The sequence below is a fragment of the Vespa mandarinia genome, chromosome 11 (assembly GCF_050613455.1).
Source record: "Vespa mandarinia isolate Hongniang chromosome 11, ASM5061345v1, whole genome shotgun sequence".
NCBI lineage: Eukaryota > Metazoa > Arthropoda > Insecta > Hymenoptera > Vespidae > Vespa > Vespa mandarinia.
Genome location: NC_140820.1, coordinates 2,597,047 through 2,741,225, shown reverse-complemented (window position 1 = coordinate 2,741,225; position 144,179 = coordinate 2,597,047). Strand labels below are relative to the sequence as shown.

General features: G+C 37.4%; 1 protein-coding gene across 3 annotated transcripts; it reads right to left on the bottom strand.

Annotated features, from left to right (window-relative positions):
- Positions 1–30,290: 30,290 nt before the first annotated feature.
- On the bottom strand, positions 30,291–114,877 carry LOC118441537 (discoidin domain-containing receptor 2). 3 transcript variants are annotated; one of them, XR_014982757.1, is made up of 11 exons: positions 114,317–114,877; positions 61,960–62,057; positions 55,553–55,686; positions 48,887–48,992; positions 45,232–45,463; positions 38,904–39,359; positions 36,051–36,258; positions 35,413–35,964; positions 35,031–35,128; positions 34,344–34,628; positions 30,291–34,250 (listed from the first exon to the last, which is right to left on the bottom strand). XR_014982757.1 is itself a non-coding variant. In XM_035866077.2 (10 exons), exons 3-10 carry the CDS (start codon positions 55,662–55,664, stop codon positions 34,461–34,463), a joined length of 1,932 nt encoding a protein of 643 aa, XP_035721970.1. In that variant the 5' UTR covers positions 55,665–55,686; positions 61,960–62,057; positions 114,317–114,877; the 3' UTR covers positions 30,291–34,460. The 3 variants fall into 3 exon arrangements, 2 of the variants coding, with proteins under 2 accessions (XP_035721970.1, XP_035721969.1); XM_035866077.2 differs by having other exon boundaries at positions 30,291–34,628; XM_035866076.2 differs by lacking the exon at positions 61,960–62,057 and having other exon boundaries at positions 30,291–34,628.
- Between the last annotated feature and the right edge of the window lie 29,302 nt (positions 114,878–144,179).

Below are 144,179 nucleotides of genomic sequence, written 5' to 3'. Positions count from 1 at the left end.
GTTAAGGGGGTTGCGAATTAACGGGCTTTTATCCCCGGAACGACGAAATTCGACAATATGCCGGACCAGAGTATTCCATTAGCGATTCCGCGATGCGCCGTCGCTCCGGCGACGCCTGGATATCGTCGACGCCGACGCCGACGTTGTCGTAATTTAATACTCGTCGATATCCCTTCAAACCCCTCTCCTAACTCCTAACCTCACAGTTCTCCTAAACACTCTCACTTGAGTTTCTCGTTCTCTTCGTATATAACTATCTATGAGTCAACACACACAGAGGTAATAATCATAATCCTTTTCTTGAATATTTTCTTACATGATCCTATTTAGATCCAAATGGATCGTTAATGTTGATTATGTATCAAATTGAATACAGTTCATTCGTCAGTCATCAAACGTAATAATGTATTCTACGTAAATATCAATTTTGATATCTACGTAAATCAAAATATCAAACTTGATATTTGATATTTTGATTTATGTAGATATCAAAATTGATATTTGATATTTTGATTACGTAGATATCAAAATTGATATTTACATAAAACAATTTTGTTTTCGTGGGATGATTGATCAAGAATTATATTCAATTTAATAACAATGGATCATATCATCATCAACATTAATCCGAATTAAATAAATAGAAAATAAAACATAATCAAAGACAATGGACGAATATTTTTCTTTCAGCGTCGTTTCTTTAACAAATTCATCCGATCAATAAACGTGGAAATGGATGGAAGGTAACGTTTCAGGAAAGAGAATTTCCGAAGTGGTTCGAAAGAGGACGTGAAAATGTGCTCGCATAAAAATGCCATTGTGACAGACATCATCGGCGCTCGTCAAAGCGGAAAGGTTCCGTCTGGACGTTTCCGGTATTATCACGTTAACCTCTTGCCGCCAATCCCATCCCCTAAATCCTCCATCCGTTACGATTGATCTTCATCGGAGATGTATTGCTTTTGTGTTCGTCGTATACGCTCGCGCACTTATGTTATTACATTATTAACCCCATATGGAATGAAGATTGACTGATACGTCCGCAAAGTCACTAATTATTCGTCCGATTAGCTTCTATCTCACGTCAGATAAGCTTGATTTTCCGATCGATTTGCAGAGAGTTAAGAGTCAATGAACCGTATAGATAATTTGCCGATAGATTCTTATAATTTGATAATGCAGTTCTAATATTATTCGTCGCATTCATGAATACAATATATCAATTTAATAAAATTTGATGTAATTGTATAAAGTCTTTATTAATTAATATGATTAATAACTAACTCAATATATCTATATTTAGAAATAGTGACTGATTCGAAAGTACATGAAGTGTGAATTATTTTAATTAATAATGTTTTATGGACAATGTATGAATAGAGAAGAAAAGGGACTGGAAAGGAGATTTTAAGCAAAGGCAAGCTAACAAAAAGGAAATTCGCTAACGATAGCTTTTTATTCTAGCTTGCCTTTCAAGTCTTCTTTTATCAAAGTCCGGTATAAGCAAAAACGCAAGGAATACCTTCCAACCGCTTTTGCCCGTTCTAATAGTTCATAAGCTGCTTACAGATAGTTAGCTAAACTCATGGCGCTTCGGTGTCGGCGAACCGGAGTTAAATGTCTCTAGTTAGCGGAAGTCTGTTTACGATGTAATCATTCGACTCATTCCAACGAGGTATTACCAATTTTCCTAAGCGGCCGATGATTAATTAATCGTATTAATTATAAGTATCTTCGCGTTACCTTTCGCCAATCTCAAGACAACCAATTGTCTCCTCATGGTATTCATTGATTTATATTTATTATTACATAGATTTATAATATCAACATATAATGAAGCTATTAATTCAAACGTGTTCTTCATGCTCAGCTATATCAAGGAACAAAAGATTAAGAATAATACAAGAGAAATGTTGGCTCATAAGTGAGATATTAACAATAAAGCTTCTCATACCGTCGATACGAAAAAACCAATGATCGTCATGATCATTTATCAGGCAGTTATGATCTTATAGAATTCACAGGAAGAACGCACATCCTTCCAAGAAGAGAGTCACGAGCGTTAATAGCTCTCTATATTTGCCTAATGATCACGGTCGACGAGTAGTATGCGTATCGCGAACCTCTCCTTGCTCTCTTATCGCGTTTCCTCTTCGCTACACACGAGGCGGCCTCAGGAACATTTTCGACGCTGGCGAGTTACGTTGGATCGTACTCGCGAAGGCCATTGTTGCACCCGTATTACCCGCAGCCATTTCACACAGAGACTTCCGGAGATTTCGCTTAACCCAACCCAGATATTGTACGAAAGCTATTTGGCAAATAAGATTATTACGGCGTAAATAACTTTCTTACATCAGTTGGGATAATAATCTAACCAGCGACGGTCCTTCAAGCCCTTGTTAACTTATACCCTTTGTAAAAGGCAAAGACATTACCAAGGATCTTATATTTACGTAACATTTTCTGTAGATTGAATCGTATCTAATATATATTATTTCGATCTTAATTTGAGATTCTCTGCTCCGATAAGCTTTACAAATGTCTTCAATATTTGATTGACACACGAAAATCTAACTTTGCTATTCTGACCTTATTTGTGATTTATTTAACATTCATTTAAAATTCCTAAATTCGTTTCACTTTTTAACTTAGAATATTGAAACCTTATAGCGTGTTATTTGTTCTTCTCAACTATCGAGAGGCTTAAATTTTTGATGAAAATTTGACGAAAAGATGATTTTGACAAAGCACATTGAATTTTCTTTGTAAGGAAATTGCGAAATATTCGCAAACGAGACTTAACATTTTTCTTTGGCTTCGGTCACGTTCGAGCGTCGACTCTAACGCGTCTTTCCAAGGGAACCTTTTGCATTTGTAGCATGATCGTGCATTATCGATGAACGTGTCGCGCACGATCGAAGTCGATTTCTCTGAGAAAACCTTCGACACGGGAATGGAAATTCAATTGATATATTCACTTTTTTTTTCTTCTTTCTCGTACCTTCTTTTGTCTGATGTAAATCAACGAGAAGGCTCTACAGATTCAATTAAAGTGGAGGAGCATCGATTGTCTCGTTAATTAATTATAATATTAAATTGTCGCCTAACTTTTCTGCGAGATACTCAAGCGACGTTAATTGTTCTTGATGGAATTATAAGGTGACTAACTTTTCTTGGTTATATGCGGAAGTAATTCAATTACGACGGAAAGTCCCAAACGCTTTCTTGAGCATCGAATATGCTTGCAACTACTTTTGTAAGTTTCTCTTACGGTACTTCACGACGTTATTACAATTTATGTTGATTGTGATCTCGGCATTAACCTACGGGTAATACTAAATTTCTTATCGAAATAAATAATATTAACATGGTATATCTATAGAAAGATCTAAGATTAATTTTTATAAATTCAAAACATTTTATCCTTTTTTAAATGTCCGAATAAAGATGTATCGTATTATCGATGTCCTAAGTATCCGGTCGTTCGAGTCTACGGATTAAGTGTGCTTACGTAGGTCTTGCTATTGCCTTTACGCAGGACGAAGTTTCAATGAGTCAGAGATTATGCCAGAGAGCGACCTCAAAACGACCTGCTTGATATTAAGCATAGTGAGGACGAGGAATAATAGGGAGGATACTAGCCATAATATCTACCACATTCTGTTCTCTCGTACAACGAAACGATTTAACCATTGAAGAAATGAATTTTTCGACGATGTCGATCGAATTATCAATTGAAGATGACAATTAAGATTTGAGAAAGTAAAGTCAATAGATCTCTCATTAAAAATATTAAAGGCGGTCCAAAAAAGAAAAAACAAAAGAAACATGAAAAAAGAAGGTAGCAATGAAAGGTGATACTATATAAAGTTCAGCAACACCTTGGAGTGACTTCGAAAATGAAGCTTCATCTCGGAGGCACCGCGACGCTCCTAATTGGCCAGCCTCGGTGTCGGGTAGAATAACGACGAAGAAGACGACGAAAGGACGAAACGCAGTGGATGCGGTTAATGCGGGAAGCTTTCGTTACGTATGCAGCGCAGCACGTCACTTCACTTCTCTACTAGCACTGTGCTGGAGCCTGTGAAGTCTTTGCGAGCGCATATGTATAGCTAATACGTGCTATATACCATCTCTCTTGCTCTCTTTCTCTCTATCTCGTCCTCTCTATCATTCACTGTCTTTCTCCATCTCTTTACCCATCTCTTTCTATCTATCCATCTCGCTGTTTCTCTCTCTCTCTCTCTCTTTCTCTCTCTCTCTCTTTCTCTCTCTCTCTCTCTCTTGATGGAAGGAGACGCGAGTTGGTAGGCAATGGGGTCGTCGCTCTACGACATGCAAATCATATCACTGCCGTCTACCGTACATAGACTTCACCAGAACACTAGCTGGGATGCTATGTTGTAACATTGGGATGGGAGAACTTGCTTGGAATTGTCTCATTGTCGTATTCCGTGTTACGCGACGGTGTTATTACGTTGGCAAGTCGTCTATGACTTTCAAACGAGAAGGCATTTTGAACAGTAAAATTGAAATTGAAAGTTTCAGATAAATTGGAATTTTTATATCCGTAGAAGGTCAGTCGTTTACTATCTCATCAATTTTTCCATTTTATTTATATATTACCGTGTAAAAGATCGTTGAATTTTTCAAAGAAATAATTTTATATTATTGAAACGAAGAAATTTCTGAATCAAAAGAAGTAATCCTGAAATTGCTAACATTTTCTCTTTACAAATCCATCATTTTGGTTATTTCTACCTCTCGCGACAACAAAACCATGGACATCTAAAGAGATGAATAAGGATCGAGATTAATGGATGTCTCGAGACGTTTTCCCCTTTCGTTTAAGAGGATATTTTTGATGGGACGTTCTTTCTCGACTGCGAATGAATAAAAATAATGGTTGTATACCTGCGTCGATACATCGGTATTTTAAGGTTTCCTTTTTACGATCTTACAAAAAGAAGAGTTGCGTTTCTAAGTAATTGCAAGTGGTCCTACTTGATTCTAGAAATAACAATGGCGAATACCGTTCGCTCGACGCGTGGCACGAAACGGTAGGCCGACAGACAGGCTACGTCTTACGACTAAAGCCTTCACGATTATGTAAATGTTACTCATGGAGGCGCAACAGATGCTTCTACCTCTCTTTCTCCTTTTTCTCTTGTCGTCTTGAGACAGAACGGTACCGCACCCTAATCCGCGTAACGTCTCCAGCTACGATCCAACCCCAGGATATTGTTTAGATCCTTCCAACGAAATTCCTTACAAATTCCAGAAAGCACGAAACGACCTCCTCCTACGCCATCGCTACCAACATACCAAGGGGACGCGGATTGAAAGGGAGGTAGCAACGAGCGAAACATTCTTCCTCTTTCTCCTTCCATCCCTTAACCTCTACTCCTCTCTCCCTCCGAGCCCTCTCTCCTTACCATTTGGTTAATATCGCTGAGTCTCCTTATTTTAGATAGAACTTGTGGACACCACTGGATACCACATATTCGATAGGTCGCACGCTTTAGAACGACAACGCGCATCGTAAGACCTAATGCATTCCACGCGTACGAGATTTTCGAGATTGGCGGATAGATATGTATGTGTGCGTATGTATGTATGTGTTTGCCTGTACGTAATTGGCAAATCGCCGAAACTGTCGGTGGAATCTCAACTATCTCCTCTTGGACCACTCACCGAAAACCACGAGAGTAACAACGACATCTACGATGATATATCGTTCGTACGATAAGCCCGAGTTACTACGTGTTCGGTCACCTGGACGAACGAATTTGTTCGTATCTGAATTAACCATGTGTAACAATTATTTCTTTGGTTTTGTTATAAGATTGTCGAAAATCAAAATTATATGAGAATTTTTAGAATATTTTTTTCTTTATTCTCTTCTTTTTTTTTTTGGAAAAACGGTAATTGAATTTCCATGTCACATAGCTTATCTTAAAGAGTCTTATGAAATTCCTAACCCAGAAATCATAATGCATGAACGATTGGAAATCACCGTTGTCGTCCGATATCCACGTTCCTCGCAAGAAACGTCGATTACCTTTCAATTTGATTATGCGTGATAAATGTTAGCACACGTTGATTCACTGTTTTGCTAAGCAATAAAACGACGATAATCGAGAAGGCTTATAAGAAAAGCGATCTGATATATACGCTTGGACGATGGATAATGGAAACGGTTGAGATAAATAGCTTGGAGAATGTCTCGACCGGTTGAAGAAAGAAAGAGAGAGAGAGAGAGAGAGAGAGAGAGAGAGAGAGAGAGAGAGAGAGAGAGAAAGGGAGGGAGAGAGAGAGAGAAAAAGAGAAAAGAGAAAAGAGAAAGAGAGAGAGAGAGAGACAGTAAAACAAGTGAGAATGGCGAGGAGAGAGTGGGAGAGAATGAAAATCGATCTAATCTCAAGCCTGTTCCTCCGAGAAAGAGACGAAGATGGTGGTATCGTTAATAACTTCTCCCTTCTTCGGGGAATGCCAACTCGGTTTAATCAGCGTGCCCAATAGATGAGAAACGCGCAGAGCTGTTTCAAAGAAGTGTCAGGGAATCCTTATGGGCGGCGCCAAACGAGCACTACGAGTAAGGACGACAAGCACGATGAGGTTCTTACCGGACAACCTGGCTCGCGCGATTTAATGAAAGTACGCGTCAATATTCATAGCCTCGTGCGCTATAATAATATGGTAAATGGCTTCTTGTCTCTCTTCGTTGTTAGCTTTACGAGCTGCAAAGTGCCAACGGTGTCAACCGTGACATGGCTACTTTTGACGAGGACAAAGTCGAGCGATCTCAATGTAAGTGGACTTGGTATCTTTTAATTTTTTTTCTATTATTCATTTTACTTTATGTTAGTTGTTGAATGATCATTAAAGTTTATCTCACTGATGATTATCATTTTATCTTCTGGATACAAAACATATGATCAATTTTAGATAAATTGTTGATATAACAGTTGATCCAATTTATTTCTTATGAGTATCTATTTATTCTTTTTCTTTTCACTTTATTCTAGATTCCTTTTTCATGATAGATTCCTAACGTTATTTGATACGATAGAAATGATTCCATTAGCGACATTGCATTAACCTCGAGCATTAAAAAATTCCCTTTAGAAATGTCGAGTTACGGCTAGTAAACTGCAAAGGCAATTTACCACTTAAACCCTCAGAAACGATGGTCGCCCTTCGAAAGTAACTCTTAGCTCGACTTATCGAAGGGGCCATGAGACTTCGTCAGATACGGAGGCAAATTCTTTCGACATTTTTTGCGTTCCATAATACTGTAAACCAGTAGTCCGGTTTAAGGATAACATTCAACCAAGTAAGTCCGGGAAGTATTTGTTACGATATAGCACAGATTAGAGACTGGGTTTTCTGGCAGACGGGACCCAGCTTGCATACGATAATACTCTCAACTCGACCGATGACTCATCCAAAGGGACCTCAGATGGTCTCCCGCTCTTGTTTTCTACATTACCTCGATTACATGTCCTCGATATTGCCTATAATGTGTTTCGTGAAAAATGAAATGGTACTAAGGAAGATTCATTGACCCTGTCTCATGATAAAATATCTACGATGCTCATCGATTATGTATCTTTTCGATTGGTAGAAAGTATATATATATATATATATATATATATATCGATTTGGGATTCCACGTGAATTCCCAAATCGAAGAAAAGATATGACATTCTTGTAGACTTGTACGACATGCTGCTAAAAGGATCCACAAAGGAAGAGACATCCTGTTCGGTAGACAAAAGAAGCGGTAAAAAGTTACCTGCGAGAAGTAGAGATTCTTGGAAAGGAAAGGAGGGTTCGAGGAGCCATCGTTAAAGATAATTCAGGACACTCGTTCATCCTACCTTCTAGCTAAATTATACAACTCTTTCGTTTCTCTGTTAGATGTTAGAGTAGAATGATTCTACCTTTGGTAGAATTTGAAAGAGAGACTAGAAGAAGGAGTCGAAAGACATCAAGAGAGAAAGAGAATGAGTATCGAGAATGAAGGAAGCGAAAGGGTAGATACCTCCATCGGTACGTTCTTTGACAAGACCGGCGACGATGAATTATTCAATCAGGTAATCACGACCGTGTCGCGATTGCGAATCGCCACACGTTTAGAAGACACTCTCCCTGTATTGGTGCCTTCTGCTTATCGAAGCGAGCTAAGCAGCTTCCCGACGACCTCTTTCTCTCTTTCTCTCTATCTCTCTTTCTCTCCCGTTGGTAGAGAAACAGGCTCGCTCGTTAGTATTTCGTCCGTGCATCTAATGATCATCGTTTAACGCTTACTAATTCGTCGTTGACCTTGGTTAATTGGAAATCTTTATAACCTTGAGGTAGTTCGTAGACTCTTTGTCACTGCCTTTACTAAGGTGGATCTTAATCGGGATATAGACTAAATAGACGATACTTTGATGATTCGAGATAAGTGGAGAAATTTACGAGTATAAGATATATTATAGATACAATGGAAGCGAAGGAAAAGTTTTATAGATATTACTTCTTGTTGAATTACAACACGTTCATTGTTTTAAATTACTATAGTATTTTAGAATGAACACGAATTTAAGTGATATACATTTACAGAAAACATGACGAGGGAAGAGAAATATACCTCGCCAAAAATGGAATTATTTAAGTTTATACGACTATAGGCGACGACTCTGGAAATCATCCCCTAAAGGACATCATCCCCCAAGGAGACATTTTTTCTTATAAATAAAGAATTACTCCGACAGAGGAACGAAAAGGAATTAATCGATAAAGTTAAAATCTGCGAAATATATTCTGATACCTAAGTGCAAAGAAATGTTTAAAAAATTCACACATTGCGACGATCTAATTCGACATCATATATATGTATATATTTTTTTCATTTTGAAAATTTTACACCATGATTAATCAGAGTATTCCCCTCATTTTATCCCCTCATTTTTTTTTTATTCTCATTTTGTATTCTCAATTTTGCTGAATGAACATCGTTCCGGTTAATGCACGTGTTCTTGAATTAGCAGGCTAACGTTTTAAGCGCGAGTGCGGCTTTCAATGAGTCATAAAACAAAAATCAGTAGAAGATTGAGTATCGTACGTATTCCACTTTACAACACTTTCCCAACCTCCCGTTTACTTTTGTCCTTTAACGTCCAATGTGGTAGCAATGGCCAAAGCCCACTCCTCCTATTCGTGTTCTCTAACATCGGAGAACGCGTGCCGTCGGAAGCTGCGACACGGTTTGGCTCTCAGGAGGACAAATAGGAATGGTCTCATGAGAGAAGAGAGAGAGGGAAAGAGAGAGAGGGAGGGAGTCCCTTGCATCCACCCTTACCCCTTAGTGACCATTGTTGTTCGTCGTTTTCACCGTCGACCCTACTAAATTTCAAGGCGACCTCCTGCAAATTATTTCTCCTGGCGATATAATGATTTGTACCTGACGTAAATGATTTTTTATTGTATCTCTCGTAAAAGTTTCGCTATATCTGAAATGAATATGGGTATTATCGTGATATTTGGCTGATAAAGAAAAAAATAGTCTATAAGTATATCCAATGCTTAAAGTTCTTTTTCTTTCTTTCTTTATTTTCTTTATTCTCTCTCTCTCTCTCTCTCTCTCTCTCTCTCTCTCTCTCTTGAATCACATTATGAATTACAATTCATACGGATCTATGTTTTGGAAAAATAATATCACACATCAGAGAATTCTCCGGCCACATATGAAAAGTTTAAAACAAAAGAAAAACATCCATGAGGAACTCCCTTAGTCGTGTCCAGTCACACCATATAGAAGACACTCAGGATATCCGGTGCGATTACGCGAGTCACCAATGTGCCTTCTTTGACTACACCAATCTAACACATATATACATATACAAACACATATATGTATGTACATACGTAAGCATACATATATATATATATATATATATATATTTCTCTTTCCTGATAGAACGTCTCGTGGAGTCTCTCATTCCTCGTTCGAACATTATCTTCGTCTGGGTATACACTTCGCATAATGCGTGCGTTCAGAACGACAGAGAACTACCCTATCTGTGAAGATAAAGCGGAGAACGTCTGGAAAGCAGGAAATACCAACATGCCTATTTCTTTCTGGCACGTGAGGGGATAACGTAGGACAAACCGGATCGAAACTCAAAATACCCTTACTTGATTATTATTATTATTATTATTATTATTATTATTATTATTATTATTATTATTATTATTCATATATCTAAAGAAGCAGTAGTAACGTCGTAGGTAGAAGACAAAACGTTCCATGAATAAAAGCAATCAACTTCGTAAAGGAAAAACACAGCGAGGGGTGTTGAGGCGTCGAAATCGAGTTTCGAAGTGGAACGAAAGAAAATGATGATGATAATAACAAGGGATGTCGGATGGTGGCCTAACGGCGAAAGATCTTCACGCTTTTCGAGAGGATACGTAACCCTCATTAGTCACTCTGAACTTCTTTGGAGGGAGAATGGTTAGAAGGTATAGAGTTGTGTGTATAGAGTTATTCTCTGGCGCTATGTTAAAAATGAATTGTTATTGTGGAAGTAACGTAAAAATATATCGTATTTCAACAGGCAAAAGTAACCTTAGATTCTAAACTCTGGTCATTTAATCCTTACAGACCGCCCTTAGTGATTTTCTTTTATTTTTCTCACCATGATGATTCAGCGAAATTTATTCAATGTATGGATTATCTATCGTCTAACTATATATAAACGTCTTTTGATTGATACTATAGATACTAACAATAATAAATCGTTTGGAGAAGATAGGACAATGACGATGTGTCCGTTCGAAAGAAAACTTGAGAGCCAGCAGGTGTCGGAAGAATTGAGGTAGCGCTTGCGTAGCTGTGTTCGCGATGCTTTGAAACTAATTTAATTGATGCCGAGTAAAGGTTCGACTGGACCACGATAAAAAGTTTCTCACGGATAATTGGCTAACTGAATGAGGGAACAAAAAAGAGTCGAGGACGCTCGAACAATGTGCTGTTCGAACTTCGATATGTGACTGTAATTTTTTATTACTTTCTTCGAACGATATCTCATTTGTAAAAAAAAAAAAAAAAAAAAAAAAAAAAGAAAACGAGGGCACAATAAAATAAGACAACTATAAAGGAAGATAATGAAGAGGAGGATAAAAAGTTACAGAAAAATCTTCCTTAAAGTCTGGAGATAAAAGATAGATTCAAGTATATCCAATATAATCAGAGTATCAGAGTAATGAAATATATTAAGAAACGAGTTCACTGTACTTCCATTGATCTAAATTTTAAGACATTTTGAATCTTGATTCTCTTCGATAAAATCCCATTCCATTATCAAGGACGCAACAAACTCGAAAGAAAACAGGAAGACACTTCGAAATTCGTGTTTTTAAGATCCACTCCTCCTAATTAGAATCTCTAAAGCTCTGAAATGAATTCGAGGGTAGGTAAAGAAGGTTAGGTTTATGCCTGAGAGCGAGTGACCCTTTTCATCGAGCATAATTCAATTTTCTCTTCTTTCTCCTTCTCTTTCTCTCTTTTACACGTACACCTATACAGTTCTCACAGAATGCTTATATCTCAAGGAATTATGCGCTCGATTTGGATTTATAATAAAGAGCTTTGGAATCGTAGGTAAGGCCACGGCTACAGCAGCACATTGGAGAAGGCGCGAGGGCGCATAAATTATGATAATCCTCGTAGCCTGTGGCACTGTGGCGGTAGCTCTCTCTCTCTCTCTCTCTCACCCTCTCTCTCTCTCTTTTCTTTTCTTCTCTTTTCTCTCTCTCTCTCTCTCTCTCTCTCTCTCTCTCTCTTTTGGACGATTTAAATTCAGTTAGCGTAACGCGTCTGATTTGATGCCGGCTGGCCACCTGCCGGTAAGTGGCCGCCGATTTTAAGAATGAAATTCTTAACAAGCCTGGAGTGCTCCACTTCGTTCCTCTCCTTTTATTCCTCCTTTTATTCTTCTTCTTCTTCTTCTTCCTCTTCTTCTTCTGCTTCCTGCCACTTCGACAAAAACTCCCGTCGGATTCGTGACCCCTAAATTACCGAGTAAATTATACGCTCGAAAAGAGAAAGGAAAGGAAGGAGAAAGAAAGAGAAAGAGAGAGAGAGAAAGAGAGAGATAGTATCCTTTGGAAACGTATTTTTCTTTCCTGGGATTTCGCTGTCAGCATTCGTAATGCGGTTATATTTATTCGAAGCGCGTCTTTATATTAGTTAGAAAAGAAGTACGGAATGATGAGAGACAGAGAGAGAGAGAGAGAGAGAGAGAGAGAGAGAGAGAGAGAGAAGGGAAAGGATAATTACGCTTGATACCATTCGCGTTTTTATCGATTGAAATTATTTTTAATAGCAATGAAATATTGTGTTATATCTATTATTTGTTAACAACTTAATCAATATGATTTTAATGAAGTTGACTATCATGTTGCTCGTTAGTTACTGGGTATCGTTGCCTCTTGCAATGACGTATATTGCATAAGGGCTGTTGAGTTAGCTCTTGGTATCCAATATCGTTGTCTTTCGATCATTACATATTTTAGCGTATTAATAAACGTAGATAAAGCACGATGATAGGTATCCATTTTCTGAAGAGCCGAAAGGGTCTTACATGTGTGGACTACCAATGTCTACTTATCAAAGATCAAATTTATTACGGTGTGAACCGCAGATTATCACAACCATTGATTTAAATATCTATTTATCATAAGATCGTATGTAAATTATTCTTAGATAAAATAAAAAATTCCTTTAATAAATCTATTTGTTTTACGTTAAAGATATCTTTTGAATCTATTAAATGTTTCTTCAAAAGGCAATATAAAAATAATAGCAATCGTAATGGATTTCGAGAGAATCATAAAAATTGTGATAATCAGGGTCGAATGAAAATTGAAAAGAAATTCTTAATGGCTTCTTATTTCACGATTTCTCGAAATGTTAAAAATAGTAAGGGTTGATTCTTGTTTACTGGCTGCGCATCATTGCGCGCCCGTATTCCTAGAAATAAATCTCCTATAAAACTGCCATTACGTCGATGCTTATTTCCCAAGTTCCGTCGTCTCAGACCGTTCTAAAATATACAGAAGTTTTCTCCAGTCGTACTTATTGTTTTGTCGATCGTAGTAAAATATCTCCGATCTACCAACCCTCGACTATCTCTCTCTCTCTCTCTCCCCTTTTCCCCTTTGCCTACCCATCTTATTTTCTGTCCCTTTATTCTATTGACTTTGCGCTCTTTCCTTTTTTCTTTTTTTTTTTTCAATGTATCTACTCTTACTTGAAAAAAGCATAATCGTTCGTATTTAAAAAAAAAAAAAAACACCCAAAACAAACGCATTCGATGTTATTTATAAATGATCCTTTTCTGTTAAGTCTCACGTCATAAATTTATTGATCCATTGCTTGATGTAATCCATTTTTAGTATATCATCTTCAAATCTGCTCTCCACTATCCAGAATGAATATTACAAGAAGGTAGATGGACATATGAACGTAAATCCTGAAGACTGAAAGTTCACAATGAAACGAAGAAAAAGATTCCCCGTTCTTCTTTTCGTCAGTCCTTTTCTTCTGAATTCCCTTATCCCTTCTTGCCTTTCTTTTCTTCTACTCGAAGCCGCCATTGCAACGATGTTGCTACTTCTGCTACTGCTGCTTGACTTACCCAACGTCGAAGTTCACTTTATATCTACGTTCAACAAAGCTTCTGGCCCCTCCGGGGCTTTATTAAAAATTGAGGATGCAATTTACCTCGCGGCCCACCACAGAGCTCGCGTTCTAAATAAAGGAGTGGGCGAATAGGCTGGTCTACCCATTCCCCTTTTCACTCTCTCACTCTTTCTATTTCTCTCGCTTTCGTCATGGATCGTTGGTAACAACCCCCTGTGAAACATCGTGGAATGAATCCACGTTGTAAATGAACTCGTCGCAAATTTTATCCGCTCGTTTATCTTGTCTTCATTTGTTCTGAATAAAGACAGAAATGAAATATGCTTAAGGTTAATCAGTTTTAGATTGATAATAAAAAAATATACTTAAAGTAACATAGAGAAATATTTTTTTTTTTTTAATTATCTCGAAATTCTTTATAAAATTATAATATTCAATTTGCATTTTTAGAAACCTCATTTAATAATTCAATTATTAAGAATTAAGTCTTAATCAGCGAAATATAAAATTAATATAATATATTTTAAAAATCAAAATTGTACATTTGACGTATTCGCAAATAATACCTAAGGTAAGTAAATTAATATCTATCAAGATTAATTTATTAATATTCTTGATAAATCATCGAAGGCGTTTACGGAAGTTAGCTTATCTTGCTGCACAACTTGATCCAATTATGCGAACGGGTTTGCTGTCTTCTCGTGTCTCTCTTTTAATTAGCTTATCGAGAAAACCCCGAGGTAACGAACGATATCTGTCGGTTCTTTGCGAGTTTTGCGAACATAACGATCTGTTCGCGTGCCAATGTGAACCAGCTGGAGCTTCTCTCTCTCTCTTTCTCTCTCTCTTTCTCTTTATTTTTATTTTTATTTTTGCAAATGATATTCATTAGAAGAAATAATGAACGAACGGTTTTAAAAGGGTGCAGGGTTAAGGCCATAGTTGGTCCTCGAAGCCGTCCGATGTGTATCATGATATCGAACTTCGATTTATTCCAGAAGGTCTCCATGGATTCGCTTGTTTTAAAGCAGATGTGCGCGATAGGATAGTTAAGGAGAACGTTCATATTATGATGAAATTTTAGTATCTCGAATGGGCCGTAGATAATAAGAAATACGTGGCAAATTTTATATTACTTTCATATCTGGCAAGCATTTTATAATATCCTTATGCGGGTTATGTTTCATGTAAATTAATATTTTAAAGAGATTTTTTAATGACAGAAATATAAATGTATATAATTTTATATTTTTAAAATAATATCTCGTGCATGTAAGTTGTTAACGATGGTCGAGTAACTCTTTTATATATCATTTCGATATTTACCTGGCTCACGAATATGAATACAAGAAACTCCATGCAAGTTCTCTCTCGTTTTTCTTTCTCCTCTTTCTTCCTGGTTTCGTCGCGTTAAATACACGTAATTGAGATCCTTTCAGAACGTCTCGTGCGTGAGGTCGTTTTCTCCGTTTAGTACTGAATTAAAAAGCGAGAAATGATCCCATTTGGCTAGATTTTTAATCCTTCTCCAAAAATAAAATTGCTAAATGTTGAAATGTTGAAAACTGACGAGAATAAATTCAAAATATTTCATTCGTTTTTCAATCTTTTTAACAAATTTTTCAAATAATTTCAATGCATCGATCCTTCATATTTCTTTTGAATAATTATATTCACTTTCAAAAAAAAGTTATAACGTTCAAAGACAAAAAGACAACTTATTCTCGGATGACAGCCTTTGTATATTTTCTTCTTGTTAAACATCGCTCGTTGCTTCCTCTCATCCATATTGGAATTCCCTACGGTGTTTCTAATTTACGATAAAGCTCGCACCGTCGTCGTCCTTGTCGTTGTCGTTGTCTTAATCGTGTAGGTGGCGAGCGTCGGCATTTTGAAAGAACGTCGATAATTTGCGATATCAAATTCACGGAACGCCATGACGATATTTTTGTCAAATTTAACAGACAAATATTTGATTTTAATGCGATCGTTATCGAAGAAACTTATTCAAATAAAAATGAAAGTTGTCGTTTTCAAGACGTCTCTACAGTCATTCAAAAAGTTAGACGGTACAAACAAGTATACCGAACGTTCGTTCTCATACCAATTTCCTCCATAGTTTCTTTCTATTTTCTTTTCTAATAACACTCGCGATCTCTGGCCAACAAAATCCCAGTTGTTCGAGCATGAACTTGGCCATTCTCTTGGTAACGATATACTACGCAGAAGTTCAAGAACTCAGGACGTCAGCGTTAACTTATTTTCGACGAGGAGACTACGACGAAATCATTTCCCGTCATACGCTAGAAACTAGAAACTCGAAAATTGCTGGAATTCCGTGAAAAGACATCGACCGTCACAGTTCATATTTTATGATATTCTTCGAGGGTACCTTATGGATGTGTAAAAAATACAAGGAAGGACGAAAGACAAGAAGAAACGGAATGGTCGATAGTTAAAAGGGTGAGTTAAAGATGGAAAAGGAAATGGGATAGAAGAGGGAAAGGGGATAAGAAACAATATGGTAAAGAAGGAACTTTGGATTTTCCACAATGAAATCCAGACATTTTTGTAACGAACGTCGCGCCGAGCCATTTTTTACGAGGAAAAGGGCCGCGACGCATAAACGTTGGCCCATCTGTTAGTAATTTGTAAGACGAGTCGGGTAATTAAAAGTTTGATGCGCGCATTAAACTCGTCAGGTTATAAAACGAGGGATGGTACTAGTGATGGTGGTGTTAGTGGTGGTGTTGGTGCTTTCAGTTGGTGGAAGTGGGGCGGCAGGGAGGGGGAGGGAGGGTAGAAGGGGAATGCGCACTGGAAGCAAAGCGCTTACCGTTAGCTTTTGCTGTGCGAAAGAGTGAGTAAGAGAAAGAGAGAGAGAGAGAGAGAGAGAGAGAGAGAGAGAGAGAGAGAGAGATAAAGAAAGTCTCTCGGTGCATACGTTGGCTCATAAGAGGTACGCTGCAACAGCCATAAACTGTTCTATAGTGCATCAATTTTTAAATATCTTTATTACGTCGCACGTTCTAGCCTATAAATAGAGTAGATATAATTAACTGGCAAAGGCAAAGTTCATATTTTCTAATATTAATAATAATAATAATAATCATTTAACAAGATATTAATTAGAAAAATAAGGATTTATTTAGTGGCAGAATAAATAGAAAATTAATACTTGAACTTGCTACTCGAACTAACGCACGTGTGGTAATACATGCAAATAAAATAATGCAAATGAATCCACACCCGTTTTGGTATTTCCTCACAATAGTATTTGACAATTAATACTATTTTTAAAGCGCTTACGCCTTCGTTACTCTCTATCGATATTACGTTTCTATATGTTACCTTCAAATAATCGATATTTTGGACATTTGGTATCCGGGTAATCGGACCCTCGGTTAATCGACATTTACACAATTAACGCTTTACTGTATTCCCAGTAAAATACACAAATACCTCTTGTAGTTTTCCGGTCGTTTATCGTTCGTTACCTATCTACTATAGCTTTTAAAATATATTTCGCTTAATTTCGATTCAACCGAGTAAATCTTTTTTTCGAGTAAATATTGTTTCGAAAACACGAATGCAGTTTTAATTACCTTTATGCGGATTTGTTCTATACATATTTCAATGCGCCCGCTTCAAAACCAAAAACGATATTATTGTTAAAAAAGTAGAGAGTGCAAAACAGTGTTTTTCCCCTCCCATCGAAATGATTGATATTCAACGAGTATTATTCGAAATAAAATTTTTTATTTCTTTTTTCTTGTATTTTTTTTCTTTTTCTTTTTTCTTTTTTTTTTTTTTTACTCATATGTCCGAGTAAAAGCAAAAATAAGCAAGAATTCATCTAAAACACAATAATGTAATATCGAAACAGATTGAAAAAAAAAGTAATGAATTTACACTTCCTTTCTCAAATTTAAAAATTCATATATATATATATATATATATTAACAGGAGCAAAGTTTTTTCGATGCAGTTTCTTAATGCATATAAAATCATTTCGCTATGTTTTAATCGTAGAATTTGCAGATATGGACCCCAATAACATTGTTAATGTATATCAAAATTCAATCGCGCAGAAACATAATGAAAAGAAAAACGCACTTATCCCTGTCGACGGATACTTTGTTCACGAATTGAATTAAGATTGATCGCACATTAGAAATTGACAATAAGATATTAGAAATATCAAATAAAAGAGAATTAATTGTCGCTTAAAATCGTTTGACTAATCAATTCGCTAGCTCGCACTTCGGAAATTCAATTTTCTTCAATGATCGAAAAATTTATTTTCAATTAGGTTTCTTTTTTTGTTTTATAGAAAAATCGATAACACTGAATATATTTTTATTAGACAAATATCATTTAGAATTAATACAATTAATTATATTTCATCCATGTAAGACATATTAATATGTTAACAGTACTTTTACTTTAGTCGACATCTGAATATAATAAATATCGATCGATTGTAAAGTTACCGAGGCATGAGAAAATTGAAAATTAAAATGATTTTAATCGACTCGCACGATGATGTAATTATTAACTCTTAGTCTAGTTGTTGACGTTGCCACCCAATGAATCCCACTCTCGTTAATCAAATACGTTATGGCATACTCCTGGGATCTCTATGTATCGTAATGTTAAAATTCATATATACTGAATCGATCTTCGTTTTGATTTTTTCAATTCCCTTGATCCCAATTGATATCATAAATATATCCAATTATTTTCAACTCTATCATCGATTTATTTTCTTTAGTTGATCATTTTTAATTTCATTCGTATATAATTTTTTTCTTTTAAAATTGGAAAACCAATTCCATTTAAAACTTTCAAACATAGAAATGTTTCGATATTACAAAAGCACGATAAGACGAAGAAAAAAAAAAGAAAAGATAGAGAATGAGAGAAAAGAAGAAAGATATTTCATCGCGTTCAATCGTTTCGACGCTAATGAGATCGAATTTCAAGCAGGAAGTTTATTTCGAAGTTTCGAAAGCGGCCTCCCTCGCAAGAGTACCCCGATTTGGCAGAGAGTAGCGTCTCTCTCGTTCTTTAAAGGATCTTTTTGAAAGCCGAAGAGGACTCAACCGGTAACAAGCGGCTCCCTTTGTGTCTTCTGTCTTTCTTCTTCTCAGAAGAAAGAAAAAAAGAAAAAAACAAGATCGATCGTACTCCTCCCCTTTTACGAAGAAAAATAATTCCCGCGGCTGTTTTAAGTAAATATTGAAATATTTCGACCTACGAAGAGAGTTCTCTCTTTTTCCTTTTTACACGTATATTCGAACACACTTCTACATTTATATACAGATACATGAACATACACATATTTAGAAGGGAATGAACCTCACCAAGTTCGACGAAACGAAACGAGACTCGAAGTTTTCTACGAAGGATGCTCCCCCGCGGCGACACTGCGCATAATCTAATTTGTACTTTGACGACCAACTGCTTCTTCGTCCTATATAGGTTCCTTCGTTTCTTTAAATTTCTATCCATTAGTTCATCTTCGACAAATTAATGTTTCATCAGTTTCATGTTGTACTATCGTGTTTATCATACGTGCAACATATCGGGTCATATTAATCATTTGATTACATTCTACAATTTACGATCTATATATATATATATATATATATGTATATATATATATATATATATATATATATATATATATATATATATATATATATATATATATATATATATATATATGTTAACACAATTACATACTACATATTTGCAATTTTTTTATATTTACAGAACTAAAGTTCTTAAGTGATTTTCAAAATTAATTATTCTTTTTTTTTTCGAAAAACTATTTACATATTTAACTATTTAATAAAATCAATTGATACTTAAAGATCCCAAAATAATACGAATAATACTTTTTTTTTTTTTCAATTACTTTATTTAAGCAGCCATTAGCTTGACATTATTTGCGATGGAATTGCGTAACATAAAAAAAATTCATTAACACAGAAGGATCCATTAATCGTCAAAGTTAATGAAATATCAATTTATTATATTTAGCGTAAATTTCAAATTGTTTAAATAAATTCACGTCCTTTTTTTTTTTATTTTCATTTAACTCGAATTACAGACGCGCTAAATGAAATTATTAGAATATAATTTAACTGTGACTCTTTAATAGAATATAATGTTCTTATTAATAAAATAAGTTTAAGATTAAATATAGATCATTAATATACATTTTTAATATAATTTTTTAATACAAAAATTGTCATTACAAATAAAGATTACTTCTTTCTGAAATATCGATCGTTTAATAAATACGAAGATTTACATATCCATCGACGTTGGATCACACAAAGAGAATATTGTATCCTTACTGTCGCATCTTCTTCGTTCGCGAGAAATATGAATAAAACATAATAGAACGTATTTCATTTTTCCTTTACGGTTCTAGAAAAACTAATGTTATGCATTCGCATATACGAAGACGGATTTTCGCGTAGGATACATATATATATATATACATACATACTTATAGAACATTGCCGTATCGTATTCGTTACTAAAATATTCAATTACATTTCATATATAAAATCAAATTTAAAAGTTTCCTCCGACTTTTATCAACGAAAGGAACTCCATAGATATTTGTAGAAATTATTACTATTATACGATCCTAACTACGTTATTGAAATATGTACATACGTATAATATACGATGAATATTAAAGAGTTTCTATAAATTTGATCACATACACCACCATAAAATGAATTCTTATAGGTCTTAAATTAAAAATTTAGTGAATTCAAGAAAAAAAAAGAAAAAAATAAAAAAATAAAAAAAGCTATCAAAAGTTTTATGTACATGCAACTGTACAAATATTTCATCGTGATTATCGTCTATGAATTTCTAATTTACGATAACGTTGATATTGGCGAATATAAATGAGAGGAAGAATAAAAACGTAAAGGAGAAAGATTCTTGACTGAACACTTAACGTGTTCCTCCATTCGAATGAGAAATAACTTTAACGGTGGTAAATCTAGCGCGTTTAGTTATTCCCACGATTCATCTGCGTCTACCATAAAGTTCGATGGTCTGTAAAGCCTACTCTCTCTTTCTCAATTTCTCTTTCTCTCTCTCTCTCTCTCTCTTTCTCTCTCTCTCTTTCTCTCTCTCTCTATTGAGTCCTATTCCTACCCAACTCTTTCATCCTTTACCGATTTCACTCTTTGTCTTTATCCTCGCTGGAGCGTACGAAACGCGACGCTCGTTCGACTGCTCTTTCGTCTTCTCTTTATACGAAGGAAGTCCTTCGAAGAAGAAAAGAGAAGGAGAAAGTGAAGGGTAGGACGATTAGCCGGTTCTTCAGTAGTTACCGTACGAACGTTTCTCTTTTGAGGGGATGAGTTTTCAATGTTTTCGACCCTCGAAAGTTGTCTGTTATAGAAGATTTTCAGACGATGAACTCTATCTACTATCTGAACAGACATGATTCTCTCTCTAAATTTTTTTTTCGAACGTAAAATATCCACGATCAATAGAGTTTCATAGTAAAATAGTACTATTCTTTTTTTTTCCTTCGATCGAATAAATTCAAAAACTTCGAAATTGAAGTAACCCAGTTATCACTTATTACTCCTAAGACATATTTTTGACAGTATTAAGTTATTAAAAAAAATTTTAAGGAATTTTTTGAATGATTATTTAGAATTGTTTGTATTCCATTGTATTCTAATTTTTTAATATTAAAGATTTTAAAAGGAATAAAAATATTTATGTAAACGTTATTCTTTGATTTAGAAATAAAAATGAAATGAAAGTTCCAGGAATACCAAAGGGAACCAACGTTGAGTTAAAGACAGGATATACGCGCTGATATCGAGCCGGGATCGTTCGTGGCTCGAAGTGACAACTTATTTCCTTCGCGCGTTAGCCACTATCCGAACGCGGGCTTTGTTCGATGAATAATATATGGCAATGGCTGTCTGCATTGTTTTGCGTAAAGGCATGCACACGTTTACACTCACTCGTGTACTTTAACACACACACACACACACACACACACACACACACACACACACATATATATATATACATATATACGTATACGTATACTAATGCAAGCAAGCACGCACGCTCACATACGTTTTACACGCACCGGATGCTGAGCGTGTCCCCTCCGTCGTCTACGCGATTTCCCGCTACGTGTCGCGTACGTAACGACGTGTATTCGTCTCGTGCAAGGCAACGGGCTCTAACGCGTTGGAGATCAAAGGAGCCGACGATCTTGGCAAACGACTTCGAATTTCGTGAAAAATTCGCGGCCCTCCTCAAGCCGGTAGCTCTTATTCCGACGTTGACGATCGTTATCGTATTTATGGCGCGTTTTTGTGCTTTTAAAATTGCTTGGCGATGTACCAAATATTTTTTTTTTGTTCTTTCTTTCTTTTTTCTTTCTTTGTTTTTTTCTTTTTTTTTTTTTTTATTCCCCCTAAAGCATTTCGAAAGACTCGAAAAGATTATGGTAATTTCGTTTGATTTATTCGTCACTTTTTGTCATATATTTCACAATGGAGTATGCATTTGCGAGGAGAAAAGATATCTCTAATTATTTTGATATATGTGCACGCGTATATATATGTATATGTATTAATAGAAATATTTGAAAAAATTCACGAGATCTTTCGTATCATTTTTTAACAATTCAAATATTGTCCCTTTTAGGACTTACATATTGCGTGGCCTCTGAAATTAATCATAACTCAAAGTTAAATTCGACATAGCTATACTATTTTAGTGAAGCGAGGTAAAAGCCGGTGTGTTACGTTGAATTTTGCAAAGCGATGGGGTCGAACGAGCGAAACGAAATAAATTTTGCGCTTCTCTCTCCGTTCAAGTAAAATGCTTTTTCGCATTCCCTTCTCTTTACTCTTCCTATGTGAACCTACCCCTTATGTAAGTCGTAGACTGAAGAATTCATAAGACCCAAGTGAGCTTTCGTTTCCTCAGGAAGAATCGTAAAATTCAGGGCCCTTCTTGAATTCTTCGTTCCAAGCGGAAGTCTCTCAACGATTTCCCCTCCTTTCTTACTCTTTCTAGCAACGTCTTAATCGTGTTCCATGACTTAAAGGTTCGTAAGATTTCATTTAACCCTTTTCGAGGAATCCTATAAAGCATAAGCGGTGCTAATTAACGTTGGCATATTAATGGGCCTGTAAAAGTCTTATCTCTATGATGGCATTTCAACGTCGTCAGCGTCGTCCCCTCTTTCTCTCCGCTCTTTTCTTCTTATTTCTTTCAATCGCTTACGGTCTATTATAAATATACAGAAAGAATGTCGAGAATGTCTTCAATGTGCGTTGGTAGATTTCAGACAAGTTCATTGCAATGGTATTTGCTATTGTCGCGTATTCTTATCGATGATTTTTACATTGTCTAACTAACCATTTAAACATTTCATTGGATAAAATTCACACGTGTTCAATAATTATTCTTAAAAAGGATGGAGTACATTGGGAATGAATAAATTATATCAACATATTAGAACAGGATCAAAGTGATCATCTCTCAAAGTCACAGATAAATCGTCAATTCCACGCGATTGAGCCAAATTTCGCACACGAACTGTCATCGTTGTCAATCTTTCTCGCACGAGTTCGCCATCTTCGACGCAATACGTGCATAACAACGAGCTCAAATTTGTGATCGTTCATAGGCTGAATGAGCATCGAGTGGAAAGGGTTAATAGACGATTAAGCGGCCAGTGAAACGCGCAGGAAGTGATCGAAAGCAAGTGAATGGAAGGAAAGGCTTAAATGCTTCTGACAGAGACAGACAGAGAGAGAGAGAGAGAGAGAGAGAGAGAACCACTCGTGATTGAACGAACGCTCATTGTCGCAGCGGTAGGCTTGACGATTGGCCAGTTAGATGCTCGAGAAGAGACCACAAGTGCAGCCACAGTCGCGCGACTTGCGGTTGTCGGATCGAAAGTACTCTCGGACTGATTCAACTTTGCTTGTCCATTTCAATGGCAGCCTCTTTGGAAGGGCCAAGCCCAACGAAGGGTGAGCGATTAACCACCAAGTTCTCGCTCCCACGCGAATCCGATCGTTCGATTAAAAGGATCAACGTCGTTTCCTCGATGCCTCTTCTTCCTCCGTTTCAGGAAGAAACGAGTGTTCTCGCTTGAGAACACTTGAAATCTTTCCTCTCGTTTCCAAAGTAATTGTCAGGATTAGCAATACGTATAGTTCAACATGGCAATGCATTTTCTTTCGGATACTTTCTAACGCTTTAATGTTTGTAATAGGCTTAATGAACTTCGATCGCAAAAAAAAAAAAAAAAAGAAGAAAAAGAAAAAAGTGTTAAAAAAGAAAATGACTCAAATATAAAATATTTAGATATTTTTTCATAAAATATTGAACGCCTAAAGATCCATTTCTTTCCGAATAAACAAATTCAACGATTCACTTCCTGATGTATTAAATTCATCTTTTGGCTCGCGTTCAAACTCCATTACGGACACGTTCTACGTCATCTTTCTCATCGTTTCGCTAACCATAAATGTATTTACGTTCTCATAATACTTTACATTTGCATGTTCTTCGCACAGGAATGATAATACAGGTAATAAAATGTATCCGCGATAAAACGATCTTCCTTCGATGATATCAACGTGTTTCGCTTTTATGTTTCTGTCCTTTTATGATTATTGCGTGTTTTCTTAGTATTATATAAGTAATGATGTTAATAACGACGTGTACACTGATAACAAATCATTGATTTACATCGTTCATTAAAATACAAATAGTTGTAATTCTTTAGGAAAAAATATATTTCCAATATTATTATCCTTTAATATTTATTAAGAGATATCATGGACCATTTTGGTAAATTTAGACTGATTGGACAAAGCAAAAGAAATTACGTGCAATTAAAGTGACAGTTATTATGAATTTGCCGGATAATTTGACTCTTTTTGAGAATGTAACTGCATACGTAAACCGGTGAAATATCGAAGTGGAAGATCTTACGAGTAACGCTGAGTAGTGGCTTCCTGTTAGCAATTAGGAGGGGAAGAAGCGCGAAAGTATGACTCGAAATAAGTCCCATCTCTTCTCCTTTTCTTTAACGATATAAACCGAAGCGAAGAAGAGAAAGAGAAGAGAAGAGAAGAGAAGAGAAGAGAAGAGAAGAGAAGAGAAGAGAAGAGAAGAGAAGAGAAGCAAGGCGCGAGCAAGTTTCTCGACCGGTGGCATCGCGACAGGATTATTTGTCTTCGAACGTTGCCCATTTGACATCCGATACCGGGTGTCATCAGGACTCCAGAGGAATTACCAGAGCTTATGACGATACACAACGTGCTCTACTTGAATGGCCATCCATTTTTTTTCCTTCTCTCGAAACGTAAGCAACACGAGCATTATTTTATTTTTGTTCGAAAAAGAAAGAAGAAAATGAATTTGCTAAACGCGATCTTTAGATCAACGGATTATTTTTTTTTTTTTTAACGCAGAATTAATCGATTCACGTGTTCCCAATGAAACATTTGAACAATAATACAATATCCACGTACACATACAATGCTACAAATAAAACGGACAATTAATAAAAAATAATACTATATTAATTTGAATATAAAATCAGTTCGTTTGGATTACGGGGTTTCATTAGAAATAAAGTACATGAATTGCGTAGATGTCATTTGAGAACGAGGTATTAATACTTCGTTAAAACTATATCGGCAACGAGAAGATTAAAATAAATATGATTTGGAAATATATGAATAGAGAGATTTTATCGTCGATATACTCGATGTCGCCAGACTCTCGGATTTATGACGACTCTATCTGTTTTAAACGAATAAAATATGAAGCCCTGCATTCATTTCACGTGAACCGTAGCATAGTAGCTATATATGTAAAAGCATTCGCTTACGCGGCTTTTACTTTTTGACGTACAACATTTGCTTAACGATGTCGTCGTTCGATTGAATGTTCAAAAACGATAAATAAAAAAATCCAAGGGATTAATCGACCAACTATATTTTCTACTTTTATTATAATTTATGATTAAAAAAAAAAAAAAGAAAAAGAAAAAGGAAAAGAAAAAAAAAATCAAGGAATGTGAAACACGATTATTCTTTTAACTAACGAATATTTTAATTTGACGCATTTTCTTGAGTTTAATATACGAATCACGTTATCGCGATAAACGACGCTTCTATAAAAAAAAGATGTGGCATTGGCTTTCTTTCAAATCATCTCTCTCTCTCTCTCTCTCTCTTTCTATATATATATATATATATATATATATATATAGCTTTCACACACTGATTTACCTTTATGTAGACAAGCATAACGCGATATCACGCGAATACGCGATCATTATACTCCTGACTTGACAACTGGTTCTTGGAATTTCGACGTCGGCTTCGTCGACATTAGAAATGGATATATTTCTAACGAGCTTTGTTATTTTCATGTTACATTTATGTTACTTTCTTGCAGGACTGTTTTAACGATTACGATCGTTAAAAAATATTCTTTGTGTTTTTTCTTTCTTTTTTTTTTTTTTTTTTTTTTTATTGTTTCTTCATGAATAACCTTATCAACTTATATCTCTGTCCAGAAATTATATTATTTTCAAATATTATAAAAAGATTTTTGATAATATAATATCATAAGCATTATCAATATCGTATCAACTACATATAAAGTACTATAAAAAAAAGTACTATTATTAAAGAGACATTTTATTATATAGTTATTCTCAATTCTCTCATTCTTCCTCACGTACTACAAAAATGACCGGACATCGCTTATGTCCTATAGAACAATGGACAACGAAAGGTGAGATAAATCGAATCGTTCATAAAATGTACTCACCGTAATATCCATCCTTAAATCAAATTCCTATCGAGCTGGAAATTTGGCGAGGGACAGAGATCAGTGAGAAAGAGAAAGAAAAAGAGAGAAACAAAGTTAGAGATAGAGAGAAAGAGAGAGAAAGAGAGAGAGAAAGAGAGAGAAAGAGAGAGAGAGAGAGAGAGAGAAAGAGAAGCTAGGGCAGACAGCTAATCGTGGGCCGAATTAGGGCGGACGATAACTACCATAGCACGGACCAAAAGCGGAACTTCAGAGCGACGTTGTACAAAGCAAGCCTCCGCACCCCAACTAACACACCACCTCACAACCATCCTCACAACGTTGGGATTCGACCGTAATTTCGGATGTGATGCGGCAACATTTTCAGAGGGTGAGATATATTTCCCGTGGCAACAGCGCTCACACGGCAGACCGACCGTGATGGATGGGAAACAATAATGGCACAGGTTAAAGGTTCTCGCAGGAAGCGCATTAGCTAGCCCACACCTTTCGCGTGTCGTTCCCTAAGAGGGTGGAAAATGAAAACTAGGACAATTCGTTAGACCTAACGCGATACCTTTCTCTTTCATTTGACATACTCATGATCTTGACCACAGGGCTAACTGATCAACTGATTATTAATTAGAAATGATCTTAGCAGTGCCTTTTCTTTCTTATGTTAAATAAATGATTTGGACGTATCGTTAATTAAGATCGATGTCGTGTAAAGCCGATATAATTGAAAGTAACGATATATCAAATCGAAGGATCAAACTTAAATCCTTCAACATTTTGATAACTAATCGATTGATCGTAAAAAATTTTAATATTAATATTTATTTATTTTACGCTAATTACATATGATAAAATTCTCGTAATAATTAAGATCTTTAACAAAGAAAAAAAGTCAAGAGTTATAAATCGAATTTTAATTTAAAACTGCAAAAGCAGTTGCCAGACGTCGATCCATAGTTTTACGTGGAAACTTAAAGTGGTATAGAGAAAGTAACTCGTGGCATAGAAGATGGGAACACAATAGGACTGTCCCGGTATGTCAAACTTTGAGTAATTTCGATAGAGCCAAGATTGGCGGGCCTAATGGATCGTGCCTGTCTAATGGAAGTCCGAATCGATGGGTGGGGTGGGGAAACATTTTAGAGAAGAAAACGTTCGAATGGTTGGGGTGGTTCTCCCGCTGCCTTTGCATTAGCCTTCTTGAAAAGAAAATGGTGAACCGGCCTTCTCAGTAAGGAAAAAAAAGGGGGAAACGGACGATAGAACGTAAAGCACCGTGTCGAGGACAAATTAAAAGAGGAACTCGCGCAAAAAGGAGCCAGTGAGTGAATGAGAAAGAGAGAAAGAGAGAAAGAGAGAAAGAGAGAGAGAGAGAGAGACAGAGAGAAAGAAAGGTATAGAGGGAAACTGAGAAAAAGAGATGAACGAGGGTACACTGGTTAGTGGGGGTAAAGGCTATGACGGTCTCAACCCTCGAGTCATTAAAAACGCGCTCGTCGTTCTGGCTATTAGAATGACAAATGACATCGTTGACGGCGCCAAATTAGTACGATGAAAGGACGACAGCCATCGCGAAAGCTAGCTTACGTTGGTACCACTCGTGAAAAGTCCATGCTAAAAGAGGCCGCATAGTCTACGTCGGGGGTTCCCATTGGGACTACCGGTAGATTAATAATTCTTCTTAGTTGAGTTAAACAATTCCAAGTATTCTTGGTATTTCAATGTCCTCAATGAAAAAAGTCTGAGCAGTATGACTCACGATAATTGAGAAACTGGAAGTCTTTTTAAAAGTCGTTTTATAAAATAAATAAAACCGGTCGTTGCATTAATCAAATAATAAACGATGTCGTTACTAATTAGGGACTTTGAATTAAATAGGGGGAAAAAAAAAGATATCAGGATCGTTTGATAAAAATAACCTACCTGATGATTGAGCCTTGTAATTGGACAGCATCTTAGCGATCTTGAATATCTTTCTTATATATTTTTCTTTCCTCTCCATTCTGATGACAAATGGGAATGGGAAGAACGATTTAGCTTATTCTATGGGTTGAAATAAAAAAGAAAAAGAAAGAAAAAAAAAAGGGGGAGATCAAATTGTTCACTTCGCTAAAAGTTTTATTTTCGTCCATTCGGACAGAGATAGTCTTATGTCTGTATATGTATAACATGTGTACGTTCTGTGTTGCATGTCTTTATGTATATGTATCCTGTGTATGTATACGTATATTCGTGTGTACTTGTGATACATTAGACCTCACACTCGCAATCTCCTACATCCCAATAATATAATATAATATATATATATATATATATATATATATATATATATATATATAGTAGTGTCTATCTCGGTAGCATACAAAAGAATACAGGCACACAGATATCAAATATGCTTCCGGTACTTGTTATTATATACTAGTCGACCAATATAATTACATTCATAGTGGTACCTCTCGTCCTTTACGATATAATTATTATTATAATTATAATAATTATTATTATTTTTATTATTATTATTATTATTATTATTATTATTATTATTATTATTATTGTTGTTGTTGTTGTGTTGTTATTATTATTATTAATATACAATTTATGTACAAATGGTCACTGTTCGCATTTACTTTAGGCGAACATATCAGCAATCTTTCACGTTTACATACATATTATGTATAAATTACAACGTTATATACACGAAGAGAAAAAGAGAGAGAAAGAAAGAAAAAAAGAAAGAGAGAGAAAGAGAGAGAGAGAGAGAAAGATAGAAAGAGAGAGAGAGAGAGAGAAAAAGAGAGAGAGACGACGTATCATATCATTTTCACGATTATTCTATTATAATAATGATAATATAGTAATAAAAAATTCTTACGAATTTAATATTATGAATGACAAAAATTTAACACGAATTTCGGAAACAATGGAACGAGTTCAACACCGAGCGAGCGTTAACGAAAAAAAAGTTAATCTCCCCGACTGAATCTCTCGAGAGGTATTCGAGTGAGTGCGAAAGGGTGGGAGAGGGTTAGAGAGGGAAGAAGGGAGGAAGGGGAGTAAATGGTGAAAGTGGTACGGCCGAAGGACTTAAAAAATGCAGACGGGTGTTCTTCGAAGCGAGGGCCACTAGAAGATCGCATGCAAAGAGTTTCGAGCATGGCAGACATCGTGACTGCCTCGATACGACCGGCTCGTTCTCTCTTCTTCTTCTTCTTCTTCTTCTTCTTTTTCTTCTTGTTCTTTTTTTTTTGTATTCTTTTTCTTTTTGTCATTCTTTTTATATTTTTCACGTAAGCTCGCCCTCAGTACAGTGGCTCTCGTTATATTCCATCCGTCAGGAGCGTGCCGTATCGCTACGATATATCGCATTGTCGTAGACACGTCGCGTCGCTGAGGTCGACGCGATGTTTAACCCTTCCTCTAACCTCTCCTTTTCCCTCCCAATCACACACATACTCTCTCTCTCTCTCTCTCTCTTTCTCTCTCTTTTTCTGCGTTCCATTTTAAGGGTAGCATGCACGAAGTGCATACTCGCGAACAGATATGGCAAAACTCGAGCAAAATGCCTTTCTTTATTTCGAGAGCTTAGATCACGAATTCTCGACGTACAATTATTAGTTATATTTTTCGTTGTTTCTTTCTTCCCTCTCCTTTTTCATTGCTTTCTATCATGCCCTCACTCACATATTTTCCCTTTCACATTAACATTCGATAACACTTTATCATTCTGGTTAGACCTTTAACATTTTCATTTTTTTTGTTTTTTTTTGTTTTTTCCGATATATCATATAAACAACTAATGCGACAGATTTGTCTGAAAGAAATTAGTTGTCTCTTTTTCTTTTCTTTTTTTTTTTCTTTTCTTGTTTTTTTCTTTTTTTGTTTCTCTTTTCTAAAGGATACAACTAATTTCAGTGTTATGGTATATGATACATGGAAAAATTTTTGGATAAAAAAAAAAAAGGAAAGTATAATAACGAGATAAGTCTTACGTAACATCTTCGCGTCTTATAGCTCGTTCTTAAATATAAATCGATGATTGTCGTCGGAGAGGAATCGACAGGTTTATTGGAAGTGCAGGAGGAATAGTCCTGGAACGAATAGTTCTAGTGAAATTGATCCTTTCGATTCCTCGCCGTATCGAATCACGAAAAATGATGCACTTCGTTTTCTAACAAAGATACACGACGTTATTGCGATTGAAATTATTTATTTGCTCGTGCCTCCTATGAACTTAAGGCGCTTGAGAAGATCTGTATATGTTTTTTGTTTGTTTGTTTGTCTGTCTGTTTGTCTGTCTGTCTGTCTGTCTGTCTGTATGTATGTATGTGAAATATATATACATATATGTATATATCTATGTATTACATTTACGCGGTCCCCTAACAATTAATATTTACATTCCGTCGAAGCACTTTGAAGCACTCTTATCATTATTCACCATTTTTTTTATTTTCCTAATAACTTTTCCTTCATCCGATATATCCTATGAGGCGACGATGTCAACGATTATTATATACTAGAGATATACATTGCTAAGATTTTGATCGTTGTAAAACATTATATATATATATATATATATATATATATATATATATATATATACATATATTTATATACCTTATATATATATATACGCGTCTCTGTGCCTTCCCCTCCAAAATAAAAGAAAAAAAAGAATAAAAATAAAAAAAGGAAATAAAAGAGAAGAAAAGAAATTTAAAAATAAAAAAATAATGGACATACGCGTCCAAGGAACATATAGTTTTCTTGTGATCTATAAAAATTATATTATTTCTCGAGCATGATTCTCACGATGGTTTCAAATTCATTAAAAGAATCTTGGCTAGGTATTAATGGAAACAATTTAATTATACATCGCTAAAATCCTTTCGTGTGCACTTTTGTTTCTTCCTTTTTTTCTATTTCTTTTCCTTTTTCTTCCTTCCCTCCACACCTTTGGACCACAAAAAAAAAAAAAATCGAGAAATAAAAAAAGGAAACTTCTTTCCGACGAGACGTGTTAAAGCACATACACGCGCGCGCGCTAAACGAAGAAATAGAGATAGAGAAAAAGAGTGTTAGAAAGAGAGAGGGAGAGTGCTATTCGCGAGAGCCGCAAGCTCTTTCTTTTTTCTTTTATTTTTTTTCCTCTTTTTTTTCTTTTTTTCTTTTTTTATTTTTTTTCTATATCACAATATAGTCGCGTTAACGTTCTTTTCTTCCTGTACTCGAATTCTCTTTTCCTGTTCTTTTTTCATTCCTTAAACCTTTCTTATCATCTTTCTTAGTTACTTAATACACACGCAATTATTATTGTTGTCTCATCCTGTATTGTCTATTCCTTACGTCTGTATATTTTATTTTGTTTAATCTCGTTGCTTGAAGGCGTTTTGGTACAGATAGAGAAATAATCTTGGGTCTTTAATATATGTATATAATGCATATATGTACTATGTACGTTTAGAGTTCGTTTTGGATAATATGCAATCATTCATTCAATCTTTATATATATATATATATATATATATATATATATATATAAACACACATACTTATATTCATATTTTCACTTCTCATGGGCATACATATGTATATAAATAAAGAGGGTCTTTCAGGGAATTGCAAAATTGGGGAAATATCACTACATACATTTATAGGATTTTGCAAAAGAATATACAGCATAATATCTATAATACATATATATATATATATATATATATATATATATATATATGTATGTATGTATGTATATACAGGGTGTCACGTAAAATGTCCATTATTATTATTATATTTCAAACAGTACAACTTAGTCCTGTAATGCTTGTCTATGTTAATATTTAACTGTTCCGTTTTATATAGGACATCCTGTATATAACACGATAAAGGAAGCGCGCGCGCAAGCGTCTCAGCCCTTTGTATCGGGAAGAGGATCGGATAAAGTTCATTATTTTAATATAATATACATATTCATTATTTTTATCCAAACGTCAGTCTTAGCTAAGATTCGAGATCAAAGCTCGCTATATTGTCCCGACGCTTTTTCGATGGATCGATCTGGTCCACAACGCTCGTAAAAGCGCTCTAAACCGAGCGATTAATTATCCTTCGCTCGTGCCGACGTTCTTTCGAATAAATATTCGATTAATCAAGCTCGACATTACTTTTTTTTACCTCTCTTTCTCTCTTTTCTTTGTGTAATTGTAGACACATATATATACACATATTATACATATATGAATATATATGAATATAGTATATATATGTATATATATATATATGCGTGTGTATATCTTTCGGTCGGACTCGAATCGATAGTGAGCTCGATCTTGTTGCACATGCGTGCCGAATAGAGCGAATCATTAGCTTTACTCGTTCTGGAAATCCGTCAGTTATCTCGATTAGTTTTATTACGCGTTAACATTCTTTCTCCTTTGTTTTTCTTTTATTATTATTTTCCTTCTTACAAAGTAGATACGTAAAATATATACAAATGTTCTATGTCCTTTCTCGCGTATCTCTTAACGACGCGTTTAAAGCGTTCGAAGTTAAAGATCAAGCGTATTCCGATCATCTTAATATTAAGATAAAGGAGAAAGAGGATTAGGAACAAAAGTAAGGATTGTACGATAATAAAAATGATCGTGTGACATCCGGAATACAATGGCAGTGAGCAAGAGAGATAGATAGATAGATAGATAGATAGATAGATAGAGAGAGAGAGAGAGAGAGAGAGAGAAAAAGAGAAAGATAGAGAGAGTGAGAGAGATCTTTACGAGTAACGAGAAACGACGTAATCCTATAAAAAATCGAAGCAGACCAATACTATAATACGAGTATGTATTATCATTCTATAAAAGATATGTCTTAAGTATTCGAGTAGTTCGAATGAATTACGTTCGATCTTGATTGGCTGTTCCTCGTTCGATCCGTCGATAATACGAGCACATCTATTATTATCTTACTCTCTTTCTCTTTTTCTTTCTTTTTCTTTCTTTTTCTTACACAAATCATTGGATTTTTTTTCTTTTTTTTTTTTTTTTTTCTCCCCAAAATCCATTTATAAAGGAAACGTGTCGCGACGTTGAATTTCCAGAAGAGTTAAGGATCGGTAATTATCGCGATTATCATTATTAAAATCTGATATGCTAATTTCGTGTAATACAACCGTGAGAATTACGCCCGTTTTATCTAACTACTTGTATAGTATGTATATACATATATATATATATATATATATATATATATATATTTACACACATACTATATTCTCGAATATTAACGCTTAACTATGATTACATTGTTTATAGTGCGTCAATGGCAGTGCACGTCGAAGAAAAACGAAATAAATTTGAAATTTGTTAGATCTTTCATGCGAACACATAAGATTTCATGTGTTTCCCATAGACTCATCGTGCGAGGACGCATTTGATAGAGTAAAACGTATTGCTTGATCTTCATTGCTTTTGTCGTGTTATTATACGTGTTAAATTTGCTCCATTTCAATTATATTCATATAAGAATTCATCATTCTATAATAACTACGCAATATTAATTAACTTATAATTATGACGATTAAAAATGATATAACAATGTGTGAATGATCAACGGGTCACTGATGTAGAATAGTATATACACATATTTGTATTTTCCTTATTACAGATTACTTGAACCATTACTTGAAATTTAAAAAAGAAATATCGTTTAATAAGTTGAAATTAAACGAAGATCAAAGAGTAGTGTAATTAATCAAGTATAGTAATTAACGTACCTCTGTAACCTTCGACACGTTTTGCGTATATCCCTGAAGAATGCGCGCGCGTGTGCTTCATTGTTTATGTATATGTATGTATGTATGTATGTATGGATGAACATGTGTCGTGCGATTTTACGCATATCTATGAAGGGAGTGTTCTCTGCGTTTGCTTCCTCTGCGTTCGCGTTCGCACACTGGCTCTGGACTCGGCGGATTGGAATATGTCAGATTGTTCGAGCCGCGTGGTGGTGGAGCACTCATCGGTGGTGGGGGAGGTGGAAAAAAGCTCTGTAAACACGCCTAAGAGGACAACGATGATTCATTAGAATTCTCTCTTCTGTTTGTTTTGAAACTTACTTGATCTATACGATCGAAATATTCCGAGAAAAGTAAACATTCGAAAAAAAAAATTATTATTCAGATAATAATAATAAAGAGAGAGAAAGAGAGAGTGAATGTGTGTGTGTGTGTGTGTGTGTGTGTCTATGTATGTGTGTGTGTACATCATTATTTTGAACAGTAAAAATATGGATCTGTCAAATAAAATTAAAGATTAAGATGAATTAATACATGTTATATTATATTTTTAAAAATTATCTTATTTTTAAGGAAATTTTATTGAACTGTCTAGTATGTCTGTACGATTTTATCAAACAACATCGGCTATTGTGAGATTAAAATTCGGAAAGACCGAGTGCTTACCTTCGCACTGCCTCTGGATGACGACTTGGAAAATACGCTATCTTGATCGCTGCTCACGCTAGGCACAGGCATTGGTACCGCGTAATCGTAGGTGGCATCTGCACGATATAGACCACACGAATCAACATTAGTGACTCGAAAAAGTGTATCACGAACACGACAAAATTAATCGTTTGATAGTTATGAATTATTATTAATATAAGAAAAATAATACAATAAGTAATTATTTAAGGATTAAAATAAAAGTGAGCAAATGTTAGAGTGACATTTTTTTTTCTTTTTTTTTTTTTTTTAATTATTCGCAATATTTTGAAATAAAATATAAAAAATTCTATTGAAGTCAAGAACGTATGTTTGCCGACGAAGAAAAGTTTCCACTTACCAGATTGTTCAACGCTGTCGTGAAGATCCTTGTTGTCTATAACGACGGTGCTGTATCCGTAATAAGCAGCATGAGGAGGCTCTCGATACTTGTTCTCGTGGAAGGGTTCCTGATATTCGTCCAATCTAACATCTCCCAATAATCGATCATTAAGATCACGTGGTAGGGTCGTTAATTTCGTTCCAGCATACCGATCGTCTAATTCCTCTACTCTATACGTCATCAAAGAAGGATCCTTCTCTGTTGTTCCATAAGCTGATTCGGGTGATAAATGCTGATGGTTGCTCGAAGGAATTGCACTTTTTGCACCTAAGGGACTGGCAAAGTTTTTTCTTTGTCGATGACGCGACACTATGAGAAAAATGGCAACTGCTAAAAGCAAAATGACTGCTGCTAAAACTCCTATGATCACGGCCATATATGTAGGATCATCTTGCTTAGCGACGGGAACTTCGGCTTGCAAGGGATTGTCTCGAGCAGAATTTCGATCACGACTTCGTGGAGCTTCGGTTGTAGGCGGAACTTCTGGAGTAAAATTACCATGCGCGATATCTGCAACATTTGAGGTAGACGATAAAGTGATTAAAAGATCGTAAAAGTTTTGAGATTACGTGTAGAATAGAATTTGAAAAGCTTACCGGAATCAAAAGTGATTTCACTGATCATTATCCATTTAGCAGCGAAGCTAAACCTCAATTTGACGAATTTTCCAATTCGATGATGAAGTTTGATCGTGATATTTCTCGATTGTTCAAAAATCTTATCTTCCATATATGAATAGACGATTGGATCGCCAGTGTAATACTTGCCACCCACGCTGAACATGATGCTCACTTCGGAGAACACCTAAGCGAGAAAGAACAAAACATTGGTGAGTTCTCTTATTCGCTTGTAATCCGCCTACGTCGCTTGCAAGGACGTTAGCAGTCTCGTCGCGTTAACGCAGTCAATCTCAACTCTCGTTAAATCGGCAAATATCGCTTATTAACGCTATTACGAGCGCTTAAAGCGCACTCGATTATGGATATAATCAAAGGCTATTATCGTTATCACCATCGTGCAAGAGAGGGAATGAATGAGAGAGCGAGTGAATGAGTGAGTGAGTGAGTGAGTGAGTGAGTGAGTAAGTGAGAGAAAGAAGGAGAGAGAACGGATAACGACCTTAACGCTGATGCATCAGGATCGAAGAAGCGAATACGCGCGGAATGCTAATTCGGGTCTCTTACTAGTTGAAGAAGATCGTGAAGAGGAGGAACCGACAGATAAACGAAGAGAGATAGCACGAGAACTAGGACTGGTACGTGGTACACGAAAGCGAAGATTACAAAACCCAGATTATCAAACTCCGTCTAAGATGAGGTTCATGGATTTTCGTCTTCTCCTCAGAGAGATAGAAACACCAACTTGAAGAAGAAAGAAAGACGAAGACGGAAGACTACTGACTACGCTTTGAAGTGCAGTGTCTTTCAGGAGACGTGTCCTATCCGTGCAAGTGGGCACTCGCTTGTTAATAGAAGGAGTTGTTCAAAAGTGGAATGGGTTGAGAAGGTTGCCAACTACTCTTCTCTCTCTCTCTCTCTCTCTCTCTCTCTCTCTCTTTCCTCTAGGCTCTCCTATACATCTAAGTACTGCCGATTTGCCAGACTACCGGTATTGTATTCGAATACGTGGCGTATCTGTACTCTCCGGATCGTTGCTTGCCACCATTGTGTATATGAGAGAGGGAGAGAGAGAGAGAGAGAGAGAGAAAAAGCTCTCGCGATGTTACCTTGCTCCCTTCGAACCTACTCTTCCACCCTTCTTGAATCTACGTTGCTGAGCGTTTCTACTGCCTACCCAAGCTACTAGCTATCCTCCTCTCTTCTTCCACTCATCATGCTTGTTCCCTCTCGCTCGCTTGGTCGCGGCTATACAATCGGCTCCCGGGCTGGGTAATGAGGCGCTCCATTCAAATAAATCTTGATACCGGTAGGAGAGTGTTTCGCGGCCCATTATATAGAGAGATCCCAACGTGAGCTGGAAAATTTTCGCGGAAGGGCCAAACACCGTCGCTGAGAATCCCTACGCGTTAATGCCAACAAGCAAAAGAAGCTTTCTCCTAACTACGACTCACCCTATCTCTCTCTTTCTGCCTCTCTCTCTCTCTCTCTCTCTCTCTCTCTTTCTCTCTCATTCTATTTCATTCTATCTCATTCCAGCTAGCAAAGCCAGAGGCTAACCGTTGTTGCGCCTCGTTAACCATCCTACAACCTCGACCTTGACTCCAACGTGAAAACTGGATTCTATGCCGTACATACCACCCTCGTCTTTTCCGGGCACGGATTAAAGCTTTGCGCTGGATATCTCCCTCCTTCGTATGGGTTTTCAACCCGAGTCTATATTTATGGTTCTTTCTCTTTTTTCTCACTACCTTTTTCCTTTCCTTGAACTATCATTCTCGCGTAAGCTCCTCCTCCTATTCACGTTTTTTCCTTTCTTTCTTTCTCTATTCTTTTCTCTCCCTCCGTCCGTTTTCCTTTGGTCGCCATTTTGGTGAAAACGGAAAGTCGCCCGAGGGTCTTCCAATTTCCTCTTCGTCACGCGCATATTATATACTTCTATGTCTGCAGACATTTCTGAGCCCGCTGTTATCCGGAAAGTTTCATCGTTCGAATTTTTCGATATTTCCAAGACTCCCGAGGATTGTTCGAAGCAACGACGAAGAGCATGTAACTTCGTCTAACGATAAAGTTTCGTGAAAGTCATGGAAATAATAGGTTCTCTGTGTACGGCGGTGGTAAGACGGACGCAAGTAATATCTTTAATAAGTTAGTAACCAGTGTGAGAATGTACGCGAGTGTTCATTGTTGAACGAGCAAAGAAATGTTGCGTTTGATAGAGAAAATTCGTAAAAAAATATTGGAGAAAATACGACTACGTGGAGTTATACTGTTCGTTGTTCTTGGTAAGTATAAAGAATGGCGGGGAGAAATAGGGAGCAAGTTGATACGAGAAAGAAAGGCAAAGTACATCAATGATCGTCACTATACGTTCAGGAATTCTCTATATGTTCATGAGTCGCGTGTATGTTATGCGCGATGTTATCGATCGAAAAGAAAGTTAGCGGGGCAGACATGCGAGAACTTGGAAAGAACGATGAAGTCATCGTGTATATTAACGCAACTAGGAAAATTTAATACATAGACGATCACTTTCGTAATATTTCATGGTTGCACATATGACATCATTAGATGTTTTGTTATTAACTTTTCTTTATAGTATTTCCACTAATTACATAACTTTGGAAAATATATAATCCGATTATTAATTTAACGATAAAATTCATTAAAGTTCTAATTAATGTTAACAAACAACTTTGTTGTTACGGATAACAATTTTATAATATTTTCTATTTTTGTGAGAAAGTTACTTAAGTATTTTATAAAATTTCGTATCTTCTTAAAATTTATGTTAATCTTCAATCATGTAATGAAGTTTTTTATTAAACTCACTTGTACTTCCTTGGTGAACTGATTATTGCAGTAAATGTGAACGGCTGAAAACTCTCTGACGTGGTCGAATTCAAATTTGATCTCAAGCGGATGACCCGAACGAGTATCATTCCTCCAGCCGACCCAACCTTGACCACGATCGTAATCGTAGTAGCTCATCTTGAAATTATCCGGGCCGATCTTGCCGTCGGTTAGTTGACCTAATCCTCGTAGTAGCTGACCGTCCCAGTAACCATCGTAAGTAGCATCAAAGAACTCCCAGTTACTTCGCTTGTCTCCTTGAGGCATCGAATATGAAACGATACCGTCGTTCCAAGGACAACCGTACAACTCGACTCTCATGCAAACTGTACGACGATGATAACTATACGGTAGGAATCGTACTTTGCTCGCCCACATTGGTGGATCTAGCTCGTGTTTCGACTCCAGGTATGTATTTGTGTTGCCTTTTATCACCTAAAAAAATATAAATAAAATTTCATCGTTACACAGTCTTAAATCTATATTTTTTTCTTTTTTTTTAATTCAATTGAAATTATTTTTTTCTCAATATAAATATTTTCTCTTAATCTTTTATAATTATTACTTATATTTAAAATTTGTTAAAATTTTCTCAATTATCCACTTAATTCATTGTTTAACCATAGACATTATTACGTATATCCTATTCTATACTAATTACTAATCATTATAGTTCGATATGATATGGACGATCGAGTTACGATGTTGTGACAGTGTATTCGAGAGCAAAAAGATGAGACATATCTCATGTATATAAAAGAGAGACTTAGATCGGAGCGGCATTGCAAAAGGTTCTCCGAGCTATGTCGGTTATTTCATTTTGAGGATAACGCATCGTTAGAAGAGACAAGACCCGTTCGTAATATTCTTTGAGCGTTCGCGACTCACCCACTGTCTTCTTACAGAGGAGGAAGAGGAGGAGGAGGAGGAGGAGGATGAAGGAGGAGGAGGAGGAGGAGGAGGAGAGGAGATTTGTCCAGTTGGCGGCGAGCTGCTTCGAAACAAGGCTCGTTCTATTCGACCGTTCAACCGCGAGCAACGACGAAAAGACTCGCCCTCGCACTACATGAGAAAGGGAGAGATAGAAAGAGAGGGAGAGGGGGGAGAGAGGAAGAGAGAAAGAGAAAGATAGAGAATGAAAAAGAAAGAGATAGATATAAAGAGAAAGAAAGAAAGAAAAAAAGACAGAGAGAGAGAGAGAGATAAAAATAGTGATGGAAAGAGAGGGTTAGAGCGAAGAGGGAATATCGAGAATTTCTCGAAGAGCGAAAGACCCTTCGAAACAAAGGCTCTCTTATTTCCCACTTACGGACGACTCGTCGACTCGCTTCTCGGCTCTCGCGTAATACCTACAACCTTCTCACGTATGGTTAATTACGTGAGCGTACTGCACATTACGAGGAGTATACAACCACGTACACAAGTGTCCTCCCTCTCGTTTTCTCTTTCTCTCCTCTTTATTTTTTTTTTTTTGTCTTTCCTTTTTTGCTTTCTTTCCACCTACTCCTAGAACATCTTTCTGTCTATTTCTATCTCATTCTTCTCTTTCTCTTTCTCTTTTCTCTTTCTCCCTTTAGTTCGTATCTTTTCTTTCTCTTTGCCAGTGTTAACGACCCTATTATCGTCGTTCGCGAGACATCGGTATTTCTACTATTTCCTCTCTCTCTCTCTCTCTCTCTCTCTCTCTCTCTCTCTTTCTCCTTTTAACATTGCCATTCGTACTCGTACATGTAACACATTTCGATAAGATTCCAATTGAAACGTTTCGTACATTTATTTGAAAACACTATCGTTTTTCTTTTTCAAATTTCTATTCTTTTTTCTCCTTTTTTTTTTTTTTTTTTTTTTTTTTTTTTATTGACTTCGTCCAATTCAATCGAACACTTTTATTATATGAATTATTGAAAAATTGTTAAGAATGTTAAATCATGAATAGGGGATACTTGACACGTACAAGTTCATTCGTATCTTATTATAAATAATGCTTGCATTTAATTTAATATGAATGTAAAGGGAATGAAAAATTATTAAAAAAAAAAAAAAAAGAAAAAAAATCTATATTCCTAACGTTAATAAAAAAAGATAAAGATCCTTTTTTCATAACTCGATGTTCGTTTCGTGTAAGGTGTTTCGTGGTCACGAGACTGGTTCGTAGCAAATTCCGAACAAGTCGACGACAGGAGCTACCGTCAGCTACCTGTCCTCATCGATGCAGCAGAAACGCGAGGAAAACATTAACATAAAATGGGCGTTGGTCTTGAGCCACGCCTACCTCTTTGTCGCATCGGCTCTCTTTTTCTCTGGAATTTGTCTACCGAAAATCTTGTCGGAGATGGAGAGAAAAAAAAAAGAAAGAAAAAAAAAAGAATAATAAAAGATTCAAGAGGAGGAGGAGGAGGAGGAAGAAGAAGAAGAAGAAGAAGAAGAAGAAGAAACGTCAAGAAACGTGAGGAGTGAAAGGGGAGGAAGAAATAATTTAAGAAGCGATATCAGAGGAAAGTCTTTTACTCTGAATCCGTTTGCGGCTTCCCTCTTTTCATCTCTTTCTTTCTCTCTTCTTCTGGCTCTCGCGCTCCTTATAGCGTGGGAGGGAAGATAAATATCGAGATTATTTATTTTTCCTGGCGGCCGCGCGAACGGCCCGACGACTCGTAAATGCCGTCGTATTTTTGCTCTCTCGTGCAAGTCCACCCTCTCCGAATTCGCGGTTGATATTTACGAAATTATCTTCCGGGAGAAAAAAAAAGAATGAGATAGAAAGGGAACGGAGAGAGAGAGAGTGCGTGTGTGTATGTTTGTGTGTGTGTATGAGAGAGAAGAAAAAAAAGAAAAGAAAAGTGATACAGGGACAAGTGAAACTCCTCGATTGGTATCTTATCGAGATATCCCACAGGTACGAAGTAATGGCTTGAAAAGAATAAAACAAGTTAAACGTATCTCCATCCTCTGAAGCACTCTTCTTCTTTCAAAGAATCCACTATCGATTCTCGTCTGATTCCATCCATTGATAAACATGTAAAACTAAAAATATAAAGGTACAGTTGTATTTCTAAGTTGTGTCAGATGGAAGAGAAGAAATATAATATCGATTTTGAAAGAAATATCTATTAATAAAAATAAACATTTTTTTTAAGGATAATAATTAGATATTTTAAAATAAGATATTTAATTTTTTAAAAACTTATTAGAATGTCAGAAGAACACACACACACACACACACACGAAAAATACATACTTACGTCTAAAGTTTTCCATTGTAATTTAATGGCAAAAATTATTTTTTTTCAACTCGATCTCTATTTCTCTCCTCCCCTTCATTTTTTATATAATACATAAAATCATATTTCATAAGGGTTTCAATGAGAACGGCTTGTTTATTTTGATATGTTTTTTTTTTTTTTTTTTTTTCTTTTTTACTTGTCGTACGGATCAATATCGCGCGACATGAATGTACTTAGTCTAAATTAATGTTTCAGAAGGTATTTCGCTGAGTGAAGACGCACATACAAAGTTTTTTACTCGTGTCAGAAAATAATTACCGAATTGCCGTCTCGAACGCCTACATGCGGACCGCCACGAATGAAGTCGTTTTCTGTATTTCTACTCTGCCTTTGTCGCACGTATATTAGTATTTGCGTATATAGGTATGTGCACAAGTACATACCCTTGCCTCGTAGATTTTTCTTAATTTCCTTTAATAGTCCGTGAACACGACTCGCTGACAGCCGTACCGGTTATATTCTACGAAGGTCGAGCGTCCTCGAAAGAACGCTCGACGATCGTACGTACGATAAGGACGAACGTCGTTCTGTAATTAAGCGACGAGAAACACGCACACACACTGAGAAGGATGTTTCTCTCAGCGGGAGGGAACGTACCGCGGGGACGCAAATTTCTGCGGATTTATACTGGCACTTTTCTCTCTTTCTCTTTCTCTCTTTCTCTCTCTCTCTCTCTCTCTCTTTCTCTCTCTATTTCTCTTTCTCTCTCTTTCTTTTTCTTTCATATCAACCACTTGGGTGGGCCCAACCTTTTCTTATCCATTTGAACTGTTGTCCTCGAGAAAACCTTACGGACTCCTGCAGGTCGTATCGATCCTTGATAGAGACCGTGCCCCTAACTCCAAGAAAACATTGTACTATTTATCGTCTAATAAAAAGAAACAATTCTTATATTGCTATTTTAAGAAAAAAATATTTTCAATTATTTTGAAACATTTTTGCTTTTCATTCAAGCGTAATCGCATCTATATAATTTAAAAGAAATTATTATTCTCTAAAAGATAGATATACGATAATTGAATTCTCGTTAATTGTTGCACGATAGAATTCATTCATAGAAATGATCTGATAGGTAATATAATACGAATATCGGATCTGAAAATATTAATGATTCGAATCATTGAACATGTATAATAATTATTTGATGAAATAACGTTTAAATAAAATAAATATCTAATTATATGTTGATTAAATTTATTCGACATTACTTAAGCTAGTAATTATTTTGGAAAATAATTAATATATGAGTTTAGAAATGAGTTAAGAAATAAAATTCGACTTAACTGAATCGACGAATGAAAGACCTTCACCGAGTTTATGAATAAATGAGAAAAAAAAAAAGGTCGTAGAAACAAGGAAATCTATATCAAAGTATAAAGGGCATCTCTAGAGAGCCATGATCCCTTTAGAATTTCGCAGTTCGTGAGATTCGTAGAGTACTTCGGTATGGCCTCGCCTATTCAGACAGGTACGTTCTATATAGGTGAGTTGAATATCGTCTGACCCGTGTGCACGCGACGACCTTCCCTTCCCTCGTTTTATTGATCCACCCTCCTATACAAATAAGCTCGAGGCAGCCCCTCTTTCGTACTAACTCCCGAGGAAAACCTCTTCAACGATCGGACGCTTTACGTTTTTTCTTTTCTTTTTTTTTTTTTTTTTCTTTTTTTTCTTCCTTTCTCTTTTTCTTTCGATACGAATTTCGAGATATCTCGTGAATCTTACGCATGCGCAAGAAACAATTCTTACTAGCATGAATCTAATCTAATAAAGTTTCTTTGTTATTTTATTGTATGATAAGAATAATGTATAACGTGATAGTGTACAATAGTATTATTTTGAAATGTTCGATTATGTGTATAATTCAACGCGAATAATTTTCCAATCCTTCGTCTGATTTCGATATCGATGTATAAATTAAATTTTATCGATGTAATGGACGTATTTTCCTTCTACAAATATGGGAATTCGTAGAGAGCGAATATGTAGATTAAGCGCAGTGAGAATTGCGAAACAATCGGATCCATTTACAAGCTCGAGTAGAGCAAGATCGGCTCAGTGAGTCCACTACATTTCTACGAGATTGAAGCGTTGTCCAACCAAAAGCTGATAAGATCTCTTCAATATATTCATGATACATTGCAGAATTTCCCACGAACAAATCAATATGAAGTATCGTTCCTTTGGTATTATAGAAAATACAATAAAGAATCGTTATTTCTAGTACGATATGAAACCATTCAAGAAGTTTTCAGCTTATTTGTCAGATAGTGCTTTTAAAATTGCTGAATAGTAGTACTTTTAAAATCACAGAATATTGCATTGTCTACTTCATTAACGAGCTAGTATATTCCCAGTTACAAATCTATTCCAGTTAAATGTTGAAAGACAAAAAAAAAAGAAAAAGAGTAAGTGAGTTAGTGAGAAAGTGTGTGTGTAAGAGAAAGAGCGAGAGACAGAGAGACAGAGAGAGAGAGAGAGAGAGAGACAGAGACAGAGATAAAAGAAAAGCGTACATCTCTGGAAAATAGCGTATTACATTGAAGATTTACGTCTTGTTAATGTCACGCTTTAGTTGCTGCCCGTGGTCGGCCTTTAGACTCGTGGACAACGCTACAAATCATTCTCCATAATCCGCGCACACGTACGTACGCACGGCCATTTTATGCACATTGCCCTCGACTAAATTTAACCTCTATCGTGCTCCCTCTCGCATTTAACGTGACTCTATTCGGATAAATTACTATAACTTCGCCGATCGATTTGAATTATTCGTTCGTCATAAAAGCCTGTGGTCACTTATTCGAAGTATGGCTACCGAATGGTCTCCAGAGGGTCAACGATGGTAATGCTAGTAGGATATAAAGAAGACTGACGATAAATATATTTGAAATATTCAATAAAATTATTCATTTAATAAATGAATGAATAATAAAAATGATATAAAATTTAAACAATTTTTCTACATGATCGTTTTAAACTATGATCTATTAAGTAATATGAAAAATATTTGACAAATGACTCACTTCCTCGCCACGAACATCCCTGTAGCGAACCCATTTGCCAAGTTTAGGCCTCCAATATTCCAAAAGATACGCTTCCGAATATTCAACGCCTTGTCCATTTCCAAATCGACCTTGAGTACCAGTACCCGTGATCATATGCACCGTATGTAAATCGATTTCCAACCATTCACGTGGTTCAGTTGTGATCTGTTGCTTCGGGCACCAAGCACCACCGTGACTTTCTTGTCGTAGCCTGGAAAAAGTAAATATTTTCTTTTAAGATCAAGATAACCTCTTATTTTCTCATCTCCTCTGTTTCCTTTTCTCGACACTTGTTCGACTTAAACGTTTGATCGATTGGTCTAAGACAATGCAACTTTTTGCGAGAAATCGTGGATGGAAAAAGAAAAAGAAAGCAAGAAAAAAAAAAAGGTTAAATAAAAGAATTGCGAACGGAAGCGATGTGTGCATCATCGAGAAGAGGAAGTCGCATAAATACGTGATCGTCTTCCTGGCCGACGGATAACCGTCACCTTGCTGGATGAGGTGGAGTTGATACGGGGGAGTGAAATTATAATTTATCGATCGTGCCGAGCCACCGGATGACATGAATTAAAGATGAGGTGGCACCATCGCGAGAACGACGACTACGACGACAACGACGACAACGACGACGACTACGACGACGACGACTACGACGACGATGGTGAAGCCACTTCGAGCTGGCTAATAATTGTATTCGCACATACCTTTCACGACACTCAGACACTCAGAGGAGCGTGCTCTTTACCAAAGAATCCTTCGAACGATTCGAGTACCTTTGGAATAATCCTTTGACAAACGATTGGAATGTCCTTTGTGAAGTTAGCATTGAATAATCAGTAGATACTCATATGAAGTATCTATTCGTAAGAATTTTATTATTCAAAATCAAGGAATATGTTTATAATAAGTCTTATAAGATATATGTACATATTGACAAATATATACTCATTCAACTTTCTGGTATTAATAAAGAAAATACAATGTGAAGACAAGAACGAATTAGACGAATTATTCACCGTAAAATTCTTTTGCTCTGAAGAAATTAACCATCATTCGTTCTGCTTCTTAAACTCTCTCATCCTTTCCCTCTCATTTTCTCTCTATCTCTCTCACTTTCCTTCTCTCTTTCTCTCTCTCTCTCTCCCTCTTCCTCTCCCTCTCTCTCTCTTTCTCTCTCTGAAATGTAAGAACTTGAAATTTTGCTTTGACGAGAAGGGCAGTAAAAGCGAATACACGGCGTGAAGTCGCGGAGTTGGAAAGGAAGGAAGAAAAAGAACAAAAAAAAAAAAAAAAAAGAAAAAGAAAAAGAAGATAGAAGAAATAAAGGAAAGCGGTGAAACGAAAGGGATGTTGCATAGAACGAAAAAGAGGGAGATACGGAGAAAGAAAGAAAAAGAGACAGAGAGATGGAGAGAGGTAAGGAAAGAAGGGGAAAGAAAAAGAGAGAGAGAGAGAGAGAGAGAGAGTAAAAGTGAAGGGAGGAAGGAGGTTGAGGATAGAGAGTGAAAGAGAGATAGATAATATGCACCACCGTGAAGGACCATAACTCATAGCCCATTAAGAGAGCTCGAACTGTCTGCCTGCCACTTTGATACAGTCCAGGGCATCAAAGACATTCCGCGTACGCGGCACCCGCTCCACGATAAATCTCAGAACGGACGATTACGTTGCGAGTAGACTCTGCCTGGAGCTGCCACGTTGGCGAATTCGGTGCGAGAAGCTTTTGAGAGAACTAGAGAGAGAGACAGAGAGAGAGAGAGAGAGAGAAAGAGAAATAAAGAGAGAGAGAGAGAGAGAGGGAGAGAAGAGTGGAGTGAGTTACTCGATTATCGGGAGAAACTGTTTGTCGAAAGCACGAACGTGCCAGAAGTCGAGCATACGCTAGGATATATAATGGACGTCGAAATCCAACGTGTTTCTCCACCAGTCGCGAAAACTTCGAATCCGTCTGACGAAGGAGAAGAGAAAGACAAGGTATGAGAGAGAGAGAGAGAGAGAGAGAGAGAGAAAGAGAGAACTTTCGAAAACAGAAGGTACGTTTCTAGCTGAAAGGATTTATATAATATATAACATCGAATCCTTCTGATTTCGTTTATTTGAATAAACGAAAAAGTTAGATCGTAAAATTTTAATTTCTATATATTTTTTAGAATATCGTATTATGACGTATCATCTCATTCATGAATTATTTCGATTTAACTAAAACAACATGATCAACACATGAATAATCCGGTCGTTATGCAATAACTATCGCTCGTTAACGAGTTAAGGTTGCTCTCGTAGCATCATGTAACTTTAATGAAGACATCTTTCCTTATCATGAAAATCATTACCTTTATGGACTCGTTTAGGGTAAAAATGATGGGAGAAATGGAGGAACGAGGTATTGGTAAAACGGTGTGGTGATCAAGAGATAGCATTAAAGTGTGTACAAACAAAGTTTAAATATGGGTATTTTAAGGTAAATGGAAGGCGTAGAGGTAAATAGGGTATTCACCGGGAAGCCCGTAGCATCGTAGAAGCCTTATAAGGGCTCGTTGAAGGAGGTCTAGACGGGTCTACTAGGAAAAGACTGCGTAGGAGCGAACGATATCGGTATTGCATTCACGGGGCTTTCTTCGTGTCGCCAATACGAGTGCCACAAAAAACGTCTTGTCCTTCTTTTTCTAGCGCTACCGCATAACCTACTAATGCGCTTTCGAGCTTTTCGAATAAAAATCGACGAGCTTTCTAACGATCGGATAAAAAGCGTTACTCGTTTACAAAAAAAAAAAAAAAAAAAAAAAAAAAAAAAAAAAAAAAAAGAAAAAAAAAAAGATATTCATGCAAATATGTGCGTAATAAAATGAACTTAAGAAAAGATGAAATTCCATTTATCTAATAATATATTTACAACAAAATACGAATATAATATATAGTCTTTTGAAAAATCATAAGAAAAAAAAAAAAGAGAGAAAAAACAAACGAGTGACATAGTCCACGATTAATTCATGTAATAAATTAAAATCCAGTAATAAAAAATGGTCAAACAAATGGTCGATGTAAATAATAGTACGAGCCATTGAGAGAGAAAACACATCGCACCGTAGGTGGTCCAAACGATCCTTTGTATCACATAACGGACTCCGTTGCGTTCTTTCCTTTTTTCTTTTTTTTTTTCTTTCTCCTTTCAATGGTAATTAACTCGCACGTATAATCAAAGGACTAGGTATGAAGAGGGTATATGCATTTAGGGCGTCTAAAGGGCTTTGAAGCTGGCCGATACAAATGATTCAGCATGCGGGGCTCAGTATCCCAGGCGTCATTAATCCTCATTGCTAGCTGACGGCCACAGTAGACGTGCAGTTTACTAGTATGTGATTGATATGATAACCGACTCTCAAGATAGATCCTTACCTATTTCGACTACGTTAGAAGGAGTATGACGAACATGTCATCGATGAAGCGACATCGTTTCTCATATATCTATACCACGGCTAACCACGGACCAAGTAAGGAAGAGAAGTACATCTTGACGGGCGATCGATAGTACGACATTCTTTTTTTATATCTTATTGTATTGCTCCGAGCAACGTGAGCGTTCTATAAGAAAGTATCGAAGAGGGAAAAAAGAATGTACTACTCTACTCACCGGCCATGATGGGGTCCAACGTTTCCGCTATCAAAACTCGAGCTGGCTGTAATGTCGGCATCTGGGATCGCCCTGGACTCCATTCCTAAGGGTGCGATGCATTGTGCTGAAAACGAAAAAAAAAAGGGAGATTCGGTTACGTACGCTTCTACGATACTCCTCCTTTGATCAATATGATTTTCTGAAAGACTTTTATAACACGCGATACCTATGATCGATCCCATTCTAAAAATAGTTACCATTTCTATAGATGGTATCGTTCGAGAAGGATCAGAGAAGTTTGATTCGTTAACGGTAGTTTTAAATCGCCATTTATCCTAGACCCAAATTTTCAGTACATCAAAGAGATGTTGATTGCTCCGCACGTCGAGATTACAGCGCGAGAAAGTTCTCAAGAAAAACGGATAATATTGGTGGCGTCGGCTCAATTCGCTCTCGTAAACTCAATAAATTCAAGTAGGAAATCCAACTCCGACTGGGCTGTAACGACAGCTGTTTCCTGAATCATCGCCAGGCACGTCAACGATTATCGAGCTCGTTTACTCGTGCAACGACCTTAAATCCACAAACTTTCTTCTCTACCCCCTCCTCCCACCTACCCCTCTGCCGTACACTTTCTCCTACTGAGTTTTCTGTCCCGTCACGGAAGGCTGCCGAGACCACGTAAATAAGTGAGCTTGTAAATTGTCTTTTTTTTTCATCTTTCTCTAAAAGACTCGTCCAAAACTTGGAATGCGAAGAGATAAAATTTCATTGCCACTTATAACATTTCACGTTTTGCAAAAGGAAGTATCATTATTTAATAAAACCCTTTGAATTAGTTCTCTCTCTCTCTCTCTCTCTCTCTCTCTCTCTCTCTCTCTCTCTTTCTCTCTATTTTCCAACGTTTACTTTACAGAGAAGACTCTATTTACGTTTTACTTTAAACGACGCTGAAAAAATAAATTCAGTATTAAAAGTCTTGACAAGGATGATGAAAGAGAAATAAAAATTTTGGTCTCCTTTGAAAAGTAATCGGTAACAGTACAATTTCTGAAGTATCCTAATACGACAGAGACATTACGAAATTGCTTAGTTTAACGTGATTAAAATTATTCAGAATGTATTTTATGCGATTGAAAATTCTTAGGGAAATACTACTTCGTAGACAATTTTCTTAAACCTTCGTATAAAAATGGGATTTTGCTTAGGGATAACAAACGAACTTGTGTCTCTTTATGAAAGGCAGGTTCGATTCCTGTATTTATAGACATCCTGGAAAAGAGGTAAGGAGGAGAGAAGGCAAAGGGGGAAGGGGAGAGGGAGAGAGAGAGAGAGAGAGAGAGAGAGAGAAAGTACTAGAAGGAAAAGAAAAAGAAGAAGTAAGTTATGCGACGTTTGGCCCGCCTCAGCCACTCGTTCGGTCACCATAACTCTCGAGAAGTGACAGCTCCGAACGGAAGGGTGGGCACCGCCCTCATCCATCCGCGAGAAGAGGGAAATTGAATGCCCTTGCAACCCTCTTCGCGAGATTCTTCTTCTTCTTCTTCTTCTTCTTCTTCTTCTTCCTCTTTCTCTTCTTCTCTTCTTCTCTACTTCTCTTTTTCTTCTTCATCTTTTCTCTTCCGCTGTCAAACTGATAAGCGCTTCCCTCTGAAGAAGGCTTTTCGAATCTTCGTATGTTCTCGAAGAAGGCATTTTCTATGAGACAAGAGCACCCACTCTTTACTCCCTATTTCTTTTTTTTTTTTTCATTTTTCTTTTTTCTTTTTTCTTTTTTTTTCGTTTTTGTCGTTCTACAAAAAATTGATCAATTTCAGTTCGCAAAAATACTTTAATCGTAAAGTAACAAAATATATCTAGACAATATTTTCGAGACAATATTTCATTCAAATTTAATTGCTAAATCAATCATTGCTAATTGTTAAATCTATTATTAAATTGTTCAATATTCAATGTTCAAAAAGAAATGAAATAATTTTACTGATATATTTTGAACAAAATATCTCGGTACAAAATATCCCTTTCGTTTGAACAAATTCAGAAATGACGAAGTCAGGAATGTGGTATACTAAGAAAACGTTTATGAAGGTGCTAATTATTTGAAGCAACAGGATCGCCGGCCTTGCGTTTTCTATGCCACGAAGGAAGGTGCCCTTTTTCTGCTTGCGTCAGAGTAAAATGGCTGAAGGAAATGAAGTGAGGGAAAATTTTCACAACGTCCTGGGTTCTCTTTCCCTTTCTCTTTCTCTCTCTCTCTCTCTCTCTCTCTCTCTCTTTCTCTTTCTCTCTCTTTCTCTCTGTTTCTCTCTGTTTCTTCTATCTCAGGCGGATTTAATAATTTTGCCTTGGCCCCTTGCCTTTGTTAACCCGGTGATTATTATTAATGACTGTGTACGCGGTCCAGACCGTGGTCTTCGCTCTCCGTCTCTTTCACCCTTCCTCCTTTTACATGTTTTCCTCGTTCAACGGCGTGAATGTAAATTAATTACCTACTCTCTCGATCTTAGCGAAAAACATATTAAGCGGCCTGCCTTATTACGCCGTGATATTAACGTATAAATCATGTCTTGCTTTAAATACTATCCACAAATGTTTTCCCTTTTCTTTTTTAAACTACAGAAGAAAGTTCCTCAGGCACGAAACGTGTACGATCGATCGACTCTGTTCTTTACGATAATGCGCTTTCACCATTTCAACAAAAAATTCATTAAGATTAAAAATAATGTTTTCCATATCCAAGTGATGAACGTTTCTTGAATTTAACTTCTTAGCATGTATTAACATGGCTAAGATGTATTAACACGAATTCAACAACGAGAAAAAATGGTAAAAATACTTTTTCGGAAACGAAGAATAAAATCTTTTGTTAGAAGAGACACGAACGTTTTCCTTTTCTAATATGAATAGTAGACGAAATGGCTTTTCCTCGGTCGTATTATGTTACTGTCTAACACTTTATTCGCTTAACAAAATTAGCAGGTGCCCACCTGCTGCACTGTATTTTCCATCTCTTCGTTTCTGTCTCTATCTTTTTCTGTTTCACCGAGAACACGGAACCCCTTTCGTGCGGGCCAGTGAAATTAGAATAAATGTTTGGAAGAGCGATGACCTCAAAAGAAGTTCATGCTTTCCCTTTGGGCAACGTGGTCGTGTTCTAGTGCTATCTCTCCCTCTCTACCTCCCCCACCCCTCCTCTCTTTCTCTCTCTCTCTCTCTCTCTCTCTCTCTTTCTTTCTCTGTGTGTCCCTTTCCCTCACTTTCTTTCTCTCTATTCGTGCCCATTGTCGAGGTCCAAGGGAGCCATTTTCGCCTCTTTCAGGAAAAACAAACAGCCTCGGCCGTAGGTTGTTGGAAGGGAAAGGTAGTGGTGGCGTTAGGTGGTGAACCGAAGGCGCATGCTCTTTGTCGTTTCTCTTTCTGGCGCCGCGACGGCTGGAAAAACGGAAGTACTACTTTTACGCGACCCTTCCGTCCCTCCTCAGGCGTCCTGCTGCCCGAGCCTTTTCTTCCATCGGTCCTTTTACACCCTTCTCCACAAGATCCCTTGGGCGAACCGACCCGCCCCTCGTCAGACTCGAAATCACCGTCTCGAGTTGCATGCGTTGCTTACCTCTCGAGGGGACGCGAGACGCCAACCCCTTTGTGCCGAGCGTACCATGTGTTTTGCGTTTGCCTTCGTGGCCTGGATTTATGAAAATACTCGCTCTACTAGCGACGTAAATCGTGCTTATTAAGAATACCGAGATATTCTATCATCCTCTCGGGTATTCTCTTGAATATATATATATATCTCTTTTGTTTATTTTATTGAAATTGTTAAATTTATTTAGTTCTATAATATATGAGAAATTAGTTTGCACTAAAATTGTGCTCATAAAAGTAACGGAAGTTAATAGAAGTTCGAATTTAGTACGAAGGCAATAGTCAACTTTCACAATTAAATTAGGCCTACTGTTATCAGGTAATTACATAAGAGTCTCGGGAGTCTTCTAAATAGTAATCCAACTACTTGCTCTAGGTTGGAAACTTTCTTAATTATGATTACTGATAATATTCCCAATGCAAGAAACTTAACTAAAAGTTAAAATCGACCAGTTGACCCGAATCAAACTGCTATAATGTCAGAGCGAACGATCGAACGATAACGCTATAATCGTCAGGTTGTTATGTTAATGCGTCAAAGAGCAAGCTGATAATTTCGTATCCAACGGTTGCGGATCTAATGGATTTGCGAATAATTGAGGAAGGAGACTGGGGAGAGTTGGAATGGGAAGGACGACGACTCGAGGGATGACAATAGCATAATGTGCGCGTGCGTACGTGCGAGAGAGAAAGAGAGAGCAAGAGAGAGAGAGAGAGAGAGCGAGAGAGAGAAAGAGAGAGAGAGAGAGAGAGAGAGAGAGAGAAAGGGCTTTTCGCGTAACGGTTCTCCATCCAGGACACGCGCTCGTCATGTCAGTCCGGCTGCGTGTTGTCGACGCGATGGAAACTCCTGTGCACGTTTGTGCAATCATCCACCGTACCGTGCACAAGCAAACATAAGTATGTATGTGTATGCGTATTGTTAGCCCAAGTACATGCTCTGTCTCAATCTAAACCTACGCGCCTCCTATCTAACCTACGCCTAGATTGAGATCTACTTGGTTGTACCACCATGCTGAACAAATACTCTTACGAATATGTAAACCTACACAACTATTTTAATATTTATCGTACGTTTTCGCACACATGTAAATCTATAAATGACATTCTAGGGCTCTAATGAATTTCAATTCATGTTTCATTGATTAACGAAGAGTAATAAGAACCATTGAATTGTCGTGTTAATGTTTGATCCGATTAGAACTTCGCTTAAACCTTTCCATACTGTCGGCCATCATAATATTTGATTTGTATTTCGTGTTTAACTTGTTCTAGATCTATATTTCTGATGGCCGTCTTATATTTTTCTTTTTTTTTTTTTTTTTTTTTTTGATTTGATAAGAAAGAATATATCGAAGTAATATTATTTTTAACTATCGCATAACATTAATAATAATTTTTAACGCGAAATATTAATGATAAATTATCAAAAATATCTACTCTAAATAATCGTGAAATCGAACACTCTATTGAAAGATTCACAACAGAGAATGATGAGCAATAAATTCATATTAGTCAAGCACGGTAGAGGGAAGCAGTTCGTGTCCCCCCGAAAGCAACAACCCCTCTGAAACGTTTCTGCACGATGTACATGCATAGCAGAACGCGTTCGCCGCTTGCAGACCGCAATCCAACCGACGGACAACATGTTTATGTATCGCCAGTAACATTAACATTGCAATTTATGCGCGCTTTAACTGCGTACCCTTCTCCCCGAAACTCTCCCATTCTCCTGTCTCTCTCTCTCTCTCTCCCTCTTCCTCTCTCTCCCTCCCTCTCTCTACCTCCCTCTCTCTCTCTCTTTCTGTCTCTTTCTTTCATATATGCATAGGCGTACTCACTTTTGCTCGATTTCCCTCTGTCTCTTTCTGAACCGAGTTGCTTAACACGACCGCGAACTTACTAACGTGGTTCAATGTACAACTTTACTCGGCGTGGGTTGTAACGGGGGTAGGACAGAGGATGGAGGGTGAAAAGCGAGAATCACACTCTTTGGGTTGTCCCGTAGTGTTTCGGTTCTTCTCGCAAAGCCTTTGAATTCGTTTCGTCGATGCTATTTATATTTCGGCATACGCGCGTGCCACAGAGAGTTCGTTTAATTCGTCTTCCACCCCCGCCCTCTTCTTGTCCTGTTAAGCGTTCGCCTCGACCGAAATACGCCGCCGGCGACGATAATCGTGACGCGTTTCGTTCGTCGCTGAACGAGGCTTTCAGAAGTACGATCTTTCTTTTATTTCCTTTATATTTCTTTCCTTTTCATTTTTTTTATTTGTGGAACTGATACTGAAAATATTTATAGGGATGTAAATTTCACGGAAGGATATCTTTACGAATAGGCCTCGTTTTGTATTTATTCCAATGAATAATACTTAATTCTTATCTGTAAAATTGGATGAGTAATCAACGAAGGATAAATAATAAAAAAAAAAAGAATATAATATATTTCTTTCCATTTATTTCTATATATTCAAATGAAATAATTTCGATTCTTTTACTATTTTTTTTTTTTTTTTTTTTTTTTTTTTTAAGTCCAACGGGGATGTAAATAATCGACATATGAAAGATTTTGAGTCGTTCAAATTGTTCTTTCAAGAATGTTACGCATATGGAACAACTTCAACTCGATCGATCTCCATACTCTTCGATATCTAAGTTTCCAGCACGATTTTGTGATGGAAAGAATCTAAAAAGCCCTTTTCACGTGCGACTTGACTGAATGCACGTCGAATACTTTACAAGTTTCCCAGGTTGTTTGCTTAATGCGTACGAGGGTGGTTCAGTGAGAGGAAGGTTCTCGTTGCCCATGAAGTCAATGGAATGGAAAGCGTGTAAAAGCCCGAAGCTGAGGTTTAAACGCAACCCACAAGGATCACCCTACAACGAGCCACTTTTGCCTGTTTTTATCGAATCGAAGGAGAACGTTAAAGGCAGCTTCGAAATTATGACTTTAAAGATAAATACGGTGTTATAAATTTGTTTAAAAATGGAAAACCTTTGTATAGATAGTAATCAGTCGTAAAATCTTTCGTTTCTACTACTTACATATGTCTATAGATCGTCCAGGCGAACAGGACAAAATAAGAAGTAAAATCTGTAGGATCCAGGTTCTCAGATAACGTGAGTCCATATTGATGTCACTAAAACTCGTAGTCATCGAACCTTCATAACCGCTACTCCTGAAAGAAGAAAAGTAAAGATTAAAAACATATAAGCTTATATAGCATGAATCTATTTATATGATCATTTTCTATATACTGATCAAGAAAGTAGATTATTTATTTGTTTTTTTTTTTTTTTAATATCGTTATTGTTCAAACTTGTTTAAATTTTATTGAAAAATTATAATATTGTCTACCGATAATCTTTATTACTCGTAGGAACCAAGCACGATTAAACGAGTAAGATGCTTCTTCCTGTATAACCGAAAGGAAGAGGGAAAGTTTAGCAGTTTCTTGAGGTCAAAAAAAAAAGAAAAAAAAAAGAGGTAAGGGGCCCCTTCGGCAGCCCTCGTACTTTTGCCAGGGTGAAATGGTACGCTCGGTATCGGACAGATATACGAGCGGCGTAGGAGCTATGGACAAAGAGCTACATTCACGCCAACAGCCATTACGCATCATTATCGAGATTAGGATCACCAGTTCGAGAAAAGGAAAGAGAGAGAGAGAGAGAGAAAGAGAAAGAGAGAAAGAGAGAGAGAGAGAGAGAGAGAGAGAGAGAGAGAAAGAGTCGAAGAACTGCGGGTTGCAGTAGAGCCTGAATTCTTCTACGAGCTTATATGTATTCGAATGGAAGAAGAAGAAGAAGAAGGAGAAGGAGAAGGAGGAGAAGGAGAAGAAAGATGGAGAACTTAAGAAGGAAAGGCCAAACTGTATTTTATTCTTGGTGGTGCCGTCTTGGCGCGGACTAAGAAAAAAGTCACGAAGTAGGAGGGTTAGTCAAGGGAGGTACCTTCAACGGGGAATGGAAGAGGTCTCACTTTTTGACCAATTAACTTCAGTTTCGTTGGCCACGTTCATTCCGATGCTTATCCATTAAGTTTAGGAAACCACTCTCTATATGTTTCTGTTACTTAACATGTCATGAAAAACATGTTCCAGACGATGTGATCTTTTTTTTTTTGGATCGCGAATTCGTCGAAAGCGAAGATTTACGAGAAACGACCGATAGTCAGTCGAGAAAATCTTTCACGATCGTTAAATCACATATCGTTAAGTGACAATAGTAAATTTGAACTTTTTAACGAATATTTGTGCGACATGATTTTTTTTTTTTTTTCAAAATTCTAGATATAGATTTTATTGAAATTTGTAGAAAATTTTCTATAATATTCTGAGACGGTCGATTGAGATATCGTTTCGCAATGGTGGTTACTCGCGTCGGTACCAGTGTCGACGATGGCGCGATCACAATGCGAAGGAGATCGATTAGCCGACACGGTAATTAAGGTCCTAGGGTTCATCCAACCTAGAGGTCTACTCGAGTAGACTAGTCGCCTCTGTTGGAGACGTGCGTTCCACTTGGAACCGGTTGAATCAGCTCGTAGACGATCGATCCTTTGCTTCTGCGAATATCGTTCCTGTTAACTTAACGATACTACGACTGAATTACGACTCTTCTCTCTATCATTTTATCAAGATCGAAGAAACCAGTCGACAATTTTGCTTTGATGAAATTTTACCGAATACTATCACGATCGTGAACATTAAAATGAGATTTTTACGATCGTTGAAATTGCTACGTCACATTGCCATTACTTATGCGTTCCATTCATTTCAACGAAAACACGACACTTTCAGAAATATCCAAGATCGAGTACTCGGAACAGAGAAAGAATTTTTCCTAATGCTACCTCTTGAAACGGCGGCGACGTTACGTCTAGCGTAAAACGTTCACGCGATATGCTTCAAGAGTGAGGAAGAAATTACGTGGATTTAGAGTCCCGTTTGTTCGAGCTTCGTAGCACGCTCCGTACGAAACGTATACCTCCATCTTTCATCCGCTCGAGCAAGTCTTACCGTTTGCTCTACCGTTTTACCACCATCGCAACTACCAACCAACATTGGAGATTACAAAACCTTTTACCAAAAGGCTTTTACTTACATAGTAAAAACGCATAAAAGACTTTGGATGTATGTTCAAGTGAATTTACTTGAAGATTTTCAAAGGGGGAGGGGGGAGTGGGGGGTGAGGGAAAAGAAAAAAAAGAAAAAAAGAAACAAAAAGAAAAAAAAAACACAGAAAAAAGAAATATATCGATGTTGATAAATGGAAATAAAATTTACTAGTATTCGTAATTTTTCAAGAATTCAAAGAGACGTAAAATAAAACCGCAAAGTCTAATTACGAGTGGTCCCTTTGACTACCGTATGGCATAGGTGCGGATACTATGGTGTAGTACCGCTGCTGGCACTGATGTTTATCTTCAAGCACGAGCGATGGGATGGTCAAGATGGCAGAGCGTGTCTTTCCTATTTATTCCTCGCGCAAAACCGGTACGGCTTGTCCACCGTCAGGACGAAAAAATGAAAATGCAGTAGTCCATGATCCAGCCGGAGGATAGTAACTCCCTTTCTACCATCCCTCTTTTTAGATTCACATACACCGTATGGCGCAGAGCATTAGATCAAAGTCTCCTTCGTATTAATTTTCACAAAAGTCGGTACTTCGAGTTGTAGGTAATTTATCGAACAGACGTTCTCGACTAAATCGTTAGAAACTCTTTCATACGATCTTTCTCTTTCTTTCTTTGGCTCAACGGCAGCATAGCCATTCCATAATTCAACCCAAATATTCGCCTACATTCCTTTGCACCGTCGCTTTTAGAAGGTTAGCTACAACGAGTGTGTATGTGAGCTTGTCTGTGGGCCAAACTTTATCACATAAGAGTCTCTGTGTTCTCTAGCATACTGTCCTTCCCTTTTCCCCTCTCTTACCAACACATGCCAGTTTACAGATGCGGGTTATAAGAACGTCTACGTACAATGCACGCGACTCCAAGGCTGACCCTGGAGAAGGAGAAAGAAGAGAAGAAAGGTGGTGGTAGTGGTGGAGAGGTAACGAGGGTTGGGTGTTGGTGTCCCTCTAGAAGAGGGTCGGCTAGGGAGGCGGTCGGTGTAGTAGGGCCATGAATTATGCAGTTCGCCGCGGGCTAGGGCCTCGCACGAGGATAGACTGAGGGATGGGTGGGGGCAGGTATGAGGCCATGCTGTGATGGTAGGGGTTGTTAGAAAGAGAGAAACGTTGAGAACGAGATAGAAGAGATAGAGGAAGAGAGAGGGACAGAAAGCAAAAGGTTGGTACAAAGGGAGAGGGAAAAAGAGAGAGAAAGAGAGAGAGAGAGAGAGAGAGAGAGAAAGAGAAAGATAGAAAAGTGGAGGCTATACTTACTCGGTCCAGAGCCACTTTACCCTTACCACTCTCCCTACTACCTTTCGGCTCTTTTACCCGACAAACTCCACCTGCGCCTCTAGCTTCCAACGCTTTCGACCACGTCCGACCCCATCATTCCCCCTTTTACTTCTTCTCCAACCCGACACTTTGACTCGGCCGATTGAAATTTTCATACCGATACGTCTGCCGGCCCAGTTTATGTTTCGAATAGGGCTGAAATGCACGTCCGCAGACACTTATAGCAACTTCACATACTCTTTTTCTCTTTCTTGCCTTCTTTCTCTATAGACGTCCTTACCTCCTTGCTTTGCACTTTTCTTGGATTGGTCTGTCTGCTTCTCTCTCTCTCTCTCTCTCTCTCTCTCTCTCTCTCTCTCTTTCTCTCTCTCTCCTCTCTATCTATCTCTTTTTCTTTCTTTATTCTCGTCTGTATTTTGTGTCTGTTTTTTTCCCGCCACGCTTTATTGTGCAGAATAAAAGAGATAGGGTTGAAGTTTGCATCCTAGAAAGTACATTCTCCTGCTTTTTAGACTCTACGCGAGAATCTTAGACTCTTCTTGGAATACTCGAGAGGTGTTCCGTAGATACAAAGAGGAAAACGTGAGATGAGAAGAAAATATAGATTATTCCGACCATTCTTCTTCCTGAAGTTATATCTTTACGAACAAAAGTCTTATAGAACAAAAGTCTTAAAAAAAAAAAAAAAAAAAAAAAAAGAGAAAGAAAAAAGAAAAAAAAAAGTGAAAATGATTAGCATTCAAATACATCATCTGTCTTATCGAACAAAATCTCTCTCTCTCTCTCTCTCTCTCTCTCTCTCTCTATCTATCTATCTATCTTTCTCTTTTTCTATGAGTATCATTACTAAATATCTACACATTATGGTTGAAATGTTTTCTCCAGGAAAACAAAGATCAACCCTTATAGTTGAATGCCAATTGAAGTCGTGAGACCGACGTCGAAGGTAAACTGCATGGGCCCGACGAATCCCCCGTAGACGAAAATCAAACAATCCGGAGAAGCGAAACGGCCTAAGGGATTAATCCGTTATTCGGTGTTCCACCAGGAGAAACCAATCGATCGAAGCGAACCCAATGGAACGAGTTGCTCGTTCGCAACACCGATCGCCGAAGAATTATTATCCGGTGCGATGACAAAGCGGAGATAGGAAGACTCGAAGAACTCGTTCGATTCTTGCTCCTGGCCGATTAATTATTGCCGAGTAATGAGCAAGGTGCGTTGATATCTCAAAAAGGAAATGAAAGAAAAAGACAGACAGGGAGAAAAAGAGAGAGAGAGAGAGAGGAAGGGAGAAAAAAAAATGAGAACCGGAGAAACTCGATATCTTTAGCGAGATCTTTTCTCTTTCTTCTTCGTTTTTTCTTCAACAATCTCTCTCTTTCTTCTGTCCTTAGAAATCGTTTATTCGTGTTTAACGGAGCCCCGACAGTTCGACGAAACTTTTCGAAGCTCTCAGACGAAAGGCGTTACCTTCGGAGAAAAACCGATGGGCAAAGCGTTGCAACTTCGTACAAGGGAATGCTTTTGCATTGCGACGCTTACAACGTCGTTGAAAAAAAAAAATAAAAGAAAAAGAAAAAAAAAAAGAAAGGAAAAAGAAGAAGAAGAAGAAGAAAAGAAAGAAAAAAAAAGAGAGAAAGAAAGAAAGAAACGAAAGAGATCCGAAGAAAGAAGGAGAAAAGAAAGAAATAAAGAAAGAAAGAAAGAAAGAAAGAAATAAGGAAAGGGAAAGAGTTGGAGAGTTATATATTTACGTAATTCTTTTTCTCAAACCCAAGCTTTTATTGAAAAGTAACGCGATTAAATTCCTATTAATGACTTTTTAATTACTATACAATTGGATTATACATTATCTGATTAAATTTCGAAATTTAAAAATTATCAATGAACGTTCGGTATCGCTTTTATAATGAAGTAAAGAACGAATACTTTAGAAACGCATTTACAACTAATTCGAATACTTCTATGATGATGAAAAATATCAAATATCTAGTGAGGCATAAAAAAGAGAAGTATCGATAGAAAAATACAGGGATAAATAGATAAAGAGAGAGAGAGAGAGAGAGAGAGAGAAAGAGAGGTACAGAAAGAGTTAAGCTAACCAGGATAAATTGGGTCGAAGTCTCACGGCCTCTTTAGCAGCGTGAATGGTAGAGCTGACTAAGCCGGTGGGAAAACTCTTGCCTTCCCTGAAAGATCGTGTCGACGATGTGTTCCGATCAACCTCGGCATCGACTTTGAATAAACGTGGAATAAATTACGATTGAGTCAGGAGTAAAAAATGATATGAAAAGAAAAGGACGGAGAATGATTTCAACAAGACATAGGTATCATATCTTTGAAAAAGTTCGACTTATATCGGCCTTACGAGTACAGAATCGAAATGCTCATGGAATTGGAAGGAACGACCGATCTACCCCGTATGCAAATACTCTGTGCGAGACTCTCGAAGGTATGGAAATTGAAGAAAGAGAAAAGGAAAAGAATAGAAAGAGGAAAAGAAAGAAAGAAATTGAGAGAGAGAGAGAGAGAGAGAGAGAGAGGAAGAGAAGGAAATGCGCACGAGTGGCTCTAATCCGTCCTTCAGGGAAGCTTAAGCCCGTCTTCGTGTACCATTCTCGGAGAATACCGTTTAAGTGTCGTCCGTCTGGGGGTCCTCCACTCGAGTAAATATTTAGGAATTTTTCAAGAGCCCCGGAGTGCCTAAGAAAACAGTTTATTTCGTAGGAAAGAGGGATCCTTCCCTCTCACCGTTGAGTACGTATACGCTTGGGAGTCCGACTTTTCGAAAGCTCGAATCCTTCCTCGTCATTGTCAAATGGCCACGATGTGTGCTGCGCGACTATGCCGTTGGCAGTGCGCCTTTGCGTGTAAAAAATATTTGAAAATGGTAGATGAGCGGGGAGGAAAAGGAAGTGGTAGAAAGAAGAACGAGGAAAAAAAGGGGGGACACACGTGGGGTGTTGTGCATCCTTCAAAGATTATCCTATCTCCTGACTCCCTATATAAAGCTTTTGTAGATCGGCCTACGTTCCTACCTTTTTTATTTTTTCTAAAGCGCTTCGTGTTTATCGTTCCTCGGGCTCCTCCACTCGACTGATCTTTCAACGTGGAAGGGATCTCCAAACTGGCTTACCTGCAACAAACGAATTCCGTTTTTTGTTACTGGGGTAGATAGATATTTTTTTGCATTTGCAGTGCACGCCACAGTTGTTTCGTGATACGTTAGTTTAAAGGGGAGTATTATAGAGTATCTATTTAATTTAATTTCTCTCTCTCTCTCTCTCTCTCTCTCTTTGGTTTTTTCTTTCTCCCTCTTCTTTTTTTTTCTTTTTTCCTTTTTTCCTGAATTTCTTGCTGGTCTATTCAATGCTATCATCTTTTACATTGAGACGAATGAAATTTCGATCATGCCGATCGATCGAATTGGATATAAATAGAGACGAGACAACCAGCAAATAGTTTAAAATTGACTCGATGTTTATGATCAAATCGATTTTCTATTCGCAGCTGCACCGTTTCGAGCTTTCGATTGCGCACGAGAGAAAAGGGGGAAAGCGAGAGATCGAATAGAAAGAGGGAAAGAGAGACAAAAAGAGAAATAGAGGAAGAGAGGAAGAGAGAGAGAGAGAAAGAGTGATAGGCTGATATAGAGCATCGTCGCCGGTGTAAATCATCGAGAGCGATCCCAGAGTAACTGCAATAAACGCTTAATTACGTGCAATAAGTAATCAAAGCGATTAAGCTTTATAATGCCATGCGTGCAATTAGTAACGCGCTCGTAATCTAAATTTAGTTTCACTGAGCGTCGAATGGTCACGCTTTCGTTCATGAAATTCACAAGCGACTAGACCGATACGGGTATTCACATAGCTTTCATCGATTGCTCTTATTGGATTTTAATTGCAATACCTTTCACGATTTTCCATTTGACCGCACCGTAGAGAAATTAAAATTAATAAATTATATCATAAATTCGTTAAATTTTCATAAAATTTAATAGCGAATTCTTATGATGAATTGTAAAGAAAAAAGAAAAAAAAAATATAGAAAAGAAAAAAGGAACTTAAGAAAGACATAGTGTCCTTGAATTCATCGGGTCGTATCTTCGATATAAAAGGATGAAGGATTCAATAAAAAGGAGTCTCCTTAGGAACAATTTTAGTGGCACTACAGGAGGTACTCTCTGTCTTCCAAGAAGCAACGTTTTTATCGTTGATTTCGAACGACTCCGAATCAGTCAATACGTGCGCGCATCCTCAATGAAAGTCGCGCGCCCGTTGAATAATGCCGAGAATTCGTGGAAGGGGAAAAAAGAAAGAAAAAGAAGAAGACTCGGAGAAGCCAAAAGAGTAACAGAGAAGAATAATAAAAAGAAGAAGAAGAAGAAGAGGAGGAGGAGGAGGAAGAGGAGGAGGAAGAAGAAGAAGAAGAAGAAGAAGAAGAAGAAGAAGCAAGACGGTTGCCAAAGCAGCCGGCGTCTCAATGAACTCCCTCGAGGAGTGGGTGTCTCGTTAAAATGGATCTCGCGACACCGTAGCGACCGCCATCTTTGTCCTTCGTCCTCATAGAAGCGCCAGCTGTTCGAGAAAGCGAAAAGATGCGACTTCCCTGAGCTTGAAGTTACTAATCCTAACCACGCGCTATATCTCTCTCTCTCTTTCTCTCAACTTTTTTCTTCCTTTTTCTTTCTTGTCCAAAATCTCATACTATATTTACCAGTATAATAAATTACGAGTTAGATTTCCCGAGATGGAAAACAACGTGCAGATTTTTCGTCGTTGCTCCTTTATCGAAAGTCCAGTAAACAAGAATAAGACCAGATTAGAAACGTGAGACGTAAGTGCTGTTTTCTCTGAACTCCATTCGTCTTCGACTTCTTTCTCTTTCTCTCTCTGTCTCCCTCTCTCTCTCTCTCTCTCTCTATATATATATATATATATATATATATATATATCTTTCTTTCTCCTCTTTATCTTGCACAGGAAAGGCAGAAAGAAGATGTTACAACGAGGATGAGAAAGAGGACTTGGAACCTATGGAGGTTCATCTTCTCAAGTAGAGTCGTTACTTTCTTTTCCTTCGCTTCCACGTTACGTTTCGGTCCACCCTTGTAAACATCCCTTCGCTCAAACACGTTATCTCGACGAATGAAGGATATTACCTTCGTACAGCGAACTCTCTATTCCCCGGACCGCTTTTGCTCGTTCAACCTTGGGCTTTGGGTTCACTTAATTCCTCTTTGCTCAAAGTGCGCATCGCCGATTGCTCGACCCTTTCCACTCTTTTCTCTTTTCTGGCTTTTTTTTGGACCGTTGCTTTTCATTGTGCCCCGAGGAAAAAATCTCGAATATCTTCTCTCTCTCTATCTCTCTCTCTCTCTCTCTTGCTTCGCTTTCTTTTAAAGATCGTACTCTCGATCGACTTACATACGTCTCAATACGTATCGTTTGAAATAATCTGTTCCAGTGGAATATTTAAATTCGAATGATTCTAACGAGTAAAACTTTATAAATACAGCATCCCAAGCGTAAACCTCAATTTCAGAACCAAGATAAATTATAGGTCTTACGATCTTCAGCAAAACATTTAACCCACTAAACCTATCGATAGTCCGATCACGAATTATCATAATTTCAAGCTTGAGCATCGTTGAAAGATTTTGATCTCAAAGGAACGAGAGTATTGGATGCGTTTGATGACTAATGCACGTTCTCGTTTACCAGGACGAAATCCTGGATGGATCGAGACTGGGTGGAATCGCGGTTTGCGTGCGTGCTCGTAGACACGCACTTATACACCAATTCCCTGAACAATGCGCGGATCCAGGAGGCCCGCCCGAGCCGGCCCGTAAGGCACGATATATACGCTGCTGAATGACGAGCATTCGAGCGAATGGGACCAATCAGGCTGATTGGCCGAGCGGTATTTACATTTCTGCGGGTGAGGGCCGCTTGAGGCTGCCACCAGGAGATTCGGAGAGAATGTTGAAACCCAGCATAGACATAACGTATCGTGGTGTACATGGTACTGTACAAATCCCAGAACGATGAAAGCTTCGAAGTAGATGAGATGCAGAAAAGCACTTCGACGAATATTACTGATGCGTATGCATTTCTCGATATCGCTCAACAAAAGGTGCCCTCGTTTTAGAGTTCTTTCTTTCTTTTTTTCTTTCTTCCTTTTTTTTTCCTAACATCCGTTCTCTTGTTTTTAATTTTTATCGCATATGCTGGATAGCTTGAAATGCTCTCGTCGATGTCACTCGAGTCGCGTTCGACAACCCCAAGTTTACCGAGTACCAAAAAGCGGCTAATTAATAACCCCGGGTAACAAGGAACAGATGGAACGGTAGAAAGTCGACTAGCAACAGACGCTCCGCACTACGCTTGATCGGTGGACCGATGTACAACCATAGGTACACGTATATGTGTGTCTGTTTGCACGTGTACCAGTTCTCTACTCAAACGTCGTTCCTATTATTGCGCACGTGTGGTCCGGATGGTCGCGTGCATGCTATTAGCGAAAAGGAGTGTCTAGAGGGTAACCGGTCCATCTACCGAAACGTCTGCTATAACTGACATCTCGTCTTGGTTAAACGGAAGAATCTTCCTTAGTCAATGATGTTTCATTTCCGGTTCACTAGCTTTTAGTCAAATTTTGTATTTAATTTTTCAATTGGCTGACATATGATGTATTTTTTTTTTTTTCTTTCACTTTGTTTAATGCAATATATTAGTCATGCGGAAAGCAAAAAATTTGTCTTGATTTTATTGAACAAAAAAAAAAAAAAAAAAGAAAAAAGGATTGATCGTGGTTTTGAACGTAGAAGAGCAACGAATATTCGACCCATCTCAGCTCAGTAGGATGCCGAAACTGGTCCGTTCGGATCAGCGTCTTTTCAACAAAAAAAAAAAAAAAAGAAAAAAGAAAGAAAAAGAAAAGAAAGAAAAAAGAACGTCACACCTATTGTATTCGCGTTCCAATTTTGTGTCACGATTAACGTTCATCCGTGATATCTTCACCACAAAGCCCTGGGCATTGTGTTGAAATAATTCCTTTACCTTTTCTTCTTCTTCTTCTTCTTCTTCTTCTTCTTTTTCTTCTTATTCCTATTCTTTTTACCTTCAGAGCCGACGGTTTATTACGTGTCAGAAGAGATCACACGGCTTTTTTATTCTTGATACGGTTTCGTGCCTCCGTCGAATTTCATTTATCCGATCAATGATTTTGATAAAAATATATCTTAAGTTGACTTCAGGTATTATAAATCCTTTGTATAAAATTAAAAAAGAGATTGTCATTTTATTTGACTTAATTTAAATATAATTATTTAAAAAAAAAAAATAACTTTATACATATATATATATATATATATATATATATATATATATATATATATATAAGATTTGATCTGGCTAATCAAGTATTACTATACAATATTTTTTTTTGTTTGAAATTTATTTAACAACTGAAAGAAATGTTTCAAAGAAATTCAAAACTTCTGAAATAAAAAGAGAAAATCAAGAATTCTGAGGGCTGATGTATTCGAAATGATCTTACGCGGCGTTTTTTTCATGATTCTTATCAAGCGCAAATCCTACTTTATTGCAAGTAGCATTCTTATTAGGAGGACTCCGGTTTTTCCTACTCTGCCTCTATTTCCTCATTTTCCGTCTGCCCTTGTCTTCCTCATTCCATTTCGCGATATATAAGAGGATTTAGAAAAGTGCTACCATCGTTAGAATAACAGATCATGTTCATTAATGCAAAATCCTCTTCTTGTGATATGCTCGACTAATAGTATCTCACTATACTTCCTTTATCAACCGTCTAAATTTCCATGCAAACTTGGAAAAAAATTCTGAAACAAAACCGATAACGGAAGTGATACCAGAAAAGTTCGTTGGCACGAGTAACGTCGTATCGAGGAATCAAGTTACAATTCGATGCTGAGAGAAATAAAGAGAGCCCAAAAGATTTTGCAAATTTCGAACACAATGATTCGAGTTTGTACACGTTAATAATCCGTTTATAGTATCGATCGTAAAGGGAAAGTTATAATAATCTGTGTGACGGGAAGTCTCTCATAGAGAGATAAAGAGAAAGAGAGAGAGAGAGAGAGAGAGAGAGAGAGAGACAGACAGACGCTTTTTGGAGGCTGTATCCAACTGGAATTTCAGTTCTGCCAACCCCTACTGTCCTTTCGTCGGTTGGAGAAAGAGAAGTAAAAGGGACGAAGAGAGGAGAAAGGGCTAGCGCTAGCAGAGACAGAGGGGTTGTTTTCGTGCAATGGCACGACGTGTCTACTATAGTGTGTATGGGTTAGTGCTCACGGTATCAAACCCTCCGCGTGCCTAGAATTCCCTCGGTAATTGCATCGCGTGGCGCCACGCCAGAACGATTGCATTTTCTGTAAGCGCGTCACACTATAAATGGTAAAAAGATCGTATTTCTATTCTTCTTCTCATTTACCCTTTCTCGATATCCATTTTTCCTTTTTTCATTTTAACTTCTCTATTTATTTCTCGATAGGACTTTATTGAGATCTGATATTCGATCAAAAATGTCTATTTAAAATGTTACAATGTGAAATGTGATAATATCTTTCAATAAAAATAATATTTCTTAAAGTCAGCAAAATAATTGTTAGATATTAAAAATAATGACAATGTTTTTACTTGTAAGATATGAAGTTTCAAGTAACAGGAATCAAGAAGATTCTAGTTACTAAAATCTATAAAGATCTAAAATGTTTCCAATTCTAACTAACCGTTCGTTTAGTAATACCTTGCGAGTTTTCTAGTACTTAAAGTATATTTGAACGATCTATAATCGTAAGCATCTTAAAGATACTTTGATGTACTCCTGAGAATACTTCGTGGAAAGAGCACTGTTAAAAGTATTTCTTGTTATTTATAACTTCACTTTCAGCGTTTAAAGGAAACGTCGAATTAGAAACTAAGTGTGACTTGGAATGACCAACATTTTATAACCTTTAATCTTTAGAATTCTCACGAGATGGTGCTTATTATCAAATTAAACTCATACCTGTGAATTTATAAAATTGTTAAATTTTTTTTTTTTTTTTTTTTTTTTTTTTAACATCACATTACGCATTATTTATTACATAATAAATATATTAATTTATTTACTTGTCCTTAACTTGCGCGCTTTATTTTCTTTCTGACGCGCCTTTGGAAAGATGAATCCTGTCGATCTCACGTTACTGTTCTATATAAAGGAAAGAAACACTTTGAACGTGAAATGTCTAGGGGTTCTGTCGAGGGATAAAGCGACGAGTTTCGAGTTACTAGACAAGCGCAGTAGTTTGCCAGACTGGCGAACTTCGAGGTGTCGATGTATTACTGCGATTTCGATGGACAATACCGTTCAATCTCCTGAAATATTATACGGACGATTGTCTGAAAGAAAAACGAGAACGGCCAGGTCTTCTCGAAGTTACGAAGGGCTCGACAAACTTCCCATTAACAACTTTTCTATCAATGTATTTTCTTTCCCGATTAAAAAATGTAAATCTGTAGAGAGACAGGGAGATTCTCTGTTCTTTGTTAATAGTTCTCTCCAGTTCAAATGAGATACACTCGGTGACTATTAAAATGCTAGAATCGAGCAGTAACAGTTCCTAGTTAAATAAGGCAAATCCTCGACGATGGTGAAATTCTTTTTCATACCAAAGACAGCCGCAAAATAAAATAAAAGGAAAAATCGTAATTTGTAGAAAATTACTTTCCTCCGTCGTACTTTTCAATTTCCCTTAAGACTAGGAAAATTGAAAAGTTATGTTCTTCAAGAAAAGAAAACATTCGAATTATCTACGTTGAAATAATATTGGCCATTATTCGAAATAATTATACATTATATATATATATTTATAAATATTAAATTATAGAAATGTATACGATGAATTAATACTATTATTATAAAATTTATATTATGCTATTTTAACTCGTATAACTATCTCGTAACAACTATTTCATATTCATTGTTAAAAAGATTTGAAAAATAATGGTGGTAGGGATGACGAGTCCAGCATAGACGGAAACAAACGTTTGCGATTCGTTTGACGCGAGGCTCACCTTGCAGGGATATTGCGAGCCACGGAGAGCTCGACGAGCGGTTGCAATAAAAATGCCTCGTGCAATAGAAAAGGGAGGATACAATGGGAACACAATGGGCACGAGTGGATGGTGGCTATGCGACGTGGGGGATGAGAGTAAAAAGGTGTGGGCCACGCTCCTCGACGTTGCAACAATTGGCGGTGTTCCTGTACCAGCTACGGTGCAATCTCATTCGCGTTCTTTCGCATGAACGAACATAGAGAGGGAGAAAAGAAGAATAAAGGTGGTAAAGGGGAGATTTAGGACAGACAATTCTTGCCTATTTCTTTATTGATTTTACTTTCATCATTGAATCACCATTATTTTATAATCATTTTTAACATAAGTAACTTTTATTTATTAATATTCAAATATAAAATCTTTCATATTTAATAATTTTTCTATATATTAAATATCAGTTTATCAAACAAAGAATTCCATTAAATATCAGTTCATATCACTTGAACAGTAACAGTCCGTTCTTTAAAGAAACGCGATTTTAAATAGCAAAGGGTCGAAGCTGGAGGGTTGGGAATGCGATAAGCACTCGATCAAAGGCTCGTTGAACGCGTCAGAGACGTGAACTCGAGAGACGAATAGATATCTCGCGGGGAGGAAACTGGAGCATAGATAAGCCGGCCGTCAACCACAGAGGAGTGAGAGGGAGAGAAACGGAGATAGAGGCAGAAGAGAAGAAGGGAGAGAGACAGACAGAGAGAGAGAGAGAGAGAGAGAGAGAGAGAGAGAGAGCAAGCGTTCGCGGTTGTCGGTACTCGTGCGAATCGTCTGCCCGTGAATGTTACGCTATGTCGAGGGCTTTCTCTGTCGTTTACATGAAACACAGCAGTAAATTTAGATCAGAGTCAGCACACTCGTCGCAAGCCCTACGTCCTCCTACAAAGATTCGTCCGTTTCGGCGAATTTTTCAAAAGTAATTTTAGATGTAATAAATATCTCGAGTTTGTTCCCTCCAACACTTTCGCTAATCGTTTCAGGCAAATGTTTTCTTCGAATTCGTAGTCGAAACTACCAGGGTCTACGACGACTGTACCACGGCGAAGGAGTAAGATAATTGGCAAGCCGACTCGGCAGAAGCTTGAAAACGATATTCCCTAATCCGACAGGGGACAATTATCTGGTCCGTCAGAGCAAGACTCACGAATACACGTAAGACAAGCGTGTAAACTTGAGGAACGGTGAGTGACGGTGCATACTTAAATTTAGTAACAACTTGCTAATGCCGGCTTTTCCGACATGACCTTGGCTCAAACCCATGAACCGTCCCAACTATCTGTCCGTCTGAATAAATAGTATAACGGTGGCGCCGACGAATTATTCTGATTTAGTAACTGCGGTGACTTCTTTTCAAAGTCAACGAAATCCAGAATGATTCGTATGTTCACTATTAAACACGAGCACGATATTAATGGAAAAAGATATTCAATTGATATAAAATAATTAATATAGTATAGAATAGAAATATGCGAATCAGTAATTAATACATGTATCATTCAATAGATCAATTTCGAATGGAATTTGTATGTCCTATAAATAACCAATAGATATCCTCTATGACTAGATTATACGTACGATACAATTAGAAAATGGATCTAGTATGAAGCTGTTAGTGCGTATATCACGATCACCTGAGTTCGATCGACAGATCGATAGACTAAGGGACAAACGATCGCGTCTAGACACACGATCAATTAGTCTCGAGAGCCGGCTGATGCCGTAGGAACACGTCAGTTTCGCGGCATGCCTCATGATCGGAACATAAACGACGCGTCGAACGCACATCTTGCCAAGACGTAGAGTAGCATCGACATCTCGCTCGAATACCACCGCGTCTAGTAAAAGTCAGGATCATGTCTTTTTTTTTTTTTTTTTTATCTTCACATCAACATCAAGAAGACACGAGAAAAATAAAATCAAATGTTATGTCAATGCCATCTAAAACGATTTATAAAAGCAATAATCAATTCCAATCAATCTTCATAACTTATTTTTTATTTTTTATTTTTTCTTTTTTATGCCTAGCAATATTGTTCGATATATAATTGATGTAGTGAAATTTTATATTTTTATTAAGGTTTAATTCGCAACCAATCCTGAACTTATCCGTACATCGATATTAAAATATTTGACCAAACATGTTTCTGATTTTTCATTTAATTTTCAATCATAATCATTACGACATTTCGTCCTATCCAATTAAAAGTTGACGATTAAATTCTTCGTATGAATAAGTAAAGATAGAGAGAAAAAAAGAAAGAGAGAGAGAGAGAGAGAGAGAGAGATATGTCTGACCACGTTCTTTCAGCTTAGATAATGTACTTTATTAAATGCCGTTTTTCGAGCCTATTAATTAAAGTTCATGCGCGTGGCAAGAAGAGCAGGTGGCATCGTTTTTCCCCGCTCGTTATGGAATGAGGGAGAGATATTTTCTCTCCCTCGTCACTTCCCATACAACAAGCTCAAAGATATATATTTAGAGCAGAGCCATAGCTCGTTTCTTCTCCCCATCTTCACCTTCTTCTATCTCTCTCTCTCTTTATCTTTCTCTCTCTCTCTCTCTCTTTCTCTCTTTATCTTTGGGCTCCAATCGTCCCTAGTTTTCGTATTATCTCTATTCTACTGCCTAGAAAGACTACTTTCGCCTTGTTAGTAAAGTAAATATCGCATCGAATAGTTTGGCATTAGTGCATCTGCTTCTCACGATGCTAACAAAAATGGTTCGTCATTGAACAAGTCGAAGGAAGAAAGCTTGTGAACCTGGCCAATGGGAACGTCAGGTTGCTGCAACTTTGAAACACACGTTACTCCAGACAATTAGACGACGATCTAAGCTCGTGACCGTTCCTATCCTAAACAAATAGGCTTACGATGATCCGTAATGGGATGACGGCATGTCACATGGTGTCTCGTATAAATCCTTTTACGTTACGTTTCCTTGTCGTAGAAGGGACTACAGCAGGTAGGAGAAAACTGGAGCGTAACGAACCGAGATCGAAAATAAATCCGAAGGAAGCCGATAGAGTCGTCAGTGTCATCGCGAAAAATCCCAAGTTGAAGGAAGGTCTGATGTTTTTTTTTTGGCTTACTTGTTGTTTCCATCGAAGAAAATTATTACCTTGAAACATTTACTTTTATATTTTTTTTAACCTTCGGATTGATTAATGGATATGAAAAAAAATATGAATTTAGAAAAAATAAAAAATACACACACACACACACACACACACACATATATATATATATATATATATCCGATCTTAGAACATTTACACCTTCAGGTTAAGGCGACGGATTGGTATTTCACGAAAGGTTAAAATAACATATCGATTATACAGAGAGCAAAGAACACCTAAGGTCGACGAACAAGTTTGTACACTACAATTCTATTCGTTCAATCTCAAGTTACAAGTTCAACGTTGAAGATTATAGGAATTCCCGTTGGCGAGACATTCACGTCCGGTATATGTGTACAAAGGATTTGGAGGACGATGTATCTTACAACTTGATTCACAAGCAAAACCGGAACATACAACTCGCTTTAATTGGCTACGTGTTTCATTCGGCTTGCACGGACGCGAAGCACCATACTGGTTACATGTACCTACTCGCAGAAAGAACGAGAAAAGAGAGATAGAAGAGAAAGAGAAGATAAAGTGACAAAGAAACATAACGGAGTACGTAGTTGAGTACGTAGTTGAGTTCGTCCGAACTTTATTATCTCTTTCTCTGTTTCCTCCCTAGTCTTTCACCAACATTTCTCTCTCTCTCTCTCTCTCTCTCTCTCTCTTTCCCTATATATATTTCTCTCTGACTCTCTCCTAGAACGATATAATAGTCTCTCCTCTAGCCGTCAGTTGGCTTATGTCACTCGGGATTAGTGCTGTTTGGACGGAGGAAATTAACTGCTACACCCCGGGCGCACCATCTGCGTAGGCGTGCACGACATTCAATGTCGTAGCCAACCCCCTTAAGATTTTGAGGCCAATGTAATTCAGTGCCGAAACTGATCCATTGGGGCCCCTGTCTCATCCTCTCGCTTTCAATCATTCCAAACGGACGTTCACATTTCCGTGATTAGAATCGATCCTTAGGGTCATTAAACTTTGTTCCCAGCTTATGACGATATTTTTCTTTCGTACTCATAGCAGGACGCTGTTTGAATTACGAGAGATACCTGCAGGTAGAGACGGACCCTATGCTCTACAGTCATAAATAACGATCACGTTTAACGGGCTGATCGATTTTGTAAATAAAGATCCTGGCTGGTTCGTGAGGAAGCCCAGTGGTGGATCTTGCTCGATTATCATCGAGCACGCAGGTAGGCACTCGAGGAATCTTCGAGATGGAAAAAACAGAGAAGAAAGCAAAAAAGGAAAGGATGAGGAGGGAGATGTAGAAAAAGAGAATACAGGAAAGCGAAGAGAAAGAAAAAAAGAAGAAAAGAGAGAGAGAGAGAGAAATCGAAGAAGGCACAGGTCGGGGCTGTAGTATGCCCCGGGTAAGATTTTCGCACCCGGCGGTAAGCTCGTTAGCGAGAGATTGCGATCAATGACCGAAGACGAACGCGTGGACGCGGGAACAAGAAGGCTACGCTCGTGGGCCTGACGCTGGTGGGCCCAATGTTACTACAGTGGGGGCTAGCCGTTCCTTCACCAGCCAGTATCACGCCTTGCTCGTTAGTCCCAGCCTCTCGACTTTACCACCACTACCACGTATTCCACCTAACCTTCCTTCTCTCTCTTTCTCCTTCGCGAACACTTTCCTCTCTCCTTTTCCTCGGCCTCACTTAATACGTGTTATTCGATACCACCGTAGGTGGTTACGCTGGTAATTGCGTTCACACTTAAGCACCTCGTCCGATCGAATACTATAGCCACGTATTGCCTCTTTTTTTCTCGCGCCACCGAACATTCCCACTAAGTACACGTTACGCATTCTGCATGATGAAATCTTCCTTATATTTTTCTCTTTGCTAGAAAATATTTCAAAGCGAGAGGATTTCTGATCGATTCGTTTTTGATATAAAGATGACTTGAATTATACCTTTAGTCGTTCGTGTCTATAATCGGTGACACACCTGACAATCGGTACGTTCCTTGAAGAAATAAGTTAACTCTTGAACCAGAACGTTTAAACGACCTTTTTACGTTTATGGGCAATAACCATTTTTAAGATTACTATCATATGAACTCAAATATAAGAGATAGTTTATGAAACGTCAAAAATATTTCTGGATATTGGTACGAGTGCTCTCGAATGCCTTTAGCTCCACACCGTTAAGAAATAATTTCTTTTAACGATCATCAGTCTCCGTATCCGCTTCGACGCGTATTATTATAGCGTGAAGATATAATCGGAAAGATAATTCTCCGATCGCGATAAGAGCGAGTAAGAAGACTAGAGTGGAGTTACGATTTCCGCTCTCGCTGCAAAAGTTAAAAGAACTAAAAGGATTCGTAGGAATAAACTCGTCCGAAGAGGATGCTGTGTAATCCCTATTCCAGCTTTTTGCCACTTTTATTTCCGGTATGAACGCTGGTTATTCTGTATATATATATATATATATATATATATATATCTCAGTTAGAAAAAAAGCTTCATCGATACCACTGTACGAAAGTATCCATTCCGTTTAGACCGAGACCGTCATATTCTTCAATAATGTTTTTCTCTATGGGAGAAGAGAGAGAGAGAGAGAGAGAGAGAGACAGAGAGAGAGAGAAAGAGAGAGAGAGCACATCGCGAAATGATAAATAAAATATAGGCGAATGTAAGTATCCCGGAGAGTGGCCCAAAGGGAGTAGAAGTATAAAGGTCGTTCGGGTAACACCATCAGAAATTCAATTTGGCAGAGCAGGATGTGTCGTCGTGCACCTCCTACGAAGATCTATGCAAATAGCAAAGGTAAAGCAAGCACACGTATATACTGAAGGGAAAAACAAGCGGCAAAAGTAGGGTTTCGTTCGGTACAGGAGTTTGCCATGCGATACCAATGTTTTACCAAACTAGTGGAAATGTATTCGTTGGTCGGTAGTTCTTGGCCTTTGGGGCTTTAAATCGAAAAACGTGATGCGGTTGGTTTTGAGATAGCCTCGTTCAGAAAATACGTGCTGGAACACAAGTAAGAATGCTATCTATCGTTCTCTTCGTAAGAAAAATACAAAGTGAACGTAAAGAAGTTTGAAATCGTTTTATAAAAACGCTCTAGAGCCTTGCATTACCACATTCATAGTAGATACTTGAATCTAAGTATACACGTTTATAATATCTAAGTATATATATATATATATATATACATAATTGATTTTCTTTCTTTCTTTCTTTCCTTTTTTTTTATACGATACCACGATGATCCGAGATAATAAAATTTAAAGAAAGAGTATTCCCCTATCGTGCTTCTAGTTCTTATTTTTTTCCGCATCCATTGCTGAAGTCCTAAACGAGATCCGAACGGAAGGTGGTGAATAACCTTAACCACGGCAAGCAAATACTACGTTGGGTCCAGCAAGAAACCGTTCACCCCACATGAAACTCACTCGACTGTAAGAATACCCTTAGGAAACTGACTGGATATCTACATAATCCAATATATATACCCAATACCCTGTGGCGGAGTACAGTTAGTGAATTCGTACGGATACCAATCGTTTGTTAATCCCGAACATCGCCTAACTTCATCCCGAATTACTTTTTTTTATTGCGTCTACGGGGAAATCTTCCCTCACGATTTGGTCCGCGAAGAAAGCAACGAGAAGACATCTGGTAAACGCTATACCACCTAGCAAGGAGTAGTAGTAGTTGATTGTAGTTACAGTAGTAGTCATAGTAAACAAAACCGTTCCAGCTCCAATTAGCGCTCGTTTACTTTGCGTTCTCCTTCCGCTCCTTCGAACACTTTCACCCCACAACCCACCCCAGTAATCACCTTCTCCCTTGATATCGCTTCTATTCTCTTACCCATCTCGATTAAAACTCACGAGGGATTCTTCCATCGATATTGCGTGTTCGCTTCACTTCTTCCTGCAGCATGGACTCGTATTTCTTTCTATTAATTCGTCGAACCATAAGAATTCGAAGTATGTTTTACGAATAAAATTGCACTTCCTATTTCCTTCAATAGAGACTTTCTTTGATTGAAGAATGAGCAATTGTTATAATTTAGATAGTAGAAACGTTTAATTTAGACAATTCAAGTATAAAGTTTCATTGAGGGATGAACTTCGAATTTATGAGTCAGAATTACAAATCTATGCATTTACATTTTAAGGGAAGCTAATACAGCAAAACTTTTTTGTTACGTTTTTTTTTTTGTTTTTGGTATTCGTAAAAAGATAGACTGAAGTTATTTTCCTAGAAAAGAATTCAGCAAAAGGGAAAACATTAGAGCTCGTGGAACGACTTGTTTTTGATAGGTACGGCAACTTTTTCGCATCCTTCCGGAAGAATCTTTCTTTAGAGGAGGTTGGTGGATCGATCGATAAAAGGAATCGTCGTTGGTTCCACGTCACATGCATCGCGAGACTCAGTCTAGGGAAAGAAATTTGAATGTAAATGCCTCGGTCTCGTCGCGGTGCTCGCATGTTTTCTCAGAGTAAACCGACGGGGAGCACGCAACAACGTCGAATGGAAATCACGGCCGGTCATTGCGGATTGCCGCAGAAATATAAGGGGCTATGTTGATGTTGGAAAACATTGGGATATGTATACACGTACACGAAAATATCTCAGCTCGTGTATGATTACAATAAACCTTCATGATCGTTGCTTAGAATAAAATCTAATGCATGTTAAAGAACATAATTCATTCAGCTTATAAGATATGCATGAAAGTTTTAATAATTTGAAATGAAATCTTAATGAGGTCGAGACATATTTGAAATCGTATTAATGATATTGGTGATATTCATGAAAGTTTGGAAATTTATAAATAGTTGTATATCGATGTTATTATAAAAATGAAATTTCTTTTATTCCTTTTAATAAATATATAATTCTTTATATTCTGAATCCAATAATTATCAAAATTATTTTCTTTATATGTCACCGATTCGCCATCATCCATTAAATGTTACCTTACGTGATCCCATTAAGAAACTACAGTTCTACCGTAGCTTTCATGGAAGGACCAATTATATTCCTGATACAGGAGGAACAAGCCAAAAGGGTCTTCGTCGATCGAAGCTATTCGCGGAACGAAACCCCGAAGCGATTTCATTCTAGTCGAAAGAAACTCAGGGCGATGTTTAAGGGCTGGATCGTTGGTTGGAGCGGCTTATCACCGAGTGGCACGAAATCCAAGGCACGACGTCTACGAAGGGTGTTCATAGGAGGTTAGGCTTTCCTTTTCTCGCTGCAACCCACACGTTTACCTCGAACTTCTTTCGAAGTAGTATCGATAGCCACAGATCGATAATGGATCCTCTTTGGTCCATTCCACGCGCATCTTTTGACACCCGATAAACGCGAGAAGAGTCGGCAGAGAAAAGAGAGCAGGACGAATTGAATGGATAGAAATCACTGGCATTGTCGAGTCCACGGTTGTACGAAGCGACGGAAAATGAGAGGGCTCTGAGGCACTCTGCTAGTAAAAGAAGAAAAATTCTTCTAGGTGATCGAAATCCTCGAAAGCCATGAGAAAACCGTCCAAAGCTTCTTCCTATTCGTCTTTTCTTACCAAGGAAGGGTCAAACTTCCCTTCTTTTCCCTTCGTCTGCTTCTCGATATAACGGACGGCTTGATGCGTTTCGACGTTCTACCAAATCCTCGCAAAAATATCTTCGCCGGTATTTATTTCAGTTCCTTTTTCTATTTTCTTTTCCCTTATTTTTTATTTTTATTCTGGTCTGAAAACGAATGCTTGCAAGCATGGAATCACAAAATTCTATAAAAGACTTTCAGTAGCATTGAAGGTAGTGTTAAAGAAACAATCATCCCTCAATCAATTGTCATATGTATTTCTCTTTAAATTCTTATCTTTTCCTCGGGTCTGATCTTACAAGAATTTAATGATATTATTTTTGTTTTTATTCTTTTCTCTACGAGTAATCGCTTGAGAATCAATTTGTCATGTCCTTGATATGAAGATATAATAAAAATATGAAGATGAAGAATGAATGAGAGAGAGAGAGAGAGAGAGAGAGAGAGAGAGAGAGAGACAAGATAGATAGAGATAGTTCGAAGATATAAAGGGAGGTACGTTCGAGATATTATAGGTGGGATCCATGTAGAAGGGTAAAATGATTTATAAACGTGCTAGAATCATCGCGAATACCTTCCAATGTTCTCATAACTGATACTCGTAACTTCCAATTAGGAGTCTGAGTTTCAACACGTATCCCTCGACTTTCACCCTAAATGGAAAGATTAGAATCGCCTAAGACTTCGGTTATAATTCTTGAATCTCGTATCGGTAAAAAACGAACACGTCGTGAATATTTTTTTTTTTTCTATCACGTCAAATTTTCTTTGGAATTTTCTCAAGAAGAGGAGAAAAGAGGCGACGTGCCGTTGCAATAGGTGCCACCTGTCGACGTCGAGGAATATGGAAGAATTCAAAATGGAAGTTTTGGACTCCTTCACGTTATCTTGAGATAGAAAATAGTCTTCCTTTCTTGGTTGATGCTTCGTCCTCCGTGTGTCCCACCTTGTACTCTATCGGTGATTCCACAAGAAGCACGGATAGCTTCGCAAACGAAGGAAAACAGTTCCAGACATCTGTTGCTTGATTTTATCTCTCTGTTTCTCTCTCTCTCTCTCTCTCTCTCTCTCTCTTTCTTCTTGTATATCGCTTGTATTAGTACGTAGTCGTTTGTGTAGGACATAGCTATTTGCATAATTATTATCTTGCTCCGTCCATCGAAAATGGCAGTCCTATCTCGGATCGAACATCGTCTGGACTAACATCAAGAATTTCTTTTAAACGAATTAGTTCAACAAGCACATCCACGCATTTTGATTGCGTTTTTCTTACTTTTCCAATTTTCGATGCACTACTTGTTCTTCGAAAAGTCCTTTCACTCGGACTATAATAAACTGCATTCTCTTATTTCTCTCTTCTAGTTACTCGCTATGATCCGCAGAAGCCAAAGGAACTCTTCTAAAGAAAAAAGATAGGACAGATCTTTTATCGCGCTCTTACTTGGAACTCCTACGAAGAATTCTTATTACGTGAAAAGAGATAGAGAGAGAGAGAGAGAGAGAGAAAAGAGAAAAAGAGAGAGAGAGAGTGAGAGAAAGGAACGAAGAATCAAAGAAATCTCATTACCTCTGTCGGGTGGGTTTGGAAAGGGGGAGGTTAAGGGTGTAGAATTGCGTTGACGAAAAGTTCGAAGGAAAAGTAGTAAGGTGTTAAAGGTTCGCGCTAAAGAAAGGAAAAGAGAAAAAGAAAGAAGACAAAGTCCGTTCATACATAGCCGGGCTCGAGTACACGAGGACAGGAAACAAAACTCAATTTTCTCCCGCAGATAATAAAAAAGAAAGCGTTACGAGGGCTAAAGGAAACGTCTGCTTCGAGAGAGAATCGGGTTTTCCGTCAGTCGCAATCTTCCCATTTCCCTCACTCCTTTCCTCGCCTATCCCCACTCCCACCAGCTCGTTTTTCTCCTAGCACACCGAACGAACGCACTACTTTACTCGTGTTACCTCGTTAATTTACTCTTTCCGAATGCACTTTACCGGAATTAAACAAAATTACGGCCACTGAGCCTACTTTCCCGATCGTAATGATGGCCCAAGTAATACTCTTTACGAATTCCCATTCGTGAGAGAATTGATACCGCACTTTTATGCTCCTCACGAATTATTGGAAGACTCGTTAAGCCAATCTAGAGCTTTATATTGCACTATCTACGGTTCGATTATTTCTTTTTTTCTTTCTCTTCTTTCTTTCCTTTTTTTCCTTTTCTTTTTGTTTTTTTTTTTTTTTTGTTTTTTTTTTTCTATCGAACTTTTAAAAGTAAATGGTCGAATAAAATAATTAATATCACTTTCATCGTTTTTAATTTAAAAGTAATTCTTATCATCGATATCGAAGCTATTATCAGAGATATTATTCAATGGAAAATCATTACAATGGTATTGTATTATTATATTGTTCTGTATAAAATATGATTCCATATACCATGCTGAAATAAATTACAATGTGATAGAAAAGAAAAAGAAAAAAAAGAAAAAAAAAAAGAAAAAAAAAAGAAAAAAAAGGAGAAACATAATTTAGGATGTCAAGCGAAGAACAAAGATGTCTTTTTCATTTCGTCGAAGGATAGAGAAAAGGGAAAGAGAAGCGCGTTTCACGAGAGGGAAAACGAGATTACATTAAATTCACGTGTACCATGTAAAAAAGATTAATGATCCCACGATTCGTATCGCCGTTGTCTATGCACGTCGCGTCGTTCATTCGTCACCGAGCTCTCACAGATCGACCCTTTGCGTTCCTTTCGTTCTGAAAGCTGGTTATTTATTACCCCAAAAAGCATCAAGCGCATACCTATATATGAGCCTAACTATGTATTGCATTCTTTTCTTCGGGTGTAACTCGCGAACGTCAAAGCAAATAAAAGAGTTCATATAAATGTGCATCCTGTAGCGCGCATACAATTCCAAAACCTCCCGCATATTGCCTGGGTTATCTAAAATTAGGACCTTAAAAGACTCCTTCCTTTTTTGATTTATGAAAAAGTATTTTATGAGGAACGCTATTTTACGATTTGCTTAAAAAAAAAAAACAAAAACCAAAAAAAAAAAAAAGAACGAAAAACGAAAAGGAAGGAATAAAATGAAGAAAGAAGAAGAAAAAAAGAAAAAAAAAGAAATCTCAATTCCAGTACTTTCGAATGTCAAAAAATAAGGAACGTTTATTAGTCTTAATGACTATTATTGCAAATTGATTATGGGAATGTAAGTCTCTTGATTATAACTGGACTTTATAATTATCATTAAGTCTACTATAATTTAATGTAGCGATACATACCATAAAATCCATAAAAAGATTCACTCGATATTATCGAATTATTTTTTTTTTTCTTTTCGCTGGCACCAACGTCGATTATATCCCCGAGATCCGAGCTCGATTCGATATCTACATGTGTATGTGTACATTTATACGTGTGTGCACGAAGCCATACAAGAGGATAATTATGCTAAGTGACTGCATAATCGTACTGCAACGGGAGTAACGAGCATCGTCGTGTGAAGCTACATACGCCCACTCCATCGTATGAAACGGTAGGCAAAGCTGTGACTAGGAACGATTTTTGCTGGCTCGCATGGTAGCTCGATAAAGGGCAAAGGGTTCGATTTAAGCGAGAAATCTTGACGCACGAACGCGCATTGAGATTGAACGCTGCTCGAAGCTACGTCGATTCGATTAGTATCCTTACTTCTATAGTTCTATAATAACTGGAGCAATGACTATGAAATGAATAAATATACGTCACTTTATATCTAAGGACGTATAAGGAATATTAAATTATTTAATTTTATTTTTTATTGATTTATTTATTTTCTCTTTTTCTTTTTTGATCGATCAATCATCTAAAAAGAAAAATTTGTGAAATGATTAAAAAATTATCGATAGGGAATTTTTGACTTACTCTCTTTCTCTCTCCCTCTCTCTCTCTCTCTCTCTCTCTCTCTCTTTTTCTCTCTATTTTCCTCTCTTATATTATCAAATATATTTCAATAGATAATCACGTGTTTTCAAGTTCAGGAATATGTCATATCTATATCGTTGACGTTGACATGCTATTTCGAACGAGGGGATGCATATTCCATTTATAAATGACCTTGAATCTCGATACGTTTCGATGCTCTGAACACGTTATCCGCATCGCTCGATAATCATTTACGCTTGGCGATCAAAAAACAGATAAAATTGAAGCATAGCCTGTACGAGTCTCATCATACATATACCGGTAAAACAATGTAATTAGCATTCAAGCAAAACACGTTTCACATAGCTTATTCGATGAAACATATATCTAAAGACTAAGCTAGTAATAAAATCGAAATAGACAGTACCATTAATAATAATATAATCGGGACGAGATATAAAGCATACATGAAATCGGATTTTGTAATCATTTATACCATATTTCCAATGGATAATTCAGAGACATATTCATAATTTTAATATTTATAAAATACTAACATTTACATTTAAAATTAAATCGGATAATAAGAAATAATTAAATAATAAAATTTACGTGTTGTCATACATTAGGGGAAAAAAAAAAAAAAAAAAAAAAACATATTGCATTATGTACCGAGCCAAGTTGAATTCAGTTTGGTGAAAGTATTTTAAGGTCCACTACTTCCTGTCCCATAATGTCAGCGCGTCTTGTCATCAACAGACTCTCGACAAGCTTGGAATACGTGAGTATTAACATACGCATAGAAGTAGTTGGAAATGCCTCGTCGTTTCGGGTAGGTAGAAACACTGGAAGCAAGGGTTGGAAAAAGGGGTTAGAGGGTGGTTTGAAGAGGATGAACGATACATCGCCGAAAGACGGAAATCCACGGGAGCGAAGCGAGGTGCGGAGTAGCGATAGAAGTGTGTGGACTGAGACGGATGAGAAGAGAGCAGAGATAGGGAAGAAGGGATAAGGAAGGATGGAACTGAGGAGGGGAAAGAGAGAGAGAGAGAGAGAGAGAGAGAGATAGCGAGAGGGATAGAAAGATCTAGGACCGAAACTTGGATGTAATTACTCCCGTCTACCGTGTAAACTCTCGTCTTGTCATAGCTATCTACCCTGCCGAGTTCAGCCGCGCCAACAGGCTCGAAATTACTCCTGCTTCCTTCTGCCGACTAATCAGCCACAGGGCTTCTACGATAAAACAAGAATCCTGTTAACCAGTAAGGTAGCGCGCCACTTGTATCGCGCTAAGTCCTGGACTTAATATTCTATGTCCATTAAGAAAAGTACTAATTATCGAAAATCGGTGATTACTTAAGAAAAATTAATTAACGAAACTTTCAATAGTTTTCTACTTGGCAATAGTAATTGTAATTAAGTTTAAGATATATTTCGTGATAGATCTCAGATGGCACCAAAATATATCCTATGTTTATCATTTTATTTTTGTTTTTTTTTTGTTCTTTTTTCTCTTTTTTCTTCTATTTGTTCATAGATATATTTTTCATAAATAATATTCGTTATTCGGTTGCGGGACGAGGAGAGATGATTACACCTTCGTTCCATCGATCAAGTCAATGCGGCTAACGCAGGTGTATAAAGCAGAAATATATAAGCGGGAGAATAGCCTCGTTGATCGATGAGTCAGCATGCAGGTAAGAGAGAGAAAGAGAGAGTGAGAGAGTGAGAGAAAGCATACAGAGGAAATGCAAGAGAGAGTGTACAAGAGAAATAGAGATAGAGATACATAGGTTGAGAGAGAGAGAGAGAGAGAGAGAGGGTACAGAGACACACCCGAAACACGTCTATATTTTAACGGGAAGCTTGACGGAGCGTTAAAACGATCCGTCAACGCGCCTCCCCGCGTGAGTATTAATTACAAAACAATGGACATCGTGCACGACGATCCATTGCGGAATGCGCGCGAAGCGTAATCGACGAAAGGGCCGGTCGTACTGTAGGATTAACTCGGGAGCACAAGCTCGAGCACCCTACATTTGAGAGCCCTTTATGGATTTTCACGATTTCCCTTTTTTTTTTTTTTTTTTTTTTATATCGGATTTGTCTTATTCTCGAGTAAAATAGATTGACTTTGATTAACCATAAAGATTTCGATTCTTTTAATAATGACAAAAGTTTTTATTCAATTTGTCATATAAATTTCTGTTTTCTCTTTTGCGAAAGAAAAAAAAGAGAAAAAGAAGAAAAAAGGAGAAAGAAGAAAAGATCAAAAAGGAGAGAAATTAAAACGTATTAACTAATGGAAAGGAAAAAATATTAAAGGTACGGAAATAAATTATTATTTAATGGTCATTTTTTTTTTTTTTTTTTTTTAATTACAGAACATTGCAGAAGAATCGTTAAAGGAATTGTGCTATGAAAGCTTTTTTTATCCCACTCTCAGGATAGGAGATTTCACAGCAAATGCTGGAGGATTATCGGTATATATCACTGGCTCGTAGTAAACTCCAATTTAGCGAGAGGCGATGGCAAACAATTAAAACGATTGCTACGTATGAACGCGTATGTGTGCATACGTGTACGTGTATGTATGTATGTATGTATGTATGTATGTATGTATGTATGTATGTATGTATGTGTACTCGTTTGCGTGTATACTATGTATAGATATAAAATGAACGATGAAGCGGAGCATCTGCGGAATAGCCTTTGGAATATCACCACATCGCGGAACTAATAACATCGAGTACCGATAAACGAGAGTTACGACATCTGGTTAACATTCCTCGGGCGATTTACCTCACCCGCGGTTATGTTCTTCCTTCGTCAATCTGTTCTGGCACGGGATCAAGATGCTGCGTGGACCGAAGTGTAAGTTGTCGCACTTTAAGCACGTCCATGTTCTATAAAACGATCCGAGTGTTAAGAAAACTGTAACATAGCAGCTTTTAAAGATATATGATAGTTTATGTTAAAAATATTTTTAACTAAAATGATCTACTTCACTTTTCACATTCTATCGTATATGTATATATTATATATGTATATATAATATAATATATCTTTTTATCAATGAACGTACCTAAAGCACTATCGTACTTATTATTTAAAGTAAAAAAGTATTAAAAAAGCATTAGATCATAAAGATTGAAGGGTTGAGTTAAAAGGATGGGACGTTATAAATAGTCAATTTTTGCACTAAAAGAGGTAAAATAAATGAAGGTAGAGGTTTATTGGTCCACAAGATGAAGAAGAGAGAGAAAGAGAGAAGGAGAGAGAGAGAGAGAGAGAGCTAGTTCGTTAAATCGATCAAAAAGATGATTTCCACGAGAGGCGATAAAAGCGATGGATAGTTATAGTCTCATATAGAAGCGAACACGATTAACGTTGGATTAAGTCGAACGTCATTTCCATACTTTATGCTTTCCCAAACGAACGAGGAAAGGCCCATCCGATTCGAGAACAGGCTCGTTCAAAGAAAACGCTTTAGTTAGGAAAAGTGAAGTGGGATGAAAATGAGTGGTAAAATGTAATAATAGAGCTAGGGGATTCGTTTTATAAGCATAAAAACATTCAATCCTTTTCACTTACCAATTTGTTCCTTTTGTCTTCACTTAGATGATGTTCAAAATTTTTCTCAAAAATTTTCGATTCTATGGATTACGTTAAGAAATTCTAAAGATTTGGAGGAAAAAAAAATGAGTAAATCATTGTTCTTGAATTTTTGATTCGACGATGCCTTTAGAATTGAACAATATGTACTTTAGTTAATGACATGATTTTCATGCTATGATAAAGAAGATAGATCTTTGATTTTAAATAATAAATATTAATATTAGTTTTTAAAGAATTAGAGTGAGAAAAAAAAAACTTATGATCAATCACAATATGAACTGATCTACATATACTCACGAACTTTACGCATATTTTCTTTTCCTCATTTCTTTTTTTTCTTTTTTTTTTCTTTTTTTTTTTTGTCGTCTTTTTTGCTTATTTAAATTTGTAATATAACCATCGAATCAATCGTACAATTTAACTCATTTTTCAAGTAACTTTAGTAGCTACTAAAACTCGTTAGCTGCGCTTCAAGTTAAACTAACATTTTCACCAGTTACGATTACATCAACATCAAAACTCATAGTAAAGAAGGAAGTAGAGAACGAGAGTTCGTAAGTTCTTCGTTTCTTATCTCCATCTAAATAGGAATCATCAGGTATACCGAACAAAACTAAATGAAGGAAAAAAAGAAAAAATAAAAAAAAGGAAAAGAAAACAAATGATCAACAAGCTTAGACAGAGAGAGAGAGAGAGAGAGAGAGAGAGAGAGAGAGAGAGAGAGAGAAAAGAAAAGGTGATTAAATTGTAAGCAGAAAAGGTCGGGAGTTCACGTGACGAGTAAACGAAACGTTGTCAGCGAGCGAAACAGAGAAAGAGAAATTCGTAGGAATCGGATTGGTTAGAAACGGACGAGATATCCTTCCCTAGACTCACGTAGTGCGGTCATTTATTTCCCTAGGGTAAGCCGAGTTCGTACAGTGTACGCTCTTAACGAGATTATTGTCGCCTCGACGTGGATGCTCTGAGCTACCCGTCGATATGCCAATCACGATTTCGAACTATGTACCGGTTGAACCTTTCTATATTTCTCTTTCTGTCTCTCTCTCTCTCTCTCTCTCTCTCTCTCTTCTTCTCTCTGCATCTCTCTTTTTTCCTTCCGCGAATGAATGAGTTTTTTTGAGTAGAAGGGAAAGAAGAACTTTCGTAATTTCTTTTTACTTTCTTTTTTCCCCTAGGACGATCTTTGAAACATTTCGTGAGCATCTTCTTTAAGACTAGTAAGAGAGTCTGGCGAGAAAGAGAGAGAGAGAGAGAGAGAGAGAGAGAGAGAGAGAGAGAGAGAGAGAGAGAGAGGAAGAAAGAGAAAATCGTGCTACGCACCGGACAGAGGCAACATTAAGGCCAATTGTGGCCCCAACGTGAGAAACGGGGCCCGCTCGCGCCTTCGTGTCCATGCGAGAGATTTCAATTACGCCTCGTTATACCGACAGATGGATATAATGGTCCTTCTAACATCGCCGACACTCGCCTCTCGTTCCGTAGAAAGAGACGCCTACGAGATGAGACAAAGAGAGAGAGAGAAAGAGAGAGAGAGAGAGGGAAGGAGAGAGGGAGAGAGAGAGAGAGACAAAGTTTATTGTAACAAGAGCTAGGGTATGTTGATACAAATAATATGATTAGAATAATTGAAATTAAATATCAGATAACATGCAATAAGATACGTATACTTGTTCGATTAGTCAACAAATGATTAGATTGAAAATTTATACGTACTGTTAACTTAAATTAATTTACAATCAGACTTATCTTACTTGCGATATGTTAAAAAAAAAAAAAAAGGAAAAAAAAATGACGAAATCAATCATTTTAAGATCTATGTTCGATAATTCTATCACAAACGTAGATAAATCTTTCAGATAAAATAATAAATATTTTTCAGATCTTCATATCGTATCTATACTTGTTAAATTTGTTTCTATTAATTTCATTCATATTCGAATGATTTAATCGCAAATTCTATCAATGAGTTGAGAAGAGTTAGATCAGTAGAGAAGAAGAAGAAGAAGAAGAAGAAGAAGAAGAAGAAGAAGAAGAAGAAGAAGAAAGAAAGGAAGAAAGAGAGAAAGAAAAAAAAATTACAGAGAAAGGGAGGTCCATGTTATAATGTACCTTCGACGCGAACGAAATCGCAAAATATGAGTTTGCTTGGGAGGCGTTCGTCGTCCTCCTCGGAGCGTGCAACGAAATATAAATCGCAAACAGAACGGGGGAAAGCTACAGGTTGAAGCGTCCATAGTTGAGGACGAGAGACGAGAAGGAGGAACGCGATGAAGGTAGGAATGAAAATAAACTTGGCTTCCTCGCTGCGTTATCACTATAACTCCGCTTTCGGGAAAAGGTTTCTTCTTCTTCTTCTTCTTCTTCTTCTTCTGCTTCTATCTCTTTTTTCCCCCTCCCTTTTTTCTTTCCTTCTTTCTTTTCTTTTCTTCTTTGTTCTTTTTTTTTTTTCTTTACTTTCTTCCTCCATCTACTCGTACTACCTTCTTACCTCACCCACCTTCATCTTTATATCAATCTACGTGCTTCATACCGCGAACGTAAAAATTTACCGCCTTCCAATTCCCTCTTTTTACTCAGAAGCTAGCTAGATTCTTGGTACAAGAGAAAATGAAATGGAGTTCTCTTTTGAACGATTGTGGTATATTGGATACGTATAAGAGATAAAGAACATTTCTCTTGATGGTGGTTTATGTGTTCTTCTGAAAATCTCTGTTTATTGTATCAAATAAATATTTAATCTTTTCTACGAATTAACTTTTCTTTTTTTCTTTTTTTTTTTCGATTTAAAATATTTCATTATTATTTGATATTCATATTATCTACTTGTCGTTGATAGATAAGTATCGTTTTATTATCATCAATTTATATTTTGCTTTTGTCTATTTTCTCAATTTCATGATATTTTTAATTTATTTCTAACGTGATATACTTCGTAGAAAGGCCCTTTTATATCTATTTTTATGTGAAATAAAGGAGAAATGAAAGTTATTAATCGAAGTTGGATGGTGCTAGCCGACCTGTAGACGTCTCGCGATAAAGGAATTTTCCCGCGAGGTTCCCTGTCCTACGTCGACTTCCCGCTTCGAAAGTCGACTACTCGATTTTGCGAGCGTGCGAATCGACAAATCGAATTTTCGATGTTTGTTCGACGAGGCTGCCTCAAGCATCGTACCTCCGTGTGCACAGAAATTCCCTTGATACGACTTGCCTTTCCAAGCCAACTCGCGCTCTCTCTCTCTCTCTCTTTTTCTCTTTATCTTTCTCTTTCTCTTTCTTGTTGTACGCGTATAGGTAAACGTATTTCTCGACATTCGAACGGTAACGTGAGAAAGAGAACGCTATTCGATTGAATTTACAAAACGAAAAGACCAAAAATTCCTATCGCCTCATACAAACGATATTTCTATTGATAAAAAAAGAACAAATCGTATTCAGTTTATCAGAAGATCAAATAATCTATTTATATATATATATATATAAAAATTTTTGAAATATTAGAAATAAGGCAAATAAATGATTCTTTTTTATAGTTAATATCATTCGTATTCGTTTATATTTGACTAGGCGTATTATTTGTTCGTTCATTAGACATATCTATCCCTCAAAGAAGGGAATAGAATAGTTAGGGAAAATCATGGTAAAGCGTTTTATTGTTTGATCGATAATCCCATAGGACCCGGTTAATTCGACTTAGAAGTCGTCGAAGGTAAAATGTAAGTTCCCTCGCGCCACGGCGACTTATCCAAAGACGGGATCGATATCGGGTCGTCGATATCGACCTGCCGTACGTGTGTACTTCGAGACTGCACCCATGAGGCACTAGCTCGGTCACGCCCTCAGAAGTTAAAGTACCTTCAAACAAACCAGAAATGATTGAAATTTACGAACATATTTATTTGTTTCGATGATAGCTACGTTTTGTTTCATGATAAAAGAATAAACAATTAGAGGATATGACAAGAAATATAACAAAAAAGAAGCTCTTATCTAATTCAATATTAATGAATAATGATAATGAATAATGAATAATGAATAATTCTTTTTCAAACGTCACTTATCTATTTCAATTATAGAAATTTTTTTTCTGAGTAATACGTCAATGAAAGCAAATTGTCCTAATGATTTCCATTCGACGCGATCGAAAATCTGTCCGGCGTAGTGATTAAAGTTTCATTTTGCCATCTTCCACACAATCAATGTCAGGTTCAACGAACCAATATTTAATCACCAGAAATGCTACCCACCTTGACGGTCGATATCCTGGAAATCAATAATTCAGACATCTCTCGACTTATCGTTACCTTCTCGCGTCAACTTGACGAATCAGACGAGTCACGCTTTTTAACCATCGATCTTAACGATCAACAGCCTTCTAGGAGTTCATGTTATATGTAAGAAATAAATCTGATGATTAACTTTAGATCGGATAATTTTGTTAGTATATAATCATTTTGGGAAAACGTCTAAACTATTTATTTCTTGATCTTGAAGAATATTAACGAACTAATAAATATAATCAAAAAAGAGATGAAGAAGGGTGATATTGAATTCTTTTTAAACTTCATATCCGTACTTTATTTTTAAGAGTTTCTTTCTTTCTTTTTTTTTTTTTTTTTTCAGTGACCTATCACAAGTCAAGGCACCAACCAACGACGAAGATCTTCGCACGTGACCAGCATTTATCCGTTCACTTTTTCGTCAACCAAGGCCAATTTTCCAAAGTCCACGAGACATTAATCATGAAAGCGTCGGAGCTAATAACCCAACGGTGTCATTGTATCGAAGAGAGACAGAAGAAAAGCTAAGGGGGTGAGATGAAGAAGTAGATAAAGAAGAAAAGAAATAGAAAATAAAAGGCATAGTCACGTCTGGGAAATGCCAAAGGAATTTACTGGACGTTCCATGCCCGTATCATTCTTCCAGTTGTGTTAATCAAAAAGTCTCATAAAGCCACGACGAACGGCCATGTTCGCAATGTTTTACGATGCCGTTGCAACGACTAACCTAACGAAACTTCTTTCGGCGAACTTTATATAGCTATATATTTATATAGTAGGTGCGTTTGTTTCTAACGTTATTAACCGATTTGTTTCACACGGTCCTTCAAATTAATACTAATAATCTACAAGTTACGTTCAACGCTTAATAAAAACCTAGTGGGTGTTTTCATAGCCAGATATTATTTATAGTTTGTTCTAAAAGAAAAAAAAAAAAAAAGAAAAAAATAATAAATTAATTTATTATTATCGATATATTAAAATTATATTTGAGTTATCCCATCACGATATATTATGCATTAACATTAAAATAAAAATAAAGAAAACATGAAACGGTTTGTTGGTAGAGAGCGTATATTTCTCAACAAGACGAGCCTTGAAACATTCTTTGATGGCCCTTCGAAGTCAATGAGCGCGTCGAAGATCATATTATGCTGGAGAGTCGAATTTCAGCCGCATTGCACACATGCACGTGAGGAGCAACGTCGTCTCGATTATTCCGCCTCGTTCTCAAAATCCTTCGAGAAAGTCCTCGATCGTCTTGATAGATTCGATTTACTTTTGAGAAATCGAGAAGGTTGGCCCGGAGTCTATCACGTTTCGTAAATAAATTTATGCAGAAATGAATGAAGATCAATAATTGTTATTATATACTTCAATGGTTCATTTTTTAATTGGTTAATTTTTGTTCGCACATGATAATGATATAATTATACGATGAAACAACTATTGTTTGTGTTTATATTAAACCTGACATTCGATTATTGAATATTCATTCTTACAAGAATAAACTGGCATGCTGATCAGAAACGTATACAGGTAACGGAATCGTACATATAGTCGTTCAAGTTTGTTTCTCTGCACCGAACAATTTTATGAACCACACTGGCTGGCACTCCTCGAATCGTCGAAGAATCGACGACGGCGCCGAGATTCGTGATTCAAATGCGGAAGAATACATCTCGAGAAAGTGCGCGCTCGAGCGAATGGACGAGTAGGTATACACACATTTGCGCTTAGCTGAATCAATCCGATCGTAAATAACATACTCCACTCGTAAAGCCATCCGTACTGGTCAGTAAAATCTCTCTACTCTTTCTCCCTTTTCTCTATCGCTTTTTGCGAACCTTTTTAAGTACATTTTAGACTGATAAATGTGCCGGTCGATCGATGTAAATAAAAAGCAATAAACGATAAATTACGAACAAGCCGCTCTTTAATGTCGACGCTGTTTCATACTTCGCGATAACGTTCCCGTTCGAAAAGTCAGAAGCATTAGCTTCTCTTTAATCTACGTATATTAATGGACGGCACCAAGTGAATACTCTAACATTACGATACATCTACACGAAATTTTCTCTTTTGGATCGAATAGAAAAAAAAAAAAATCACGAGTTATCTTTCTGTAAGGATAATTACGATAAAGTTATGATTATTGATTTTTCTAAGATACTTTAAGGGATAAAGGATAAAATCTATGCTTCTAAAAACAAAATGACATATTATTCTCTCGCTTCTCAGTTATGAAAAATATTTTCTATCCTTTCTACGACGTAACAAACGGACTCGAATGACTTTTCATTAAAGCCACGAATCGTACTGAAACTTTTGAATTTTCTGAATATAAATATGACGTGGCTCACTAGCCCGTGAATTTTCGAATCGAGCTCGCATTTCTTTTGCGTCGCAAGCAAGAATAAATATGGCGGATCTTTCAAACAGCCGACTTTCATATGCTTCACATTTTTCTTTCTTTTTTCTCTTCTTTCTCTCTCTCTCGACATTTTTCTGATTGCGGAGCAACTCGTCGGCGGTGTTCGGTTTCTGATTATTGGAAATCGATCCATGGCACGTCGTTAAGGGCACGCTTGTATCGTTGGATCTGTTCGTGAAAGTGGAGGGAGAAACAGAGAGAGAAAGAAACAGAGAGGGAGAGGGGGATATATATATATATATATATATAGAGAGAGAGAGAGAGAGAGTAATAAAACTTGAGTGAACACACTATCAGCACTTGTCGCATCAACTCGGTTAAAACCTTCTGGCTAAAAGAATTGTACTCCCTTTACCCGTTATTTGTACTAAATGAATAATGGTCTCCGACGTATCATTGGTTATAATGGTTAAATACATAGAAATAAAATACAAACAAATATTTACTTTTAATACGATGAGCGTAGTGCAAATAGCCATTAAATATAATTCTGTTTCCGCGAAGGATCATTATTTAGAACGAAATGGTTAACATGAGTTAAAGAGAGATAAAGCTGGAGAGAAGAGAAACGCGAAAGGCCATTTCCATTATGTGCACGAAACATATGGGCACGATACACTATCCTAGACAGAGCCCGGTTGAATGAAGTCGTTCCGACTTGGCTGGGAAAGCGTGCTTGCACAAGCATCGATAAACAAACGTTTGACTCTTGTCGTTCGTGACATGAAACCGCGACTGTTTTGTTGACATTCTTCGTATCCCTTGTTTTGTTGAATATCAAACATAACAAGTAGCAATGTTTCATATTTGCAAAAATGATTCGGACTACGATAGAAAAATTGAAAGATATTGTATTCATCTGTCTTTTTTTTTTCTTTTTTTTTTTACTTTTTTTTACTTTTTTTTCTACATTCTTATCATTGACTTTGATCAATTTTCTATTCGTACCTTTGACAAAAACAGAATTGATTTCAAAATAAATTGACGCAGGTACCTGTCCTTAATTAAAAACAGAAACTAATTGACGTATCAATGCAGTTTGTCTAGCTCCTTTACCTAACTTCTTTCCTGTTAGTGATCACGAGTAATCCTCGATAGCAGTGTTCGCTTTCCGATTATTGGAAATCGATCCTGGGTATACGGAACCGGTCGAGGGTACGCTCGAACGACTCCGTGGCTACGTTTACAGTCTAACTTGGCCCCCAGACGCACGCGAGCGATCGTCTGAACCATCCCCTTGCCGAACCCAACTGATGAATATCTTGCGATCGGTCGTTCACATTTAAATATCACTGCGATAGTCCTGAAACTCCGATTATTTCAATTTTGAATGTTACCAAACTAGTTAATAATTTTATCAATTAATATTTCTACATGGGAGACATTTAAAGAATACATTATTAAAATTCAATTATCATTTCATCAGACTCCAGAATTATTTGATTATCATATCAATAAATTAATTCTTCAAAATCAGGAAGTTCAAATTCGTCAACGTCAACGTCACTTGGTTGAAGTAAGATTCTTGATACGGATGCAAATTCTTGACGTGATCATAAAGGCAATCTACTTGGCAGAGGGACAAAAAAAGAAGTTCGAAGAACGGGGCACTTAGGCGACGTACGAAAAAGAGGAAGTCGTTCCCGCGAACGACAACTACTACGAAGAATAAGAAGAAGAAGAAAAAGAAGAGGGGGAAGGAAAGGGTAGAGAAGTAAAGGGGAGGAGTCGAAAATTGAGCACCGCGGGCGAGCGCTGTAAATTAAATTTGGCTGCCAAGGAAGTCATAACGGTCGGCACGTGCTCGCTGTACGGCGTGCGCGTATATACGTCATGGTATTATAGAAAAAGAAAAAGAAAAGAAAGAAGGAGAATAGTAATAAAAAATAAAAAATAAAAAAAAAAAAAAAAAAAAGAAAGAGAGAAGAGATAAAAACAGGAGGGAAAAAAAAAGAAGAAGAAGAATATAGAAAAAGATCTTTCTTCTTACCTCCTTTGTTTTCGTCGTTTTTCTTTTCGTCAGGAAGCGTGGCCGATACGTGACGCGAATGCGAAAATCGAATTCGTTTAAATCGACGTTAAAGCGCTGACGTGACATAATGTCTGCTTGACGATCGGAATTCCAGTGGATTCAACGAAATTCACCTTTCGCCAATGTTATTTCGCCATTTGTATCGCGATTTAATGCGTTCGATTGGAATAAACTCAAGCAGGCTGGCACGTGTCATCGTGGAATAGAAATGCATTGTTGCGAACGAACGGCGTAGACTCAGGAAGCGTGACTGATACGTGTTCAGATTTTCAATTATTTTATTATGTAAAAGTAAACGACAGGAAAGGTTAAACAATTACGACGATGATGTTTTTAAATATCGAAAAGTTACGATTAAATGTCTGCCGTTTGTAATAAATGGATTTTGATTCATTCACGAAGGTTCAACGTGAATAAAATCGATTTCTTCTGAAAATTCAAAACGCGAAAAATTGGTTCGTTTCACTGAACGCACAAATTTTTCTCATTCAACTCTCTCATTGTCTCGCTCAATCATCCCATGAAATGATATTTTCCATAGAAAGCGCTACAAAACATTTCGTACAGACGACGGTACGCTTTTAGCAGCGGAAACAATCGTCTAATGAAACAAGTACAATGTTACTGCTCGACCGATGAAGTCCAGTTTGTACGCTAGTCCAGAAGAGTCTCCCGTCCTACTCGAATTTCCATTTGAAACCTATGCGAGTCGACGAAGATTACGCATAAGGCTAATTAAATTCGTTCGCACACAATGCATGTTTAATTAACCATCATCATTGGGTACCGGTCTCCCCTAACTAACGTCTACCTTCTCTTCAATTCCTCATCCCTCAGTCTCTTTTTATATGAAAGCTCATAATGCGGGAGCAAATAATAAGGGATGATCGACCCTCTTGTAAAAGTGCACTTTGCATTTTGCCCATACGGTTCCCTCTGTGAACAGAGGAAAACAGAAGGCACGGTTTTCTTTTTTTTTCTTTTTTGTTTTTTTTTACCCTCTTATCTTATAAATTTGTCCAACAACTATACGCTCTAACGACCTTACTTAGGAAAGATCGATTGCTCGGAAAATAATCAAATATTTAAAAAGAACGAAGATTAGAAAGGTAACGATTAATTATCCGAAGTTTTATTTTCTACATTCGATTTTAACAAATATACTTGAAAGAGGAATGCTTTTGATATATCGTGAACGTTCTATCCCATTCTCGTTTACTACCTAGTCTCATCCTCTTCCGATCGATTGCAGCTGAGCAAGCGAAACCTTCAAATTACCAGACTATTACGAATTCAAATGGTGCAATAATCGTGCGAACTATCACCAAACAGGAATATTTCATGATGACATAACGTCAAATATGGGATTATACCAAGCCAATTTATTTCTCGGGCTACTTAGGCTCTATCAACATTTTGACTTAGTCAAAAATTACGGCTCATTCGTGATTAATGATTTGAAATGATTCTTATAGTGTATGAGTTTGTATACCTATTTAAAATACACGTTGTTAGCGTGTTAGTGATCGATTTGTTTCTTGTGCTTCTCTCGAGTTTATCTCATTCTCTCATCGACGTACACTTGACCGAGTAGTTCGAGGCACTTGGTAAGACACACAAACATACAGATAGGCACGTACAAGTGCGCTTCCACGAGTAGGTCGTGTCTCGGGCGATCTCTCCAAGAGTGGCGCCAGCGTGTAAACGAGCCGAGAGAAAGAGAGAGAGAGAGAGAGAGAGAGAGAGAGTGAAAGAGAGAGAGAGAGAAAAAGACCGGATGAAGGAAGAAAACAACCTGTATAGGGAAAGTTCTTCGTTCAGGACGTTCAAGAACCGATACAAGAATGCTAAACGAATAGCGATAAATAGATCGAAAGGATCGATTAAAAGCTCGTTAAGGTTCTTGTAATCATTTTTTCTCTTTTTTTATTTTTTTTTTTTTTATTTTGTTTTGTTTTGTTACTTTAATCGGTACTTAAAACTTTAGACATCTATAGTTACAAGAAATGGTTTCTCATCTCATTGACGGATTTTAGCTGCTTGTTTAAAGACTTCCTCGTTATTGGCCAACGTCCGTGCTCTTTTCTCTACGTGTTATTACATATAAGTTTGCCTTAAGAATGGTTTATTTAAACAATGATGACATTATATTTGCTTTCTCAGAAATGTTATTTCTAACGAACGAACCAACTTTACGATCGAGAAACGTTAAGGAGCCGTCAAGTGGATCATTAACAGACCAAACTTCTTTTACCGAAACATCGACCAAATGCTCGTCACATATTTATAGAAACACCAAATCCACCAAAGGAGTTTTCCCTTTAAACATCGTGCAAACCTATTCTATCCTATCCTATCCTATCCTATCCTATCCTATCCTATCCTATCCTATCCTATTCTATTCTATCCTATCCTATCCTATCCTATCCTATTCTATTCTATCGAGCTGACTCGACAAGATGGTAAGAAAATCGAAAATATTCTGAAAATATTCTTCGTCTATCGAGTTATCCACTTTTAGAATATATTCCATGTCATAAATATATTGAATAAAGTATCAACTTATACTCCTATATACATAGCCATGTATACTCTTATATTTATGATCGACGATTTCTTACACGATCTTTTTTTTTACGGTAGCGCGTTAGTCCAACCGTGCCGAATGGTTCGATCGTTTTATGAAAGACCACTGAGAGGTTGAAGCCTAAAGGGAGAAGAGAACGGAAAAGAATAGAGAAAAAAAAAAAAGAAAAAAGAAGAAGGAAGAATCGGGACGCCAGGGAGCATTGTCATTCGACGGATCGAAGAAAAAAAAAAAGAGATAAAAAAGAGGATATCGAAGGTTCGAAATTATAAGCAACATACGCTTCGATATGACGTAAAGTTCGGTACTGTTAAATAATGGCTGTGGCATAAATCAAAGTTACACTCGCTTCTTTATTGCTCTATTAAATGGGACAGCTGCCGGGACGCGCGGTTGAAAGAAAGAAGAAAGTACTGTGAACTCGAAATCGAGCTCGTTGTTACGAACGAACAGCCTGCTGGTACATTCATCTCCCTCCTTCGAAAAGCTGGAATAGAGGGACTTATCAGAGGGTAGGGGGACGAAGAGAAGGAAGGGTGCAAAATGTCGTGAACGGTTCGTCGAGTGGCTAGCCTGTATCAATTCATATACCCTCTGCCAGTGGTATTGTATTAATATCGTTCATTTCCGTCGACGATTTTGTCAGCAGTCCAGCAACGCTCATAACTTCAAGCTCGATACGCCGGATAATTGGAGTGCGCGATAGCTTATTAAAATTGCGGCCGAGTAACGTTGTTTCGAACTAATCAAAGTGCCAATAATCTGTAGGCTGATGGCATATAGCAGTGAAGCAATTGCACGGTTCGTTGAATGAGAGACAGACAGAGAGAGACAGAGAGAAAGTATGTGTGAAAGAGAGAGAGAGAGAGAGAGAGAGAGAGAAGGACAGTAATAGTTTTCTCCTCATGAGTTAGTACGTGAAACAAAGTAAGCGTCGGCTAAACTCGGGACTCAGGCTAAAAATACTTCGTCAAGAAGGAAGGAACATTCCTACTTCCGTAAAATAATTCATCTTCCGTATAATGGTCATTTCATGGACGATGATAAACAAGAACATCCATCATCGTTAGAGAAACGTAGTTATATCGGTTTTGCTATTTGATGCATCTTTCTTTCTTTCTTATAACCATACAATTCTGAAACTACTAATCATTTTGGGCTCACAATATCTCACCTTTTTTTCTTTTGAAAATAAGTAAAATTTTTTTAATAATGTCATTGTCAAGCTAATTAGTATTGTAATTTTTTTAAAATAAATAGTTAGAGCTCTAGAATATTTAATAATCAAATATAAGAACAATTGTTCATTGTAGTAACTTGTTCGAGTCTCAACGATGATATTAAAATTTTAAAAGACAAGATGTAAAAAAGATTAAGTCAAACTATCGATCCGTTCGTTAAGAATTCATTAAATGCAACGACGAAATTGTATCAATTGATATTCCCATTCCATCCTATCGAACTGATAATATTAATTTCCGCTAACGACTCGACCAAATGTCCCTTGTACTCTCCCTGTCAGTCTCCAACACAACGCATTGGATCTCGCTCTTCCATCCTCTTTCCTTGTAGCTTCGTAGAGAGACGGATCGAAGGCTGTTTACATAGAATTCCTACCGTGAAACCGCATCCAAGCAGGCCACAGTTAATTTTCGAGTAACACTGTGCCGCACGGCATCGAATACGGGTTCGGCTCGCTCAGACTTTGATAATGGACTCAGAATTTCGACGTCATTTCGACGCAAGCTGCGTTCAACCGCACGAGTTTAAACGAGCTTCAACTTGTTTCGCCGTCGTTGACAGAACAATTCGATACAAGCAAAATCACGCACCGACAAAATTGAACTAGAACTGGTCTACTATTATTCATGACCTCGTTTGAAACGTGAAAATTTTGTTCTTGCGTTTAAAATACTACGAAATACACAAAATAATCCGATGCCAAATGTGATAGATCTAATTTTGATATTGTAAACAAAGAAATAACAAATGATTCTATTAGTAGGTAAAAAAAAAAAAAAAAAAAAAAAAAAATCAAAATAAACTACTTAGACAAAATTGATACAAGTACATTGTCGAGCTGATGTTATATTTATAAAAATATCTCAAGAGATCTCTTTTGTTTTTTTTTTTTTTAAGTTAAGCTCTCGTTAAAAGAAAAAACTATAATAGTTTTTTTTTTTTTTATAGTACTTTATGTGTCAGCAATTTTCAATCGACGAACCTAGCCTTAGGGATCAAGGTGTACGTCATCGTGCCTTGTAGACTGATTCCGAAGGTCGTGTGTACAACGAACAGGACGGAAGAAGAATAAAAAAAAAAAAAAAGAAATAAAAAAAAGTGGACTAAACGAGGACAGAACTAGATGCTACGCTCGCTTTAATTCTAATAATAGCTCAGGGATCCCATATCGACTCGATTCACGGGGTATGCTTTTCATGGATCTTCATCTATTCAAAGGCAGATGCTGCCTACTCGTCGAGTACCTATGCGTATCCTTCAGTGTACACACACATACACAGACACACACATACATACATACATATATATATATATATATATATATATATATATATCTACACATAATACATACATACGCATACAAATGTACACGCGGCTTTGGAAATCTCTTCGTGGACCCTTCGATTTTGCAGAGCTGGCTTGGGATGTTAGACACACTTCGGGGAGCATTAGAGTCTTTAGCTCTCTTCGAATCAAAATGAGAGAAAGAGAAAATGAAAGGGGGAGAAGAGAGAGAGAGAGAGAGAGAGAAATGGAGAGGATATCCCATGAGAAAAACTTCTGTGTCTTCTTTTGCTCTCGTTACACATTTGTCGATAAAATCGTTGCCCTGTACAACGACTCTTTTCTTGGACTTTAACTTGAAACGTAAGATTTCCTTCTACGACGATCGAGAACTGATGCTACGATCGTAAATGGAAGATAAAGAGAAAGAAAGAGAGAGAGAGAGGGGGGGAGAGTGAGAGAGAGAGAGAGAAAGAGAGAAAGAGTAAACTTGGATTTCTATCGTTTAAACTACGTATGGAGACAAGACTGGAATTTAACTGCGGAGTGGAAACGTTTATCCTTAGATCGATAGAAATCACGTTGCTTTAGTTTCTTAGTAGAGACTGAAACTCTAGTTCGTTGTTATCTCTATTTTGAAGGAAAACGCAGTAACATGCTCTTTGTTTCTCATGAACATTTAGATGGACATTGGATTTGGGATAACTCGTATACTTTTCTAAGAAATGATTTTTATGTTGATGATAATCCTGCAATATCCACTAACTTATGATTACGGAAATATTAAAAAAAAAAAAAAAAAAAAAAAAAGAAGAAGAAAAAAGAAAGAAAAAAAAGAATCTTTACTAAAGTAAACATTATAACGAGGAAATGATCATTAAAAATGATTCATTCGTAGCGAAAAAGGATTATCAATATTATTAATAATTCGTATGAATGAACGATAACTTTAAGAATTATTATGCAAAGTTGAGAATAAAGAAAATATATTCTTATCCTTCTTTAGCATAACATACAAATAAGATAACTAAAATAACTATTTATGATTATCGTTTCTATTCGAAGTCCGACCAAACTGATTTCCATTTCTCTTTAGCCGCAAGAGATCCCATCACGATTTTTGGAGCGAACCGATTCGATACGAACGGTACCTACGTTATGGCGATCTTGCACGTTCGTGATATGAAAACATGGCGGGTCCAATCGGCGTGGAATCGTTTCGATCACGAATATTCTTCCCCCTATCTCGATATCAACCTAACTCGTGATCTCTAGGTAGGTATAACCAAGTATAACCGAGTATAACTGAGTCACGCTCTCTCGACTAGGATCCATTTCTCTATACCCCAATGTTCGCCTGCACTCGATAGAGGACAAAGAAAGCACGCTGCGAATTAATAAGCAGCCTTTAAGAACGGTAAAGAGATTTCCCGTGGTATAGGTACTACGTGCCGCGAAGAAAACCGTTGGCTCGTTTATAATTCGGTGCAGCTGAAAGGACCAAATAAGGTAGAATCGAGAGGCGTTTCAACGCCATTGTTAAAAGCCCCCGGGGCCTTTGGACCCATGCAGTCTGTTCTTTCTGACTTTTGGGAATCAACGATTTTTTAGGAGGTGGGTGAGAGGGACTAGAGGAGAAAAAAAAGACGAGAGTGGAAGGAAGAAGGAAAGGAAGAAAATAAAAACTCCTTCTTACGGTTTATTCCAAGCGGCCGATGCGAGCTCATGGTTCGCCGAGTTTCGGCATAGAGCGCCATTTGCGCGTTTCAAATCCCTCTCCGCGGGAGACCCTATTATCCTTCCGCATCGCATCTCTCTCTCTCTCTCTCTCTCTCTCTCTCTATCTCTTTCAATCTCACCCTCTTTTACTTCCTTAGCCTGCCTACTTCCAGTAAGTGGATTATCTTAGATATCCGTTTGATCTCTTCACCCCGGGATAGGACTACAGGTACAAGAATGAGTAGCTGATCAACTCTAACAAGTCTTCTGTCAGCTTCACAGGTGTTCTATTTTCTTCTCGACCACCTACTATGATCTTTTGCACATTGATTTTGACATTGAGAAAATTTTTTTATTCGACCAAGAGATATTTTTTAAATATACAATGACGTACCAATAAAAAATAAAGTTTCTGTCAGGAAGCTTTAAAAATATCTCTTGTTCCTAACGTTTATAACTTAAAATGAAATGTTGAAATGAAGGACAATCTTTATTATGTTGCATCTAACCGTATTCGTTTTGTAAAGTTTCCTTACCCGAGACACCTAAATAAACGCCTGTTAAATATGCACCGTGTACTTATTCACGTTAAAGTCAACGTGCTAGGTCGCTGAACACTTTTACAAGTAGCAACGATGACTCTTCCTTCTTGACTTTTTCGTTTCCATTCACTGCTCGGCACGATCAGACAATGGGACATCACGGAGTACTGGACGAGGGTGTAGAAACTTTAGGAAGAGCTTTTCTAGAGGGTTCCACGGTGTAATAACGAGCAGCGGCTCGCTTCACCGTTCTCCCTTTTTCTCGAGCAAAGTGAAAAGAAGGCGAGACGCGATCTTGCACAGAGTCCTTTCCGTTGAGGGATAAAACACGCTTCTTCCTTTCGCGATACGACGGACAATGACAACTCCCCATTCATTCATTCTCTCTCTCTCTCTCTCTCTCTCTCTCTCTCTCTTTCGTGGGCGTTCGTTGGATTCTTTTTAAACACAAAATGCATCGTGGTAGGAAGAAACAGAAATATACACTTTTTCTCTTCCACATTTCTTCCGTTTCGTTCACCGAAATCGTTCGCAGTGGTCGTTGCAAAAAGCAGTTAAAACGATTAAAGATCTCGAAAGCTTGGCAAAAGGAGAGATATCAGAGACATCGAGTGAAAGAGGGAGTGAAATGGAAAGCTTTTCGAGTTCTTTGCCATAGCGTTGGTTCTTGGTGAAAGAGGAAAAGAGAGACAGAAAGAGAGAGAGAGAGAGAGAGAGAGAGAGAGAGAGAGAAAATGAGTGAGTGAGTGAGTAAGTGCGTGAGTGAAAGAGGAACAGAAAGAGCGAGAGAAAGAGAGAGAACGAAGGCTGGGATATTGCGACTCGCGCTGAAATTGCCCCGGGCAATTGCACCGGAATCCAACTTCCATTCGGACTTATTATTTGAACAGGGGTAGCCCAGCCCCTTCAAGGGCTTAACGCTCCTCCGCTTCCGCTTCCTTCTTTTTCTGTTCGTTTTCTTCTTCTCTCTTTCCTCGCTATCTCCACAGCTTGTGATCGCGATGAAAGATAGAAACTGATCGAGCGTAAAGAGGACGGTACTGCTATTCGTAAAAGCGCGTTCATTCTGACTCCGAATAATGTCAGGCGAAATTTTCGATAGTTGATGAAAAAGCAACGGAGGTAGATAGGAATGTCTGTCGCCTTGATTACTCGATGACACGGAAAAGAATGAATGATCAAGGTCGTTCAACGTTTTGACCCATAATCTGTACCTTTTATTTGCGAACTTTGAAATTAACATTGATAATGAAGAATCAAGGGTCAGGTTGTTATTTAGACGAGACATTTTTGAATTAAAAAAGTAATTACTATTGATTGACCTTTAGATAATTTATCGGAACATCAAGATTTGACAGGATAATAATAAGCTACGGAGAAGTCACGACGATGGATTGCTAACGATCTATCACATTGTTATTTCTTTCATAAATTCTTTATTTCAGCTAATTAATCCATTCATTGATACGCCAAATATGAAATAATTCAATTTTCCTATCGAACACACCGTGTTAATTAGCCGATGTTGTAAAAGGATATAGATCCCGGGTTATTCTTAGCAAAACATAAACGAATAATCCGCTCGGTTTACAATTGAGTTCAATCCGGCAAGCGAATTCGTCGTCGATACGCCGGAGGGAACGTTAATTACTCGTAAAACAATGGCCCTGAAATCGTACTACTCGTTGCAGTACGTCGGCCAATTTACTGCACGCGCAGTTTGACAAAAGTCGTAGAAAATCGGATCGATACGTCGCGTCGATTACTTCCGATCGAGCGACTCTTTCGAAACGGCGACGACGTTGCTTTCAAGCGCTTTATCGTACCCAAACGCTCGAACGTTTTGCAAATGCTTCGTGATCTTGAAAGTTTCACATCAGGTAAGCCGTCGTTCGTCGTAAGCTATCGATTTCCGAAACGTCGTGTACGGCTTAGGAAGCATGAGAAAAGAAAGAAAGAAAAACAGAGGTACTTTTTATCTTTTTAATCTTCGTTGATGGATGTAAAAAAGAAAGGGACGAAGAAAGATAGTGAGTCTATAAACTGACGTAATTGAATTCGTAAGCAGTTTGTTGATTGATTCCTTTTATCTTCCTCATTCCACCATACTTGACTTACATAAAATACCAAAAACTATTTTACGATTATTTCTTATCTTTTCTTATTTATCACAGATATTTAATATTTACTTATCTCGATGTGATTAACAATAATTATAAATTTTTCTTTCAAAGAATAGGATTAGGTCATATGAGAACAAGTCGTATTAGCAATTTTCGGGTACTCTACAATCTACTAGATCCTCTTTCACTATTGTACAAAACGCATAATGGGGGAGGAGATGGGAGTGGGAAATAAGCTTGAGAAAGGGAGTCGTCCGGTTGAACCGCAAGATAAAACTGTCCGACTAAGCGACGATTTCAGCGCGACCTCCGAGTAAAATCCGGAGTTGAAAGGGTATGGTGTATGTCCTCTCTTCCTCTCGTCTTTCTCCTTCTCCTCCTCCTCCTCCCTATCTCTTTCTCTCTGTGCCTCGACCGTTTCCTCTTGCCTCGCTGAACGCACGAGAAGCGAATGAAAACGTTCACCCCGACGAAATAATTCATTGTCCTCGAGGAAAAAGCGGTGATGTTTCACGCTCCTGTTGGGGAGCAGATTCTTCGCAAGTGAAAGCAATTTCGAAGATTCGTCGGTTAATTCCACTGTGATACGAGTATCCTACGAGAGAATTAAATTAACCTATCTACTCTATACGCGTATGAGAACTCAAATTGAAGTACCCTGTTCACACATAGTTCTTCTCACTATGTAAATTGACTAACCTATCAAATCTTTTAGCCACGAGAAACTAGTACGATACGTATGATCATAAGGGGAGAAACAAAGAGAGAGAAAAAGAGAGAGAGAGAGAGAGAGAGAGAAAGAAAGAGAGAGAAAAAGATAAAAAAAAAAAAGAAAAAAAAAAAAAGAAAAGGGACGATGGTCATCATTAATCCACGCTTTAACATCAAAATAAGAAAAAAAAGTTTTAGTGAAATAAAAGTGGTAAGGCTAGCACCGCTATAGGAAATTCGAACAAAGGACGATGAGCGAGGTAAAAGAGAATAGGAGAGTGAAATGGAATACGAAATGAAGGGTGGCTCTTCTGTGTCCATCGTTACATGGCGTTTGTCATGACGGTGGTTTCCACCTCCTACGACGAAGTCCGTAGACGATACCTGGGATCCCTCTCCCCTCTCTGTACAATATTCTCTACTACCATGACACACGTACACACACAAACAGATCTTCTCTCTTTCTCTTCTTTTTTTGGTATAGGAATCGGCACGCGTAGCCTGGACGTCCCTCTACTTTGTATTTTTGTATGTGAGAGGAATCATCCCTAGATAGAGACACCAATACGAAAAGGGTCCAAGGATTTGAGGTGTAACCAGAATGAGAGAGATGGAAGAGGACAGTAGCCAAAGGCACAAAGGACACCCGCATGCATTAAAGGGTAACTATTGCTTCGTGTTGGAAGCCCATTCTCCTCTCTTTCTACCGTTTCGAAGTTGGTGAACGTACCGCCACGCGACTGACCTTCCCTTTACCTCTTACTCCTCTTTACCCTCCTCAATGTTTTACTTAACGCACGCGGCGTATACGACCGGACGTTGGCTCCTGCATGCTAATTTCTCTCCCTCTCTCTCTCTCTTTCTCTCTAAAAGAAGAAAAAAAAAAGAAGGACTCCTCTTTCTTTCGCTTTTTCCTCTTTTGTCTCTAACTCTTTCTTTTTCTTATCCTCTCTCAGACTCCGACATTCCAATTTGCCTCCCCTTGCCGTCACACTAATTAACCTCACTCCTTTATATACGTTATTTCCATCCCCTTATCAAATGTAACGACATACTACATCGAACATGCTATCTCTCTTTTCAACTTTTCTCTGAAAGACTTAATACTTGTTACCTTAAGATTCAGATGTAAGGAGTTAATTGGACAAGTCCTTTTCTTTTTCTTTTTCTTTTTATATGTTCGAATATATGCTCTTAACACGAACTTAATCTCTTGATCTACTTCTACTTAAAGAGTTAATGAAGATAATATCTTTTGTTTTTTCTTTTTTCCCCCCTTCAAACCAGATTATCTGGCAACTAAAAAAAAAAAAAAAAAAAAAAAAAAAAAAAAAAAAAAAAAAAGAAGGAAAAGAAAAAGAAAAGAAGATATCAGGTTATATGTTATAACAAAGGATGCTGATGTATCGCAGGCATGTTATGATATTACGTTAAATCACAGATTTACGGGGAGGGGAAACATCGAAAAGGTGTATACGATACGGTACTTACTTCGATCGTCGTGCTCGTTAAAGCGAGAAAATACATTTCGCGCGTTCGGCACCATTAATTCGCTACACCGGCCTTTATTAATCGTTCACGCGATTTACGTTCCATTAAGGCACACGTAAACCCAGCGAGAGCGACTACGTTGATATTGAATTAATGAATCCACGACTGTCTCCTCTTTGAACGATAAAGAACGATCAAAGATGCCGCTTGAGCGTCGTTGCTAATTGCCTTTCCAACCGGAGCAAAGACAGAACGAGCAAAGATGAGAGCGACGAGTTGCCCGACGACGTTCGTCCGAAAGAAAAACGGGTTCGCGGCTCGTTAAATGATACTCCTCGATCCTTCTCGTTTCATCTTCCTTTAAATTAATCCGTCGCGTTTTGGTGAATCCAATGGGTGGAGAAGAGAAAAAAAAAAAAAAAAAAAAAAAAAAACAAGAAAAGAAAATTCAATCTAAATTATTTCAGTTACAGGTTACCATGGATATTCAATTTATTCTTTTGTAAGACTCGAGATGAAGAAAATTTTATGTATTACATCGATATGTTATGTATTTGAAATGAATAGTTTATTTAAGGTACCACGATATCGCGAGAACAAATTTATCAAAGTTCATACAATATACCTTTGATTAACTAACTCATGTTATTTCGTTCGAGTTTCTAATCCACAAATTGTACACTTAATTATAAATCCTGTTTCATAAAAATACATCGCATAACGTAAAAGTTTTACACTCGAAACCAATCTGTGGTATTTCAAAAGGCTCACGAACCAAGTTCCATCTTCTTTTTCATCGTCTCTTAAGCCGTTCGGTGCTTATACCGACACCAAACGCGGAATTGATTACGGTTTACGGCTAACGTTTAGAGCGCATATTTGCGTTACCGAAGCAACAGACCGACCAGTTCTATAAAGTCGCCATTGCGGAAATTATAACTCGTGTGCCATGCTGAGGCGTGTAAAACGCCCCTTTACAAAATAATTTACCGGCCGAACTCGTTAGTGTGACATTCAAAGCGTGGCGAGGAGAAGGGTGGGAGGGCGGAGATTGGAGCAGAAGTAGGGAGAGAACGGGAAACGTAGCAAGAAGAAGAGAAAGAGTCTGGTTAAATCCTGTGGTTGCGATCGTATTGCCACCAATTCTTTTTTCTTTTTTTTTTTTTTATTTCTTCTCCTTTTTTTTCTTTTCTTTTTGGAGAAACAGAAAGAGCAAACAAAAAAAAAAACAAAACAAGAATAAAACAGACAGAATCGAAAGATCCAATTTTGGTACCTTTGTCTCTTTGTCTTTGTCTTTGTCTCTCTCTCTCTCTCTCTCTTTCTCTCTCTCTCTCTGTCTCTCTGTCTCTCTGTCTCTCTCTCTCTTCCTCTTCCCAGTGCTACGTAAGAAATGTTAAGATCGAGATCGCTATTGCATGCGGGTATTAAACCCAATGTTTTATCTGATTTTCGAACGGTCGAACGAAATCCTTTCTTTCTCTTGACTCGAGACCCGTGAGATCGTTTACGTTAAAACGCCACGAACGAGATCTGTTCCCGAGAGCTCGTACGTTTCACGATCAATTTATTTCCTTACTCTCTTTGGTTCTCTCGAACTTGGATAACAATAATGGGAAGGGAAGAGGTAACGTTGCTAAAAGCTTTCCGCAATTTTCAAATTGATTATTATTCCATGGCTAAGGTGATACATTCGCCCACAGTTACGTACTCGATAAACTTATTTACGACGGTAACCTTTTCGGACTGACAAATCAAAATTTTCTAATTGACTTCGCGAAATAATGACTTCTCTTTATTATAATGTATATCGTCATTGTCCCCTTGTAATCTTTTCAAAATGTTCAATCGTCGATTTCACTTTTGAATATTAAAAATATATGAAAATTTTCGAACACATATATATTGCTGTCGATTAACTACTTTCATTCGAATTATACCAGTTCTCTAAAATATGATCTTTATTTAAAAAAAAAAAAAAAAAAAAAGAAAAATAAATAAAAAAGAGAGAGAGAGAGAGAAGGGAAAAAAAGAAAACATCGATTTGCATGTTACCTGTCATTCCGAGTAGTTTCGAGAATATATTTTTCATTCCTCTCATCCCACGTGAATTCCCATTGACTTTGGATCGTATGAATATTCAACGAAAAAGTGGAAAAAGAAAAAAAGAAAACAAAATAAAAAAGAAAAAAAAAGGAAGGGGGAAAAGAATTCCAAATAAATTTCGCAATAATATCCTCTTACTATGTGAAAGCTAGAGGAACGCGTTCGATTAATACTCGAACATTTCACGACCTTAGAAATATGAATAATCATGCTCGGCTTGAGGGAACCGAAGAACGAACATCGAAAACGTTGAAAAATATTCTTGTGCTTTGGGTGAGACTACAGAGCAGGTAACCGCGGCACAGCGGGTCGTCATCTCGACCTGCCTGTTGATATATCATCTCCACTTTGCAACAGTTCTCATCGCCCTAGTACCACAACTCCCTTTTTCTTCTGCCGAAACAAGAAAGAATAAAAAAAGGAAAAGTACAATCGTCTACCGGTGGTCCATTCCCAGGAAGTTTGTCGCAAAAGAGAAATTCAAACAAAATTCAAGAAAGAAGAAACCTTGGACATATAAAAAAAAAAAAAGAAAAAAGAAAAAAAGAACAAAGGAAAGTAAAAAAAATCAACCTCATTATTTGTGATATATGATGACGATGGATTTGATCATTCAAATCTCGTTATTAATAATTTTTTTTAATGTTTATTTAAAAAAAAAAAAAAGGGAAAAACAAAAAATTAATAAAATTGATGAACTGATCGATAAAAAAAAGCGTTAACCGAACGAATAACGTATTAATTACAAAAGATTAATATAAAAACGAATAAATCTATGGTTGATGGAAGAGAGAAATGTTGCAATCCAAGTAGAGGGTGTTAAAAAGGGAGAAAAAGAGAGATACCGGGGAAAAGTAAAAGAGAGGGACTATAACAACGAAAAGGGAAGAGAGTAGGAGGAACACCTGGGGAATAGTAAATTTCTGTTGCAACGTAGCGCCGTTATTAGCATACGAGTATTTAGAATGAATTATGGGCGAGACCGCTTATCCTCGAGGGTGGATATATTTGGTACAGGGTTCTCGCGACTCTCCCATGTCAGGTGTATCCCTAAGGAGGTAGCATTATGTCCTCCCGCATATTTTATTTTCGCAGACTTGCTTGTGTCGAGCGAAGAAAGACGAAAAGAGTTCGAGCGAAAAAAAAAAAAGGAGGTATAAAAATCGATGAGGTTGGAATAAATGGAGAAATATATTCCTGTCTACTTGACATTTATAATTTGAAATCTAAGGATAAATGCTTAATCGTATAAATATGTATACCACCTAATCAAAAGACATCAACGAAGTAGCTCTTACATAGTCTAACCGTTATCTTCTCTGAAGAATTTTGTATATGATAATTAATACAATTCGTTTGCTCTTTAATCGTTTTAGTTTCAATAAAATCTTCTGGTTAAAAAAAAAAAAAAGGAAAAAAAAGAAAAAAAAAGAAAAAAGAAAACAGATACAGAGACAAATGTATTCCTTTCTGTTAAAAAATAATAGTCAGATAAAAATGCCAGATTTAAATGGACGTACCACTCAAAGGTCCTTTTCAATCTTTCAATTTGCTTTTTTAACCGATATCAAAACTGACTTGGAAAAGCGGAAGTGAAGTGAGGGAACACCAATTACAGAAAATCAAACCACTTTCAGGTATGCTTTTATCGAACGAACGCTTGAATATCGAATTTATTGGGATTCACAAAACAATTACCGGCTTCATCCCCCTTCCCGATTCTATCAATTATCCGAACTTCATGATGGTGATGTTGAATAGTAGTAGGGGTGAGGTAGGTGAGCGAGGAGGGATAGCTTGATCATTATTGCCCGGGGATTTTAACCGTGAATCGTGGTAAAAGAAAAAAAAAGGAAAAAAAAAAAATATTGGATGGTGCTACACGTTATCCATGAGAGAATAAGAGAACGAGTGAGAGAAAGATAATAAGCGATCTCGAAGCGTCGTCGTCACTATAGCGTCGTTTGTTATTAAAGGGAAAGGATCCTAAGCGTAAGATCTACTCTTTGACGTCGTAATTTTCCGAGTCGCTGCGTTCGCACGATGTAGACTTATACAAAGATAAACGTATACGAACATACTTGGAAAACGATCTCGTATAACATGGCGCTTCTATTTTTCGCGAGAACAGGATTTTTATTCCCATACCAATGACCTTTTCCTTGACGCTAACGAACCCCTCGTTAACCATTTCCCTTATTATCCTATGGTTAACTCGACTTCATCATTTTCCTACGTTATTATGAACTCTACCGAGTTATCTCGATCTAATCTTTCTTTTTTTTTTCACGTTGAACTACGTCAAGAGAAATTGGTTTTATTTTTTCTTTTTTTCTTTTTTTTTTTTTCTTTTTCTTTTTCTTACTTCGATCCTCTTTACAAATAAAATATCGACGATTCGTACGTTTGATAGCTCGAACAAGCTCGTCAGCTGTTTATGCCAGTTAGAAGTTTGAAAGTGAAGGTGCTTATTACCTAGCCGGAAACCGATTAACTCATGCATGTCCAATGCACCTGTTAAAAATTATAAAAGTGATTTCAATCTTTCGATATTTTATTACGAAACGAGTTATTTATTTATATTAGCTATTGTATGGAATGTCGTACCGCGGAGCTATATAGAAAGATTGAAAATTGGATAACGATGAGTAATCAATAATATGACGACAATAAAACCTAATTAACATCACTGATTTCTCTATGCACATTACAATTATCTTTCTCATTCATCTGACAATATCTTATATTTTTCTTTATTCACAATATTACTTATTAACTTGTTTCTTAGGAGGGAAAAAAGAAAAACCTGATTCAATAATGAATTATCTTTCAACAATCTGACATTATTGTAACTCTACATATATTTATTATTATAGTTTTCCTTTAAATAATATCCCATGATTTTTTCTTTTCTTTTTTAATACTCCTGTACTGTCGGGCGCGATAAATAACATTCGACATGTACCTGATCAAATCGTCTTGTCCACGCGGAGCAATTAGAAAGCCATTACTTTTCGATCATGCGCAATGAAGCATGCCTGGTGCAGGGTAGAAAAGCGGTAAGCTTCCCACAGAGTTTCTACACCTTTTGAAGAAAAGGATATCCGAGGGTTAGAGATGGATGTCCGGCGATCAGGTGCAGTGAGATACCCACTGACTTTGAATTCGTCGCCAGTAGAGACCGACGTATCTTCTCTCATTCTCTCTTTCTCTCTTTCGTTGACGTCGAGTTGTCATCGTGCCGATACTCGGACACCCGCTGTTTCGTTTTCGTGTTTGGAAAGAGCGTGGATAAACGACACTCGAAGGGGAGTCCAAAATTCGATGTTAAGAATTTTCTGGCATAAAGATAAAACGGGTAATAATGTTAAAGAAATATCGATATACTTGTTTTATCTTCGTCCATCGAAATATTTTTTTTCTTTTTAAATGTAAATATACAAAGGGGTAGGTATGAATTAAAAAAAAAAAAAAAAAAAAAAAAAAAAAAAAAAAAAAAAAAAAAGAAATAAATAAATGAACGAATAAATGTATTAAATAAATAAATCGATAAATAAATCAATAAATAAATCAAAGAACAATATAAGGAAAGAACAATTAACATTTTCATCTTACGTATCTTTTAAAATCTTTAAACGTCCTGGAGATCGTAAAACAGAGGATGAAATAGCAAATGACTGACAATGGGATCTACTCGCATGAGAAATGTGTGTTCGCTCCCTTTGTGAAAGCGCGGTTCTGTGTCGGTCGCGTTAAACTTCAGCGTATCCATTCGACTCTATCCCCACGTACACGTTCATTTCCGAGAAGTTAATATTCAAAATGAACATCGGCGATCCAAGTTCGGTCGCGCTGCCGTTAATCTTCGATGGCATATGGGAGTAGAGCTCGCTTTATTGCGTCCGCGTTAATTATGCAAACGAATAATTAATATTTCGATTACTTCGATGACATCCTACGCCTACGCAGGAATGATGATACCTATTTATTATTCGTATGAGGATATTGTTGGAATTTGATACAATAGATAGGGGAAGAAAATGAGAAGAGAGAGAGAGAGAGACAGAGAGAGAGAGAGAGAGAGAGATGATACAAAGGAGTCTTGATCATAAAGCAATAATAGTTAAAAACTTGAAAAAATAAAGGCAAGGAAATAACGTACAATTAATAATCGATAATAGATAATTGTAAAATGAGATCACAATTATTAAAAAAAAAAAAAAGAAAAAGAAATTTATTGATGCTATTAATAATTTTACTAATCTATTAAATTAATTAATAATTCATACAATTTCATTATATTTCTTTACATTGCACGACGATCCTTCTAACTATTATTTTTTATTATTTCATTACACGATTCGTATAAAGAGAAAAAAAAAATTGATGGCACTTATGGAATAATTCGGTACTTCCGCTTACTCTTATTCTTACTCTCACTCACTCTCTCTCTCTCTCTCTCTCTCTCTCTCTCTCTCTCTCCCTTTCTCTTTCCCTCTTTCTCTCTAATTCCTTTCTTTATTCTCGATGAGTTTCAACTACGTGAGAAAGAGTGAGAAAGAAAAAAAAAAGGAAAAAAAAAGGGAAAGAAAGAGAAAGATAAGAAATTGTCGAGAGGCTATAAAGGATCGTTCGCGAGGACTCCGCTCGTTGTTGCGCGGATTAATAATAACTAGATGATAATTTACGACGGCAGTCTTTCGACGGGCCAGTCCTCAGGCAGGTAAGACTTTCTGATGGGGACTGAGAGTCCAAGAGACGTCGTAAAACTCGTACACCGTCTTTCTTTCATAATGAAGATATTATACGGAACCAAGAGTGAAGAATCTCTCGAAGAATATTCGCTCGTAATCAAGATGAGTATCGCATTGACTCTCATTCTTGGATCAATTTGCGACTAAGCGGTGGATCACGATCTTCCACCTCTACCTTTTTGGATAACGAATGGCTAGCTCATCGTGATGATTAACTCGCTTAAATTTACCTTTCAAAAAGAAAAAAATAAAAGAGGGAAGTATCTTTTCCCTATGGGAAAAAAAGAAAAAAAAAAAAATAGGATCTACACGACGAAAGGATTGTTCTTCCTATCGCAAAAATAAACTGTTAGACTTATGAATATATTCATGATATTTTCATCAATATTCAAGATCTATTTTTCCTATCGTTCGTGTATCCCATCCGAAATCACGAATATAACATGGATCATATTTGTGGCTGGATCTCTCCGATTTATCAAAATGTAATGCCACAGTTATATAACGTCGTTAGAAGTTATTCACTTATTTATTCGTTTATGTAAGATCTTTCTACGAGATAATATTAATATATCAATTTCTAATTCACGTTTCGACTTCTTATTCCGAATATTTAGTCTAGTTGGAATAGATAGTTGAAAATTCAAGGGTAACTTAAAGATACTAATCCAATAAGTTTCTTTGGATTATCCCAAGGAGCCGTCTGAATGAAGTAAAAAAGATCATTCGGAATGTCAAACGAAGTAATCCGTTTAGCCGTGCGATCCGATCAAGGCTGAGATCGTGAAGAAACTCAAGGAAAATTCAAAGGTTCTTTTCTCGAAGTACCACTATCACTTCTATCGTCCTAGAAAATCGTCAGGCTCACATCCGGAGATACGCGATACGCTTGGAGCATTTCCAGTTCTCACCACGGTCTATCTCTTTCTCTCTCTCTCTCTCTCTCTCTCTCTTCCTTTTCCGTTTCGCATTCGTCATTGCCTGTTGCGTTATTTTGCCCGTCTGGCGGTATACCTACACTTCCGCGGGAAAGCAAGAATAATATCCATCTTTAGGGGAGAAAGATTTAAAGGAGGGTATACACGTTATGTCCTACAGCTCGTTTCTCACTAATAGATGGCCTCTTCCTTTTCCACATGACCTCACCGATTTCTCTAGTAGCAGGAAATTAGCAAGTCTTAGGAACAGATCCAAACTACTAATCGCCAATGTGCTTCTCCCTCTACGATCCCTCTGGGACACCTCGACTGGCTTTTCCAAACAAACTCCATTTCCCTTTCCTTCTTTCTTTTTCTGACTTTCTTCTTCCGTCTCTCCTCAATCACCTTCTGCCATGAAGGGTGACTCGTGGGATACTTTAATCTTATCCAACTCATAAAATTGTCGCTTTATCAGAACGAACGGTTTCTTCATCGGAGCATTAAAATATACGTTTGGTTATTTCGTGGCACTTTCGATGAATTTCAAAATCGAAGGATTAAGGGAATATTATTTTATAACTTGGGATTATACGAATTTATGAGGAAGGATTTTAGTAGGAATCCGTAGACTGAATTTTTTGCAAACTCGTTAACAGGAAAAAGTATAACTTTTATCGTATTTTCCATTCCAAAAAGTAATCACTATGAAAGATAATAATAACGAAGCCTTAAACGATTCTAAGAATTTTTTTCTTTTTTTTTTTTCGTTTTTTCAATTATCACTCGTAGCACTTTCATTTCTAACGCAATTCTTTATGCTCACCTTGTTAATTGTTATCCACATGAGCCGTCAGCAAAAGTACGCGTAACACACACGATTGGACACGAACTTGTAGATCATCGAGAACACACGAGTGTTATCTTTTATTTGTTTATCTTTCCTTTCTCTCCCTTTTGTTCGACGTAATGTAAGAAAAAAAAAACAAAAAAAAAAAATTCACTTTCTGCAAGTAAAATAAAACACTCAAGCTAATCACAATTATTCTTTTTATTACACTGGTCGAAGTTCTTCCAAAAAAAGATAACTGCACACAGTATTAGCTTGTTCTCCATATGTAGTTTTCTAAATTGTTAGAAAAATAAATCTCACGGTGCGATAATCTTGGCTGTTATTTGTTTGTTTTTTTTCTTTTCTTTTTTTTTCTTTTTCTTTTTCTTTTTCTTTTTTTCCCTTCTTCGAGCAGCTGTCCCTTTCCCCTTCCACCGATTTTTTTCTTTTTTGTAAATATTTCTACGACGGCGCGACGGCACGAGATCGAAGATCAACGCGAAGGAAGAAGAAAGATTAGAAAGAATGACACGCAAAAGGTCACCGTACCGTCACGGCGCCACGGCACTAACTGACAGCCCGTCGAGAATCTCCGGTTGGTCGAAGCGACCTCGGAGGAGAGACTCGTGCCGCGAGGAGTAGGGATAACGCCAGTAGAGGGGAGCAAACCTCACTCTCTGGCACGAGACCCTCTCTTTTTCTCTCTTTAACGCACGCATACAAACGGACACATCAATTTCATCGCGTACTTTATAAATCTAAAAAATAAATATTGTATAATCATAAACATTTTTTCTCTTTTTTTTTTTTTTTTTTTTTTAATAATATTAATGCACCTTTATCATAATATCTATTACTTTTACTCGTAATATTTTACATATTTTATTATTATTTTTATTATTAATATTATCATTATTGTTATTACAATTATCGTCAGTAAGATCGACATTATTATTATTATTATTATTATTATTATTATTATTATTATTATTATTATTATTATTATTATTATTTTTATTATTTTATTATTATTTATTATCCGTTCATTAATTTTATATCATACAGATTAATAAGCTTCCATTTCTCACTCTATTCTACCTCGCTCACTTTTCTTTTTTCTTCGGTTTTTATCTTTCTCTGGCATCGGCAAACGACACTCCACAGCATCATCCCCTCTACTCGACATTTCTCCAACTGTCCGTCCGAGGATAGAGGGGTGGAAGTGAGCACGTGGGCACAGGACGTATAGAAAGGGAATGGAGAAGAGGCGACGAGGGAGAAGTACGACCCGAAATGGGGTGAGGTTGCAAAATATGTTGTAGAAATGGGGTGGCCGATGAATGCGGTCGCCCGTAGACTAGGGATTTTATTGATCTTTTTTCCACCCCAGGAGAGCGTATACGCGCGCCCGCTTAATTAAGCGACCGCTGGCACGAGACGAACCTCTCCCACCTTCTTTCGCTCCTTCGAATTTTGAGAACGCGTTCTGAGGTTATGTAAATTTTTCAAATATTTATATATTTAATTAAAAATATTTTCTAAAATATCTCCGTAACTTCGAAGACAATTAATTAATTATAATCAACTTTTACAATGCAATTGTAAAATTCTAAATAAAAAAAAAAAGGCCAACATTTATGTTTTTAAAGTAATATTTTACAAATGCATGATTCATAATTTCTACCAACAGGTATACAATTTCCTATAAAAATAATTCGAAATTTCTTTATTTCTTTCAGTCAGACTACATGTAATCAGATATTCTTTTTAATCTCACTTGTTCGATATCTGTTTTTCGTCTCTTCTATTCCCATCAGACTCAGGGTAGAGAGAACTTTTTCCTTTTTTTTTTTTTTATCGTATACGCAATTCTTGTTTTGTAATTTCTACTCATGATTCGTTCGTCTAATTTTACCTATGACGTTAACAAAGCAACGTCCAAGTTAACAAAAGTTAACGAGTTTTTTCATTCGAATTACAATCCATGAAACATGTTCTATGGAACATTGGCAAGAAGTCTGACTATGCTTTTAGTAGGAGTGCCGAAGTAACGATAAATATCGGCCAAGTGTGAAGTCAATGGAGAAAAATGACAACCCGTTGGTTCTTAATATTTATCAGTTTGTCGTATCCCCTAGGCACATAAGGATAGCTCGGTATACACTGGGTGCCATAAACATTAATCCGAATGTTGGATGGTATATAACAGCTCGACGCGATCGAACGATTCGATGCTTCGAAGTGACGAGCCGCGATATCTCACGATTTTCGCGACTTACCAACTTCGCTCTCTCGCTTTCAACGATATAATGATAAATCATGCTGAGAAGAACTCGATTAATGTCGGTGGATGACCGGATAACACTTTTTCAATCAATATTACTATCGTTAGTAATGTAATTTCTGTTGAGACAAAGTGAATACAAAAATAATCTCGATTTGATTACATTTTTTTTTTTGACTTTACGACGATCAATACAATTTATTATTTTTATAGTAGGCACAGATGTATACTTTATTTCATTGACATCAATAGTCTTAGCTATTGCAAAAATATTCGACATGGTAATATTGAAAAATATACCTCTGTAAGCTTTTGCGGTGGGATCAATGAAAATAAGGAAAGACAAAAGTCAAGACAAGTTTTTCATCTCAAAGTATCCTAGAGTAAGTTCCTTCTGAACTTTGCAAATGCAACTCCGACCTTCTTTCATCCTTCGTCTTCTCGTTATAACACTCGATTTTTATCTTCATCGTCTCTTTGACTTTGACTTTGTCTTTGTCATTTCCTTTTTTTCTTTTTTTTTTCTTTCTTCCTTTTTTATCTTTCTCATTGATGAAATACTCTTGGATTCGACGCAAACGGTGCCTAAAGGAAACCTCAGATCTCTCTATCTCTCTTTCAAGGCCACAGACAAGAGATCTAATATACCCGTCGGTTACATTAGCCGGATTTAATTTAAGTCTCGAACAGAGCCTCGTAGGTATACGTTTATCTTACCCACCGTAGGCGAGAACACGTCGAACGAAGAGAAAGAGGCTGCATAAGAGGGTAAAAGGTGAAGGTGTAGAGTTGGGGTGAAATAAGGGAAGAGAAAACGGAAGTTGGTAGCAAAGGTAGCAAAACGACGCTGCTTTATCGTAATCGTAGTACTCGTGTTACGGCACGACAAAGAAAGAGAAAGAGAAAGAGAGAGAGAGAGAGGAAGAGAGAATGAGAGAGAAAGAGAGAGAGAGGAAGAGAGAATGAGAGAGAAAGAGAGAGAGAGAGAGGGTATGTGAGTTCTATGACCAACCGCAAATTCGCCAACGTCGGACCACTTTGCGGCTCTGCCATGACGTAGGTTTCATCAACCGACAGCCTCATTAACGACAGAAACCGACACAGCAACGGTACACTCGAGAAATTTTGCTCTTTCGTAAAATTTAACGCCTTCCACTTCGACCGCGAGTAATGACTAGTAAAAAAAAAAAAAAAAGAAAAAGAAAAAAAAAAAATAAGAAAAAGGAAACCGAAAAAGAAATTATTTTTAATTACTTTCATGATTTAGTTTGGCTCACGTTACAACCTTTATTTCGTGAATTTTCTTTCTTGTTAATTTATCAAACAGTAGCAAGTGAGATTTACACGTGAAGTGAACTTCGGAAAAAAAAAAGAAAAAAAAGAATACTTGAAAAATAGTCAACAGGATCGTAAAAGAATTCGAGAACAATTCTTTCGACATTTCTTTTTGAAAATAGATAACCTTTCTTCATTACTTTATCGTCTCATCCATAAATCTTCCATGGTTGAAGATGGCAAAGAAAATGTTGTCATTCTTCGTAAAGTTCACTGGGTCACTGTGTCGTCCTAACGTCGTCGCTAGTTTTCGCAAATCTCGATATCTCCATTCTTTCATCGCAAAGGAACCTTTCTTGAACGGGTCACGTTCCAGCTATAAAGAGATGGCAGGAGAGAAATCGGTTGTGCCTTAACGGTGAAGAGATTTTATGATGGACCAAACACGCTGGCTGAGCTTGTACGCAAAGATCGTTCCATTATCTTTTACTTGAAATTGTTAACACGTAGGCTACAAAATGGTAGCTTTTCGACTACCTATGTCATATTAAACCGTACAAGCAGTTATGCTAACACCCCCTCCCCTCCTACCCCCAAGTGCACAACTTGTTTTATCGTTTAACAATACTCGTAAATCTTCTCCTTGCCAAGAAATAGGCAAAGGATGCTACAAAGGTAAACCGTATGGATTCTTTCATGGATCACCGAATTGAACAATGCTATTCTTGGTTTTTTCTTTTTCTTTCTTTTTTCTTTTTTTTTTTTTTTTCAAAGAAAAGAAGTCTACGAATCTCCGAAGAAAAATTCTCCCGTAGATAATTGGCTTTTCTGGATGTTGAAAGTGTGTCAGTAGGACTGAACGTTCTGAAACGTTCATTGTTATACTCATGGCTTCCATTCATTGACATTCTTTAGTTTATCTTTTGAAAACGAACTAGTCGAATGTTTAAAACTTCGAATAGAGATACAATTCCAATATAGTAATATTGCAGTATCATTAAATGATTATTACTTTCTGCTTTCAACTTTTATATTTTAAGTATAATACATTACTTCTTCCTTTAATGGAACTTCATATCATTCAAATCTTTTTATCACCGATCTCTCGATGTTATCTTTCTTCTCAACCACAAGAAGTGAATTTGATTTGGTTTATAGTCTTGAACCATATAAGACGTGGAACGCTATTTACCGGCACTACACGAACCTAGATTTTATTGGAAAACGGAAATCTGCTCTCGTGTGGATGCCATGGAAAGAGGATTCGAATAAATTGCGCATCTTATGGAGCACTCCACCGGTGAAGATTCTACGAAAGAATTTATCCTTTAAATCTCTTTACGCATACCAAGAGAAAATTGGAAATATTACTAAATATCTTAACAAAAATTTTAGCAATAATAAACGAATTATATATCATACAATGGCTTTAAATCATTATAATCACGTAACAATGTTAACACTCGATAAGATTTAATTTTCCATAGATTTTTTTTTATTCTCATACCGACGCATTGAAAATGTTTCTCTTTTTTTTTTTTCCATTATAAAAATATTATGTTATATTTTTGCAATCGACCATGCAACATATTGACAGATGTAACTTAAGGAAGAGAAAGAGAGACAGGCAAATAGACGTGGTAATATTCGAGTGAAAGATTAGTCACTCCGGACTAGTTTCAGTTGGATAACAATGATAGGTTGTCCGGAATTTTGTTCGGAACTGACGTAAGTTACGACCGGCTGAGTATGGGCTACGAAAAGCATCGTTCACCGTGAAACTGGCCACGGTTGTTATTACGAATCAAGGCAAACCGGTGGCGTTAGAATTTAGCCGGAGGATCCTTTTCGGTTGGGGTCAGAACGTTATTTATTCGACAGAAAGGTTCTCGTACTCTCGTCTCTCCGAACATCGACGACATTGCTAACTAGATTTCACGGTGATACATATCCGGGACGTCCGATAGCCATGCCAATTATCACGATTGTCGCTCGAACCGAAGTGATCGTCTTGTAAGCAGTTCTCGTGTTTGCTCGCTAACTTCACATTGAGTTAACTCCGAGAGATTTAATCTATCTCTCTATCGATCATTATGATCTTTCAACCAACCTGAAATTCAAAGAGGAACGATCTGGTTATTAAGGTTAATCCAAAAGAAAAAAAAAGAAAAGAAAAAAAGGTAGAACGTTAGAATTATAAGAACAAAGAGAACAAGTTTTCAGATAATTGTAGGCTATGTCAAATGTTACTTTTTTAACATAGTGACCATAGCAATTTATCAAAGAAATCCTACGAATTACCACTCGTTCTTTCCAATTCGATATAAATACAGATAATCGTATATCTCACATGATATTCCCTGAATCATCCATCCTCTATATAACGTTCGACCGGTTTATTCGTTCAGAGCAGATTCACGTTCCCAAACGGTATCGCTTATTCCATCGGCAAGGCGTGACGAATTTGTGACGTATGCACTGTATCCCTCGCTTCGTTGCACCCACGACGTCACTGGCAGCGGTTTCATTCGATGCTCCCCTTAGCTCCACTTCGCCCCTCTCAAACGTCATTCGAAACCCAGGACGAAACAAATGTGAACAATACATTCGTACTGGGAGTACTCGATCCTCCTAAGCTCACACGCACGTGCGTGTCGATCCTCCATTGTTCGAATTGGCTTATTGAAATTTCTCGACCCTCTTGGATATATAGGAAAGGAGATAGAAATTCAGACGGACTTATGTTAGCTGACTTACGAATAAAAGTGACTACCACTTTTCTTTATTTTCTCTCTTTCTCTCTCTCTCTCTCTCTCCCCCTCTCTCTCCGTCTCTTGCTCATCCGTTTTGGCTCTTTCTCTCATTTATGTCGAACCTGGTAGCCCGTTTAATTTCGTTGTCGACATAAGAGTTACGGTCGCCCTGTTAAAATTCTACTCTCGGACAAGTCGAATGGTTGGTTGTTCGGGTTTTCTCACTGAAGAGTTGCCCTGCTCCTCGTCAGGAACGAGCATAAATACTCGGATATTTGTTTGCTCGTTGCTAAGGAGAGAAGCCAGAAGTCTTCCATATCCGAATAACCCTGACTTCTCTTCTTGACGCGGGTGGGTTTACGTTCGAATCATAATTCTTTTTAAAGGTAAGATAAATTGCCATTCCTCGTAATATCTTTTAGATAAATGTTTTCGAAAAACGAGAATCTTTTAATGATCCAAATCTTTTCCTTTTGTCTTGTTTAATAGCATCAAGTATTATGCGAAAAGAACACAAAGTCTCTTTCAAGAACTTCTTTACTTTTTATGATAATATAATCATGGGATTCTTATAACACAAACAGACAAACAGGATTCAAGGAAACGGGCGAGATAAAACGCGGTAAGAAAGAACGTCGAAGACCGAGCCGAGCCCTAGCATACGCGTGTCGTTTTTTGGTGGAGAATCTGTGGCACCCCATGTATCCAGAGCTCGTAAATAATAGCACTCTGTATATTTGAATGCCCCTGACGGATCCCGCATGCCACTTGGGAAAGCTGGAGCGAGATGGTTCCAACGCTTACACGGCTACCTAACGGACATGTATTATTACATACATATTTCTATACGTATATACGTGTAAGCGTGTAATGCACATGTGAACGAGTTAACGTGGTGTAGTGAAAAAGAAAAAGAGATAGAAAAGTAAAGAGAAACTGTGTGTATGTGTATGTGTGTGAGAGAGAGAGAGAGAGAGCAGAGAGAGAGAGAGAGAGAGAGAGAGAGAGAGTGAGAATGAGAGAGATAGAGAGACCCTCGAATTCTTCCCCTTTTGTTTATGCCCCGCAATGTCAAATTTTAACGTCCAACGTCCCTCGGACATGTGGAACGCGAAGAGATACGAGAGGAAACGCTGTGTGGGAGACACGAAAACTCGTCGTTGCTCGTGTGCACTTGAGAGTACGGAATTTGAAGATATGAGAGCGAGAGAGAAAGAGTTAGAGTAACGTTGTCCACGATAATAATTCACCCGTGCTACCTGTCCTATACGGCAAGCTTAGCTATACACACGCATGTTTTATTTTCGCTAGAGCCTATCCACTAGCAGCACCCTTTCTCGCGTAATCCCTTTATTAATGAGGACGATAATCGTGTGTACGGCATGGTTGAAAAAAGAAGACACGGACGAAGGATGGTGAGATAAAACGTGTTTTTCCTATTTCGTGGTCGATCGTTGGTGTACTCGAGGTTTTTATCTTTTTTTTTTTTTTTGTTTTTTTCTTTTTCTCTACTTCTTTTTTTTCTTTTCCCTCTTTTTTTTTTTTTATTTTTTCTTTTACCACGTTGTCCCCCCCTTTTTTTTTTCTTTTTCGTCTCGCGATCGAATCTTTTGTTTACAGTTGATCACGTATACCCACCGTAGTTGGCTGTTTGTTTTCATTGATTTTGTTAATGTTGTAACGTTGATTAAAAGTCCTTCTTTTTTTTCCTTTATTCGCTCGTATCAATGGCGTTTGCGTCAGGCATCCGCTGATATGTACGGGAAAGGACACATGTTATAAAATGCACATGTTACAAGATCAACGTGCGTTTATATACATGCAGACATATGTATATTGTTTGTAGTCTGTGACAGTGTCATCGCAAAAGAACCTTGAGATTTATATTCCGTACGGCGTCCAATGTGTACCGTTACATCCACACACTTGTATAAGTACATTCGTGCTCCGATTCAAATGCTCGCAGAATTAAAATGGTTCGACATACCTCCTCTTTTTGGTTGTGTTTTTGATACGCCCTATGAAAAATTCATTAATGCAGAATGAACGAGTAATTCAATTACCCTAATTATTTGTTATATTACATTTATTATACATCATTATTATTTATGTAATTATACGTCGAGCATTTATTATCAATTGATTTAGTTAATATCTTTCAAGTAAAATTGACTAGCAATAAATGTCATTCAAAATAATTATGAATCGTCGAGTTATATGAATTAGAAAAAAGTACACGTACGTAAGTTTCTCAGCACGATGAATACCTACAAACATCATACGTCATCCCAGCGTGCTTTCTTAGCTCTAGAGTCTGATACTTAGGAATAGTAGAAGGCAAAAATCATATTTCACCGGTTCTCGATGGGAGATTAATAACGCACGAATGCTTTTCGATTTCCCAGAAGTGACCATCGAATCTAAGAAATGCTATGGACCCTTTCTCTCTCTCTCTCTCTCTCTCTCCCTCTTTCTCTCTCTTTTGACCATTATATGAGAAACGCAGAAAGGCACACGTAGGAATCGAATGTCCCTGCTTTCTGGAAGGACGCGAGGACCCTTCCATGAAGACGAGGGTTGCTTTCGCAACCCAAAGCAGACCGTTGTTTTAATTACCATCACTGAAGTTTCCTCACAGGAGAGCTATACAACTACGATTCCAATGATTTTTCACGAGGCATACTGCGAATCTGCCATAAACACCCTACCGCGATAATAGCGATCGCGATAAAGTGAACAACGTCAAGTGCCTTTTAACGTTTCTCCGGACCCCATTGTCTCGAGTCCCTTCGCGAGAATTCTACTTCTTCTTTCGCGATCTTCCTTTAGGCACATCGTGCGAACCCTTATTCATCCATCCTTTCTTCTACCTTTCTGTGAATGATCTTCGTCTCGGTACACGAGTACTCGACTTCGCGGACACGCTTCCTGCGATTTGCATTCGAATAATTTGCGCTCCTTAATTGAATCCCTTCTTTGAATTTATGCTCTGGCGAAAATTATCTTGTCATTCTTGTCTTATTGCAGATATAACAATAAATTGCTTTTCAGTTGGATGTCTTTTCATTCACGACAAGTATATCGATTTTGACGTACTTTACAGAACGTAGATATATGTTTTAAAAGACTCCTATCTTTTATTTTTTATATATCTACCACTTTTAGATTTAACTCGTATTAATTTATCTCAAAATAAAATGTGACAACGACCTACATGGAACACTTCAAAGCCCCCGGAAAAAAATTCAGAGTAAAAAAAACTACTTTACCGTGTCTCGTGCCAAGTCAAAAGAATCGTTCTCGAGTGTGTTAAACAAGAAAAAAAAAAAGAAAAAAGGAAAAAGAAAAGAAAAAAGAAGAAAAACAAGAAAAGAAGTCCTACGATACATAACTCTCGTAAATCAAATTTCCTATCCCAGCAGAGAGATCGGTCGAGGCTTTGGCAGAGAGAAAAAGAGAAATAAGTAGGAAAGGAGAAAGGAGAAGAAGAGGAGAATTCGAGCGGTGTTTGGCCAAGGCACAGCAGGGTATCTCGAGGGTGCAAATGGCCCGGTGCCGGTATACAAAAGCTAAACGAGAAGGAAGCGGTTCTCGTTAGCTGCTGACAGGAAGCTGCGCTTATAGCTCATCGTTTCGGAAAGGTCTTCCGGTTCTCTCGAAGACTACGTTTTCTTTCGAGGATACGAAAGAGAACCTTTGGTTCAGCCTTTCGTGGTGGTCGACGAGAAAATGAATGTTAGAACATCGATAATTTTTTTAAGGGTCTAAATGAGAGACACGTGCGACTTGTTACGAATTCTTGAAATGCCCATTAATATGATATGACAATATTAACAATAAGTATATCGTTCAGATTAAAATAAAACGCCGATAAGTTTTTCATCTGTTCATGTCATCGGAAACCCCCTTCAGAAAGATAAGAAGAAAAAAAAGAAAAAATAATAGTTTTATTGCGTCGTATCGCTTGGTCTATGCTTTTATGAAGACTTGAAAAGAAAAATCTTCAGCAGTGCACCCCTTCTCGTGCACATCCCCCTACCCTTATCCTTTGTAACATTGGGATTATGGGAGTCACGGAGATCTCTCCGTAAACACGCGGACTTGCCGGCGCGCGTTTGTGCTTAGTAGATCACATGGTGTGAGCTCTGACAGGGGTTCGAAGACGGCTTCATTCTTGAATGGGATTAAAGTCGACAGCAGGAATTTTGGAAAAAAAAGCAATCCTTGACGGCTTAATGCCCGATCGAAATCTAAAAAGCGGCAGTTTAAGTCTCAAAATCGGACAGGCAGAATATTTACATGTTCTTCATGAATATACATAGGTATATCGACGTATATATGAAGGTATACCTGATATATACCCTTATATATATATAATATATATATATATTATACTTACATTTGTATTTATATCTCTGTGTGCGTTTGTACGATAGAGCCGATTTTCACGCTAGTCTCGTAGAAATCTCCTTTGAAGGTTTCCATCCCTTATACTTCCCGTTTCTTTCATGTCGCCTTGAAGTCGTGCCGACTTATTCACGAACCCCAAGAAATGTTGTTTACTTCCCTCAAAAAGGGCATTGTGCGTACTTAGAAGAAAAGAGACTTCACCCTTCCGAAATGGCTGACCTTTCTTCGGAAGGCCCCGTGAGAACGAAAAATTCGAACATAGACGAATAGAGAGAGAGAGGGGGGGGGGAGGCAGAAGAGGGGTAAGAGTAAGACTACTTGGTAACACAGGGGAATTATTTATCTGTTATGAAAGCATTTTGGATTATCTTTTCCTCGACTTATACAACTATAAATCCATCGAACTTGGTGAGTTTGTACAAGGATGATATCGTTATCATTGAGTTTCTTCTTTGTTGTATGGGGATCGTTGTCCCCGTGACGTTGCCCTCACACATTTTTATCTATCTATCTTGAAGTTAAAATCACAGAAGAGAAAATTCGAACGACAAACGATCACTTTCTATTTTAGAATATGATTTATTCAATTTAAACGTGCTCATTGGCCATGCCAGAATATTTTCTTAGGAAAAACTTAACTTCCGTGGTCAACGTCACAGATGGACGACGATTATGGGTTTTGAAAACATCGAAACAAGGCGAGACTCGTATTCGCGGAATAGCAAAAGAACGTCCTGTGGGATTTGACGAGGGATGACCAGGATACGAACGGCTAGGCAACCTCCAGTACCGCCCATCCAAAAGGTCGACCAGGTCCTGGATCTAGAAAATACGGGCCGTCGATCTTCCAACGCCGTGGCAAAGCCCGCGAGCTTAACGTCGTAAGCTGCTCTCACCGAGCGAACTCCCACTGGCCAGCTCGTACTTGCCTCGTCTTCTCGTTCTAACGTCCGACAAGGATTTCGCCAAAATCTCTGGACCGCAGCTGCGTTTCTCATATTCTCATCTATCTTTGTATTCCTATTTCTGTATACGTCTGTTCATCGTGTGGGTTTCCTCTTATACGAAAACCGACGATCCGCTCCAATAAGCGTGTTCGTGCGTTCGAAAAATAAAGAGAAAAAAGGAACAAAAAGAAGATAAAAAAAAAAAAAGAAAAAGAGAGAGAGAGAGAGAGAGAGAGGAAGAGAGAAAGAAAAATGAGCGAGAAAAAAGAGCGAATATGAAAGGACGCGTTCGTTGGACAAACAGGGACCCACGTTTCTGCGTGAGTACTCATTCGTTGCGTGAATATGTATACCGGGTGAGTCTCCAGTGATAACGTGTATAGCCGGATCGCTTGTCAGATCGATAATGGGCAGACTTTACTTTTCTCTTTTATGTTACGGATAATTACGGATATCGATAAAATTCAAAATAAATAAAACTTATATCGTTCACAACGATAACGATTAGAGAATAATCTTTGAAATGTATAAACGTAATAATACTCACCGGGTATAACACTCGTCGAATTATTCTTTGTGTCTTCACGCATGAAACTCCAAACCAAAGAAAAAAAACTCATTTTGAAAAGCTCGCATAGCCTGGATAGGCTTTCCACGCGAAATAATACTTGACCGTTTCATAATTTAATGCTTATTCATTGGTGCGTGATTTTTCTCGATCGACCAATTTTCACCTCCAAAAAAAGAAAAAAAGAAAAAGAAGAAAATTTATTCTCTACTTTCTCCGCTCTTATACGCGATTTCAAAATCGAAATATTATTTTCTCCCAACGTTTCCTTCATTTCTCTATATCTCAACTTTTCCATTATTCTTTTCAACAAAGACTTTGAAAGAGAGTTCTCGTGGAACTTAAAATTACACGTTGTTATCGGGCTATTTATCGAGCTTTGTGAGTCACGCAAGAAATAGAGATAAAAAAAAAAAAAGTGAAGAAGAGAGAAGGGAAGATGTTTCGTAGAGCGTTTATTTTCGAAAAATGTTTCCTCAGGTATGCATGGCGCTTTCCACGATAAGATATTTCAATATTGACACCCTGCCAGTATTTGCCGGGCGGCACCGTGAGATTAGACGAGGAAGAGAGCAGTCTGTACATATTTGTACGAATTTCACTTTAGGCGATTCCACTTTCCGATAATCGTCTATGAGCGACAAAGAGACGCGCGAGCGAGTTGCGTCAACTTTGGTAAACAGGATCCAACGAGTCTTCTTTTCGTTCTTTCTCTGTTTTCTGTTTCTTTTCTTTTTCTTTTCTTTTTTTCCCACTTAGTGCGACTAACTAGAAAAATTATCAATGATGATCATCAAGGGTCAACGTCCTAAAGAATTTCGGTCATTGTTTCAGTTCAAATCGACTTAACTGATCCTAGATATTCGACAAATACATCGTGTTAAGACTAATATATAAATTTTTCTACGATATAAAATAAGATAAAAGAAAAAAAAAAAAAAGAAAAAATGAAAAATATTCCAAATTTATTATAAAAATTTATACTCAAAATCACGATATAATAATTTTCAAGTTTGACATTAATCTTTTTTCTATTTGTTCTAACTAAACAACTTTGAATTTAGACTTTACCTTTGTTTGCGAGGTCACGTGATACAAACTCCATGTAATGAGGATTTGTCTTTCTCTCTCTCTCTCTCTTTCTCTCTTTCTCTCTCGTAGGTAATGCAATCTACGTTTGAAGATTTTCTTCCTGCAGAATTCTAGCGTAGCAACGTTTTCCGTTGACGCGTGCATGTTCTGTAGTTCAAATAGCTCGAGTCGTGTGACGATTCGTAAGTTTGCTTGACCTCTGAATAGACTAGGAAAGGTGATATTATGCAATTCGAAATTTTCGGTAGGTTGTAGTAATCCAACCTGTAGTATGAATTCTTGTGATCTTGCTGACTAGCAGACTATCCAGGAACCATTTCATTAACATTTTAGTATGTACCTGGAATCGAATCATTGTCATGAAGGAGAATAAAAGAGAAGACAAAGGAAGAGAAGAGAAGAAAAGAGAAGAGAAGAGAAGAGAAAAGAAGAGAATGAACGATAGAAAGAGAGAAGAAAGATAGGAACGAAGAGAAATGTTGTAGTAAGTAAGAAGACCTCTTTGTAAAAGGTCGTCTCTCCAAGAACTAAAGATGCAACGAGCTCGGTAGCGTTCCGTGGAAGACGATGCAATATGTATGCCCGCATTATCTATCCTAGTCTACGGGAGTCTCCAAAGACGACCATCTCTCCTTTTCTCTCTCTCTCTCTCTCTCTCTCTCTCTCTCTCTAAGTCTACCTTGTCACGGGCCAAAGGTCGTAACCCCTCGGAGAGTTAAACTTTGATTATAGTTTCAGATTTCTACGGGGAAAATCGTCAAGTGGAATAAAACATAGTTCGCGAAACTTCGTTACGTTGAGCCTTGGCAATATCCAGATAGTTATCGTCGAGTTTATCGTGGAAATATACCGGGAAGAGACGGAAAATTGTAGGAGAGTAGATAAAATGTTTCTGCGGAGGCGTCAAGAACAAAGAACGGAAGTCGTTCGTGTACTTCTTCCTGATCGTACGGTACGTACTAGAACGTCATACGCGCACACAAATCGTTCCTATATTTGCGCCTGCGTTGATGTCATGATCACGTGCCATATTCTTTGAGCGCGCGAAACACGAAACGGAAATCCCTTGTGCGACGGCAAACATTGCATGCTTATTTATATTAAACGACGATGTAACTTTTTGTTTCTTCTTTTTTTATTTTTTTTTTCTTGCTTTTTTCCTTCTTTTCCTCGTGAGAAAGTTTAGCGATCGAACGAAACGACAATAATGAAAGTATAATTTCGATTAAATTATTTTTCATAAAGAAATTAGTTGAAATTTCATTATTTACTTATGCGTATATATTTTCTCACGAATGTACGTATTTATTACTTACTAATCAAATATGAAAATTAAAATATATGAATAATGATGTGTTTCTTGAAAATGATTACCTTCAGTCTGTTCTCAACGATTCAATTACATATGGATTATACGTACAGTCTCGTTCGTTCGATAGTCCGTTAAATATTAAATTCGTAGAGGCGTAAGATGAGTGAGACGGGTAGAAAAGCGGTAGCGCGGAACCCCGACCGCTACGGCTTGTTCCAAATTAGTTGCAGACGTTTCATTTATAATGCTGCCACTATTATGCCAGCCGGCAGCTACAATGGCATTGTCGAGGGCACGCCTGCTAGTAGCAGCACGCGCGTACCTCGTGTTCGCATACCGAGGAAGAACAATCGGAAATGCCGACGTGTCCCAACCCGAGAGAGAAGAACGAGTGAGTAAAATGGTGATGGAAGTGGTGGGGAGAAGGGTAACATAATGTGGACACACGAAAATTTCTTATATATTCGTCCAACTTGGACGAATATTGGCAATGAAAATTTCGTGCCTCGTGGTCGCCTTTAATCGTAACACCCTGTACGATTATATTGAATCCGTCGATCGTCATGAGAAGCGATTTTCTACGATGAATCATACATTATGACCTTCCTACTGGGAAAGAGCTTGTCTCATCGTCAACCGCCATTATTAACTTTGAAACCGTGACTAATGATCCATAGAATTTTGGACCAATAGGTTATTGGAGTTTTTCTCGAAATTTATGATTAGGTAGATGGTTATATGTACTTCTTGTATCTTTTTATTTTGTTACATACAAAAGGAGATATTTGCTTTGGAAGGGAATTTGAGGCAACCTTGTGCGGCATCTAATTTAAGAGGATTGGATCCTATTATATTCGCGATACGTCACGCATACGAGGAACTTCTTCCAATTGGTCCCAGCCGGTCGACAATTAAAATACTCGAGATACTGAAAAACTCGAAGAACTCTGCACATTCTCTCTTCCTTTCATTTTAATTCCTATTCTCTCTTTCTCTCTCTCTCACACACACACACACACAGACATACACAGCGTTGATAAATTTCGTCCGGTCCGTGACAGATTTCCGCAAAAAAATGCGCGAGCACGTGTTCGTGTTCGTTCGTCGTTCGTGCCACATCATCGTCCAAGCCGTGCAAACTCAGTTTTCTTCGGTTCTCTTTTTTTTTCTTTTTTCTTTAGAAGGGTCAGGACCAACCCGGATAATAATCGCGCGGAGAGCGAAAAAAGCATTCTTCCTTCCTTCCTTTTTTCTTTTCTCTCTCCTTCTTTTTTCTTTTTTTTTTTTTGGTTTCTTTCTTTCTTTTTCTTTTTTCTTTTTTTACTTCCCTCGCAAGCGGAGGACGCTTTGGAAAAAAAAGCAAGAGCGTGCGAGCGGTAACGTTCATCCGCGAGTTTACGCGATTCGACTGTGAACGAAATTGTTTTTCCACCCTCTCTAGTCTCGCCGCGCGAAGAAGGCGAAAAGCGTAGGGAGGAAGATTGAGGGAAAAAAAGGAAAGAGAGAGAGAGAGAGAGAGAGAGAGAAAGAGACGGAAAGGGAGAGAAAAAAGAGAGGGAAATAGGAACGACGTTTATTTTCCGCGTTCGTCGTGATGCAGTGCTTACCGCGGATTCGTACTCGTGGATTTAGAATCTTGCTGGAAAAAGCAACCACGCATACTTGGGGAGGAAAGGAGTTGAAGAAAAAAAGAGAATAAAAAAAGCGAGTGAAAGAGAGAGAGAGAGAGAGAGAGAGAGGGAAAGAAGAAATAAAAATAGTAAAAAGGAAGGAAATAGGAAGGGGAAAAGGTAGCAGAGCGACAGAAGTGGACTTGCGAAAGAAAATGGTGGGAGTTGGAAAAGAAGGAGAAAGATTTTACGGGGGGTTGGAACGGGGTAAAAAGACTCGGCGTTTCGCTGAGAGTTACGAGGTTCAGGTGTGCGAGTGTACATTATTACAAAAAGAAGACCGCATCGTTTTTCCGAATGTCTCTTTCTCTTTCTCTCCCTCTCTCTCTCTCTCTCTCTTTCTTTCTTCCCCACTTTCTGTTTTTCATTCTTATTGATTTCATTCTTATATTACGTTATTTATGTTCCTTGCACCTTTCTTTCCGAAGTATTTGATTCCCCCATCGTCTCTTTCGATTTATTTCAAAAAAAAAAGAAAGAAGAAAAAGGAAAAGAAAAATAATTGAACTATACCACTGTAGTAATTCAAAGTTACGATTATAGAATGAGTAGGCTCATCGGTATATATTGAATTAATCTATAGGAGAATCGAGATGAGGGTTTTATTCGCGAAGAAAGATCCCGTTCTTTTGATTATTATCAATGGGTTTATCAATGGGACGATGAGTACTTGAAGTGTTGAGGGGGTTACATCGGCAGATCGGAGTACACGGTAGGACTCCTAGCATGTTTAAAAAATAGCTGATCACAACGAATTTTAAGTACTGCCATGCTGCATCTCGAGTGTTACCGGGGAACAAACGAAAGATGTGGGATGCTGAACAATATCTCTAATGAGGAAAAATACGGTGTCTGCGGTAGGCCAAGAGACTGTTTCAATGGATCATGTAGTTTCGCAAAGAAAAAAGAGAAAAAGAGAGACACGTTTGTCGCGACGAATTCTTCAGAGGGATATGAGGATTTGTTATATTCATGCAGAAAACGATACGCGAAAAATCTCGTTAAGAGGTATCGCACCATGACGACAAAGAAAATAAGTGGTGGTTGTAATGCGAGAGGTCGTGATAAAGAAAGGGGTAAATTTGCGTTTTGATCTGCTTTTAAAATACCGTAGCTCTCTGAAGAAAGAAGGATACTAGCGTATATATTTTGTTGGGCTTACGGGATTTCGTCTGATACGTGGAACAAGAGAAAAAATATGCATTTCTTGCTAGCAGTCCTTTTCTCTCTCTCTCTCTCTCTCTCTCTTTTTCTCTCTTCTTTCTTCTCTTTCTTTTTCTCTGAATAGCTCAGCCGTTTTCTTCAAAATGGTTCCCATATAACAGGCAGACTGATCGTTCTATGCAAGTGAAGAAAAATCCGATTTCGATCATCGGGAAATTCTACCTACTTTGTATGATCTTCTTTTACAACGAACGATTTCCTTCAAAAGAATTATGTTATGTTTCCACGTCACGTCACAAACACTAGAAAGATACGCTATTGTTCGACAAGTAGTAGGTAAGTTTGTGATCGATCTGATACAAGCCAAGTTTCTCGTCGATCTTCTTCGAGTCTCAACATAGAACAAGAAGAAGAAGACGAAGAAGAAGAGAAAGAGATGGATATTAGGGAAGAGAAAGAGAGAGAGAGAGAGAGAGAGAGAGAGAGACTAAGGTAGAGTGGTAATAAGGGCCAGTCGCACCCTAAGTGACCGGAATGGCGCAATAATTCGTGGCTCTCGTGACGTTAAGAGGTCTGCCCTTTGCGCCCATAGGCCTTACCACCGAGGTGGTACCTTCAGCGGGCGGCCTCCCATACGGTTTTGCGGGCGTTCTCCTAAATATAGACCCCCTTACAACCTGACGTCCAATTATAGCGCTTTGATGCCTCGCGAGTGCTCCCATCGCGGTCTCCTTCGCCTCTTTATCCTTACGCTAGACCCTTTCGGACGATAATTTTATCGTCCGTGCCGGCCACACTCTTCTCGCCTTCACTCTCCTTGCTCTCTCTCTCTCTCTTCCTCTCTCTCTTCCTCTCTCTCTTCCTCATACACGCACCCTGTCTGTCTGTCTTTCTTGATTTTAAACGACGGCCGTGTCCATCTCGTCTTCGTTGCTTTTTAACGTCTTTTGAAGAGAATCGGTAAAAATCTTTTGATACAAAGCGAATTTAATCCTTTAAATGAAACGTTTCGTCTAACTTTTATAGTATGAATTATTTCTAGTCGTTTTTTTTTTTTAAGAATTCTCGACAATATCGGTAACACAAGCGTTCCTTTTTTTTTCTTTCTTTTTTTTTTTTTTTGTAAGAATCGAATGATCTTGAACGATCCTATCGCGATAAAACGAAGTAGTCGATGATAGTTCCCTGAGGCAAGCTCGATTACGTTAGTTCGACGATCGTTCTCGATCTCCGACAAAAAAGGAAGCTAAAGTAAAAAGGAAAAAATAGCTCTCCTCTCGTCTACCTGGCGCTAAGCGACGACAGAATGTCCCTCGAGTTCTCCAGCATGCGTATCTCTTTTTCGAGATCGCGAAAGAACGATCTGAAACGAGGACGTGACACCTGCTACCTGCTATAACCGCTCGTTGAACCTAATGTTAAATCCACACTGATTTTTACGAATAAAATTTTTCTCAAAATAATATAATACGAATATTTTTAACAAATGAACTCTAATCGTTGTTCAATATAACCACATAAGTTTAATGTTAATTAATTAAGTATAGAATAAGATTTAATTAATTCTTTTTCTTTTTTTTTTTTTTTCTTTTTCAACAAAAAATATCCAAGTATTTTCTAAGTTAAAGCATTAATACAGATAAAAAAGAAACAAAAAGAAAAAAAGAAAAAGAAAAACGAAAAAAAGATAAGAAGACATGAACGAACAAAGATCACAACGAAGATGAGGCAAAATAACTTTTGCAAATACTTTTGCATCATGCTCGATAATATGTTCGCTAACTTCTTAATTAGTGCGTTCACGATTAACTTATGAACTATTTGCAAACAATTTCGGATAATGTGGATCAACCATAAGCTTCACGAGAAACAGGCTTGCGTTCTTAATGCCTGTGAGTATTCGCGTCACGCCTACGTTCTTAGATACTACCTGCTACTTTCTCTCTTATGGAGGGAAAAGTTGAGAGGAGAGAAGACTTCCGATGATCAAGATAAAATATCCGATGGATATTCACCTTTGCCAACGACGTTGGATACCTACGAAGGAATATCGTTGTCGGCCTATCAAAGCTCTAACTCTCGTCTAGTCGATGGATATTAGTTTTATATAACCCCGAAAAGCCATTGCTTCTTCGGTTTAATAAAATTCGAAGGAATTTAAAAGAGTTCTTTTTCTTCCTCTTCTTCTTCTTATTCTTATTCTTTTTTCTTCTCTCATAAGTAAGCATATATTTTACAACATATAGTATGGCGTTTAAAAATCAATTGAATATAGCTTATTGAATGATACAGGATGAATAAACATAACAAGTTTTACCAACCCGAAGGATAGTAAAAAATAAGACAGGATCGTGTCTCTAGGGAATTCCATTTCGTTCTGCGTATCATGGATATCTAAAAGAAAATGACATATTCAGATGGAGTCCATATTCCTCGTCTTATATTACACGAGTACGTAACCGAACACTGTAAAACCTCAATAAACATTCCAGTGAAAGAGGGAATAAAAATGGCGATATCAAATGTTAAAAGTATCTGACGATAAAAACCATTCCGTCTCTGTTATTATTACATATACTTATTGAAGAAAAATTTTTTAGCACGATAGAAAAATAAAAGGTAGAAGAGAGACAACCAAAAGCAGGATCAAAACTAAAAGAGGTAGGATGTAGACAAAAGAGGGTGGTAGGAAGTGAGTCGTCGGTTAACGCACCTGAGCCCCCCTTCCTTTCGAGCATACTAATTCCCGCAGACGGGACTCACTTTAAAGCCAAGTATACCTTCGCGAAATAGCAGAAGCGCTTACAGTGGGACGGAAATGCAAGAACTGTAAGAGGTGGAAGTAAAAAGGTGAAAAAGGCAGAAAGTCCTTTTTCCCTTTTTCTTCTCATTCTTTTTCCCTCTATCTTTCTGCCTTTCTCTCTCTCTCTCTCTCTCTCCCTTTCTCTATATACCTATCTCTATCTCTCTCTCTCTCTCTCCCCTCTCTATATACCTATCTCTTTCTCTCTCTCTCTCTCTCTCTCTCTCTTACACTTTTCTCCACTTTTTCATTCTTCTGGATATCGAGAAAATTCCACCCGTGATAAGCGATTATGATGGAGTGTTCCTCGGCTGATGCTGGAATCCCAAGGTCATATTGGCGAAGAAATCGAAGCTAGAGATTTTCATGACTTTAAGGGAATAAGTATTACCATAAATATATATACCTATGAATAAAATAATACTTCATAATTGAATGTATGATTTTATTTAAATAAATAAAATCAAGGATGACGATTTAATCTATTGAAAATGATTGATATTATTCATGAATATAATGTAGAATTTATGGTATTAATTTTTCGAACTTTTTAGTCATTTAGAAAAGTGAAAGGAAAATAAATTAATATAAGTAGAAAAAAAATATTCATACAATAAACTCTTAACGTTTTGCATGAATATTATAAAGTGGCACGTACGATCGAACCTACCCACCATTCTTCACCCTTTCTTTACCCTTAATCTTCGATTTTATAAAATTTTCTAGAAGCTCTAGGAGAGGCACACGCCGGAGTCAGGATTAATCACTTATTACGCCCTTCGGTGGCAAGGCGTTGTTTTTTTCGTAAGCCCCAAGAAAACTTCTCGTAGACTTTTAACAAGATGGAATCTTGTTAAACTTGTTCAAACTTCCACGACATCGCCAAAATGGACTTCTTTTCTTTTCTTTTCTTTCTTTTTCTTTTTTTTTCTTTTTTTTTTTCGTGAATCGCTTTTTAAACGGATATCAGTACAGACTCGTAAAATATGAAAAGTCGAGAGACAAAAATGATTCAGGAGATTAAGTAACAACGTTTATCGCTTGGAGTTCAGAAACGCTTTCCATGATCCAGCGAGAAGGAATAAACAAGAAAAAAAGGAATTGTCTCTTATACTTCCTTTATCGAAGGTAAGTAACTATTTAAATCGAGCTTCTTGAAAAACGAGAAAGGAACTGTCTCTTTTCCACAGACAAAGGGCTCGCCGAATTCATAATCTTAAAAGAGACTTTTTAAATACACGGCTCGTTAAACCGAAAGCTTGTGATTCATGATCGGCTTTGCTATCTCTGTCTTTCTTTTCAGTTGAAAAAGAAGAACACCGTAGGGATTCGATTTGCCGAAGAAGGGAGATAGAAAAATTGTCGAAGGTGGTTAGCCCCTTTTGAGTCTTCTTTCCGACTAGGATAATTAAAGGTTTTCGCGAAATCGATATTGAAAGGTCGAACGAAAGAAAAAACGAAAGGGACATAAAGAAATTCTTTGGCTCATAATACCGGGTATACGAAATATAATTAAGGGGACGACTTTTCAATTTAACTCCGATATTTTAAGGGATATAATTAAGGTTCAACCTACCTCTCAACAAGGAGCCCACTAATTATTCGAGGGAGGAGAGAATCCCGTTGGGAAAGGCACGTTTTCCTTTACCGATATAGGTGTGGATGGTTATAGTATCGGTCTCTATAGTATCGGTTGTTACGTGGGAGGGAATTTTGCGTGGCTGCTAACGCGTTCGTGAAGCTGCGTGTATCCTCTAACCCTCTCACCAATAAGCGCATGCTCAATACATACGATATCTATATATGTAGTACATAATGCGTGTAGTGGCGGCATTCGTGTACATCGTACGACACGTAACACACTATGGACACGTCCTGCGGCACGCCATGGTACACGTCTATTATCCTGGACGTCCCACGGGATCGTTTCATTCTCCACCTCCAACACCCCATATAACCACATCCCATCTTGTGTCTCTAACTCTTATTTTCTACGGTATATTTATCATATTTTCCCTTTTTCCTTTCTTTTAAGAAAGCTGCTTTTTTATTTCTACTTATCTGTTTTAATAGGACTTCCCTCTTTTTCTATTATTAGTATAACAATATTTTATATTTATATATATATATATATATATATATATATTTTACGATAAAATTCGTAAAATTGCATACGAAAGGAATCTAATACAATAAATAAATGTACTAATTATAAATGAATTATTTCGATAAAACATTGATAACGTTTGCAATATTATCACGTTAAATTAATATTTTTATTTCATATATCGTATATAAAATCCATGGTATAGTCGTATATTGTGAATGCGGCTTAAGGCGGCAAAGTCACGACGCGTCTGGACCTTTCCTTCGCACAATGTCGTAATCAAAGCCACCACTGTCTTCCCTCGAGTCGACACAATAGAAGCGTCGCCGTCGTTCGAGGGGGACGGATCGCCTCGTCGTTGTTGGCACTCAAACCTAAAACGACACTAATCTTCAAGCTCGAGCGGCGAAGCGACTCGGGTGGATCGATGGGCGTCTTTGCTGTTCACTAAAAAGATATAGCGAAATAATAAAAATAAAATATAAATAATTTCTATTAAAAAGTAATGAAACAAAATATAATGCTACGTAATGCTACGTATTCATTTCAATAATACTTTTTCGTTAACGAACTTTTAGAACGATAAATCTATTATATCTTTCGGGCTACGATGAATCGGATGCTGGCGGAAGGATTTTCTTTTGAACAGAACCGCAGTTTGATTGGCATCGATTTCCTTGAGTCACTGTCAAACGTTTCCCTATAAGAACTGAAAGAAATTTTGACCTAAGCAAGGTGTAAGGTGGATCGACCTTTCTGAAGATCAAAGAAACGTGTCGGTGAGATCGATCGAGCTGAACCCACGATTCGATTTATCCTTAGAGATTTTATCGTCATCGACGACACCCCAGCTAGGATCTTAAAGACCCTTCTCTTCGCTTCCCTTCTCAACCTTGAGAATCTTGCATTATCGAGGATCGCCATGGAAGAGGAACTTCTTCGAAGAGTCAAAGCGACAATTATCCTTGGTAAAGCAGCAAAACCAAGATTAGATCCTTCTTCCTTGGCTATCTCGAAATAGGGTGGTTGGGTGCTAAGGGATTTCGTAAAGTGAACGAGACGGGAGAGTGCAAATTCTCGAGCCGCCGATACGCCTGGTGATTTCATTCGCGAACAAAACGAAGGGGTTGGCCGGATAATATAAATCTCTTTGAATCTACTAGAAACGACTGATCGACGATCGAAACGCTCGTATAAACTCATCCCACTATAGACCAGCCATTATCATTCACAAAAGTTTACGTCGAAGTTTTGCGTTAGAAGAAGGAAAGAGGCGTGTCCCACAGCGGTTTTCCAAGCGGTTTATGAAATTCAACTGACTCCGGAGCCTCCGGTAGAAATAAATTGTGGAATAATACCTAGACTCTTGGGATCGGTTAAGAAAACCCTGCCTATAAATTCGGATTCTTGAACTTTGGCGAATGAATATTTAATCAAGGAAAATACTATTCTTTCGATATATCTATTATCCCACAATTATTACAATATATATAATAAACAATTCAATATGATCATTCATCTTTATGTAAGAATCATGATGATTGTCTTCCTTTTTTTTTCTTTTTCTTTTTTTTTTTTTATCAATTATTGTAATTATTTTTGACACGGTTACATTTTAAGAACTATCTTATTAAAGTGAAACGACAAAAAATATTCTCCACGGAGATACGTTATGATATAATTTCACGCGATAAGAGGGGTTAGGATACGAACGACGTGAGAAACCTCGAGAGACGATCGTAGCCGATCGAGAGAGAACCTCAGAGGAATGAGAGAGAAGCTCAGGTTCGAAGTGAAGATAGGGTGATGCCGTTGGGGGAACAGAGAGAGGTCACAAAGGAGCTCCGAGTAGAGCGATTAGCACGGCCCATTGCCCGATGGCAGTGGCACACAACGGCGACCCTGTTCAACTTGGACCATTTCCAAGTGTCCACGGCCATCCTTTATACCTTGACTCGGATCGTCCTCCGTTACTCGCTGACACCAAAATTGGGATGAAAGTATTTCTCTTCGATGTATACCAGTTCGTAGCTATAGCTAATCTTCTTAATGGTAGATCACGTAACTCACTACGACGACGTACTATTACGAGGTACGTACGTGCTATGCTTCGCACGAAATGTGTCTTTTCGTTTTTCTTTATTTATATCTGCCAAGGAATATGACCTTTTAAGTTGTTTCCAGATATGTTATAACTCTCTTGTTACGTTGTACTTTTACTTGTGTAAAAAGGACAAATAGAAAAACAATATGTATTGAAATGTATTTATCGTTCGAACGTAAATATTATTCTATTAAATTCGCAAGTACAGCGAGAATAAACTATAACCTATATATATTTAGGTACTTTCAAGGATTGTCACGAAATTTTCTTTAACTCCAAATTCTTTTCTGAAAGCGGAAAAGAGAATGGAAAAAGTAAAGTGAGTGGTCGATAATCGTGAAAGAGGAGAAGAAAAACCGTAAAGGCGAACTTTTATTTTTGATCGAGAAGGTTGGAGAAAGAAGGGTCTGTTCGTGGATGGAATTTCTCAACGAGGGTGCAAGGCTATCGTTGCTAACACTGCTAAAGGGAGCCCGTTGAAAACAAGGTGCATTTAGCACGAACCGATGAAGGAAAAAGAAATCTAGAAAGGGTAATATAAAATTTAAAGTAATATGGAACAATTTAAAAATACTAGAATGGTAATATTACACCGAGCAATACAATAAGTAATATCATATAAAACAATTTTCTTTTTTTTACATAAATGTTTCAACGAAAGTGATGTTATGAATAAACGTCACTTGGTTAATAAAATATTAATTTAATTTCATTTAATGGAATACTATCATTTTTTTACATTGACAAATGTTCAGGCTATTCGTATTGAGTATAATCGCATCATGTTTCATGCACCAGCAATGCATGCTTGATTACTTGATGCGGTCCATAATAATTGGAGTCATAAAACGCGTAAAAGTCAACGATCGTCGATTCATCAAGCAATTTTAAGGAGACAAATATGATTCAGTATTGTTTGTTAAATAATAGACGAGAGGGATGAAAAGATACTTCGAAGAAATATTAGTTCGAACGAAATGATTTCAGCAGATTTTTCGGGCCTTTATCTTTTCTTCCTCTTTTTTTTTTTTTTTTTTTTTTTTTTTATAGAATGGTACGTGGCACTTTTCGCGGCTCGCGAATCTTGAAAAGAACCTCTCACGTTGCTTCTTCGATCCTTACCTTCTCGGCACGCCAAAGGAATTAATATCGGTCGCTATTGCCCCGCGAGGCTCTTGCCCTCAGTGCACTCGACGTAACGCGCTCGATTACCTCGTATTCGACGGTGATTTATGACGCGAATGTGATATCGCCGTTTCTCCTGCTCACCGGTAATCGATTTGCGAGATTTTTGAACCTACTCTTTCTTTCTCTCTCTCTCTCTCTCTCTCTCTCTCTCTATTTTGCTCTTTCTCTCTCACTCATCCCTCCCTTCTCTAACTCTCTGGATCGAACGACGTCGCTACAACGCGGCGTTATAAATCGCGCGCGAGCCATGAGATTTCTGGCCGAGTCGTTCGGGCTTTGCGGTCTCTCCCTTTTTTTCCTTTTTTATTTTTCTCTTTTTTTTCTTTTATGTTTTTTGCTTTGTTTTGTTTTGTTTTGTTTTGTTTTGTTTTAACCTTGCGGCAAAACTCGCCCGCGTTTATTCCACATTGTAAGGGATTTCGCAGGATGTCCGGGCGATCGGTTTTAGTCTGAAAAAATATGTTTTTTTCTCTATTTGTTCATCCGATAACTGGAAACATCTATACTATTGTCGAAATAATTGGAAGTTCGATGTCTGTTAAAAGTCGATTGGATAGTTCTTAAAAGTAAAACCTTGAAAACTAATTAGATAGGTAAATTCTATAGATAGACATTAATAAATTAAATAGGTATGCAAGTATTACGGATGAAAAAGTAAAAAAGATAAATGCTCGAAGATAAGCACGCAATGGATTTTTTTTTTATCATGTGTGTTATCTGTTCGATATAATCCTAGCTAATAACGAGCTCTCATATTCAGCACAATGGTCAGTAACCATAAATGAATGTAATTACGTCTGGTAAAACACCAGCGGGACTACGTCTCGTGCATGATTTATAATCGTGCCTCCCGTTCTCCTATACACACACATACACCCCTCCCCCTCTTCGCCGCTTAAAAAAAAATCCCTTTTTTTTACGATTACGCTTGGCGATATATTTTTGGATTATACCAGTCTATCAGAACAATGGAAATACCCGTGAGCATATGAATTTGGAAGTATATGTATTCAGTATTGCCCAGAGAAGAGAACTTTTCGTTCGGCGAGCGACAAATTTTCCAATGATGGAACTTCGTTATACATATTCCTAGCGTTATAACGAAGCCTTTTGTCAGTGCTTTTAATGGTTCAAACTCATTCCCTTCCTTCTAACTCTCTCTCTCTCTCTCTCTCTCTTCCTCTTCCTCTTCCTCTCTCTCTCTCTCTCTCGTTCTTTTTTCCATTTCTTTTTTGTTTTTGTTTTCTCTTTCTTTCTTTTTTTTTCCTCTTTCTTTCTTTCTTTCTTTTTTCTGCTTTCCTTTCTCGCGACAAGAGTTGCCCATTAATAATCGTAGCCACTTCTGTGATTTGCCGTACCTACACAAATGCGCATCGCGTCGACGAGCACATTTACGTAATTGGTGAAGTGGTTGGCGGGTCAGTGGAACTTGGAAATTAATTAAGATCCGAGAGAGAATGAGAGATGGGGTGGGACGGAGAAAGAGAAAGACAGAGAGACAGAGAGAGAGAGAGAGAGAAAGAGAGAGAGAGAGAGAGAGAAAGAGAGAGAAAGAGACAGGGAGAGAGGATGAGCGATACAATCTGCTAATGGCACAAGGACAAGTTCGATCGACGTGAATTCGAATCGTCGTCGTCGTCATTGACGATGACGACGGTACCCCTTGAATGTTCTTGTATGTTACGACATATTTACAGCTGGCTGAATCGAGTCTTTCGATGAACCGCGTTGCCTCTCTGCCTTACTCCCCCTCACCATCTCGTTTTCCATTTGAAAAGGAAGAAGAGGAATGGTAGGGTCTCGGATGATCGCTGTTATACGAACGGCCAAAATGTACTACTCGAAAACCCCCTCGCGAGTCCATAGAAGTACTTTCGTCGATGTCCTTTTAGAGTCCAGATCAAGTTTCTATGCCGATTGTATTCACAAGGAAAAAAGAAAAAAGAAAAAAGAAAAGAAAAAGAAAAAGAAGAACCTCTGCGTGGATAGAAAATTTCATTAATCTTCTCGAACAAAGTTTTTATATAACGTTTAATTGATTAATATACGAAAAAATAATGTCATTTAATGATGAACCCCTCGGTTAATTACACTAATGGGTAATTTATTATTGCTGAATTTCTTTTTTTTTTTTTTTTAATACCTATTGTTAATCATTCACACGATGTCTAATTCGATCAACGCAGAATCACATGTAGAAAAATAACGAGTTCTACTTTTCGTGTCTCATTAGAATTTTTCCTAAAATATGTACGTGCATTAAAAGTTTTTAATGACAAACGAACAAATATCGAAAAGAAGGAGCACTCGAGAGTCTACGTTACGAGGAGGAGGAACTCTTTCAAGAGAGTCGTAGTAATAACGAGTTCTCGCTCATCTAATACGAATTTGCGTTATGGAGGACACTGATTTGAGAGACGTACACGCGAGAGCAATTTAAAATTTCGCTCGACGTAAAACTAACGTTGATGAGGATAACATCCAAGTTGAATTTTCCAACCAGAAATTGGATTACTTTCATCAGCTGAAACAGCAATTAAGATTACTTTGCAGAATGGACATGTTTAATCTAACGCAATTCTTTGCGAACGACAAAATAATTTATAAAAATGATTACAATAATATTTTTCCATGTTGAAGGTAAAAAAAAAAGCTCAGATTATCAATCCAAATTGAAGCCTTATTATATCTTAAAATTGTCATTAATAATAAATCATATCATTAGACAAAATGCAATTTAATAGTAATAAGTATATGAAAGATTTAACATCCATGTATTAATTATTAAAATTACAAAGAATTTATTTTCATACCTCGAAAGGATTAATATTTAGGAGAAGAAGAAAAAAAAAAAAGAAAAAGAAAGAATTGAAGAGATATCGCCTTAGATTTACATAGTTGTAATTCTTTTGGAAAGGTTGACTCTTTCAAAGAGGAATTGTGACAAAGTGTCAAGTACTGGATATGATGGATTAACTTTTGATATGTATCAAAAATAAAGGGCGCGAAAAAACCTTTCTTATTTTACTGATAAAATATTACCTGATTTTACGGGGAAAACATAAAGGAATCCTATCTTGTTCACCATCCACTTATCTCTCTCTCTCTCTCGCTCTCTCTCTCTCTCTCTCTCTCTCTGTCTCCCACTCTCTCTCTCTCTCTCTCTACCTTTATCTATCCAACGACCCTTATCGCAAGCATAGACTCTATTCGCATTATTACGGTATCAAGGACGAAATGTAATTTCCGGTGTTTGGTAGGAGGGAGATCCTGAACAGGGCGTTGTTGGCAGAGAGGTCCTATTCGCGGGTCAGCATTGGCGGATATGCGGTCGTCCTCGTCCTCCGCGATGTTCACCGCGTCCAGCGCGCGTGGCGCCTCGAGGGACGATGACGCACGACCGAGAGCTACCTATTAATCACTCCTTGTTTATTAAGCCGCGTACACACCTGCTTCCGTAATTTCCTGAATCCGCCGCCGGTAGAGAAGCTAACGTTCTCAGGGCTGTTCTATGGACCCCCTTCTGAACGGATGGTCCAGGTGGTATAGAGATAAACTTGAGAGTTATGCGCTTGGATTAAGCCTACAATGGGCAAATTTTTCATTTCCCCCTAACTGTGATAGTACCAGTTACGGAAATATCTTCGTTAGTCGATTTATTGATCAGGTCTAAACGTTTCTTAATGAATGTCATATAAATTTAAAGACAAATTAGCCGATCAGTTTTTACAATATATATCTTACAAATAGATTATCAATATTTATTTAGACAATCGACATATATATATATATATATATATGAGATCTATTCAATTAATTCCATAAAAATATATTTGACAATTATATTATAACTGAATCAATCTTATAATGTACAAGTTTTTACTTTCATCAATTATATTAGCAAAGGATAATTATTAAAAACAGTTAATTCGATTGTACGCCACATCACGTGGTCCATTGATCTAACGAAAGGATGACTTCATAAAAGCCATGTCATTTCCAGGCATCTCCTTTCACTTTCCTACATTATAATCCCTTACTTTCCCCTTTTAGGCCATTAAAACTATTCAGACATGGCAATAATTAATTATCCCCAATTATATGTCACCCTTTCCTCTCGTCTACCTTCTCGAACAATTTTAACTTGAATCCTCAAAACGAGGGAGAGAGTTTTCCTTTT

Coding starts and splice junctions, on each gene's coding strand:
- LOC118441537 (XM_035866077.2), bottom strand. CDS start 55,664: ATGACTACGAGTTTTAGTGACATCAATATGGACTCACGTTATCTGAGA. Junction 35,965..36,050: donor TGAAATCACTTTTGATTCCG/GTAAGCTTTTCA, acceptor CAAATGTTGCAG/ATATCGCGCATGGTAATTTT. Junction 35,129..35,412: donor CGACAGCGTTGAACAATCTG/GTAAGTGGAAAC, acceptor TATATCGTGCAG/ATGCCACCTACGATTACGCG.